We start from the raw sequence: 144179 nt of genomic DNA, 5'->3' as shown, positions 1-144179 counted from the left end.
AAAAATCTATTTTTTCCCCTGGAGAATTACTCAGTTTTGCAGAAGAAGTTACTCTTTATTGTAGGCTTTGCCTTTTGGAGTATTGTATTCCAAAATCTTGTCTCATTTATAGTAAAAAACTGCTTTTTCATATGATTCTTTCCATAGGTCCTTGATACCTGCATACTTCTTTCTAGAATATTTGTAGTATTTTTTTTCCTGTGACATGGGAGCTCTGAATTTTTGGCTATGATATTCTTGGTACTTTCCATTTTGGAAGTTCCTTTCAGGAGATGATTAATAGATTCTTTCCATCGTTACTTTGCCTTCTTGTTCTAATATACCTGGACAGCTTTCACTTATTATTTCTTGAAAAAAGGTATCAGGTTTTAAACAACATAATGGTTTTCAAAGAGCCCAATGATTTCAAAATGATCTCTCCTTGACCATTTCAGGTGTTTTTAATATTCCATTTCAGTTATCTTTAATATCAGATGTTTTGTATTTCCTCTATGAAAAAACTTTTTATTTTGTTCTAATTTTTTTAATGTCTCAGAAGCAGACTAGGGACACATATAGAACTCATGGAGTCACTGACTTCTGTTTGGATCATTTTAATTTTCAAGGGGTCAATTTCTTATCTAATACTTACCATTTTCTCTTCTAAGATATTTATTCTCTTTTCCCTTCTTTCTTCCAGAGCTGTTATTCCACCTTTTATTGCTTGCCTCATTTCTTCTAGATATTCATATATTCCTTGTGGAAAATCCATTTTTTCCCCTTAAAATACTATTTGCAAATGTTACAGAGTTATTTTCTCCATCCTTTTGGGGATCTCTTAGATCTACAATTTTTTAAATGTAGGTTGGTATCTTTTTTGGTTTATTTATCTTCTCAGTTTATTAGTTTCTGAAATGGGACTTTGAGCCAGTGCTAGACTCTTTGTCTTTGAGTGAAGTGGTCTGCCCTGCTTGGTCTTGTCCTGGATGCTTCAGGTTTCTGTGACCACCTCCTCCTATATTTGAGCCTTTCTGGATCTTTGAGGTTCAGAGTACTGTATCTTCAATGCTCTTTCTGGTGTCTAAGGACAGATTGTTAGGGACCTCAGAGCGGTACCAGAGTATCCTGGCTTGAGCATTGAAGCACCATCCTGGTTGGTCCTTATTACTGTTCTCTGCCCACTGTGGTTATCTGGGGTTCCCAAACCCCCACCCCCATCCAGGAGCTTTCTTAGAGGTGCTCTCCTCTCTTTCTTTGCATGGACACAGAGATTTTCAGGCTATGTGTATCACTGGTCTGTCTCTGACTGACCTGGGAGGCCATTCTGCACTGACACTGGCTTTGCTGGTGGCCACCTTTCCTAGTTGTCCCCAGGCTTCTGACTGATGTCTCATGCAGTTCTGAGGTGAAAGAAATCATTGTGATTTTTCAAAGGACTTTTTGATCATTATTTGGTCTGGTCCAGACTTAAGGGGTTTGCTGGAGTAGCTCCAGTAGTAGCTGAACGTTTTGCCTCCCATTCAGGCAGGTGTCTTTGTTGGAAGTCTCCACAGCAATCTAGCTTCTGTCTCTATGATGTTTCACTGGTCAGTCCCCATGCTTGAAATGGATTCTTCCCTCACCTCCACCTCACAGAAGCTCTCATTTCCTTCAAGACTCAACTCAAGCAACACCTTCTACATGAAGTCTTTCCTGATTCTTTCAACCATTAGTGACCTTTCTCCTTAATTACTTTAAAAAAAATTATTTTGTATATGCTTACATATACATGTTACAATTTCCTCATTTATAAAATGGGGATAATAACAACACCTAGTTCACAAGGCTGTTGTGATAATCATATGAGATAACATTTGTGAAGTGCTTTGCAAACCTTAAAATAGTTCCAGCTATTATTTTGCTATTAATATTGTGTCAGCCCAATAGAACATGCACTCCTTGAGAGCAGAGACTCTTTAATTTTTTGTCTTTGTATCTCTAGCACAATCTCTAGCACTTAATAAATCCTTATTGAATGATTAATTGAAACTCAAGTCCTCTCGCTCCAAATCTAGCACTTTTCTCATTGTCTGTACTGGTTTTTCTCCTGATCATATTTAATTATACACTTTTATGAGACGTGAAAGTCATCATAGTATAGTAGATAGAGAGCTGACCTAACAAAGACCTGGATATGAGTCCTGATTTTTACAAACACTGACTGTTTGAGGCTGGGGAAATCATGTAATCTCCCAGAGCCCCACATGCCCATTTAAGATTATATGTAACAGAATTAGTGCCAATCTACCTAATTGGAGGAAGTTTCCACATTGAGAGGTCCTCACAGAGATGAAATGACAGAGTTTAGTGGGTACCATACCCCCCCAAATTCTTCCATTTTGCGGACTCTCTTTCTCTCCCTCTCTCTCTCTCATTTAAAAACATCTAAAATAATTCAAGACACCTCAAGCATTAATCAATACCTACTTACAGACTAGTTCTTCTCCTTGACTTGGTTATCTTACTGGTTTGATTTTATGTATGTTCCATTCATTCAACAGATCTCTGATCTCATTAATGGCAAGCTCTCTTTCCACGACTGCAGATTGTACCTTATCTATATCTTCCCCTTCCATGAAACTTCAATTTTTCTTTCTTTAACCATTCATAAGCAATCCACCCCAAATGCCAGATGCCTTCCTCTGTTTCTTTTAATATTTTGCAGGTAAAAATGCAGTGTTTGGTGTGTTTGTCTGTTTTCCTTCACCGTCTGTTACTACTGGTCTGCCTCCTTTTCCAGACCTACAAGCCCCCAATAATGCCTTTGATTCTATTTTTTTGTACCAAAGGCATTACTTGTACGTTTCTGCTTGACATCACTTTGCTTATAGTTTGGATAAACTATCTGCTTCTTGATAGCAGAGATTGGTATCCCTACCCTTTGGTCCAATGCCTCATACGTAGGGATAGGGTCTGAATATAGCAGACCCTTAATAAATATTTTTAATTGAATTGATTGGAATAGCATTGAACTAGTTGAATTCAATGAAGTCATTCTGAATTATGGGAACTGGTAGGAGGGGAATTCTATAGCAACCTCTCCATTCTACCCCCTTGATAAAACATTTTATAATTACTTCCTTTCTGAAATGTATTGTGTTTAAAATAGGAAGCTATTTGTGAAAATAATCAAACTACAACTGTAAAATAGTATTTTATTTTATTTATTATCACTTTTTTCCACATAAGAGAAAAGCCAAAAGCATAAAATCTAGCCAGTATTATTTTGCATTTTTTTTTTGTCTTAAAGTATGCTGGCCTATCTGTGCATTTTTCAGATGACTGCTGTAGCCTCTAATTAGATTCGGTGTTTTCTATATGTGGGGATCTAGATTAATGCAATGAGAAAACTAATCATGTTTAATTAGGTTGTTCTATTAGGGAACAGCCAAGCAAATTGAAGAATTGAGTTTCATACTTGGGAAATTTACAAAAGCAATATTCCAAAATATACAACTATTACTAGAAAGATGTGCAGAAGTCGTTTGCAGTGGGTTGGACTGGCTTAATTTGATTCCAGTGGCCCTGGAATGATTACTTCTCCAAAGTAAGAGTGTTGTAATTGTTTCCCCAGGCCCAATGGCCTCTAGACTATCTGCCTAGGCACTAAGGGGTTTTGTCAGGTAGCTCACTGGAGGAATTTCACTTGGGTTAGTGGTCTGTCAGCCCCACAGTTTTGTAGAAAATGCAAATGATGAGAGACAAGGAAACTTCTGGGCCTGAGTTTTTTTCAGTAGGTGAGAAGCAGAGACACCCCCAGCTGCTGAAGCTGGAGGTTCACCAACGTGACTGTGATGAATTTAATAGATGTGTGTGTGTCATAGTCTCCTTTATTTAATATCCTTGCAGATGTGTCTTGGTCGCTTTCTGAGAGATCATTAATCTAAGTGCAAATTTAATTCACTTCCTGACAGAACTCGTGTTTGTTCAGCTATTTGGTTGGGAGGATGGGGGGGGGGGGGAACCACAATCTTCTGCAATCTTGGTTTACATAAACTTGATTTAGTTGATATTGTGGCTGAGTTTACACATCCTCAAACATCAAAAGTGGAAATAGAAATATTCTTTTGATTATCCCAATGGTGAGGGGGCCAGGTTCAACATTCATTCTAATTCTTGACTGTACCACAAATGGGTCATGTAACCTGGAAAGGGTCCCCAGAGTTCTCTGTGCCTCAATTTCTCCATCGATAAAATCAAACCAAGAGATTTCCTCCTCCCTGATGCCTTTGCTCAAAGGGATGATTCTAAGAAGAGTAAGTATTTCAAGAACATGCATCAAAGACCTTAAAGAAAGCCAGAGTTTGTCCTTGTGACTAAAACCTATAGGGTAAATCCGTCTTTACAACCTAAAATGAAGGTGATTACCACTTACTACCTATTGTACATGGGTACTGAAGGAAGCCAGAATGGGAAATTGGAACATAAAAAAAATCCACTTTGAAGCCTGATTTACCCTGATTTTGTTGTCTATACAGTCAATAAATCCTTAGCATTGGAGAGGTCAAAAGAGCATGTGGTCCAGTCCTCTGCCTTCAAGGAGGCAACATATCATCCTTATTCTATAAATGGGGCAACTAAGTCCTAGAGAGGGCAAAAATGATGTGCCCAAGGTTGGTTGTTGAATGACTGTGGTTCATTCATAGCTCACTTTCCTGATCCCTTTCACTGAGTACCCTGTTACTTTCTTTCCTGAGGGTACAGTTTCCCACAAGCTCAGGATGATAAACGGTTAGGAAGTCTTACATTGAATTACACATAAGTACACCAGTTATGTAACGTGTAGTCTGAACTTAATAGATCCTTATTGGTTAATTGACAGAAACTGGAGAGCTCCTCATAGTGGGGTCAAACCAGGGGGCTTCCTGGAGGAGGTGGAACATAAGCCGTGCTTTGCAGGATGTGTAAATTGGTGGGGGGAGTGAAAGCTCAGAAATGGGTGAGACATCTCAGGTGGATGGGCTTGTAGCCAGTGTGAGTATGTGTGTGCATATGTGGGCAAGCAGTGAGGAGAATGAACGTTGGCATCAGGAAGACTTGGGTTCAAATTCTACCATTGACACTGGGCAAATCACTTAATTCTTCGTGCCAGTTTCCCAGTCTGTACAATGTATAAGTTGGTTTTATTGGTCTCTAAGGAATCTCCCAGCTTCTAAATCTTATGACATGACTGGATAGGAAGATTCCCAATGGGGAATAATGAGAGATAAGGCTCTGGGAAATATGGAGGCAAAACTAGCATGCAGGTCTCATCTTTGGCAAGGGCAGGGAATGAGCCCTTATGCTCTTAACAAATTCTTTTTCACTGATTCATTGATTTATTGCTTCATTCATTCTTGTTTTTCACTGCTTCTCATATGTGCCTATGCTTCTGGGAGAAAAGCTTGGACAGGATGAACTTTTCAGGTGTCATGGGGTACAAGGCACTAACCCCAAAGGTTCTCTCTTTTTGTTCTTGTCTTTTTGTGTCTCTTTGTCACTATTCCTCTCTCTCCCCATCTTTCTCCTCATATCTCGCTCCCCGTATTTTTCCTCTTCATACTCCGTTTCCCTTCCTTCCTCTTTCCAGCCGTTGAGTCCAGGGCAGGTTTATGAGAGGGCCAGCTTCCCCCCAGTGCCAACAGATGCCAGAGGGACAAAGTCCTCTCCATGTGCTAGACTTATTAACAAGTCAGCTTCACACATCCCAGTCTTGAGGAGATCAGCAGTTTGCTGGGTGTGAGCAGGCTCCTGCTTCAGAGCCAGCCCAGAGAAACAGCAGCAGCAGCAGCGTGGGCGAGAAACCATCGAACCCAGTGGGTCTCCAGAGGAAGAGGAGGAGGATGTTAAAGGAGCCCATTTTACCATCTGCATCGGAGATCTCCATGGACTGCTAGGCTTTGTTCTGGTCGCCAACTCTGGTAGAAGCAGGTCCCTTTCTCAGCTCAGATACTTGGGCACAACCTCTAGGTTGGCTTTAGACAGCCTTTCTTTCTTCTGCAAGGGCCCATTGCAGGGCTGCCCACTAGTTAAACATGGATACATTTAGTTCCTTGTCTTTGACCCAAAGGATTAAAGGAAGGGATAGGAGGAGGGGAGGGGGAAGGGAGAGGTTACTTCTGTTGTTATCCATTTTAAAGGACTATTTTTCATAGCACAAATTCCCCAAGAAGTGGTCTGGAAATACTTCCTCAGGTCAGCGAGTCCATCCTCTCTGTGTGAGAGCCTGTTCTAACATCTTGAACTAGTATTTCTGAAAGTACTTTCAAAATCTCAAGCCCTACTTCCCCCAGACCACCCCAGCCCACAATGAATTCTTCTTCCTTCATTTATAGCAGTTGTCTGCTTGCCTCATTTTGATCATTTATCTGCTTCTTCTATATTAATCTTATCTCCTTAGCTAGACAATAAGCAAGGATAGTGTCATGCTCCTCTTGTATCCCCCACAATGCCAAGCATAAGATTAGCTATACAATAGGATCAGAAGGAAATGCCAAAGCACTCTAGTATCATTGCCAAGAAAACCCCAAAAGGGGTCACAAAGATTTGGTCACAACTGAAAATGTCTGAACAACAACAAAGGAGTGTTAAGATTTAGGGTTGGAAGAGCTTGCGGGGATTATGTTGTACTATTCTTCCATTTAACACATGAAGAAACAGAGACTCAGAAAAACTAAGTGACCTGCCCAAGATCATACAACGAGTAAGTGGGAGAACCGAGATTCAGACCCAAGTCCTTTGGCTCCACGTTCAGTGCTCATTTTTCAGTGCCATGCTAAAAGCTTTGCTTAAGGAATGATCCTTAAAATAGGATACCCTTTCTCCTACCCCACAGTCAGTCTTTCTAATCTTCCATATGGAATATTCTAAAATTCTTCTCTGAGGACGTTTGACCTTTGAGGGAGGGGAGACAACAAGCAATTATTAAATGCCCACCATGTGTGAGGGACATGTAAATATTATCTCATTTGTTCCTCACAACAATCCAGTGACATGAGTGTTATCCCCATTTTACAGGTGAAGAAAATGAGGCAGACCGAGGTTAAATGACATGCCCAGGGCCACACAGCTAATAAGTAAAGCCTAATTTGAACTCAGCTTCTGCTGAGTCCCAGTACAATGCTCTATTCACTGTGCCACCTAGCTGCCTTTGACATTCTTGAGTTGGATTCTGGACCTCTGACCTCCAAAGGTACACAGACTTGTGCAGTCACTGTCTTGTTCCTCTTTCTACTGTTGCTCAGTCATTTCTGACTCTTGGTGACCCCTTTTAGGGCTTTCTTGGCAAAGGTACTAGAGTGGTTTGCCATTTCCTTCTCCAGCTCACTTGGTAGACTAGGAAATTGAGGCAAACAGGGTTAAGTGATTTGCCCAGAGTCACACAGCTATTAAGTGTCTGAGGCCAGATTTGAACTCAGGTCTTCCTGACTCCAGGTCAGCTACTCTATCCTCTGTGCCACTCAGCTTCCCTACAGTCACCATATAGTCAAATCATCACCATTTCAAGATAACAAAAGAGTGGGAAGCTTGCTCAGCACAGACAGACTGAATTTCCTTTAAGCTCTACCACATGTTGCTTCTTAATATCCAATAACTGATTGCTGCTGTCAGATTAGGTTTTAATGGTTCTGAGTTATTGCAGTATTTCTCATCAGCCATGTTTAAAGGTTCCCCAAGATTAGATATAAATCATTATTCTGATTTAGCTCACTGTGTGATTTGTCTTCCCTAGTACTAAACTGGTTACGTAATCTCTGGTGGGTCCTCTATGTTTCTATCTATTCTCTCTCAGTTCACAGCTCTCACCAAAGAGAGCTTCTATCCAATTTCTACAGATTATAAAGAAAATGGATTTCAAGTCAGAAGATATCTAACCTAATCACCCCATTTTACATATGGAGGAAACTGAGACCCAGAAAGGTTAAGTGATTTGCCCAAGATAACATAAATGATAAGTATTTTGGAGTGTCTTGGACCAGGACAGAGTTCTGTGAGCCATCTCCAAGTCATAGAATGAGGGCATGAACTAGAACTAGGGGACCAGAAGAGATTTTACACTTATCAATCAGGGGTCTTTCCAAGGGCAAAAACTTGAAACCCATAGAGACATAGTCCTAGTGCAAGATGGGAGTATTGACCTTTTTTTTAAAAAAAAAATGTATTTTTTATCAATTAACGAAATCAATTTTCTCTCCCTTGCATTCCCCATCTTCATGGGTAAAAGGGAAACAAAACCCTTGCAACAAATAGGCATAGTCAAACAAAATAAATTCTTTCATTTGCCATGTCCAAAAAGTATATTTCTCTTTATTTACCTTGAGTACATCTTCTTTCTTTCTCAGGAGGTAAATAGGAGGCTTCATCATTGGACATCCAGAATTGCATTTGATCATTGTGCCAATCAAAGTGCTTAACTTTTTCAAACTTTTAAAAATATTATTACTGTGTAAATGTTTCTCTTCTTTCTTCTCACTTGACTCTGAATTACTTCATACTCATCTCTCCAGGTTTCTTTTAAACTACTCCCTGCATCATTTCTTATAACACAGTAATATTCTATTACATTCATATACTTAATTTGTTCAACCATTCCTCAATATTTGGGCAACCCTTCCCCCCTTAGTTTCCAGTTCTTTTATTGTTGGTTCAGTCGTTTTTAGTAACGTACAACTCTTCATGACCCCATTTGGGGTTTTCTTGGCAAAGATACTGGAGAGGTTTTCCATTTCCTTCTCCAGTTCATTTTACACATGAGGAACCTGAGGCAAACAGGGGTATGTGACTTGCCCAAGGTCACACAGCTAATAAGTATCCAAGGCCACATTTGAACTCAGGAAGATGAGTCTTCCTGATTCCAGGCCCAGCACTCTATCAACTGGTTCTATCTAGGTTCCTTTGCAGTTCTTTGCCTCCCCCAAAAAGAGCTGCTCTCAATACTTATGTACAGAAAGTGTTGAATTTTTTCCATTTATGGTTTAGTATGGCAATATACTGAAGAGTACTGAGATTAGAATTTAAGAGTTTGAATCCTACTACTTGTAGAACCTCAGGCAAGTTAGTTCACCTCTCATGACCCAACTTCCTTATCTATAAAATGAGGAAGTAGGGGTTGGATTGAATGACCTCTAAATTCTCTTCCAATTATATAGCTTCTGATTCTTCAAGGAACCCTGGGAGTAGAAGTGGCCTCAAAGGAATCAGCTCTGTAAGATTGGGACTTTCTATCCTGCTTCCTCTCTCTCCCCCCAGTGCTTCTGATCCTGCCCAGTGTCACACCCAGGCAGTATGGTACAAGGGAAAGAATACTACCACCAATTGTTGGGGTTCTCCCTCCCTAGCAACCTTCTGTTGGTTTTGTATTGTGTTTATGTTTTTTCTGTATCTATTTATACATACAGACCCGTTGTTTCACTTGGTAGAACGTCTTCTCCTTGAGAGGAAGAGTTGTTTCACCTTTTGTATGTCTAGCAAAGTGCCTGACATGCTTAATAAATGCTTTCTGCTAGATTGGAATCTGATGATCTGGGTTCAAATCCTGCCTCTAATGCCTACTGCCTGTGTGACCTGGGGCAAGACATTGAACCTCTCTGGGTCTCAGTTCCCTCATCTGCAAAGTGAGGGACTAGGACCAGCTTTAGCTCTAAGGTCCTATGGTTCAACTTGGTGCCTCCTCTTATTCAAGTGCAGAAGAAGACTCTTCAGGTAACTTACCAGTCTCCTTTTTGGAACTCTCAGGTCAGCTGACCAAAGAACTATATATCTCCATGACTGAATCCAGTGCCAAAGAACCCCTTCCTCTTCTCTTACCCCAAATGTGATTTCCTATCAGCTTGGGTCTAGTTCCTGGCTCTTCAGATGCTTGGAGGAAGACCTGCTCAAACTATCTTCACCAGTCAGTAAAGAAATAGCACCAGGTCACATAACTCTCTTTCTTCTGGCAAACAGACTTCACAATGTCTAAGCTAAACGGAAGTCTGAAGGTTTACCACATGGGGCCGAAAATAGTGTGAGAAAGGAACTGACTTCAGCCTGGATAATAGTTATTAAATCAAACACTGGGAAATTCATTTCTCCTAAGAGTGGAGGCACTGGAGGCTTGCCCAGTTTTGAACTGAGAATAGCCAGGCACCTACAGGGGGAAATAGGAGGAAAATCTTGTACAAATGGTGAGAGGATGCCCTCCTTGACATCAGTACCTGGGTTAAAGACCTCTCTCCATTTATTTGTGCTGGCTCTGGGGTTAATGCTTCTACAGTTTCCTTTTAAAGGCTGCTCAGAGCTTAAAGATAGAACCATGTTCTACCTGCTCTCAGTAAAGCAAGGCTGAAGAAGAGGGTCTCTAGAAATTAGAGGCAGAGGCAGACAGACAGATGGAAAGCTAGAGCCAGAGATAGAGGGAAAGAGATACAGAGATATATAGAGAGAAAGAGTTTGAATCCAACTTGTAGACCATAAAAAATGGCAAAAAAATGTTGTGGAATGATTCCAAGAAATGTGCTTTCAACAGTACAGCTGAGTTCATTTGGACTTTGTACAGATGGGCAATTGACATTATTAATACCAAATGAAAATTGGAGGCCCCTTCTGGCAACTAATATAGAATTGGGTTTGTTTTCTATGAACTTTGAAAGGAGAGCCCAGGAAAGGCACAACCTGAACAAAGACTATGAGCTGAATATTTAATATGCACATGTATATTTAATATTCGCCTAACAATGCCTCTTTCATGGCTTATACAACTTCAGTAGTCGGCATCGTAAGAATATCTCCTTTGTTCCCTGCTGTTAAGCATTATGGGACAGTGCTATTTCTTGCTTCTTAATTAAATCTAGGCATAATGTTCACTGGGCACTATTGACAGACTTCCAGCAGGCCTAGGAATGCCTAGGGATTGGAAAACACAATCATGGAATCAGTTTCAGGGCAGGATGGGCCCTTCAATACCATTTCTTCCAAGCCTCCTCCTCCATTTGATAGACATGGAAGCTGAAACTCAGGAAGGAGGCAGAGGGGACTTGCCTGAGGTCATCTAATGACCAGTGAGTGGGTGGTAGCAGAGCCAGGGCTGGCCATGCTCTTTTATTTTGACTGAGCAACATTGACCTGGCATCTCATCTGCTTTATTTTGACACTGACTTTTCTCTTTCAGAGGGTTAATAAGCCCTTCAAAAAGCAGAGACCCTACACATAGATACACAGAACTACAGGATCCCAGGACTCAGAGATGGAACACAACTAGCAATCATTTTATTCATTTAATACAACCTTTTTGGTTTATGAAGGAGGAAACTGAGCACTAGAAAAATGACTTGCCAAGGGCCACAGAAGAAATTACTGACAGAGCTGGAATCTGAAACTAGCTCTCCTAATTTCAAACTATGGCTCTTTGCACCACTCCAGGCTGACTCTGCATGGCTCCAATTTCCACCTTTAAACTTTTGTTGTCACCAGTCTCCCCCACTGGTCCAATTCTACTCATCCATCAAAGTCCAAATCAAGCCTCCTTTCTCATGTGAAGAAGAACCATATTTGCTCTTTTCTTAACTTCAACCATAGCTATGACCCTGTAGTATGGTCAGGGATTGTTGACTGGATGGAGAAATAAGCAACTTTTAAAGCATCATATTTTTCCTCCTCAAAAAAAGATAATTTGTACCCTTCCTCCCTCCCCCACTTCCTCTACAATGATGCAATTTATTTCAGTATGTTTTCTGTACAAACAGTCATATAGGTCTGTGCAAATAGAGGACTGTGCTCTCTCTTAGCTCCTTGCAAATGTTGTTACTCCAGTTATCCATTTTCCATATGAATGGGGTATCCTGTAAGTAGTGTATTTTCTATACAAACAGGCTTTTATGGTTAGTCTAATTCTGGACCCTTACAAGCAGTGATTATGCTTGCTCTCTAATGCTCGGCATATGCCTGGGGTTTCGGAAACCCTTTGCCTGAGTGAGTGCCATCGTGGTAGCTGGCCACAGACCCAGGGCTTTCTCACAGATGAGACTTTCCAGGTCACCAAAGCCTGGCTTGTGGTTAGGAATTATTAAAGGAGGTGGGGAATGTAAATGAGTCTATTCCGTCAGCAGAGAGGTCAGTTGTCCTGTAGCAAACTGAACACACAGCCCAGGGCCAATGTTCCAGAGACAGGAAGGTTTGTGGTATTGGAGTGAGAAGGGGAACGCCTAAGAGAAACAGCAGACCCTACTCTGGGGGTGGCAGTGTGGGACTCATAAATGCAGGGAATCTGAGGGTCACTGGCAGGTTTGGAAGGTTATGAAAACAAAACAGTATGCAGCTGGGATAATCCATTTAGCAATGGGCTCTTGAGCTCAGTCACATAAAGAGTACCCATGAAAGGTACTTTTTAGTCCTGGGTACAGTAGAGAAATAGAAACTTGTTCCACCAGTGGGTGGGTTTTCCACCTTGAAAAGGGCAGGGACTTCTAGGAAGGGAGGGAGAAGGTCTTGAGAGGTCATTTAGGGTTCCCTCTGCCACCAGCCAGGATCCCAATGAACCTATTCTATATAATCAAGTAGATGTTTACAGGTCTGTGAGTCAGATGGGGAGTCAATCTACAGACAAATGTTAATTGGGAACTTCAATTTGAACAGTACAAAGGTGAAAAATAGGATGCAGTTTCAGTGCCTATGGAGTTTGTAGTCTCATAGACCAGGAGGATTGGAGGTGGTAGGGCTAGGTTATAGGAGTGGGGAACCTGCAGCCTCGAGGCCACATGTGGCTCTGTAGGTCCTCAAGTGTGGCCCTTTAACTAAATCCAAGCTTCATAGAACAAACTCTCTTAACAAAAGAATTTGTTCTGTAAAACTTAGACTCAGTCAAAAGGCCGTGCCCAATGAAGCAACAGGTTCCCCACCCATAAGTGTCACAAAGTACCCTGGATGGAGGGAGAAATTAATTCCAGATGGAGGTACCAAGGAGAGCGTTATGATGGAAGTGGTATTTGACCTGAACATTCAAAGGAAATAGGAAAAGAGGCTCTTTGAGTAGTGGGGGACAGTATGAGTTGGGTAGGAGTAAAATGACAGGATGTATTCTGGGAACAGTGAACAACAGTCCAATTTAACTGGAGAATGAATGGAGGATATAAGACAGGAAAGGGAGGTTGGAATCAGATTGAGGAGAGCCTTGAAGGCCAGGCTAAAGAATTTGAATGTTATCCTATAAGGCAGATGAGGGAAGCAACTGAAAACAAATTATTTTAGTGTTTTATTTCTGCTTGGGGTCAGAGAATTCTTCCTCCTGAACATGGCTGCTTTCAGCCATTAGAACCAGGGATAATCCTGCCTTAGTATGCAACACATACTAAACCTAAAGCCTAACAGAAAATATGACTGTGCTTGCTTGGATTGATGGATGAAAGCACAGGTCTGGGTAACCAATCTGCTGTATTGTTTGCTGGAGACGCACCTTTGGGAATGAAATACCTGAAACTTTTCCCTGTGATTTGATTTGACTGGATTTGTCCAGGAACACTGGGGATTCCTGCAGAATTGCCTCAATAAATATACTTGTCAAAGGCAAGAGGCAAGGGAACAAGGGGCCGACTGAGGCTTGAGACTCAATGCAAAGGGCTGCTGACTAGAGCTTTGTCATAGACCTTGAGGCTTTCTCTGTTGGGTTCAGGGAAGAGACCTCTTCTCACAGACCACTGAGCTTGGCTCTGGGGGTAGGAAACCACAACAGCCTCTGTGCCCAGGCAGCTTACAAACAAGCAGAAACAGAAGACACGTATCTGAGAAGATGTGTGTGATTTAACATGAATGCAAATCTATCCTGACCTTTTATGTGAGTTTCAATTTGGTCAGATTTGGTTTTAGATTAATGATCTAAAACATTTTTCTCTTTGTTTTTTGGATGTTAAATTGTGGATTCTCATTTGGCATCATCCTTTCTGAGCTGACTGGACCTACTGAAATTAAGAATCTGCCTGTGACTAAATAATTTCCAATTAATAAAATTCTCTCCAAAGGAGAATGGTTACTCTCAAAGTGACCAAAATAGTTGGATTAGGGAAGATATGCAGGAAGACCCACACCTTTTGTTAATTTTTCTAATGAGGCACTGGTTCTCAAGGATTGTGATGCCTTCTGGCTTTGAAAGACAGAGTATAAATACTCTGAGGTGAGGTTTTACTTTGGGGCTTACTGATTGGAAGTGTTTGTCTGGCCAGATGAGACTCTGGGCCGCCGCTAAAGAGCCTCCAGCTTTGAAAACCCGGATGTTGACGTTTCTCTCTCTGGTAACTATGTACATATGGTCAGACAGTTATCTGTCTGTTGAATTGTGACGCATATATTGTTTACTGCCAGGCAGCTGGAAGCACTCTCTGTTGATTTTGATTTCTCTGTATTTTCTCTGAAGTTCAGGGTGCCGACTTTTTCCCCTGAACTGAGAGAATGATACAGGTGCTTGGTTAAAGTGATGGTTGACCCGCTGAAAGCTGCCTTTCCTTTCAGAAAAGCAGATAAAAGAGCCTGTGATAGCAGGCCCTCCTGTACATGTCAGGGTCCTTGCTATTACATCAGTTGAACTAAATGTTTGTTGGGTGGAAAAGATAAATAATAGTAAAATATAACCTAGGCTATGAGCAAAATGAGTGACCTTGGCATCATATGACATAATAAATTCAGAGGATTCAAAAGGGCTGGCACAGTTGGGGAAGGCTTCAAGGAGGAGCTTGAATTTAAAGGATGGAGAAGAGGAAGGAGTTTTTATCTAAAACTGGGGGAAGGGGGGCAGGGAATAGTAGGTCACATCATGTTATCTTACTGACCCCACAGAACCATTTATCTGAAAAATAATACAAAAAAACCTCCAAGAGATTGACTTATAATTTGCAATCACAGCAAATCCTAATAGACAAAAGCAATTTGTAACCATAAGGAGCCTTATAAATATAGGCTATTTTTGTTATTGTTATTTTTAATTGAACTCTCAGTTATACATGATGATGGAAAGTCCAAGGGACTAGAGGTCACAAAGACGAAACAGCATGGGTGAAATAGGAGTATAGGAAGCAGAGAGGTGGAGGATAAAGGACATAGACTGTGGCCAGAAATGGAGAATTTTAGAGATTGAAAGCATAGATGGAGCAATACCGATTAGTAGTAAACTCAAACTGAGTTAGGGTTTCATGTTTCTGATTGGTTAAAGTGAAGTGGAGATGAAGACCATTGGGACTTAGGAGCCTGAAGTATTATGAGGTCAGGGCACTGAGAGGATTATTAACTTGGATGGTGCTATAGTCACTGAGGATGATGGGAAGGGATGATTAGGTGGAGAGATTTGGTGCTGAGGTCATTGAAGAAGGTGGGGGAATGTATTAGAGGTTGGAAAGGATGATATAAACATATGATATTGGCTTTGAAAAAATAAATTAAGTGATGGTATTGGAATGATGGTCTGGCAGCTACAATGGGAAACAACAACGAAGAGAGCGAGGAGCCTGTTGACTCCCTTTTGGCCCCATGAATCCAAGGGCATGAAAGACGTGACCTCCTATGGAAAGGACTGCAAGGGGAAAGTCTGGTCTCCTTGCTAATACAAAAATACTTTTATTTATTCTATTATATTCCTCACAGAGGTTGTTCTGAACCATCTCTTCTTAAGCTCCCAATTCTGTTGCATCCAAGTCTCTCAGAAGTGATCTTGACTATTGTTTTACGGAGATTAAGGCCATCTGTCATGAGGTCCCTCGTTTCTCATCTTTTGCACCTCAGAATGTCTTTATGACTCATCCATCCATCTCCTCCTTTGTTATAGCCTTGGAGAAAAGTGACCATCCTTCCTTGCCAACGTTAAGCCCTACTTGTGCCTTGACTCTTTCCCCTCTCATTTCTTTCAGGAACTTGCCCTATTGATCATTTTCTTTCATCTTCTATCTCTCCTGAGCAACTGGTTCCTTCCTTATGCCTTTCTTTTTCTCAAAAAACAAAATATTTTTTAAGAAAAGCCTTCTGTTGACTCTCCCAGCCTCAAAACACACCATTCATCTTACATCTCTCCTCCCCTTCACTCCTGGAAAGAAAATTCTCTCTCTGCTCACTGCCTCCAGTTACCATGTTTCACTCATCAGCCTTTTGTACTTTGGCTCCCGACACTCTACTGAAAATACTGTCATGTTGGTAAACAATGAACTCTTAATTGCTCAGTCTTACTGCCTTTTTTTGACCCTCAACCTTTTTGATCTTCCGCATTTGACACCATTGATCACCCTCTCTTGAATATTCTCTCCTGTCTTTTGCTTCTGTAGACATGACTTTCACTTTTTACTTATACAATTACATCTTGGCTTTCTTCAGTGCTTCTCCATCTTCCTGCCATCTGCTAAGTGAGATTGTCTCTCAAAAATTTGTCCTCAGAATCATAGAATTTTAAGGTTGGAAGGGATCTCAGTAGCCATCTTATCATGGACCATCTCTTTTCTCTTTCTTAGTGACCATAACAATGATCACTTCCATGCAGATGTCTTCTAAATCTATCCAACTTCATTTCTGCCTCTGAGATCTTAACTAGCATTTCCAAACACCTAATATAGATATCTCCATCTAAATGCCTCACCAGTACCTCAAATATGACATGAACAACACTGGAATTATCATCTTTCCATAACCTGTCCTCTTCCCAACTTCCTGCTTTTCATTGCTTGGACAATCATCAACAGTCACCCAAGCTCAAAACCTCAGAATTTTTTACTCTTCCTGCTTCTTCACCCTCCAAATCCAATCCATTATCAAGGCCTACAAATTCTGCCTCCATAATACTCAAATCTATTCTCTTTTTCCATTTACATGGTCATGACCCTAGGTCAAATCCTCATCATGCCTCACCTGGTCTCCAGTCCCTTATATCCAGTCAATCCTTCACCCAGTTGCCAAAGTAATCTTCCTAATGTGCGGGACTGACCATGTTAGTCTCCTGCTCAAAACCCCCAGTAGCTCTTTCTTGCCTATAGAACAAAATAAAAAGTCCTTAGCTTGTTTAAATATCTCCATAAACTAGGTTCAGCCTACATTTTAACAGCATTTATTTATTTTTAGTTTTCAACATTTACATGCATAAGATTTTGAGTTTTAAATTTACTCCTCCTCCCTCCCCTCCCCGCTCCTCAAGACAGCATGCAATCAGACATACACTCTACATATATATTCTCATTAAACATATTTTCACATTAGTCATGTTGTAAAGAAGAATGAGAACAAATGGAAGAAACCATGAGAAAGAGAAAACAAAACAAAACAACAAGAGAGAGCTGCTATCTGCATTCAGACTCCAGAGTTCTTTCTCTGGATGTGGATGGCATTTCCCATCATGAGTACTTTGAAGTTGTCTTAGACCCTTGCCTTGCTGAGAAGAGCTAAGTCTATCAAAGTTCATCATCGCACAATGTGGCCGTTACTGTGTGCAACGTTTTCTTGGTGCTGTTCACTTCACTCAGCATCAGCTCATTCAAGTCTTTGCAGGTTTTTCTGAAGTCTTCCTGCGCAACATTTCTTAAAGCACAATAGTATTTCATTACATTCATATACCATAGCTTATTCCGTCATTCCCCAATTGAGAGCATCCCCTCAATTTCCAATTCTTTGCCATCACAAAGTGAGCTGCTATAAATATTTTTGTACATGTGGGTCCTTTTCCCATTTGTGTGATCTCTTTGGGATACAGCCCTAGAAGTGGTATTGTTGGATCAAAGGGTATGCACATTTTTACAGCCCTTTGGGTATAGTTCCAACTTGCTCTCCAGAATGGTGATCCAACCTACATTTGCAATACTATTGCGCAACTCTTCCCTTAGGGTACTTTTCCTTGCAGTCAGCTAAACTTCTAGGTTTTTCTCTGATCTCACCTTGCTTTATCTATCCCACCTCTTCACTCATTTATGCCTTGCCCCAAGCCCAGAATTGACTCCTTCCTGACATCACTGCTTTTTAAAATCCTTTTCTGACTCTAAAGCTCAGGCTCAGGTTTGATCTGCTCAGTGAATCCCCTCCTGCTTCCATCAGCTGGCGGTGTTCTCTCCCTACATAAATTTTATTAGAATGCTTCTTCTCTCTGTCTTCTTGGCTCCTACCATGCCACCTTGTATTATAATTAAATAGCCAAAATTTGTAGAGTGCTTTAAAAATATCATTTGCAAGGTTCAAAGTGTGCAAAACATTTTACAAATATTTTCTCATTTTTATCCCCATGATAACCCTAGGGAATAGGTGCTATTATTGTTCCCATTTTACAGATGAGGAAACTGAGACAGATAGAGATATATAAAGGTTCAATGACTTGCCCAGGGTCACACTGCTGGTAGATGTTTAAGGGTGGATTTGAACTCAGTTCTTCCTGACTCTAAGTCCAGCATTCTCTCTACTTCACCACCTAATTACCTATGATATTTTACTTATTTTTATATATGTAAAAATCCCTTGTAGACTATAAGCTCCTTAAAGGTGGGATTTATTCTTGTTGTTTTTCCACATTCTTTACCAAAGCAGATTAACCCCTTTTCTGTAACTTTGACAAGTTTTTCTGGCACTGAGGTGTTAAGTAGCTGTCCAGAATGCCACAACCAGTGTGAGAAGCAAGACCTGAAATAAAGACTCCCTTAATCCAAGGTCAGGCTATCCACTAGCCTCTCCTCAGTGGGGTTGTGCAAAATGATGAGCTTTAGAATGTTATATGAATATCAGTAGTTACTATAATTTTTTACCTTTATATCCCCAGCAGACCTCTCACTTAGCAAGGGCTCAACATGATTATGGTGCTGAAAAGAATTGAATCAAGGTGAAAAGGGGAAAGAATGATTATATAAAAAGTGGTCAAAGAGTAAGGGAAAGATGGAGCCCATTATTGGAACTTCTGGATCCATACCATGGAAGGACTGCCTCAGTAGGCTTGAGGAGAAGGAACTGGATTGGGCAGGACTATGGATATGGAAGGGGACAAGGAAAGGATTTGGGCCTACAGCTATGAGATCATTCCCTAGAAGTATCATCAAGTCCCCCAGAAGTCAGTGAAAGTGTTGATTCAGTGACTCAGTTTTTTGATTACAGTGATTTAGGAAGGCAGTTTTCAGTTAAATATTAGAATTCCTGGCAGTATTGGAGAATGACTTAATCTGAGCAGGATGGGAGGAGATAGCTGAGCTAACTGTTCTCTGGAGGAAGGACCCATTCATCTTATTATACTCCCTTTTTTCCATTTTTAATTCTGATGATGATCCCACCCTTTGACAGTCTGACTGGGCCGAAGGGGCTTGCTGAAGGTTTGTAACCAGCTGCTTCCTGCTTTGGGAATCACAATAGTTTCTTTTTGAATTGAGTATTTACCATGGTACCAATAACCTTCAAGGCCTGAAGGAGTTGTGTCTCCTGTGGCATGGTGAATCCAGCATGCAAGCTGGACAAAAAAGGACAAGATTCTCAAGTCACTTTCTTCATCATTGTTCCTCATGGAAGAGACCAAAATCAATATAAGATTATAAGGTAGGCAAACTGTCAAGTTGTCCACCTGTTTCAGTTATGTCCAACTCTTTGTGACTCCATTTGGTATTTTCTTGGTAAAGATACTGGAGTGGTTTTCCATTTTCCAGATGAGGAAACTGAGGCAAACAGGGTTAAGTGATTTACCCAGGGTCACACAGCTGGTAAGTTTCTGAGCTCAAATTTGAACTCCTGTCTTCCTGACTCCAGGCCCAACACCCCATCCAGTGCGCCACCTAGCTGTCAAGATATTGTATGACTATGTGTCAACCTCTGGAGGTTTAAAAACTGTTACCTCTGTTTAAGTATTTATATAATTCTGACAAGAGTAGGATTTCAGACTGAATTAAGTGGCTCCAAGAATCACAGAATGTCCAATACGGAAAGACCTTATAACACAGAATATTAGAACTGACAGAGATCTCAGACTTTAGAACACAGAACTTCAGAACTAGAAGGAATCTTAGGATGTAGAATATTAAAAGCAGGGAAGATCCTAAGAATATGGAGCTATAAGTGACCTTAGAATGTAGACTATTGAATACGGAAGCTTAAATATCTTAATTTTTTCTTTTAAGTAGTATTTTATTTTTTCCAGTTACATGTAAAGATAATTTTTAACAATAATTTTTAAATAAAATTTTGAGTTCCACATTTTCTCCCTCTCTCAGGTGGTAAGCAATTTGATATAGGTTATATAAGTACAATCATGTAAACTGCATTTTCATATTAGTCATGCTGTTAAAGAGGAAATACAATGAAAGGGAAAAAAACTACAGAAAAAAGTAAAGTGAAAATAATATATTTTGATTTGCATTAAGACTCCATCAGTTCTTTCTCTGGATATGGATAGCATTTTCCATCATGAGTCTTTTGGAAATGTCTTAGATCATTGTATTCCTGAGAAGAGCTAAGTTGTTCATAACTGATCATTGTACAATGTTGCTTTTACTGTGCACAATGTTCTCCTGGTTCTGCTCACTTCAGTCATCATCAGTTCATGTAAATCTTTCCAAGCTTTTCTGAAATCTGCCTTCTCATCATTTCTTACAGGACAATAGTCCTCCATTACATTCATATACCATGATTTGTTCAGTCAATCTCTAGTTGATGGGCATCCCTTCAATTTCCCATTTTTTGCCACCACAAAAAGAACTGCTAAAAATATTTTTGTACATGTAAGTCTTTTCCGCTTTTTTGTGATCTCTTTGGGATACAGACCTAGTGGCAGTATTGCTGGATCAAAGGGTATGCACAGTTTGAGTGACCTTTGGGCATAGTGGAAGGATCTTTAGAATATGGAACATGAACTTTCGAAGATGGAAGGACCCTTAAAATTCAGAACATAGAATGACAAAGCTGGAAGGGCCCTCACAATATACAAAGAATGTCACAAAAGACTTAAGTAATCATTCAGCTGTGCTAAGCCATTTCCCAAAAATGCCTTTGTGAGGTTCAAAGTTTACAGATTCTCATAGTCCAGGCTCTGGTTAGATGAGATTGAGAGTAACGGTGACAAAGCTTTGTGTTTGTAAGAGTTTCCACAGCGCTTTCTTATTTCAACTCTTTTTATCTTAAAAACAAAAACTACATAAGTAGCGATGATATTCCCTATTTCAGGGAAACTGAGTAAACTCAATAAACTGAGATCCAGAGAAGTATGGAACAAAACTTGTTTGGAACTGTGGTCTCATGATTCTTAACCAGACCTGGTTGCCTCATAAGAACATCTTGAGTTTGTAGAGTGAGTTTTACTTTTCAAAGTGTTTTGACAAGTTATCTCTCTTTTTTTTTGAAGCCCTTTAAAAACTCAGATCAAAGAGGAGGTTTTGTCTTGCCTAAATTATCCCAATAATTGCCTCAATTATCCAAATCACCTTGCATGCATAGACATGACCTTAAGGGACTTTTTGGAACTAAGACTAACAAATTTTCTAAACTCAGCATAATGAATTGTAGTCTAATGACAATACCTCACACTTTCATAGTCCTATACACAGTTTACAAAGGGCTTTACATAAACATTTCATTTGATCCTTCTAATAACTCTCTGAGGGAGACTGGACACATTATAATCTGAGGTGATTTTTTCTTCTCCTCTCCCTTGCCCTCTTGTCCCCCCAGTATTCTCTTTTCTCCTCTCCCATCCCTTCCCCTATCATTTCTCCTCCTCCTTCCCCTTTCTTTTCCTGTCTTCCTCTCTTCCCCTTCCCTCCTCTTTTCAGAGATTTGATAGTGACATTTAACAATCAACTCTCCAGGGGGGAAAAAGATGCATGACACATGTTTAAGTATAATTGGCATCATTAACAATTTCTCTATCACTTTCTTAAGTTTAGATAATAAACAAAACAACAAATCAAGCTCTGATTTGTAGTCTTCTGATTTTCAAGGTGTAAGTCCTCATGATGAAAAATGTTTTTAATAATATTTTGTTTTTCCCCCAATTATATGTCAAGACAATTTTTAGTATTCATTTTTACAAGATTTTGAGTTCCTATTTTTCTCCCTTTCTCCCTCCCCTTCCTCTTTCAAAAATGGTAGGCAATTTGATATAGGTTGATATGTGTTATCATGTAAAACATATTTCTATATTAGTCACAGTTGTGAAAGAAGAAACAGATCAAAGGAAAAAAACATGAAAAAGAATATAGTAAGTAAAAAAAATATGCTTCAATTGCCATTAAGAGTCCATTAGTTCTTTATCTGGATGTGGATCACATTTTCCTTCATGTAGTCATTTGAACTTGTCTGGGATCATTGTGTTGCTGAGAAGAGTTGAATTGTTCATGGTTGATCATCACACAACGTTGCTGATATTGTGTACAATGTTTTCCTGGTTCTCCTGATTTCACTTTGCATCACTCCATACAAGTCTTTCCAGTTTTTGTTTCTTCTGAAATCTGCTTGTTCATCATTTCTTGTTGCACAATAATGTGCCATTACATTCACATATTACAGCTTGTTCAGCCATTTCCAACTGATGGGCTTCAGCTTCCAATATCTGGCCACCATTAAAAGGGTTATTACAAATATTTTTTGCACAGGTAGCTCCTTTTCCCTTTTTTATGATCTCTTTAGAATACAGACCTAGTATTGGTATTTGCTGGATCCAAGGGCATGCACAGTTTGGTTGCCCTTTGGGCATAGTTCCAAATTGCTCTCCAGAATAGTTGGATCAGTTCACAACCCCACCAACAATGCATTAGTGTCCCAATTTCCCCACATTCTCTCCAACAGTTATCATTTTCTATTTTTGTCCTATTAGTCATTCTGATAGGTGTGAGGTGGTATCTCAGAGTTCTTTTAATTTGCATTTCTCTAATCAAAGGTGATTTAGAGCGCTTCTTCATATGCTTAGAAATAGCTCTGATTTCTTCCTCTGAAAACTGATTGTTCGTATCCTTTGACCATTTATCTATTGGGGAATGGCTTGTATTCTTATAAATTTGACTTAGTTCTCTACATATTTGAGAAATGAGGCCTTTATCAGAGATACTTACTGTAAAGATTGCTTCCCAGCTTTCTGCTTTCCTTCTACTCTTGGTTGTATTGGTTTTGTTTGTACAAAAGCTTTTTATTTCAATATAATATGATCTATTTTATATTTGTTATGCTCTCTATCTCTTGTTTGGTCATGAATTCTTCCCTTCCCCATAGATATGATAAATTACTCCTTGCTCTTCTAATTTACTTATGGTATCATCCTTTCTGTGTAAATCATGCACCCATTTTGACCTTATGTTATATAGTGTGAAATGTTGGTCTATACCTAGTTTGTGTCCTATTGTTTTCCAGTTTTCCCAGAAGTTTTTGTCAAATAGTGAGTTCTTATCCCAAAGACTAGGATCTTTGTGTTTATCAAACTCTTAAGTTACTATGGTCATTGACTGTTGTGGCTTGTATACCTAATCTATTCCACAGCTTAACTACTCTGTTTCTTATCCAGTAGCAGATAGTTTAGATGATTACTGTTTTATAATATAGTTTGAGATGTGGTACTGCTAGGCCACCTTCTTTTATATTTTTTTTCACTAATTCCCTTGATATTCTTGACTTTTTGTTCTTCCAGATGAAGTTTGCTATTTTTTCTAGCTTCGTCAAATAACTTTTTGGTGGTTTGATGGGTATGGTGCTGAAAAAGTAAATTAGTTTAGAAAGAATTGTTATTTTTATTATATTGGCTTGGCTTACCCATGGACAACTGATATTTTTCTAATTATTTAGATCTGACTTTATTTGTGTGAAAAATATTTTGTAATCGCATTCATATAGTTCCTGGGTTTACCTTGGCAGGTAAGACTCTCAAGTATTTTATATTTTTCAAAGTTATTTTAAATAGAATTTCTCTTTCTATAGTTTGCTGCTGGGCTTTATTGGTCACCTAAAGAAATGTTGATAATTTATATGGGCTTATCTTACATATTGCAACTTTGCTAAAGTCGCTAATTATTTCAAGTAGTTTCTTAGTTGACTCTCTAGGGTACTCTAAGTACACCATCCTATCATCTGAAAGGAGTGATAATTTTGTTTCCTCATTGTCTATTCTAACTCCTTTGATTTCTTTTTCTTCCCTTATTGTGGTAGTTAACATTTCTAGTAAACTATTTAATAATAGTCGTGATAAATGTGAATCCTTGCTTCACCCCTGATCTTATGAGCAAGGCTTCTAGCTTATCCCCATTACAGAGAATGTCTGCTGATGATTTCAGATGGATACTTCCTATCATTTTCAGGAACTCTCCCTTTCTTCCTATGCTCTCTAGTGTTTTTTAATAGGAATGGGTGTTGTATTTTGTCAAAAGTTTTTTCAGCATCTATTGAGATAATCATATGATTTGTGTTGGTTTTGTTAGTGATATGGTCAATTATGTTGATAACTTTTCTAATACTGAACTAACCCTATATTTTCTGGCATAAATCTCTGACCATTGTATATAATCTTTGTGGTATGTTGCTATAATCTCCTTGCTAGCATTTTTTCAAAATTTTTGTATCTACATTCATTAGGGAATATTGAAATATGATGAAAACTTAGCAAATGGTTCTAAGCTGTCTATAGGACCTGGCTCCTGCACACCACTGTATTCAATCTCTAAATAATCCTACGGAAAGCAAACTGCTCTTTCCTCTATGGCAATGTTTTGGGTGTGCGCCAATTAAAAAGTTAGGGCATGATAATCTGTGCCCGTGTAGACTCAGGCATTGTGTCTGAAAGAAAGCCTGGTTTCATTTGTCCTAAGTAAACCATAAGATAAACTCATCCAGTCACGAGGTGCTGGTCTTACAGAAAGAGACAGAGAGCCTTTGGAAGACAGAAGCATGTAATAACTTATCCTAGGGGATAATCGCAGCTGAGAGTTACAGAATCACAATCATCAATCATCATTAAACAAGCTCAAAAACAAATTGCCCCCTATCCCCAAATACCTTCTTATTTACAGATGGATTTCAGAATCTTCTGCAAAGTACCCAGTCTCCATTTATGAGAAAGAAATGAGATTACTCATCTCAAAAGCCCTCTGGACAGAGATTAAGTGCAATCTAAGACCTCAGAACCTCCCACCACAAAACACACCTGAATGACACTTTCTAATTTTTCATCTCATCAACATCATTGACATTCCTGTCTTGCTGAAATTTCACCAAAGCCCTTATTTTTGCCCCAAGAAAATAAACTATTTAATGATGTGACACTCAGATGTATCTAGGAAATGTCACCCAGAGAATCCAAAGTGGATTAGGCAAATTCAACATACCTCTCATGTCACATGCATGTAATTTTGGCAGCTCCCTGACAAAAGAGAAAAGAAAATATCCTTCCAGTTAGCAATGAAGATGTCTGTCTAGTGCTAAAGCTCAAAGGAGAGTTTTTTTTTCTTTCTTTCAAAATCCCAACATAAATATACTCTGACACTTCTCTCATTTCTCTCTCCTACTCTAACAATATCTTCATCTCCCTCCCTTTCTTTCTGTCCCTCTATTCTTTCTCTTCTATTTCTTCCTTGTTTCCTCCCAATCTCCTTTCTCCTCTTTCCTTTTTCCTGTTTTTTCCCTTCTCTCTGCTCTTTCCCCCCTCTTCCCATCCCATCCTATGCTTCTATTTTCCTTGTTAGTCTCCTTCCCTTTTATTTTCTTCCCTCCTCACTTTTCTTTGTTTTCTGTCTTTCTCCTGTCTTCCTTCCTTCCCCCTTCCTCTCTTCTTCTCTTATTCCTTATCTCTTATTTTCACTTCTCATCTCTCCTCTTCTGCTTTCTCTCTCTCATTATTACCATTCCCTGGGAACAATTAACTTGTAGCAATATAAGTTACCATAGTCTTTATTTGTAGTTCAAAATACATAGTAGCCAGAATGAACAGGGATCAACTGAAACATCTACTTACATGACTAAGGTCTACTAGGGGTGTCTGCTGACCACCTCACCTCCTTTGCCCTGCCCTTTCCAGCTCTGTACGGTGACATTCTAGGACACAAGGGTGACAAACTGATCTACTCTGGTAGTTGGGTATAATTTGGCCTCCTTGTCCTTTTGTAAGCCTTGCCTGGAGATGACTGACCTCAGAGAGTTGATCAGATCCCATAGGACAATGTAGTTTGTGGACAATGATTTCTCCTGATTTATCAGGAGCCATGTAGTTTCCTTGAAACTGAAAGGTGAGCTACATACCCAGTAGAAGGTTGAGGGGAAAAACGAAAATAGAAGTCTGGATGACTGGGCTCCAAGTTCAATATTTAAAATGCTTGTAAAAGTAAAGATGGAATTGGTGAAGGCAGACTTCAGGACCCTCAGAACATCAAGATACAACTACTGTATTGATTTTTCCAGACCCATTGCCTCTCTTCCATCTCTCTCCTCCTCCTCCTTCATTCCCCATAAGGCTATTTCAGGGGATACTACCAAATCCACAGTGGAAAACCTGCATCAAGGGGCCTTTATTCAGAGAGACTCAGACTTCCCTCTGGCCCCAACTTAAGAGCTTTGCAGGGAGCTGCCCATGCCTGGTCCCTTCCCTGGCATAATACACAGGACATAGGCTATGGAAACATCTCTATGTGTCTGTCCCTGTGCATATGTCTATGTATCCCCAACATACACAGTGCAGGCAATGCTGCTATCATAGGCTCTTAGATCTGCATTTATAAAAGGAAAGGCAACTTTTGAGGGGTCAACAATCACTTTAATTACTTTCAACATACAGGGACCAACAGAGAGGCTTCCAATTGCCTAACCGTTACATACATACATAGCTACCAGAGAGGGAAGCACCAACATCTGGGCTTTCAAACCTGGGGAACTGCTTAGTGGCTTCTCAGAGTCTCATCTGGCATGCAAACCTTCTTCCAAAACTAAGCCCCAAAGCAAAACCTTCCTTCAGAGTATATATACTCTTTTCAAAGTCAGAGGGCACAGCCCCTAGGGACCCAGTGCCTCATTAGCAATCAGCAAAAGGTGTGGGCTTTCATAAAAAGCAAACTTCCCCTAATCAAGCCTCCCTCAATAACCCCACCTGAAGCCTATCAATGGGTGGGGAAGATTTTTAAGTCCCATCACACTCTATGAATGTACATATGGGTGTTATATATGCACAGGTATGGGAGAGGACCAGGAACCAAAGGAGCTGGGGTAGGGGGAGGTGAAGAATGAACAAGTGGTCACTGAGATCAGTCTAGTTCATAGGGTTTGAGCGAAATTTCAGTTCGTCTGAGGGTGGCCAAAGGAAGAGAAACCAAGGCTTCCTTTGAAGATCAGGTGTTTCAGAATAACATCTACCTTCCTTTCTTAGCAGAATGTTTAGAGGCAGCAGAATAGAAAGAATATTTCCCTGGGAGTCAGGAGATCTGGATTTAAGTTCCAACTTTGCTTTTTGCTAGCTATGTGACCCTAGGTCAAAGGTTCTTAACCTGGGGTCCATGAACTTGGATGAACATTTTTTATAACTGTATAGCAGTGTCATTGGTTTCCTTTTGTAACCCTACATATTTTATTTTACACATTTAAAAATATTGTTCTAAGAAAAGGGCCATAGGTTTCACCAGACTGCCAGAGGAGTCTATGACACAAAAAAAGTTTAAGAACCTTTAACATTATACAGATTGTTGTTGTTTGTCCTTTGGTCTTGAAGAGGACCATGGCATCAGGAAGGAGATGTCATGAATTGCCAGTGAATTGGATTTAAGTGAAGGAGGGCTGTGCAAAGTCACCAGCTTCATTCTCTCCTCCAGAGCCATCTGGGTCCAGTGGCAAGACAGAGATCAGGATGACTGGAGATGGCCCCAGATACAGTGGGAGACCTTGGCCTTTTTAAGCTAGGGTCTTTCCCAGGTCTCAGTTCGTCTGAGGCAACACCCATTCAATGATTAAGGCAATGGGGCAAAAATGTAGTTTGTATAAAGTTTATTTCAACCCACAAATAGTAAGTGTGTGTGTGTGTAGGAATATATATGTATGTGGATATATGTATATGTGTGCATGTATGTTTCTTCTCTTCCTTTTAGGGTGACATTATCATTATTTATCATTATCATATCATTTATCATTAAATCTGGAAAGGCACTTGGAGATATAATAATATAATCCTTCATTTTACTTTTTGAGGAACCAAGGCTCAGAGAGGGTAGCCCAGAGACTAGCCTAAGGTCATGTAGCCATCCAGTGTTTTTTGGATAGCTTCTTCCCTGTTGGGTGAAGGAAAATTTCTTTATGTTTTCATTCAGACTGTATTTTCCAAACTTTAAAGAGAATCTCTCATTCTAATTCACATGGTATAAAGCATAAGGCTATATACCATGGCATGTCTCGCTCACAATTGTCTCACTAACAGTTTCCCTATCCATCAGACAGATGTCTAGGATGCAAACTGAGTACTTTCCTGAATTAATTAATCAACAAGCATTTGTTAAGCACTTCCTAATTGCCGGGCACTGCAGAGTAATGGAGCCTTGGGTTGATCATAATATTTATAGTGTGCAGGGGCCTTAGAGTTCAAACTAGTCTAATTCCCTCATTTGACAGATGAAAACTGACCAACACCATTTTTAGAGATGATAAGGAGCAGAGCTGGGATTTGAACCCAGATCTTCAGAGTTTAAATCTAGGATTTTCTCTGCTATGTCATACAGAGATAGGACCACCTCCCAGATAAGTTGCTTGCATAAAGCAGGTGCTGAATCAATCCCTCTTGCAATGATATGGATTATTTTTCTCTAAGTACATATTGACACTTATCTGTCACTTTTTTGCCTCTTTCTTCCTGCCCCCTCCCTGCCCAAGTCCTTACCAGCCTAGGCTTTTGAGATCTTCCTACCACTTGTCCCTATTAACTACTCATGTTAATACCCAGGAGAGCTAACTTGGACTTCACTGTGTGCTCCATCTTTTAGATGCTTTATGAAAATATTAAATGAGATCAGTCTAAACCACAGTCATAACTAGGACAAGGCAATTGCAGCTTTAACCCAAGGCACCCAGTCTAGAGTTCTTGCAGTTCTTGCAGTCTTTTAGCAGGAGAGAGTTCAGCATTTGGTTAATAAGAATATTGAAGATGCAGAGCTACCTGATAGCAAGCAAGCTAGGGAGAGCACTTGCCTTCCCCTGGCCTTTGAACCCCCACTCCCTGTATAATGGTATCTGGAGAAAGGGCCTTGTGGTGCTGGCTGGTGTCTGCCCTCCCTTCAACAGAGGGGGTGGCACCATGGGGTAGTTCATAGAACATGTGTGTGTGTGTGTGCAAGTATATGTGTGTTGGTGGGTATATATGTATGCATGTAGGTATACATGTATATGTGTATATGTGCATGCATGTATGTATACATGTATATAGGTAGGTATATACATATGTATGTATGTATACATGTGTATATATGTGTGTGTATATTCTATCATATTGAAACATAACCCCAAATCCCAGAGTTATTCAAATGCTCTTAAAAAAGACTTCAGTCCAAAAAAATTTTTTTAATCTAATTAAATCATATCATTGGTGTCCCTCTATCAATTGGCTATTTATCCTCTCAAGGTACACTAATAGTTTAATCAAATGTCTTATCTTTATAGAAACTATGTTCCTTTTCTTCCCAGTGAGTTATTCTTGTTTGTGTATTTAATGATACTGTTCTTTATTATATGTTTTATTATACATTTTAACCCTGCTAGTGGCATTCAGAACAAAAGGAGGATCTGGTGAAATCTAGATGGGGGTCTATAAAGATTTCTTGTGGTCTTAACCAGGTTTATATGAGCCTGAGGCATACTACTGCATCCTGGGAAATATATCTGCTAATAGCAGCCTCCATCCTCCTTCCTTCTTCCCTCCTCCCCACCCCCCAATTTTGTTTCCAGTTCAGCCCACATAGCTGTCATTGAAGAGAGCAGCCCCTTTGGACAAGGTATTATACCCACCATCAACAACACAAACTACTGACAATCACTAATGGAAAGGTAAGCTCAAGGGACCAGAAAATAGCAATGGTTTACAAACCACTGGCCCTGTTTCCAGCCCAGGTCTAGTGGCCACCATCCTGGGGCCATCTCCAGTTTGTCCTGATCTATACCTTGCCACAGGATCCAGATGGCTCTGGAGGATTGAGTGAGGCTGGTGACCTTGCATCAGCCCTCTCTCACTTAAATCCAATTCATTTGCAAGTCATGACATCACTTTCTTGATATCATGATCTTCCTCTGGAAGGAAGGACAAACAACATTCTGTGAGTAGTAGAAGCTGTCCTGTTGGGCACTCAACTGGCCAGTTCCATTTGGACAATGTAGCTCCTTCCTTCCTTCCTGACTTTCTGTCTTCCTGCCTTCCTTTCCTCCTCCCCTCTTTCTCTCCTTCCCTTCTCTCTCTCTCTCCACATAGGGAATTATACCCTTACCTGAAGGTGTTCAGCCCAAGGGAATATAAAGTTTGATCGCTGAAACCTCAAAAGATATCTTGGGGTTTATGGGCTAGATTTCTTTTTTTAAGGCCTATGCCTTAAATCAAAATCACTCTGGCTCTCATTGATTGGCCAATAATAGGTTACAGCCCAAGCCTCACTTGGTCATTGTTTGGGCTCTGATGGCTCAGAGTGAGTGTAAATAGCAATTGTTTTGTTTTGGCCAGAAACCTGAGGATCTTTCCTTCCCACACTGATTTTTTTTGACTAGGTAAAAGAGATCATTCTTTGTCTCCTTTCTTACCTAGCCTTAATCACTGAATGGGTGTTGGCTTACACAAAGTACGACCTAGGAAAGACCTTACTTTAAAAAGGCTGAGGTCTCCTACTGCATCTGGGGCCATCTCCAGTTGTCCTGATACATATCTTCCCACTGGACCCAGATAAGTCTGGAAGAGAGACTGAGGCTGGTGACTTTGTAGAGCCCTGCCTCACTTATATCCAACTTACAAGCCATGATGTTACCTTCCTGATGTCATGGTCCTCTTTGAGAACAAAGGACTACCAACAAGCAGCCACTATCCAAGGAGGCAACCCTTATGGAAATACAACCTGCCAACAGGTGCTCTAGCCCTTGCCTCTTTAGCTACCTAGGTCATTGGAACAGCCAAATGGTTCAACATCAGATTCAGGTATGGTTTTATTAGTGGAAATGACATTAAATAAGATATAGTACCATTCACTTTGTCTGTGAACCTCAAGGATCGCTCACTATACCTTTCCATCTGACTTGCAGCTGAAACCTCCTATCTATGTTGGCAGCTAGGTGGCATAGTGGATAGAGCACAAGTGTTAGAGTCAGGAAAATTTGAGTTCAAATCCAGCCTCAGATATTTACTACCTATGTGACCTGGGCAAGTCACCTAACCCTGTTGGCCTCAGTTCCTCATCTGGAAAATGAGCTGGAGAAGGAAATGGCAAACCATTCTAGCATCTTTGCCCAAAACAAAACAGTAACAGCAACAAAGACAAAAGATACCATGAAGAATTAGATAGGACCTAACAATAACAATAAAATATGTGATGTCTCTCCCACTGGAATGTGAGCTAGTTGAAAGCAGAGGCTGTCTTGCCTTTCTATTGTCTCCCCAACACTTAGCATGGTGCTTTGAACATAGTGAATATTGAATAAGGCAGTTTTTCCTCATTGATTCATTCCTAACCTCCTTCATTCCCTGCCCTCCTCTCCCTTGCCTCTCTCCACCCTTTTGCCTCCCCCATGCTCTTGCTCCCTTAGTCATGACCATTGTACTATTAGTTCAGCAATAACATTTAAACTAGAAACTTGCCAGAGGCTAGACTGTTTAATCTATGTGGACATACATAATTACATGCACATGAAATGTGCTTGGGATCCTCTGCCTTACACTGGTGCATGAGGTTTCTTCAGCCAATACAGATGATTTCAGGACCTCCCTACTGTTGGAGGTCTTTAAGTGGAGACTGTTCAGCCCCCCATAGGGAATGTAGCAGGGGAAATACCTGTTCAGGTGGAGATTGGACCAGAGGGTATTTGAAGGTCCCCTCCCACTCTGAGATCAGGGATTTCGAATTTTTTTCAAGGGCCTTAATTAAACCTTCATAATAATTACACCTTATGTTTGTACAGTGCTTCACCGTTTACAAGGCATTTTCATATACATCATCCCATATTCATGTTATCCTCACAGCCTTGCTGTGAGGTAGGCAGAGCAGTCATTATGAGTCCTCTTTTATAGATGAGGAAACTGTCTTCAATCAGACGCAGTGTGGAATCATCATAATTGCTCAACTTTATATAGGCTTTAAAGTCTGTCAAGAGCTTTACATACATGATCTTAGTTGATCCTTCCCACAGCCTGGTGAGGTGGATGCAATTATGATTCCCATTTTACAGAAGAGAGACCTGAGATTTTGGGAGGTTAAGTGACTTCTCCTCGCTCCCACAGCTAATAAGTGTCTGAAGTGGGACTGTGGAAACCCTGTCTTCCTAACTCTAGTCTATCCCTGACCATGGATGGAGTGCTAAATTAAGTCAGAAGACCCGTATTCCAAATACCAAGTTTGCCACTCTCTATTCTTATAACCTTCTACAAATCAGTTTCCCTCTATAAGCCTCAGTTTTATAATCTATTACATAGGGATACTCATACTTGCACTGTTTGTAAACTTCACAATGTAGTTGTCAGGATCAGTTGAGATAATGCCTGTAGATATTCTGGAAATCTCAGGCAAATAGAGAGTGTAGTGGATTGAGTGCTCGGAACTGAATCAGGAAGTTTTGTTGTTGTCCAGTCATTTCAGTCATGAGCCCACTGGAGGTTTTCTTGACAAAGATACTGGAGTGACTTGCCATTTCTCTAGCTTATTTTCCAATTGAGGAAACTGAAGCAAACAGGATTAAGTGACTTGCCTAGGGTCACATATCTAGTAAGTGTCTGAAGCTGGATTTGAACTCAGGTCTTCCTGATTACAGGTTTTGTGCTCTATCCACTATCTAGCTTCCTGATCCTTATAGAATATTCTGGAAATCTCAGGCTGATAGAAGGTGTAGTAGATTGGACCTTTCTACTTCTAACACCCACTCAACCTAGTTGTACCTCAGTTTCCTCAATTATAAAATGGGAATAACAATCGTTCCTTCCTCACAGAGTTGTTTTAAGAATCCAATGAGCTAGGAATTATACTAAGCCTTGGAGACTGAAAGGGGAAAAAAAAGTCTGTATTCAAAAAACTTAAATTTTAACTGAGGTAGACAATACTCAAAAGAAAGTAAAAAGCCAGAGGAGGGTGGGGAGCACAGTAGTAGTCTGAAAAGTCTGAAACCCAACTGGAGGGGAATGAAAGTTGATAAATTAGGATCCTCCCCAAAATGGAGGCCCCAGAAGGAACTCACTAGTGAGAGAAAGGGACAGGTATGGTAGAGGAATATTCTGGGATGAGAAGGCCCTAGGCACCATGGGAAGATTCAGGATGAGATGGCATCTGAGGCATGGTGGCACATTTAGAAAAAACAGAAGCTGAGTCAAGAAGGAAATCCAGGTTGTTTGGCCTTGCTTGAGATTCATTGCTTAAAGCACTATGCTAGGTGCTGGGGGACAAATAGAAAGGTAAAACAGTCACTGCTTTCAAATAGCTCTACAAAATGGCCTCAGGAAGGATCTCATCAAAGTGGTAAGGGAGAAAATATGTGTAAAGTGAATGCCCATCTTAAAGTGCTATTTAAATACTAGCTATTGTTGTTCGATCACAAAGAGTCTGATAGGACTGAAAGGACTGAACACAAACAAAATTGTGATTAAGGTGCTTTGAACCCCAAAGGAGAAAAATACAACACCTCAGGTAGCTTGATTTTGGGGCTAGCCAACTAGTTTCCACCCCAATAGGCACCCTGTCCACCATGCTGATTCGCTCTCCATTCACATCTGGGAAAGTCAATGAAAATCAAAGAAAAGCTTTTGAAAAGGACCAGATGGACAGGGTTGGATCTGAGCATCCCCAGTCCTTTGATTCAGTCAGACCGAATTCCTTCCTTTGCCCTTTGCCTTTGAATTCTCTAGGTGCATGCCTTCCTTTCTTTGATATAGCCATGACCCTGACTTTATTAATCAATCAATAAACATTTATTAAGTGCCTACTACGTGCCAGACACTGTGCCAAGTGTTGTGGATTCAAAAAGAAGCAAAAGAGAATCTCTGCCCCCCGGGGAACTTAGGTGAATGATGACCACCAAAATCAGTGACAGCCAGCTGGAAGGCTTCCATGGCATGATCTCTAGCATCCCCTCCTCCCCTGAGGTTCTATGACATCTCCCCTGGGCTGGTCTTTCCCTCTGTCACTCAGGAGATAGTCATAGAAAACCTGCTGAATTTGGAGTCAAAGAACTTGAATTCTAAGACCAATTCTAATATTAATACTAGTTCTGACTCTTTACTACCTTTAGTTCCCTGGGGAAGTCACTTTCTACCTCTCTGGACCTCAGTTTCCTCATTTGTAACTCAACAATAAACATTTATGAAGCACTTACTATGTGTCAGACTGTGCTAAGCACAGGATATATAAATACAAGCAAATAGAAAGCCTGCCCTCCAGAGTTACATTCTAGTGGGGGAATATACATAAAAGGGAACTGAAAAGCCCTATGTGGTCAGGGGATGTTGGACAAGTCTGGAGGGTCAGAAGTGGAGCCAGAAAGGGTATGAAAGATGGCTGACCCGGGCTTCTTATTCATTCTTCACTGTGGTCCATAAACTTGTTTTACTGATGGTTGTGGTGTTAATACAGACTATTGTCCCCCACAAGTCACCCACTGACTGAGTGTACTTGCATTCAGGTTATCATTAGTGATAAAATGGATAGATCAGACTATGTCTTCTGCCATTGGTAAAGAGACACAACATGATATAGTGGGAAAAGTGATGAATTTGGAGTCAGAGGACCTGGGTCTACCATTACTAGCTGTGTGACCTTTGACAAATCATGGCACTTCTCTGATTTTCAATTTCCTCATTTCTAAACTGTAGGGGTTGGATTAGATGACTTCTAAGGTTTCATCCAACTCTAAGTATATGAATCATAGATCTATCATCTATGATCCTGGTTCTGGCAAGTTCTCTTCAAGGGAAACCAGAACCACTGGTTGGATAGTCATCTGGAACAAGGTCTGGGAGGAACAAACATGAGATCATTGGATTATGGATTTAGAGGTTAAAGAGACCTCAAAGGCTATCTAGGCTACCTTCCCTATTTTATAGATGAGGAGGATCAGAGAGGTTCAGTGACTTGCCCAGGCTCACACAGGCAGGATAGGCAGAGAGTCAGGATTTGAACCTAAATCCTCTGATTCTAATCCTGATTCTTTTTTTCTTTTATAGCGCATAAAAGTTGGCAGAATGTTTCCTTGCAATAATCCTGTGAAGTAGGTAGCAGGGGTAATAATGTTCCTATTTTTAAAATGAAGAAACTAAGATTCAGAAGTGACAAGTCTACAGCCTCAGTGAAAGTATGTGTCTATCTGAGATTCAAACCCATGAATCTTGTTTCTAAATTCAGAAGCTCTTCTTGCTACAGAAGGACTCAAACTGTTTGATGGGAAGAGCAACCTAATGGAGTGTCCTTCCTTCTAATGACATGATTTAAGCACGTATACAATGCCCCTTTCCTCTCCATCCTCCCCCCTTGTAATCCAAAGGCTCAGGGGCTAAAGGCAGAATGGTGCAGTGACAGGGCACTGGATTTGGAAATCACCTGGCTTTCTTGTTCATCTGGTGAGTGTGACCTTCACCTGAGATTATTTCCTCCTATAAAATGAGGGAGTTTCCACTCCTTTCCACACGTGGTAGGCTCGCTGGGGTGGAACATTGCATAGTATAGGAAGGAGGAGGGGAAAGAATGGGGGTGAGGTGAAGGTTATTTAAGCAATGTAAAAACAGAACTTACTAATAAATATGTTTTAAAACAAAATGAGGGAACTTCATTAGATTTAAAGTTAGAAGAAATCTGAAAGATTACCTAGTCCAATCGCATTTTACAGATGGGAAAATCAAGGCCTAGAGTAATGCAAGAAACTGAGACTACTTGTTTTTTTTCCTAAGATCTCTTCTAACTAAAATTCTCTTATCCTAAAAGTAATCCCCTGCGTCAGTGCCCTCCCTTCCCCTCTCCCTGCTTCTGGGTAAAGGGAAAGGGTGGGAAGGAGTCTTTTCCCCCGCCAGGTACCTTCCCGGCGGGGATCAACACAACTTTTGCCTCCGGAGAAAATAACCTTCAAAAAGCGCCTCTATCCAGCAGCCTTCCCAAGTGCGGGTGCTTTCTGCGGGCGGCCTCGCTGACTGCGGCGTTTTCCCTTCCCGGCTCAGCTCGGCAGTGTGACCTCATCCCAGGGCTACTCCCGCAGAATCCGATTACTGCTGCCTCAGCTCCCCAGTCTCAAGACAAAGGAAGGTTACAGACACGCCACTCTGTTCTGCGCCTTGCTGATCAATAGTTTTTATCTAATTTCTTTGCTTCAAGGTACAGCCATACAAGGTGCTGTGTCTGAGTGGGGGAGGTTGGGAATAACCGAGCTTGGGGTGGGGGGAAGGGGGAGATCGATACATTCCAAACAGAACAGCTGACAATGTCATCTTGTCTGAAACTTCAAAATCAGATTCCAAATTCTTCTAATTGTTGAGATGTTGGTGTTTTTAAATGCCATGACCTAGTGTATGCAAACCATTGGCTTCGCCTAGTAACCCCGGAGGTATCAGATCTTTGGGAGATGCTGCAAAGTTTCATGTGTTGACTTGGTATTGAATCCCCACTCCCATACCGCTCCTTGCCCGCCCCCACCCCCACCCCCACTCTTCTCCTGTGCCAAGATCATAAGATTTCAAGCTGAAGGGACCTTAAAGATCAGTTAATAACTAGCTAGTCTAACTCCTCTCTACATGGAGGAGGAAATTGAAAGGAATAAAGGTACACTGGAAAGAGTACTGGTTCTGGGGTCTCAAAAGACCTGGGTTCCAATCCTGCCTCAGACAACTCTCTGGCCTTGTGCAAGTCCTTTAGGCACAATTTCCTCATCTGTAAAATAAGATTAGTTGGCCTCTAAGGTCTCCATCACCTCTAGATCTATCATCCTATGCAACTGAAAAGGTCAAGGTTATACAAATAATTAAGTGACAGAAGTAGGATTGGAACACAGGTTTTTTGATCCCCAGTTTAGTGCTGCTTCCACTGCACCACAGGCTACTCTCTGGAAGTGTCAACCTTGGTGATAATTTAATGAAAATCTCCCTGCGTGCAACTTTGAAACTTCCTTGGTCATTTGCCTTAAAAAGTACTTGCACTGGATTAGGCCCCACTGATTTTTTAAAAGTCATTCCCAACCCTCAATTTCCCTCAAACTCCTTTGGCTATTTTCCCAACCCTGGTACCCCTATTACTGGAGGATATGTGGTTATCACCTAGAATTGGAAAGAGAGACTCAAACTGGTGAGCTTTTTGGATAACCTCTTGGGACAACGAAGATACATAAGGGCCTCAGTATCTAATTCTATAAAAGGAGGACATGCATTCTCTTCCTTGTTCCCCTTGGGGATATTTGATGACTTGGATTCATATCATTAAAACATCATTAATTCATTCATAAAACAAATATTTATTGAGCTAAAATTGTTGAGTATATGAGTGTTCAGGGAGGACTAGTACCTCTGGTGTTAGGGCTTGCCAGTCCCTTTTCAGGGCTGCTCATCCACCTTTAATATCTACCTGTCACCCAACTCTCACCTGTGGCTCCAAGAAACTGTAGCATGTGCAACGGCCACACCCTGGTAAAAACTTTCTTGGCAAATGACCTAAACAAAGTTGGGAATAACCTACAGGCCTCAAAACTGTCAGTGAGTTATGGGGATGTCTACCTCAAGCATGTGAAGACTTCTCCTGGCCAAATAAACAGATGACAAAAATTTATTCCATCAGCTATGAAGGCAATTGAAGCAGGTAGTGTGGAGTGGTTAGAGCTTGGTTAGATATCAAAGAAGCCAAGGTCATCCACTGCATCCCAGGCCATTGCCTATTGTTCTGACTTTTGTGTTTTTGACTCAGGAAGAAAGAATAAGGCTGATGACTTTGTGCAACTCTGCCTCACTTAAATCCAATTTAAGAGCAAGTCATCACCCTTGTGAGGTCATTGGTCCCTTCAAAAATGAAGGTTGAGGTCCCACATGAACAAAAATATTTATAGCAGCTCTCTTTATGGTGGCCAAAAACTGGAAATCAAGGGGATGCCCATCAACTGGGGAATGACTGAACAAGTTGTGGTATATGAATATTATGGAATACTGTTATGCTCTAAGAAATGATGAACAAGAAGACTTCAGAGAGGCCTGGAAAGACTTATATGATCTGATGCTGAGGGAAAGGAGCAGAACCAGGAGAACTTTGTGCGCAGCAATGACCACAGTGTGTGAGAGTTTTTTCTGGTAGACTTGGAACTTTGTAGCAATGCAAGGACTTAAAAAAAAATTCCCAGTGGTCTTCTAAGGCAAAATACCTTCCACATCCAGAGAAAGAACTATGGAATTCAATTGCAGAATGTAGCAGATCATTTGTGTGTGTGTGTGTATTACGTTTTGGTTTGTTATAGGATTTCTCCCATTCAATTTAATTCTTCTATGCAGCATGACTATAGTGAAAATGTATTTAATAAGAATGTTTGAGTAGAACCTATATAAAATTGTATGCCGTCTTGGGGAAGGAGTGGGGGAGGAGGGGAAAATAATAATCCAAGTTATATGGTAATGATTATAGAGCACTGAAAGTAAATAAAATTAATTAGTTTTAAAAAAAGAAAAAGAAATATGAAACAAAGTGCAACACTGACTTCAAAAAAAAAAAAAAATGAAGGTTGAACAACAGCATAGCAACATTGTGTCAGGAAGGACCCTGGCATACACAGGAGGGCCTGCTGTACAGGTTCTTAGGTCTGCTTTTTTAAAAGAAAGCGACTTCTGAGATAGCAACAACCTACTTTAATCAAGCATTTACATCATTCACTTAGTTCAGAGGAAAAAGTCAGCACCCTGAACTTCAAAGAAAATACAAACAGAGAAATAAAGATCAACAAACAAGGCTTCCAGCTGTCTCACCACAAGCAACACGTACATCACAGATCAACAGACAGCTCCAACTGTCTGATCATTATAGACATGCTTAGATACCAGAGAGAGAAGCACCGACTTTGGGGTTTTCAAGGGGGGGGCTCCTTATGGCTACCCAGAGTCTCATCTAGCACAGAAACTTTCTTCCAAAAACTAATCTCCAAAACAAAACCTCACCTCAGAGTATTTATATGCTTTTCAGAACCTGAGGGTACGACCCTGTGCCTCAACAGAAATTAATAAAAGGTCTTGAGGCCTATTAATAGGTGTGGAAGATCTTTAACTCTTCCCCCTACCCACCATTAACTTTAAATTACTATTACAAACATCTATTAAGCACCAATTATTTGCAGATAAAAAGTTTAGACCCACTACACTGATAAACCAACAGAGTATTTTGAAGTCTAGACTACCTATGTGGAGCTTAGGTGACAAATACACAGAACTTTTTATGCAATAGCACATGAAAAATGGATTAGGCAAGTATAGAACAAAGTGCTATCTAAGGTTCAAAGAGAAAAGAGCTCCATTACAAAGAGGCAATCAAGGAAGGCTTCATGGAGGAGGAGGCATTTGTGTTGGGCTTTATTGATGGGTAGGATTTCCATAGGCAAAGAAGGAGAGAGGATGCTGCATGCATAGGGACCAGACTAAGCAAAGGACAGAGGCTGGGCATGTGTGTGGGGAGGGGGCATATAGTAACCCAGGTTGGCTAAAGTGCAGAAAGAATTACAGAGTGTAGCGTGAATAAGACTGGAGAGATAGGTCATTACCATTGGACCATCCAAGTTATCATTCTTTAAGTCAGTGGGCACATGGGACACATGGATCTCTCTCTTTTTTTAAAATCTCACTTATCACAGCATAATCTAATGAAAGTGATCCTGGATTTGGAATCAGAAGACCTAAGTTCAAATCCCAGTTTTTCCATTGCCTAGCTGTGTGACTTTGGGCAAATACCATCCCCTCTCTGGGCCTTGGTTTCCTCATTGTAAAATAAGTGGGTTGAACTAGGTGACCTTTAGGCTTCCCTTCTTAAGACCTATAAGAAAAAGTTTGGTAGGATGGCAATTAAAGACTAAAGTAGGCTATAGGAAGGGGAGGGGAATTTCTATCTCTGGTGATCTTTAAAAATAAACTTGACCAAAAAAAAAAAAAAAAAAAAAGAGAAAGTTACATGATAACTTTCTTATATATTTAAAAGGAATAGTAAGCTGTGCATAATAGATTTGCAGTTTCATATGCAATAATTTTTATGATACCGCTACAGAAATTCTTATTTTATCCCATAAATTAAAAATAAAATAAATTTTAAAATTAGAAAATTAAAAAAGAAATAAGATTGCCTAATGTTAAAAAAATAAGATTGACAAATACAAATGCAATTAATGTCTATTACACACCCATTTGGGGTAAAGTATTGTGCTAGGTATGAAAGTCATATTTAGCTCAGGAATTTTTCCTACCTTCCTGGAACTTACAGTCTAAGAGGGAGATGGATAAGAAATTGACACCATTATTATACACAATAATACATAAGTACCTCAAACTAAGGTTACAAAGCAACATGTGATGCAGGGTCAGAGATGGGAAAGGAGTAGTTACTCTCTTGGGGACAGAGGAATCTAAGGGGTTTATGCAAAAGATAGCATTTGAATTGAGTTTTAAAGGATGGGTTGAAATTTAAAAGGAAAGTGGGAAGAAGGGTATTCTAGGCATAAAAAACAATGAAAACAGACATAGCAGTTGGAGAGTGCAAAGCATGTTTGTAGCACAGAAAACAGTTACAAAGTAGTGTCTCTGCCATTTAATCATGACCTGAAATTCTCTTTATTAATGACTAGGAAAATAAATAACTCTCTTAAGCTTAATTTACTGTCTTCTTTTCCCATTGATCTCATGTTTGTCTGCTGGAGCCCACTTGGAAGCCAAGACACAGTCTGCTGCCACCTACTTGGATTTCCCAAAGTGGGGTTGTTTGTCCCTTGTCTGTTCTTTCCAGGCTTTTAGGAGCTCAGCTTCCTTGGGATCAACATCCTGACGAGTGATTTCATTTAGCTTTTCAACTTGGTCAGACCCATCATTTTGTTAAAAATAAATTTATTATCATTTTTTAACTTTAAAAAAAATTTTGAGCTCCAAATTCTTACCCTCCGTCCTGCCCTTTCCTCGTTTATTGAGAAGGCAAGAAATAGGATATAAATTATATATATGAAATCTTGCAAAACATTTCCATATTATCCATGTTACCAGAAAAAGAAAGTGAAAAAATATCCTTCAATCCACACTCAGATTCTATCAGTTCTTTCTCTTGAGGCATCATAATAAAGTCCTTCAGAATTATCTTGGATTGTTGTTGATCAGAGTAGCTAAGTATTTCACAGGTGATTGTCCATATAACATTTCTGTTACTGTATACAATGTTCTTTTGGTTCTGCTGATTTCACTTTGCATCACTCCATATAAGTCTTCTCAGGTTTTTCTGAAACTGTCTTGCTCATCATTTCTTATGCACAATAGTATTCCATTATGATCATATACCACAACTTGTTCAGATATACATTCCCTCAATTTCCAATTCATAGATAATACAAGAAGAGTTGCTGTAAATATTTTTGTACATATAGATCCTTTTCCTTATCCTTTGATCTCTTTGAAATGCATACTTCGTAGTGGTATTGCTAGGTCAAAGGTTATACACAGTTTTATAGTCTTTTGGGCATAATTACAAATTGTTCTGCAGAAGTTTTGGACCATTTCACATCTTTACTAACAGTGAATCAGTGTCCCAACTTTTCTGCATGCCTTCCAATATTTATTATTTTCCTTTTCTTTTTCTCATATTATCCAACTGAGAGGTGTGAGGCAGTACCTCAAAGTTGTTTTAATGCACATTTCTCTAATCAATAGTGTTTTAGAGCATTTTCCTTATGATTTTGTTCATATGCTCTGACCATTTATCAATTAGGGGGTGACTCATGACTTCCACCACTAAAAGCACATTTCCCTTTATTCTGGAATCTACCACATATTTTCAGGCACATAGGATACACCCCCAATGTGGGGGCAAGGACAATACATGTAGTGAGAAGATATGGGTAGATGAGCTTCTGTCTGCACCATTGAAAAGAGCACCTACATCTAAATTCATTAAAGTTTCAAGACATAAGGAGGCCAAAATTTATCTTAAAAAAAGTTTCATTGATAATTTTTGTTTTTCACATCATAGCCATTTTGGGGTATGTCCTCATCTTCCTCTCCAACCCCAACTGACCTTTTCCTGTAACAAAAACAGACATAGTGACCAATCACTTCTAACAACACATGAAACATTCTGCCTCTTTCTTTCTGACAAGAGGAGGGGAAATATGTATGTTTCATTATCTGTTCTCCTAGGTCACCATTGGTTTTTACAGTGACATAGAGTCCTAGATTCACTTCATACAGTGATCAGAGAATTTCTAAGTGGAACTATATTCAGTTGTCTTCTACCTGGGATGTTCCAGCTTAAGGAAAGGAGAGTGGATTCCATAACTGCTTTAATGCCCTCAAATTTCCCCTGAGCCAACCCAATACTGTAAAGGCCAAAGGCAATGACATTTCTGTTCCAAATCTTCATGGAAATGGTCTGAATCAGGCCCCTTCATCCTGGCTTCATTCCCCTTGAACATCTGGCTGGTCCATACTCTTTCAGAGCAGGACAGCACGTCATTTCCTCTGGCTTCTAGTAATCATGGTAATGTCTCCCTGCACCAGCCTGTTGGGTAAGAAAGGGTGACGGGGCAGACATAATGAGGAAGCTGAGTTCAGAGAAGGAAAGAATTGGTTCTCTGACTGAAATCATGGTCACATGCATGGAGGGCCCATGTTCTGAAGACTGCTTTTCAAGTTGAAAAATACTCTATCCATTTCACAAGCCATTAATTAGTATTTCCCCCTATGGATGCCAAATAACACACAGCCTAGACCAGTCATAATCTGTCAGCAAAATTATATTTAAAATAAAAATCTATCTAAACATATGTAAGTAGGTTCTTAGGATCATAGTTTTAGAAGCAGAAGGGAACTCAAAGCTCAACTACTCTAATCCTCTACTTCTCATTTTACCAATGAAGAAACTAAGACTAAAAGAAATGAAGTGACTTCCCTAAGGTCTTGCAAGTGGTAACAGAATTTAATAGGTAAATTAAAAAAAAATTTTTTTTTTTGTATTTGTTTTTGGAAAGGGGGGAAGGCAAGGCAATTGGGGTTAATATTAGCAAGGTTACACAACTAGTAAGTATTAAGTGTCTGAAGCTAGATTTGAACTCAGGTCCTTCTAATTCCAGGGCCAGTACTCAATTCACTATGCCACCTAGCTGCCCCTAGATGGAATTTAAAAAAAAAATTTAAAATTTCTCAGTGTAATAATAGCCTTGATTTGTAAGGCAGGTAGTTCAAATAAAATAATTCCTGTCTTATGGATGAAGAAATTGAGTCTGAGGTTATTAGTAACCCAAGTTACCCAAGTGGTACAGTTGGTGTTTGAATTTACATCTTTGGACCCAAATGGAACGTCCTTTCCACTGTAGCATATTGTTTCTCAAGGCCTAGAGGAGTAGCTGAATATAGTACAATGGGATATATTACCAAAAACTTTGGATTTTCAGTAAAAATAAAAAGTTTGTATCCCAGCATTTGCCCTTACTATCTGGCCCTCTCGGCATTCCTTTATCTTGTCATTGTTTGGACCTAGATGAGAGGCTTTTTTTTCTCCTGGCAATTTCCCCTTCACACTGTTCTGGTGGTAAGACTTGGGACTTCTCTTCCTCTTGGCTATGAAGAAAACTTTCTAAAGCCAAACTTAGGGTTGGTCCCAGGGAAATAAATCCAGAAGGCATCTTCTTCCTGAGCCATACAACCCCACTGACATTCAGTGCTTTCAATGGAAGATGAAGGATTTGGGATTGTTTCTCCTGGTCACATATAAGCAGGCAGACCTCCAATCTTCCAAGGTTTTGTGGGAGTCAATGTAGTATAAAAAATAGTACAAGCTTCACTCACCAATTTTCCTTTTTATTGGTGCCCATAATCAAGTCTCCTTCTGTTTTGGTGTGAATGGTGGGAGGTCTGGTTTATGGTGGTAGTTTAACAGACTCAGACAATTGGTATCTTGTGAGACAGTTATAATCACTCCTTCCCCCACCTCCTTCCAGCTTCTAACACACATACATATACACACATGCACATACATACACATACACACATACGCACACACGCATGTTGGAGGGAAGTGTACTGGTTAGTTATAGGTCAGGTCCGGTCAGTCAGATTAACTTCTTCTACTTTCCTAGAAGTCCCTTTACCCTTCCGTCCCTAACCTTCTACTCCCCCCTCTCAGACCCCATGTCACAAAGTCATTGGGACATAAACTCACAATCCCTTGTTGTTTCAGTATCATATGTCTTTAATGTTGATTGGGGGATGGAATTTTTAGGGTTTAGTACTTTGGGGCTCCAGCTGAGAGCAGAGGGAATAAGGGTATCAAGGAAGCAAAGTTATATGGATTTATTCCAGCAGCAATGGGGATTCATAGACAGTTGAGGTAATCCATCAGTCAATTGCAATGCATTTATTTAGCACTTACAGTGTGCTGGGGGCTGTAGCACCAGGGAATACAAAGAAAGATAGCAAAGACAATGACAGAAACAATAATAAAAATTTCTCTTCTCAAGGAGTGTACATTCTAGTGGGGAGCATTCATTCTGATGTAGTCTAAAGAGTCCTGGACTTGGAGCCAGAGGAGCTGGATTCAGATCAATATCAGCTCAGCTGTTTACCATCTGTGTGCCTTTAGACAAGTCATTTCCCCTTTCTGAGCCTCTATCATCTCATCTATAAAGTGAGGGCAATAGTTATTTATACAATTTATCTCACTGGGCAATTCTGAGGATCCTATGAAGTTATTTATGGGAAGCACTTAAGCATGGAATGATTGTGTAGCTCTTCTGCTCAAAGTCTATCCAGGTCTTCCCGATGCCCATCGACTAAAGTTGGTGCTACTTAACCTGGTGTCCAAAACCCACCTCAATCTAGAGTCAACTCACCTTTCTAGATTCCTATTTCATTACTATACTCTATGTATTCTGTATTCTAGTCTAGGGGTGGCCTTGAGGCTACATATGACCTCTGGACTAGTCACGCCAGACTCTTTGTTATCTCCCTCAGATATCCCATCCCCTCTGAACTCTCTGGTTTTTACTCATGCTGCTCTTTCCTTTGCTTGGAGTCTCTCTCCCTCCTTAATCTACTTGTTGAATTCTTTTTAATGTCCATATCAAATACTTTCTTCTCCAGGAAGCTTTTCCAACCCTCAAATTATCAAAATTTTACCCAGAACTTTGCTTACCCTTCTCATACATTTTGTTTTCTAGTCATTGGTGTATGTGTAATATCCCTCTATTGAACCATAAGCCCTGTAAGGGCAGGAACCATGGTATCTGAACTAGATCTCTCCCAGTACCTAGGACCCAGTTGGTCCCAATTGGTGCTTTATACATGTTTGTTGAATTGACTCAGAAATGTTTTGAGAACTATAAAGACTAGAAATGTAAGGTGACATTATTATATTATTGCTGTTATTTTCCCCAGTTTAACACAAGTTCCATGTTTTGCTTGCATCTTTGTTTCCCTGGTGCCTAGCACAGTGCCTGCACATGGTAACTGTTTAATAACTGCTTATTGAATGAATAAAGAGAATCAATTCTTGCACAGTGCTTTGTATGCAAACAACATGTTTGAGCTTCAGATTGAATGAGGATGAAAGTGAGTGAAAGAATGAATGAATGATTAATAAGGAACTCAATGTGTTCTGGTGACAATAGAGTTATCTTCATTTGTTTGAGCTGATGATGATCAACAAGTGATTACTGAGTACCTACTGTCTTCTTAGGTCTGTATTAGGTATGTATCTTTCAGAAGATTCTGTAACCATCCAAGATATCTTATCCTAGAGGTACAGCTAGCCTCTCTAATGGCCCTTCCATTTCTAAATCCTATGATGTTTCCCCTGATCTCTCTAGTTTTCAGATGTGATGATTTTTTAATTGGAACTGCTATTTGTAGTACAAGGAAGATGAAACTGTTCTCTGGGTCCAGAAGAGAGAGCACATATCAGAAACTAAGAGCCTGGGTTGTAAACTGGTCTCTGCTGCAGATGCATTCTATCTTCTGACTCTGTCTCTCCACCTACCTATCTTCTGGTATTAGGATCAAGCTTCAGCAAATCAATTAATAACTCGATTATTTACTGAGTTCCAGGCACAGGATAAGAATACACCTGCAGAAGGTCTATGTGCACTGAGGTATTGAGGTGGACAGTAGTATTGGCAGAGTTAATGTTCCCTCCCTCCCCAATACCATGGGAGAGCTCTTCATGATTCCCTGCTCCACAGTATCCCCTTTGATAAGAGGCCATTAGGGCAGGCTGGTTAAATCTCTCTTGGCCCTGGAAAGAAGGCATTCTTCCAGAAAAGGCTTCCGGAAGCCACATTGACAGGGTGGGGTGAGGACCTCTATCTTTCTACAGGATTATGGCTATAACAAAAGAGTTAGTTATTCAACGAAAAATGGAGGGAATGAGAAGAGAGCTGTGGGAAAGTGAGGGGTGGGGAGTGTTCTTAAAGCCTTGACATAGAAAAGTCCATTGAATTTCAATGGAAAAGAGCCAGGTCCTTCTCCACCCATGGCCTGGCAACAATTTTATAGCTCAGGCCAGTAGAAATGAAACCCTTATGAGAATGCTTTGAGAATGTCACATCCAATTCTGTATACCACATTTTCAGAAGGATGTTAGCAAAATGGAACATGTCTGGAGAAAGGCATCCTAGATGGTAATATAACTGGAGACCATGTCATTTTACTGAGTTCCATTGAAGAAACTTGGGATTTGGGATTTGAAGAAGAGAAAACTCAAGGGGTATGTCATACCTGACTTCAAGTATTTAAATGAAGGCAGAAGTAGCATCAGTGGGCTTAGGTTTCAAGGAAGTAGATTTCAGCTTGTTGTAAAGCAGGGGTCCTTAACCTGGGGTCTTTGAACTTGGCTTTTAAAAAATATTTTAATAACTACTATAATTTAACAACAACTATAATTGATGTCCTTTGTAATCCTACATATTTTGTCTTATTTATTTAAAAACATTATTCTGAGAAAAGGCCTTATAAGTTTCGTCAAACTTCCAAAATAAAAGGTTAAGAATTCTTACCTAAAGAAAAGCTTTCTAATCAGGAGGCAAGGGGCTCTCCTTCATTATAGGTGTTAATCAAGGTCCAAATGAGTATTTGTTGAGGACATGGTAGTGAGGGGCAGGGTACAGGCTCCGGAAACCCCCTTAAACTCTCCTTGAATCTTACCACTTGATTTGGTATTTGTCTGAGGCATTACCCATCCCAGTCAACTGGCCTTTTATTGTCTGCACCTGGTCCCACTCTAGACCTCCATTCCTTGATCCTGTCTAGATTCCCTTGGCCACTTGATCCAGGTTGCTGGCACTGGCCGTCCTTCTCTGTTAACTCACAGTCACCCCAGTCTCTTGGCCATTCTTATCAAGATCCTCCCTAGACCCCTCCTCCAGTCACCCTAGACTACTTGGTCACTCCTAGATCCCCTCCCTCCCCAGTCTTTCTGTATATAAGATCCGTGGTTTCCATGAAACTGCTCAAATTCATTCTAGCTCTCACTTACATTAGCAAGATAAATGTTCAGATTCCTTAAGAATCTTGTCAATAAGGTGGATCTTTAAAAACCTTGTTTTTCTTTGGCTGAAAGAAGATTTCAGTTGAATCCATTTGGGCAGTACCCATGTGTCACTGTTTCAGGGTTCCAGTACCCCTAAATCTCAACAGTAGAGAGGATTTTGTTCACCGGGGGTCTGGATTAGATGATATCAGAGGTCTCTGCTAGCTTCAAGACTCTGAGATCCTAAGAGTGTTTCCGCATACATGGTGGGAAAGGAATGGACTATTTTTCCTTTAGTTAAATTGATCTTTTCCTAGGGGATATGTGGGAGGGGAAAGGAATCCAGGGAAAGGAATGAAGGATGGGAGTGTGGCTCCCGATGAATTCCCCAACTCAAAATTCTACTCATGCCCCAACTAGATCTTTACTGTGCCTTCCACATACTGGTGTCATTTTACCTTGGTCTACTACTTTGCCTAACTCCTTTCTGTCTCCCATTTATCTTTTACCCATCTGTCCTTCATAGATCACAGGATACAGACCTTAAAGATTATCTAGTCCTATCTGCCAACTTTATAGAGGAAGAAACTGAGACCCAGAGATTTGCAAAGTAGGATCAGGATTCTAGTCCAAGACCTCTGACTCCAAACTCAGTGCTCTTTCTATAGCATGGAGATCTAGCTCAAGTCATCCCTTTCCCATGTTGTTTCTGGTCATCCTAGGTCACAATGACCTTGCCTTCTTTATCTACCCATATTACTGTTTAAACATAGGAAGTTTATAATAAAGGTAGGTGATTAACTCTATATCTCCTATAGTATGTAGCATTGCACTGGCCACACATCAGACATTCTGTAAATACTTGGTGAATGAGTGAATAAATGATTTCTGTGCCTAGAATTGGTGGCTTTCACTAGATGATGCAAGAAGCCTACTCTTCTGTAAAGAAGAATTTTGGGAGTACCCCAAAGTAGGACTTAAAATCATAGGAGTTTAGAGCTGAAAAGGACCTTCAAGAACATTCAGCTCAACTCTTTAAAGTTGCAAATAGGGATAATGAAGATCAAACAATGTAGGTGATTTGAACTAAGATATATAGTGGTAAGGTCAGGAGCAGACCTCAGGTCATCTCTCTCCTATTAGAGTTCTTCTCCCTGATGCCAGAATCCCTATTACAAGGTCTCCATCTCCATCTCAGAATACACATTGTGAAGACAAGGGGTGCAGTGGATGGATGCTTCTACCTCTACCTGGAACTGAGGCTCCCTACGGGGCCACACAACAGTAGTTCATAGTCAGTAGGACATGAAAGCAAGGGGCCTCCCTTGTGTGGTTTTGCTTCAGGGACTGAGGTGTAAATTTACACCCCTGCTGAGAGGTACAGCTAGGGCAAACATCTCAGAGTGAGTGCTCTAAAGTCAGACACTGAGTCAGCTTCTAATGTAGAAATGGAGCCCATGACTTCTGTTTTCTGTTACTCCTCTCAACATGGGCTTCTCAAGTCCAATAGGAATACTTTTCTTGGTTTTTCTCCTTAAAACACTCCCTTGCTTGGCTCCTTCAACAACCTCCTGCCTTAAGCCCCATGGTTAATGGCTTCAACCCTGAGTCAGTGTTAATACAGCCAGCAAGAGCTTTGCCTCACATGTATCCTCTTCCCAATGGGCTTCAGATTTATATGTCTAATGATTAAGTGGAACCCCAGTCATGGTCGGTCAGTCAGTAAACATTTATTAAGTATCTACTATGTGGCAACACTGTACTAAGAGCTAAGTATACAAAGAAAAGCAAAAGACACTCCTTGGTCTCTAGGAGCTGGTAGTCTAATAGGAGACAACATACAAACTACAAGACGCATATAGGATAAATTAGAGACACTAAACAGAGAGAAGGCACTAGAATTAAGAGGGTCTGGGGAAAGTTTTCTTTAGGAGGTGGGATTTTAGCTGAAGAAAACCAAGAGGTAGAGATGAGGAAGAAGATTTACAGGGAGGGGCAGTGTTGTTTAGCGGATAGCACTCTGCACTTGGAGTCAGGAAGACCAGAGTTCAAATTTGACTTTAGATATTTATTAGTTGTGTCACCCTGGTGATTTATTTAACCTCTCTGGGTCTCAGTTTCTTCATCTGTAAAATGAGGAGTTTGGAACTGATGGTCTCCAAAGTCCATTTCAACTCTAAATCCTGGGATACCAATCTTCTTCCTTCTTGAAGTCCTCTTCTGCACAATTCCTTTGCTTGCTTGAGAAACATGTATTCAACACCACTAGAGTCAGACTGGTATAATGGTTAGAGGACTGGCTCTAGAAACAGAGGAACTGTGTCGAAATCCTGCTCTTTGTACCTACCACCTGCATGGCCTCTTAACTTCACATAGGTCTCAGTTTCTTCAAGTATGAAATGGAGAGGTTGGATCAGACAGGCTCTGAGGTCCTTTTCAGTTCTAGCCCCAGGATTCTATGGTGCTTACTGTGAGCAGTTACTGGCCATCTCTTCCTCACCAGCTATGTTGCTGCTCTTAGAGTAATTGTTGCCCTGAGGTGTGCTGGATGGATGACTTCTCCCTGACCAGTAGTCCAGGAAAGCCCGAGCCACTATGTCTCATTTCACTATCCTCCTCTTCAACCACTTTGCTACAAATATCTTTTCTCCCTCCCACTTCCTTCAACCTCTAGTTCTGGAACCATGGAACCTAGTTCTGGAACAAGCCCGATCACATCAACTCTATCACAGTTCCAGGTTGGGTGGTGCCTCACTCTCTCTTCCAGTAACTTTCCAGACTAAATGCCCCTCCCTAGCCATTCATCTCCTATGTGTATTGTTGCTTCCATTAGGATGGAAACTACTTTACACAGGGACGGACTTTGCTTTCCTTGATATTATGGAGTTCATAGTCCCATTGGGAAGTTGATGTGCTCTCCTCATAGTTGTAATAAAAATGAGAATATAAGTTCATGGAAGAGTTACAGTGTTATGAAGGGCACAAGGAAAAAGAGCTCACTTCAGAAATGAGGTTTCATGGAGGAGGTGGTACCCTAGAGCCTTTGAAGATGAAAATAATTTCAATTGGCATAGCTTGGGGTGGAGATGTTTTAAGAATTGGAAATAAGGAAGTAAGACAGGACAGAAAGAGGAAGGAGGAAAGTGATCAGTCAAGTGAGGATAGAGTTTTGGAGAGAAATATAAGGTAAGACTGGAAAAGGAAGTGGGACAAAAGACAGAAATTAGAAGTATAAGATTTAGCATAGGAGCATAAGATCAGAGGTCAGAGGTTATCCAGGCTAACCACTTCACTTTACAGATAAGCAAATAGGCCAAGAATAAGGAAGCAACTTATTTGTCAAACAGTAAGTAACAGAGGATTTTGGATTATGGCCTCTTGATTCCAAATCCAGTATTCTTTTCTCCACATTGTACTGGAGAACCATGACAAAGATTAGAGATATAGGGCCGAGAAGGAACCTTAGAAATCATCTAGTCCAAGTCTGGATAATTCATTTTATAGATGGGGAAACTGAGGCCAGGAGAGAAGAAATGATGAGTAAGTGAAAGAGACTGAATTCAAATCCAGGCACTCTGTTTATTAACATAAAAGACTATGTTTTACATTTCTCTCTGTCTCCCTTGCACTCCCCAGGAAACAGAGCATAGCAATAGAAAGAGCAATGAATTTGATGTCAGAAGACTGGGAAACAAATGTCACTTCTTTCACTTATTTCTGTGTAATTCTGGACAAATCCTCTCAGCCTCAGCTTTCTCACCTGAAGTGAGGCTGTTGGGCTCGCTGGATGATCTCAGTTCTCCCTTTGAGCTCTCAGTGCTTTGAACAATTTGGTGCCTCATTTTGCCTACCGACTATTTATTGCCTAGAGGCCACATCGGCCTCTCCATCATAAAACTGAAATATCCTGTACAAATATACTTGTCTCAGTGGTCATTTTTCTTCTGATACCCATTATCCCTTTCCCTGCCCACCCTCCTATTTTCCCCTCTTTCCACACTAAGGGGTTTGCCTCCTCACACTTTATCATTCAGGATTGATTTCTTCCCTGCTTCTGTAGTTCATTCCTGCCCCTAATGCCACAAAGCAGAAGAGCTTAACATAAACAAAAATATTGTTAACCCCAAAGCTGCCTCTGATACTGAGCATTAAAATATGATTTTGAAAAAAAAAAGGCTTTTTTTTTTTTGATAAAAGGAGAGAAAATGAATGTTCTCTCCTTCCATGGAGGGGTAATTATAATTCTGTAGCTTTTCTGAACATTTTCTAACTGGATCTTTTTGTGTCTTCTTCTCAGAATAGATATGCTTGTGGGCTTTACTGGGCCTAAAATAGTTGGAAGAGAATGTTTTAAATCCGCATTTGAGTTTTGAATTTTAGAAGTTTGGTACAACTTTTGATTGGGTTAGTTCTAATTCCAAAAAAGGGAGGGATACTCTCTGAAGGGGTAGCATCTGTCTAGAACAAAAGTCTACTCTCTAGGTTGGGATTGGAAAATTGCCTGTAACTCCCATGAGTCATTGTCCACAAGGAAAGATGCCCTTTGAAGCCAGGGGCTGAGGTGTCTGGGAATGCTGTCCTTCTAATCGATGCTTACCAGTTTTACCTGTTGAAAAAGGCCTTGGCAGTGCTTTTATTCTGCCTCTGGGGCCCCCAGTGGAAATGGTGGGCTAGAATGCTCCCAGGTCATCTCCTAGCCTTCAAAAACAAGGGTATTTTTTTTGTTGTTTGTTAGTTTCAATGAACTGAGTGCTTTGAAGGATATAGGTAACAGTTATCTATGATTTAGAAAGAGTTGCTTGCCTGTAATGTTCATGCTGGGGGCAGCTCTACCAGCAAACACACTGGGGCTTTTGAAAAGCTGAATTTTCCACCTTAGCCCCCATGGTATCCCTTCATAGTGACAAAAATATTACATTTTAAATGCTCTGTTTTGTTTTTTTTTTAAGATTTCTTTTCCCTTTACTCCAAAATGCTACTTTTCAATGGATTACTATTCCTTGGTGAGGAAAACCCCACTGCAGGTTAACTACAAATGAGATTTACCTTAGGGGAACCTTTGTCTCCCTCCTGTGACTAAGGGCAAACCTTGATGCATTAATGGAGACATAATGCACTTAACTCTATTTTTTAAACAATATTTTATTGATTTAACTAAAGACGTCTGGTCAGTGGATTTGCTCTTTCTTATGTCAGCCAATAAGCACAGGGAGACCAAAATGGACTGTCTGAATCAGTTTAACCCTTTCCTTTTTTTTTTTTAAACAGTAACAACAAAACCACACACATAAAAATAACCCTACAACAGGAAACTTCATCTCCGAGGATAGGAAGAAGGAAGAGAGGAAAAGAGGCCAGTCATCTTGCCTTGGCAAAGTGACTGAAGCCACGTGCAGAGAGGTAGGAGGGAATCAGGGACTCCCCCATCTGTCACAGCAAGCTCCATTGAAGCATTGTCTGAACTGAGAATGGTCTCTCTGTTCGTGCCAGGGCCCCTTTGATGATGGCTTTATCTGGAGAAGATAAGATATTATGAATTTGATTATGGCATCTCCATGTAGTTTGACAGGGCCTCAAGCACTGGGGCAAATTGCCGTCTGAGCGATTCCATTATTATCCCATCGTGAGGCTTGGGAAGTTAAGGGCTAAGCAGAAATAAATATAGAATTAGGGGGGAAAAGTGATAACAGTCCCTCTCTGCCTTTAAAGAAATTACTCTTTTAAAGTTACAGTGTTTTCTCATTACTTGCAATGACATTCCCTTGCACATTAATAATTGCTGGGCTGAAGATTACCTGCAAAGCTCAAAGGATTTCCCAGCTCCCAGCTCCAGGGGCCGCAGCGTGTCTGTGGCCACCTTTGTAGAATTTAATCAGTACTTAAATTGTAAATGGCTGACAGGGAGAGCTATTGATGATAGCTGCTTTGAGACGGATCATATAATTTTTCAAGCTGAATTTTATGACTATGCAGTATTTTAACTAGGAGGACACTTCACTGACCATAATTTTAAACAGAGGGGCCATTTTCATCTTTTTTTTTTAATTACTCATAAATTGAAGGCTCTTAATATTTTCTTCTCTTCAAAATCTTTAGAATCCCCAGGGCTCTCTACCTAGGGGACAGGCATCCCTAAAGCTGGGCTTTACTGCTTTAAGGATTATCAGATTTTTTATTACCTTGTCAAAAGGGGGCCAAGGACAGTGGGATGGTGCTTCAGTTCAGGAGAGAAAAAGCCAGGACATTTGTTGGCAAGTATCTGGTTCACTGATTCAACTGGGTGATCTCTGACTAAGCTGAGTGTCTGAAGATATTATGAGGAAGCCAGGCTGGCTGTTAGCTCAGGTGATCTGACCCCAGAAGACCAGCGGCCCCGAGCCCAGATGTTGCCCAAGAAAACATGTCTGTAATCATAGTGCTGCTAACTTTTCCTTGCCTCTCCACCACCCAGTTGTTGTCTCTAACATCATTTGAGTCCTCTGTTCAATCTGGTTTTGAGAACAGGGTTTAGCATCAGGCTAATGGTACACAGATTGGTTCACTTTCCTTCTGAAAGGGAGGAGCTAGAGGAGAGAACAACTGAACTTCAAAACGTGGAACTGAGGTCAGCCAGCTAGGGGGAAACTATGGAATGAGAACCCCTTTTATACCCCCTCTCCTCCTACTTCAGTTTTCCCACAAAATCTACTCCCTCTCCCTGTACAACTCTTCTCATGTTGACCAGGCCTCAGTGGTAAAGCCAGAACCATAGAATGCCAGCCACTAGAATAATGAAGGGAACAATTTTTGTTCAGTCAATTAACAAGTAGTGTCTATAAATGATAAATGTTGGAGATGTGGGAAAATTGAAACACTAATGCAATGTTGGTGGAGATGTGAACTGATCCAACCATTCTGGAGAGCAATTTGGAATTATACCTAAACAGCTATAAAATTGTGCATACCCTTTGATCTAGCAATAGCACTACTAGGTCTGTATCTCAAAGAGATCATAAAAAAGGGAAAAGGACCCCTGTGTACAAATATTTTTATAGCAGCAATTTTTGTGGTGACAAAATTAGAAATTGAAGGGGTGCCCATCAGTTGAGGAATGGCTGAATAAGCTATGGTATATGAATGTAATGACACACTATTGTTCCATAAGACATGATGAGCAGGTGGATTTGAGAGAAACCTGGGGAAACTTACATGACCTAATGCTGAGTGAAGTGAGCAGGAGCAGGAAAACACTGTAAACAGTGACAGCAACATTATGCAAGGATCAGCTTTGAAAAACCTGGTTCTTCTCAGCAATACAGTGATTTAAGACAATTCCAAAAAATTCATGATGGAAAACGCTACCCATACCCAGAGAATGAACTATGTGGAGTCTCAATGCAGATCAAAGCATACTATTTTCTCTCTCTCTTTTTTTCTCTTCCTCATGATTTTTTCCTTTTGTTCTGATTCTTCTTTTACAACATGACTAATATGTTTAATATGATTATAGGTGTATAGCCTATATCAGATTGAATACCATCTTGGGAAGGGGGAGGGGAAAATTTTTGGAACCCAAAATCTTATAAAAGTGAATGTTGAGAACTAAAAATAAAATTTTAAAAGTGATGTCTAGGTTTTATATGACACCGCTGGAAGAAGATACAGAAAAATAACAAGGAACATAGAAATTTAAAAATGCAAAGCCACAGATTATCAGAGCTAGGAGGGACCTAGAGATAGTCTTATTGATAGACCAAACTTTATAGATGAGAAAACTACAATTTAGAGTAGGGAAAGGGACTTCCCTAAGGTCACAGCTAGTTGGTAAAAGAATCAGAACCAGAATCCAGGCTTCCTGGCCTGTCAGTGCAGTGTTTGGTCCTGCCCTTATGGACTTTAAAGTGTACTTAGTGAGACATAAAACAAAATATGAAAATAAAATGAACAATATAGAGCAGAATATAATCAAGCTATTAATGAATGAAATATTTAATGAGTCTACTATGTGCTAGGTACTGTACTAGGTGATGGAGTTTTAAAGACTAAAGTAAAATATCCCTTAGTGTTCTTAAGGTGCTTATATTCTATACACACACACACACACACACACACACACACACACACATATCACAGGGTCTGGGACTATTTTCCAACCTGTACTCTCTACAGTCAGGCAGGTCCCCATAGGATGGCTATTATTTCTCCCCTCCAGATTCTGGGAGTAACCCTGGAAGTTTGGTGGTATTTTAATACTAGTACTCATTAGCTCCCTGTAGGTGTGCTCCCCATTGATCATTCAGATGCTATCAGTCAGTCAGAATTCATTATTTTTTGTTTAGGAATATTTCCTCACTTGTTATAGTTAGAACAGTTGGTATAAAAGATTCCTCCTCTCCCCATAACTCCCCCCTCCCAAACCTGGGATCCCTTCTCCAACAGATAAATACAAAACCCAGGGATATCTACTATATATAGTTCTTACCTCTGCAAAGTCTGTCCTTACATAAATATGTATGCAATATATACCAGATAGATATAAGGTGATTTGGGTGGGGAGGAAGGGGGAAGACACTAGCAGGTAATAATATCAACTCTTTATAAATATCACTTTATAAATATTATGTCATTTGATCCTTATAACAAGCTTATAATGTAAATACTGTTATTGTCTCCATTTTACAGATGAGGATATCAAGACTTAAACTGAGTCACTTGTGGAGAATCTCACAACTTGTAACTGTCAGAGGCAGGATTTAAACTCAGGTCTTCCTGACTCCAGGTCTAGTGCTCTCCTTTCACAACACTACCTTGCTGCCTAGACGAAAGGGAAGAAAGGTTTCACAGAGAATGTAACACTTGAATTGCACTTTGAAGGAAACCAGGGATTCTGCCAAGTGGAGGTAAGGCAGGAATGCATTCCAGACATGGGGGACAGCCAGTGCAAACACACAGATTTGGATATGGCAGTGCACTAGAATTTTAAAATTCTGATTCGGTCTCTGCCATTATCTTTTGATGTGGCCGTAGGCTCTCCAATTAGCCTCCTCCTCTAGTTCCTTATTTTGGTAAGGAGGTCACCTTGTGTTCCCAAAGGATATTCTAACTGACCTCAAACTTTGGCAGGTCCTAGCAGCCTGGGAAGTCTATGTGTCTGTCTTCTGAGGACCAGCTTAAAAAGTTTAGAGACACTCATTATTAGAAAGTTGGACACCCAGTGATGAGTTGTCTGGGCCAGGGCAACTCATGAGGTGATCCGTTAACACACAGAGGAGTGGTGATCAGCCTTAGTAAAGGGAGCGCTGACATGGATGAAATCACAGAAGTTTTGAAGGGCTGATGAAGTAAAATAGCCTTGGAAAAGTTCTTCCTCTCTTCAGTCCTCAGTTTCCTTTTTTTTTGTACAACTAGACTCAATATCCTCCAGTCATAGCACTGTCAACTTAAAGGCACTCTAGTCCAACCCCCATTTTACAAATGAGGAAATTGAGGCACAGAGAAGTTAAGTCATACCAAATACATGCGTATGCACTATGTCCAGGGAGTAATTAGCCGAGGAGGATTTGGAGTCTGTGACTCCCAAATCTATTGCTCTTTCCATTGTCTCCAAGGTCCCTTCCAACTCTCAGAGTCCTATTCTGCACCTGGGGTACAATTACTAGGTGCTTCAGGAAGTTTTAAAGGGAAGAAATTTACTATGGGTTGGTGTGCTTTGGGAGTTCTTTTTCTCTGTGGTGACCCTATATTCCAGGTGGAACTAGTCTTTTCTAGAGAGAGGACTAGAGGGGTAGTGCAGCTGGACAGCTGTCCAGAGAGAGGTCAGTGAGGTTAAAGGGGGGTGGGGGTGGGATAAAGAGGCAAGAAGGAAATGTGTCCCAAATACTTGAACCAGGGGCAAGCATCATAAGGCTTGTCTCCTTTTCCTTCCTCTCAAGATTGGGAAGCGACTGCCAGAATGAGATTCCAGCTGTGGCTGGAGACCCTATTCTCCGCTTAGTATCAGCAGAAAAACATCTGGAGGGAGAAACTTGCCTTCAAAGGAAAAAGAATGGCTCTCTCTCCCCCTGCCGCCACCTCCACCCCCCACCTCTCCTCATCTTTCCTGACTGTGGAGACCCTGCCTATCCCCAGAGCACAAACAGGAAACCGGGTTCTGTGTATGTGTCTGCACTTGCTACCTCTCCCGGCAATTGTTCCAACAGGGAGAACAACCTCTCTTCAAAGGAGAGCCTCGGGAGCCCTACCCTTCCTGATCACTGCCTTGGGGACCAAGAAGACACTGAGTAGGGGGAGAGCAGATATAAGTGTGGCTTTCCTGCCCAATCTGAGGTCCAGGGTGACAGTATGTGAATTTAGGCTACCTGTTTGCCTCCTGGCCCAGGACTGTGGTATCCCAGAATCATAGATTCAAACAGATGAGACTCAGAGGTCATTTTGTCAAATACTTTCATTTATAGGGGAGGTAGTTGAGGCATAAATAGACTTGCCCTCGGTCACAGAGGTGGTGAGTGGCGGAGTGGGGATTTGCACGCAGACCCTCTGACTCCAAATCCTACTTTCTCCCTTACCCCTCTCCTCTGTTCCACTCACAGTGCCCAGTGGTTCAGAATGGGCCCCTTCACTAGAGCACTTCCAAGGGCTTTTCAGAAAGACTGTATCCTCTGAGGGCTCTTTGAAGATTTCCAAGGAAGCAGAAACTAACTAGCTGTCATAAGATGAGCTGAGCAAGATAGAAATCATTTCCCACTGTCCCTAGCAGGTCAGAATTTTTTTCTTTTCTGAGGCATAGAGTTTGAAAGCACAGTGGTTAATAGAAATCACATTCTGTCCTTTTTCTTTTCTCCCCACCTTCCTACAGTGGGTGTCTGCTTGGAGTCCATAGTTTTATTTTAGAAAATTCAGCTCATCTCTTTGGGATCCCGTGGGCAAGATGGCCCCAGTGGGAGCAGGAGGCTAGCTGGCAGGTGAGCTGGCTTTTGATCTCCATACAGCCCTTCTTTCTATATTTGAGGCTTTCTCTTTGAAAGTGACACTGTAACATATCAGTATTTTCCTCCCAGTAACAAGGCTTGAAAACAACAGCTTTCAACCCAGCAGGTTCTGCTTTCCTCTTTAGCTGGCCCAGTGGAATGAAACTGAAGCAGACAAGGCCCTTTCTTTAATTATTTTCACTGTGAGCCAAGGAAAGAGGAGATAGAGTATTTTAATAATCAAGACTTATAGATTTCAAATCAAAGTGATTACCCTTGCCAAGATCAGCCAAGGTCTCTCAAAAGTCCTTGGTCAAAACGAGTTTCCAAGAAGAACTTATGTTATAAATTATTTTTATGGACTGTTCAAATGTTAAGTGAATATTTAGGTTGCAGTTCACAAAACCTCCCTCTTTGGGAGGAAAAAAAAGTTTTCCTTTAACAGCTTTCCCTTTGTCAGCATTTCTAATAGTAAAAATGACAAACTTTGGTGGGGAAATGCCAGCAGAGACAGCTGTGTTGTATTATTGAATACTTCTGGTGGTGAGCTTGGCACGGACTCTGTTTATATTGCTAGTAAGATTTCATGCAAGGCTCTGCAAGGTCTTGGGTTTAAACTGAAATGTCTGATCTGCTGGGTAATTGATTCCATCCCCAATCGTCCCTTGTCCCCTACTACTTTTTGAGGTTGGGGGTAAGAGAGTGTTTGTTTGCAAAAGCAAATTCATCACTCCCAGAAAATGGAATATGATCCATGGGCACCACAAACTCCAATGACAAATGTTTGATTACACAGCTCCCCTTTGTCTCCCACATCCTTGATTCAATTATTCTTACCTCAAAGGGACAACCTAAGAATGCCTACTTTTCCATATGTCTTCCTTAAGTTTTCCTTCCCTGCAATCCCTTTAACACCAACTTTAGAGCAACCAGCTCTTCCTGAATTGCTCTTTTCATGAGATTACACAATTAGTTCTTGAGATGATATGTACCAGACACTGCTACTGCTGATTTGGTCAATATGATACTCTTTTATCATTCTTCTTAAGATAATAGAATCATAGATTTAGAGCCAGAAGGGACTTTGGAGGCTCTCTAGTACAACAGTCTCATATTACAGATGAGGAATCCAAGACTCAGTTACGTTAAGTGACTTTAAGAGGGAGAGAAACAATATGGCAGATGTCAAGGAGTTGCTGGCTGAGGAAATGACTTTTGGTGGTGAGTGTAGGGACACTGGAGATGGGGAAGGTCACTGGAATCATGTGCAAAAGTTCATTGAGTGATCTGGGCCATTCACATAACCTGATTTCTAACTGAGCACCGAATCTCTTTGGTTTTTATTAGAATCATGACTTGACATGCTCATATAGATAGCAAGGGACAATAGCAAGATTTGAGTCCAGATCCTCTAATTTCAAAGCCAATGATCTTTCCATTCTACCATGCTTCCTGATGAGATATTGTGTGCTCACTCAGTTTTAGGCCCAATCTTCAGTGAAACATTAGGCCCAAGTTTAAATAAAATTTAGAGGTAACTATATAATCTCAGAGTTGGAAGGCATCTCAGAGGTTATTCAGTCTAATCTGTCTGAATAGGAATCTCCTCAGCCATGTCATTCACAATTAGTCATGTACCCTTGTCTTGAGGATCTCCAGTGACGGGGAACTCACTACCTCTTTATACATAGCACTCTGGGAGAAGATCTAATTGCTATTAGGTGTTCCCGTGAATCAGTCTTGCAATCTTGCCTCTCCACAACTTTTTTACAGGGTCAGGCTGAAGACATCTAATACCTCTTTGCTATGATATTATCCTTCAGATATTTGAATACTTGCTGGCAATGCTTGCTTTCTCCCAAGTTCCCATTTCTCTAGACACAGTATCCCTAGTTCTTTCAACTGATCTTTTTATTGCAGGAGTATCTTTTAGTTTTGGATTTCCCTATGAGTCTCTTAAGGGCTGTTGAGTCTCTCATAAGAAAATATATAATTCTATATTTCTGGAATTCCTTGTTATTTTGAACTTGTGATCTGACCCATACAGGAGAATTAAGGGTTGTATTATAAAGGGGCAGAACTGTACTCCCCAGTCATAGACTCATAGATTAGGGACTCACTTCCCCAAATAGCCTAGTTTTCCTTAATAAACCATTATGCACCTGTCATGCTTGAATTTATCAAGATGTTTTTTTTGCAGGTTTTTCTTGACAGGTAATAAGGTGCATAAGTTAATTAACCCATTCGTTATATGATGCAAGATTACCTCTTGTTATTCTTTCAAATTTCAGGGATGACCCCCTTCTTCTACTCTCAGGACCACTCTGGATTCACTCTGCAACAAAAGCAGTTTCTAACATTTATATGGTGCTTTGATCTCCACAATCAGTCACTCAGAAAGCATTTTTAAAGTACCTACTGTGTGTCAGGCACGGTATTAAGAACTGGAGATACACTGAAACACAAAAGACAATCTGTGCCCTCAAGGAGCACACGATCTAACGGGGAAAGGCAACAAGCAAACCGATACGTACAAACACACTATATAGAGAATGAAAAGGAAATAATTAACAGAGGGAAGATACTAGAATTAAGAGGAATTAGGTAAAATACAGTGACTTTGTGAGTCCTTGGCACCATCAAATGGTTCAACATCAGAAACTGATGTGGTTTCATAAATGACAGTGATACTAAAGAAAATCATTATCATCTACTTTGTTACTGTACCCTGAGGACCACTGATTTGCAACTGAAATATGTGTTGTCTCTCACTATTAAAATGTGAGCTGTTTCATTTTTCTGTTTGTATCCCCAGTATTTAACATAGTTCTTTGCAGATAGTGAGTACTTAAGAAGCTTACTTATTCATTTGTTCACTGGTCAATAATAAAATAGCTCATATTCCTATATGGTTAACATTTCTATAAGGCTTAAACAACTAACAAGAGTTTGCTATATGCCAGGCACTAAAGAAACTTCCCTCCTCAACTCTGCCTGGCTGGCAGTTCCCACGTTCCCATCCACCTTAACATTCCCTTATTCCATCAAGAATATTGCACTCCAGATCTGCCCTTCCCTTCTCCTGTGTACTCTGTAACTCCTTGGTAGTAGGAAAAGATTCATACTACTCATTATTTCCCATGGGTACTTTCAGACTCTCTCTACCACCCTTACTTAGCAAACTCCTGCTTCGGCATTCACTCCATCCCAACTATTATCTCTATCAAGATCATGGTGACCATTATCTACTAAGCCCCAAGATATTCTCCTTCCTTTTTAGTGAGTTTAGTGCCTGGATCATAATTTCTCTCTCCACACCAACTCCTGACCTCATACTAGGGGATTTTGGCATACTTATTTACATTTACAAATACCCTAACCTCCCAGTTTCACAGACTGCTGAATTTCTGTGAACTAGTCCTCTCCTCCATCTTAGTCACATACAGGTATAGTCACATGCCTGATCTTGTCATCACCAGTAAACATTCCACTTGCGTGTTCAAGAACTCTGAATTTCCTTTATCTGATGGTAACTTTTTATCATGCCATCTCTTCCTATGCCTTCACACTCCTAATGCTATGACAATCCTTCCTCAGCATGGTCTCCAGTCTTTCCACACTTCAGTTCTTTTTCAGGTCATCACCCTTGCTTTAAGTCCACTCTCTTCTCCTCCCAATCTTGACCCTTTGGTGAACCCCTAGGTTCAGCTCTACACCATTCTTCATTCTTGAACACCTTGTTCTCTTGTCCTAAGGAAATCACATGACTCATACCTTGCTAAAACCCAACCCTAGATTACTCCCACCATCCTCCTTCATTCTTCCTCACATATTGCAGAATGGAATTGGAGAAAGTCACAAAACCATACTGACTTGCTCCACTACAAATTTGTGATCTGTGCTCCCACCATACTAAGGCAGTTCTTCTACTCCTCCCCTTCCCATGGAATTCTTTATCCCATTCAATGCTGAATCCAAACCTTTTCTTCTTTTTTAAGACTCCCACAACCACCCATCCTCACCCTATCAGCTGAAGACTTCACCTCTTCATAAAAAAAAAATTAAGGGCATTTGCCATGGTCCTAATATCCTCTTTTCATCTCAAGCTCTCTTGACATCATTCTCCACTATCTTCTCTTTTATTTTAGTCTCTCATGAAGGAGTAGCCCTTCTCCTTGCCAGAGCCAAACCTCTTCACATATAACCTTGATCCCTGTTCCTTCTATCTTCCTGAGCAGATTGCTTTCATTTCTCCTTCTTTCTAAATCTTCAATATCTCCTTGTTTCCTGTTGTTTTTTCCCTGCTGCCTATGGAGACACTCAGGTTTCCCCCATTCTTAAGAACCTCTCACTTGATGGTCTCTGTGGTTATTGTCCTATATCACCTTTCCTCTTCTCAACTAAACTTCTTGAAAAGACTTGATGATTCTTCTCCTCTCCTTCTCTTCCAAACATGCTGCAACCTAGCTTTCAGCCTCATGATTCCAACGACATTACACTCGTTAAAGTTTCTAAAGACTTCTACATTGTCAAGCCAAATGACCTTTTCTCAGTCCTCATCCTTTTTGATCTTCTCTGCTGCATGTGACACTGACCTTCTTTTCTCGGATGCTTTTTGGGTCCTTACATTTCTTTCTCTAGGTTCTCCTCCTGCCTGTCTGATCTTTGTCAGTCTTTCTTATTGCTGGAGCTTTATCCATGTCATGCCCACTAACCATAGGAATACATCAAGGCTCCTTTTCTTTTCTCTCTATAGCCTTTCACATGGTGATCTTTTCAGCTACCATTGATTCAATGATCATCTTTAAGTAGATGAGTTCCAGATCTGTATATCCATCCCTAATCTCTCTGCTGAACTTCAGCTCCATACCACTAAAACTAACTGTCTATTGGAAATTTCCAACTGAATGTCCCATATAAGAGGGACAGGAATTGGATCTGTGATTTCATGTGTATATGGAACTCCCAGATAAGTAAATCTCTTCTAACTTTTCGTGATCAACTTCTTCTCTGCAACTTATAGTCTTAGAAAATTTCCTAAAGTACTAAGACGTTAAGTGACTTAGGTCATAGCTAATATGTGTCAGGGATGGGACTTTAACCAGGTCCTACTGAATCGGAGATCTGAGGCCAGTTCTCTATGTACTATCGCACATCATCTCTAGTATTTCATCTTAAACTTGCCCAAAACATAACTCATCATCTTTCCTTATCAAATTCATCCTCTCTTCCAAACCTTTTTTTATTATAGTCAGTGGCACCATAACATTTTCAGTTCCTCAGGTTTACAACCTTATTGTTCCTCTCAATTCATACCCGCTTATATATCTAGTCAGTTGCTAAATTTTGTTTTTTTCTATCCCTGTAACATCTCTCCACTCACAAAGCAACTGTGTTTTTTCAGGTCTTCACCATCTCTCACTTGGACCACTACAATTGCATCACTGTCCTTCCACATAGACATTCAAGTGATTTTCCTCAAACATAGGTCTGACCATGTCACTCCACTACTCAATAAACTTCTCTGGTTCCCTATTGTATTCAAGTATCAAATATAAGCTCCTGTTTGGTATTTAAAGATCTTCACAACTTAGCTCCTTTCTATCTTCCTAATAATTTAAATCTTATATATAATCTTACCTCTATGTGCTCTGATCCAGTCAAACTATTCCTTATACATAATGTCCCATCTGCCATCTCTCTGCCTTTACACTGGGGTGCATTTTATACTTAGAATGTTTTCTCCTTATCATCTCTTAGAATTCATGATTTTCCTCAAGATTCAGCTGGTGACCACCTTCTCCCACTCCTCCTTTATATAGTGCCTTCCCTTCTAAGTTTATTTCTCATATACTTTGTGTTACATCATATTTACCTATTTACATACAAGTATCCCCTTTAAGACACAAGAGAGATAAAAGGACCAACCCGATGACACATAGCTAGTTTTACAACTGAGGAAACAGACTCAGGAGAGATAAAATGACCTGTCCAATGACACATTGCTATAATAAGCATCGAAGGCACAGATTCAAACCTAGGTTTTAGCATGATTTCCACTATAACACAGTGATTTAGGTAAGTGACCTTTTCATGTTTGAGCCTCACAACTCAAGGTAGGTTGAGGTAGGTACTACTATACCTATTATTATCATCCCTATTTTTATCAGTAAAGAAACTGAGACTTGCCCATGGCCACATTGCTAATGTGTCAGAGGCAGGACTGGAGCACAGGTCCCTCACACCATCCATTAAACTAGGCTGGGATACAGAATATATCTCTTCTCAGTCAAATCCACCCTTCTGGAATAGAGAGGATAAAGGTGTTATCATCCACTACGTCTTCTTCATGGCTGTTTTTTGACACAACTTGCTTTGCCTTTCACAAAAGAGGGTCATTATCCGGATTCTGCTAATGAAAGTTCTGAGCAAATTGTCCAATATTTATTGAGTATTGACTATGTGCAAGGCACAGGACTGAGTCTTTTTTAAGGTGCTAGAGCACACACACACACACACACACACACACACACACACACACACAATGTTCTTATCCCTTGGGCACTGAATCTGTCTGGACAGACATGATAATAGCAAGAATTGACACGCGTATAGTACTTTAAGGTTCATAAAAATGATTGCTTCATGCCGGTGTTATAAAAGATAGGAAGAATTACCACCATTTTAAGATGATGAAGCCTCAAAGAAGGTGTAGGATTGTAGGTTTAGAATTGGAAGGGACCTGAAAGGCCACGTAGTCCAACCTCCTTGTTTTACAGATGAGAAAACTGAGGTCCAGAGAATCTAAATACTTGCCCAAGGTCACCCACAAGAGGAGGGGTTTAAACACAGGTCCTCTGACTTCAGAGCTCGCATTTTTCTAGATTGCTGTTGGTACTCCAACCAAGTCTGTTGGCTGGAAGACAGGTGCTCTTTCCATTATAGAACCACATAACATAGAGCTGGTAGGCACCTTAGAGACGAGGTCATCCTACGCTTTGATTTTACTAAGTGGGAAACTAAGGCTCTAAGAAAAGTGAATTGCTTGAGTTTACACAATTAGTTAGTGGCAGTGGTTGGTCTAGGACTCAAGTCCTCTGACTAGAGGAATAATACTGTTTTCAAAACATTACATCCTTCTCATCAACTATTCTTTGGTAACAATAGTCAAGCAAAAGTTGAACTGAGACAGTGCAATTGTGACTGATATGCTGTATCCTAGAAGAAAGAAATGCTTTATTTTTTTGTATTGTACTGAAAATCCTCTCCCCTCTTCCCAAGCCTATAAAACATTAATTTTTTATTTTAATTTCTTATTTGTTTTAAAGTCTAGGAATAGCCTTGTTTGCTAGACCTGGACATACTGACTCCTCCCATCACTTAGTTGATGACATTTGAAGAGTAAAGGTTCTAATACATAGATTCTTATGATATTAGTCATAATCATCAATATTGTCATTAAATGGCATTTAATGAGGAAGGAATGACACAGAGGACAGAATACTGGACTGGGAAACATGGGACTTGGGTTCTAGGCCTGATGGCTACTAACTACTTTGTGACCTCAAGAAAGTCACTTCACCTCCCTGAGTCCCAGGATCCCCTTCTAAAATTAGGGAGTTGAGCTAGATAATCTTTAAGGTCTCTTCTATCTATAAATTCTATACTCATGGTTCAGTTAGTCCAATTACAATAGTAACCATCATCTGTCGTCGTCGTATCTCCCAACTTGGTCAAATGCAAATGTATTTATTCAAATCTCATCCTTGTTTTGACATTGGAATCTGACTCACTGAGACTAAATCCCTCTGAACTCTGATTCGATATGAATTTCCCTTATTTTTTCTTATTCTACAACGTTATTTTATATAAGGTTTGTGATAACTTAATTTATTCCCCCTTTCTCCTTCAGGATCTGAGTTTTAATGCTCAAAGTCATTCAACAAAATTTAATCAAGCTGCTACTACATGTAGAACCTTTTGCTAGGCATTTGTGGGCAATACAAAATTTAGATAAGAAGTTTTTTCCCCCATGGAGATTATAGGTAAGTAGCATGTTAAAAAACTCTAGTATCAGTAACTATAATACACAACATATAAGTATATTAGAAAATTCTAGAACAAAGTCCTATTTGAAACTCAAGGACAAAAGTCTTTACTTTTCAGGAAGATTATGGAAGGCTTTAAGACAGAGGTGTGGCATTAATCACAGGGCAGCTATTGATGTTTTCCCAATCTGCTACCTAAGAAATACCTCAACATCCCATTCACACCCCCTAGAAAGGAAGTCATTACCAGGTTAGAGGGTATCATTGGTACCAACTGGGAGCCTGCTTCAATGTTAACCTTAGTTCCTATCTTAGACTTCAGAGCTGGATAGGACACTAGAGATAACCTTGTTCAGCTCCCAGAGTGGCTGAGATTCTAACATAAGTGTTCTGAATCCAAATTCACTACCCTCTCCATGGCATGATTCTGTCTCTCTACTTGCAAAGAAGATGATAAACAGGTGAGTCTCCATGGATCAATTTGAGTACAAAGGTAACCAATCCAGAGGAAAGAAATTATCTAAGAGGAGATGGTGAATCTATAAAGCAATGAAAGACCCAGATAATTCAAGCCAAGGAAAAAAATGCTTGAATTTTTGGGAGTTATTTGTGAAAGGGAAACTTAGGCTAGGATGGGGATGGGGCAAAGAGGATGAAGGCCAAAAAAGCAAGATGACTGACTCAGTTATCCCCTTCTATAGTGTACTAGTATGTATAGACAATCCAAGATTTATCCAATGATTTGTCATCTGATGACAACCTATACATATACCCGACGACAGGGTGATTTTTCCATGCACTTGAGAGAGAGACTGGAGGTTGGGGAGGAGCCCTCTGGGGGAGAGAGAAGGATGACTTCCAGCTGCTGGGAGGTAAGGCAGAACTACTCCACCCAAATTTGGACTCATCTTCAGGACAGAATGTACAGTATTAAGTCAGGACATTGAGCAGAGTTGGAGTGTATACTCAACCGTGATGGGCTCTAAGCGCTGATGACTCTAACCCTCAGTTTTGATGCAAGATCCCTCAGGGGAGGCTTGGCAGCCTGGTTGTTTAGTTCTTGCACCTCCCTCCTGAGTATTAGGCATACAGTGGGCATATAATAAATACTAAGAGCTAACATTTATATAGTACTTTTAAGATTTGCAAAACAATTTACATATATTATCCATTGTATTATATTCTATTTCTCTTCTGTTTTAAATGCAAAGGGAAGAAATAAAATACTAGAACTTTCTACTAATAAGAGAACTTCAAAGGAGGAAAAAAATTACTCAGGGCTCTCTCAAATGCTTTGGACAGGGCAGAATAAAAGTTATTTAAAAAAAAAAAGGAATTCGTGGTTCTGGGTCAAGTCTTAGCCTTGAATGTACTCTAAATCTCATTTAACTGTTTCAAGAAAGCGCCACCATATAAATAGGTCAAGGTAGAAGATAAACTGAGGCTGATATTCTTAAATGAGACATAACCTCCCTCCACACTTGTAGAATTCACTTATCTTTAAGCCTATTCATTACCCTCAATTCCTTGGAATCTCAAAGAACCACAGGAGCCAAAGAGTTAAATAGAATCTTGAGAAATGAATCCAGGCCCCTGTTTGACTTCAGTATTAGTGAAACTGAGACCCAGGAGACACATAATAAATTGCAATACTTTGCTATATTCTGCCTAAGAAGTGAATGTCCTTCTAGTGCTTTTTTGGATAAATGGAGGCATTAAAGAGAAGCTTGAGAGTTGCAAAGATATAAAGAGGCCCTTTAGTTTACTCCGCATATCTGCATTTTTGTGGTTCTTATAATGATATGAGAGTCAGCCAGGTAAAGAGTTGGAAAGACTGGAGCTCAGATCCTGCCTCTGACACATATTGACTGTGTGACCCTGAGCTAAACACTTAATCTTCCAGTGCTCTACCAGGGATGTGGAACCTACGACCTCTAGGCCATATTTGGCTTTCTATGTCCACTGCTGAGGTATTTGACTGAGTCCAAGTTTTACAAACAAATCCTTTCATTAAGGGGGTTTGTTCTGTGAAGTTTAGATTTAGTCAAAATGCCACGCTTGAGGCCCTAGAGGGTCACCTGTGCCCTTGAGGACTCAGGTTCTCCACACCTGTGTCTAGGCAGTCCTCTAAGATTATAAATTGAGAAGAAGGTTACCCACTCTGCCTGGGTAGAGAAAATCCATCACCCTATACCAATAAAATCATAAGCCTAGTTTAAAAAAAATGGAGGTCAACTAGTCCATCCCTTGTGTCTGAATGCATCTTGGCACTTGATTCTCTTATGCTGCCTTCTATTATCATATGTGTGAGTTGAATTTCAACAAATTCAATTCAATTCAGCAAATATTTATTAAATTCCTACTTTGGAAAAGGAGCTGTGGGAGGTGCCTGAAAGTCTACGATATCCTTCATGGTTGTCCAGCACCAGGGATAGAGTAGGCATTCAATTAAGAGTTATTGACAAGACTTGGCTATGCCTTGCATACAGTAGATGCCAAGTAAATTTGCTGAATTGTTGGATTCTTGGAGGGTGGAGAAAGGCTGGAAAGAAATTATCAAAGCTCATGTTCAGCATGACCAATAACTGTCCTGCGTATGAACTTCAGTATCCAAATCACATCAGAAGGTACTTATTGAGAAGTTCCTATATATGTCTACCACACATGACTTTATATAGTTCTTCTTGATTCTCTTTAGGGAAGAATTTTGTTCTCTCTCCCTTATTAATAGTTCACATGTCTGTAACATTAAAAAGTGTATAAGGTACTTTGTTTTTAGGAAGGAAGGAGAGGAAAGAAACAAGTGTTTATGAAATGCCTACCATGTGCCAGGCCCTGTGCTAAGTGCTTTATGTATATTATCTCATATGATCTGCACAAGAGCCTGGTAGGCAGTTGCTATTATCATCCCCATTTTACAATTGAGGACACTGAGGTAGACAGAGATTAAGTGATTTTCTCAGGGTCACACAGATAGTAAGTGTCTGAGGCTGGATTTGAACTCGTTTCCTGACTCAAGGAAGTGTTCTATCCAGGCCCGTGTGGTAAGGTTACCACCCTCATTCAGGCTGTCAACATATCTCATCTTTATAAGAGTTTCTTAATTGGTCTCCCTACCTCAAGTTTCTCCCTTCTCTAGTCCATCCTCCACACAGATGCCAAAGTAAATGTCTTACAGCTTATGTCTGACCATGCCACTCTCCTTGTTAATAAATTTCAGTGGCTTCCCATTTTCTCTCGGATTAGCACTGAGACTAAATCTATGATTTTATTGGAATAGGGAACTCCCAGATGAGGAAATTCCCTTTACTAATTCAAGTTAGTGCCTCCTCTGCAACACACAGTCCTAGAGAACTGTCTAAAACACTGAGAGGTTAAGACTTGTCTAAGATCATATAATTCATATATATCAGGAATAGGACTTGAACTCAGATCTTCCTGGCTTTGAGGCCAGCTCTATCCACAGTATCATTCTGCCTCTGAGGAACAAATTTTCTCTAGGACAAAATATAAATTTCTCTGTTTGGCATTAAAAGTGCTTGACCACCTGACTTCAACTTCTCTTTCTACTCATCTTACACATTTTCCCCCCTTCATGGAATCTATGGTCTGGCCAAACTGGTCTTCTTCCTGTACACCTGGGAGTTGATAAGATCACTGAGAGATAAGATAGAGAAAGAAAAGAAGAGAGCTAAGGTCAGAGCATAGGGAGAGTAAGTGATGGATGGTGAATAAGTAAAGGAGACTACACGCTTAGCACAGTACCTGGGCACATAGTAGGTGTTCAATAAATACTGAGCACCTGACTGAGGGGCAGCCAGACCAGTAGAAGGAAAATCAATAGAAAGTAGTGCTATGAAAACATAAGAAGTAGGGGAGTGATCACACCTGACTAAGCTGCTGCAGAGGAATTAAGAAGGACATAGACTAAGAAACAACTATCAGATTTGGCAATTAAGAAATCCTGGGTATCTGTAGAAGGCTCATTTCTTTTTCCTAAGAAGACATTATCCTGTCTTAGGGAACTGTTCTGATGTGTAGAACTAACTCCTCTTTGCTAAGAAGTTTTTCTTATCTTTTCACTTAATTCCTATTTGACCTTTTCAAAACCTGTCCATTCTCTGGAGAGCCAGAGAATACTATTTATGTGACTCAAAGTTCTTATGAGAAATGCTAGAGACCCAGGAAAGGGCTCACAAGAGCAATCCTATCCCTGAATGGCTTTAGTTCTAGGCCCATGTGATATCTGTACCCGAAAAACTAAAGACCATAGGGAGGGGTCTCCCATAGAATTGAGTGGAAAAACCCGTAGGGCCAGAGGGGTTCACAAGTGAATTCTATCAAACATTTAAGGAACAATTAATTCCAATTCTATATAAGCTATTTGGAAAAATAGGCAGAGTCCTACCAAACTCCTTTTATAATACAAATATAGTGCTGATACCTAAATCAGAAAGAGCTAAAATAGAGAAAGAAAATTACAGAACAATCTTGCTAACAAATATCAATGAAAAAATTTTGAACAAAATACAACAAGATGATTACATCAGTCTATCGCAAAGATTGTACACTATTTCCAGGTTGAATTTATACCAGGAATGCAGGATTGGTTTAATATTAGGAAAACTATCAATTGATTACATCAGTGATAAAATCAACAGAAATCATATGATTATCTCAATAGATGCTGAAAAATCTTTTGATGAAATATAGCACCCATTCCTATAAAAAAAAAAGAGAGAGCATAGGAATAAAGGGAGCACTCCTTAAAGTGATAAGCAGTATCTATCTAAAATCATCAGCAAGAATTATCTGTAAAGGGGATAAGCTAGAAGCTAGATCAGGAGGGAAGCAAGAATGCCCATTATCACCACTATTATTCAATATAGTACTAGAAATGATAGCTATCGCAATAAGAGAAAAAAAAGAAATCAAAGGAATTAGAATAGGGAATGAGGAAACAAACTATCACTCTTTGAAGATGACAGAATAGGTAAAGAATCAACTAAAAAACTACTTGAAATAATTAACAACTTTTTCAAAAAGTTGCAGGATATAAGATAAACCTATATAAATCATCAGAACTTCTTTATATGACCAACAAACCCCAACAGCAAAAGATAGAAAGAGAAATTCCATTTAAAATAACTGTAAATGATATAAAATACTTGGAAGTCTGACTGCCAACACAAACCTAGGAATTATATGAAACAATTACAAAATACATTTCACACAAAGATCTAAATATTAAAATCTAAACATAAAAATGTCAAATGCTCATTGGATCAAGTCAATATAATAAAAATAACAATTCTGCCTAAACCAACTTATTCAATGCCAAACCAATCAAAATATCAAAAAATTATTTCATAGAGCTAGGAAAAATAACAACAAACTTCATTTGAAAGAACAAAAGGTCTAGAATATCAAGGGAATTAATAAAAAAAATACAAAGGAAAGTAGCCCAGCAGTACCAAATCTCAAGCTATATTATAGAGCAGTAATCATTAAAACTACCTGCTACTGGCTAAGAAACAGAGTGGTGGACCCATGGAATAGATTAGGTATGTAAGATACAGTAGTCAATGACCATAGATAGTAACCTAGCATTTAATAAATCTAAATACCCTAGTCTTTCAGATAAGAACTCACTATTTCACCAAAAGGGCTAGGAAAACTGGAAAATAATAGGACACAAACTTTATACTAGACCAACATACAACATCTCACACTGTATACCAAGATAAGGTCAAATGGGTGCATGTTTTAGACATAAAGGGGGATACCATAAGCAAATTAGGAGAGCAAGACTAGCAATAGTCTACCCATCAGATCTAGGGGAAAGGGAAGAATTCGTGATCAGACAAGAAACAGAGAGTTTTACAAAATATAAAATAGATAATTTTGATTACATTAAAATAAAGAGGTTTTGTACAAGCAAAACCCATGCAACCAAGATTAGAAGGAAAGCAGAAAACCAGGAAACAATCTTCATAGCAAATGTCTCTGATAGAGGCCTCATTTCTCAAATATGTAGAGAACTAGGTCAAATTTTTAAGAATACAAGCCATTCCCCAATGGATAAATGGTCAAAAATATGAACAGATAGTTTTCAGATGAAGAAATCAAAACTACTTATAGTCTCTAAATCACTTTTTATTACAAAAATGCAAATTAAAAGAACTCTGAAGTACCACTTCACACCTTGCGGAATGGTTAATATGACAGAAAAGGAAAACCATAACTGTTGGAGAGGATGTGGGAAAAATGGGACACCAATGCACCGTTGGTGGAGTTGTGAACTGATCCAATCATTTTGGAGACAATCTGGAACTATGGTCAAAGAGCTATAAAACTGTGCATATCCTTTGATCCAGCAATACCACTATAAGAGATCATAAAAAAGAAAAGAACCCATATGTGTGAAAATATTTATAGCAGCCCTTTTTATGGTGGCAAAATATTGGAAACTGAGGGGACATCCATCAGTTGGGGAGTGGCTGAACAAGTTGTGGTATATGAATATAATGGAGTGCTACTGTGCAATAAGAAATGATGAACAGGCAGATTTTAGAAAAACCTGGAAAGATTTCTATGAACCGAGGCTAAGTAAAATGAGCAGAATCATGAAAACATTGTACACAGTATCAGCAACATTGTTTGATGATCAACTCAGAATGACTTAGGTATTCTTGCAACACATTGATCCAAGACAAATACCAAGGACTCCATGAAGGAAAATATTATCTGCATCCAGATAAAGAACTGATGGACTGAGAATGTAGAGTCGAAGCATATTTTTTACTTATTTTATTCTTTTTTGGTTTTTTTCCTTCTATTCATTTTCTTCTTTCACAATTGTGACTAATATGAAAATATATTTTACACAATAGCACATGTATAACCTATATCAAGTTGCATACCATTTTTGGAAAGGAGAGGGAGGAAGGGAGAAAAATTTGGAATTCAAAATCTTATACAAATGAATGCTAAAAATTGTCTTGACATGTAATTGGGGGAAAATAAAATATGATTAAAAAGTGAAATGGATGGAGAAGCATTTCTTTGGTCTTCTATGCTGGGGTGGTTATATTTTTTTAAAACGTATTCCTTTTGATTTTGTTTTGTTCAGAAATGAAATATTTGGTCTGACTTCTTAGACTTCCTTTGGAGGCTTTTGCTTGGTTGGAGACAGTGAAGTTTATCACTGGTCGGACTGACTGGGTCTAGGTGACCTCTCCAGCTGGTCTGTGTTTGTCGGACACATTGACTGCCCCAGCAGATGCCTATTTCAAGTTCTTTCCCCTTCTCTCCTCCCCTACTCTTCTCTCCTAGGGGCTGCTTCTGGGTCCTAGGCAAACAGAATAGAAGTTGACTTTATCCTTTCCTCTGATGAAATTATTTTCCCTCCCCTCAAGTATCCTTCAAAGGTTTTCATTGGCTGGAGGCCCAATAGGAATTGCCCAGATAGCAGGCAATCAGCTCTGGCAATCTTGATCAGAGTTTTGGCCTATAATCCCCAGTGGATGATGAAAGAGAAAACAAGCCCATGTCTTGGCCCACCCAAGGAGAGGGGTTCTAAAAAGGAAGTAGGCAGGAAAAAAAATGATTATCAAGACTTGATACTTTGGAAAGAACACAAGACTAGGAATGAAGAGAGACTTGCATTCTACTTGGAGCTATCTAGTTGGGTAACGTTGGGTGAGTCATTTAACGAAGTGAAAGAGGAGAGTCAAGGTATTATTATTCCTACTGTACAGATGAAGAAAATAAGGTTCAGAGGGATTGTATTAAGTGAAAATTGGATGTAAAAGCAAAACATATCCTATAATGGTAAGGGATTATTACAATGAAATAAGTAGCACATCCCTTTTATTAACAGGTCCTCTTTAATTTCCTTTTGACAACCAATCAATAAAGGTTTATTAAGCTCCTACTAAGTTCCAGGCGCAAAAACATCAACCTTCTCTCCCTGGCAGATTTCTTACAATTGTTGACTGCACAGCAGAGGCTATAAAGTTTACTTCCCCTCTGGAAAGAGACCCCCACCATTCCCATCCTGATCAAACCAGTATCTCTAACTAAACACATGGGAAGGGAAAGGAAAGCCTAGAAAACTGGCTAGAGAAGGGTGATTTTGAGGGATAGAGAACAACGAATGGCAGTCTTCCTTCCTGTCCTGTTTTCAAATGAACCAAGAATCTGGAGAAACCATGACTTCAAACCACTAGAAATGAGGCAATAAATAAGACCCAAGTTCAAATTTCATCTTAGACACTTGTGCCTTGGCAAGTGACTTAACCTCTGTTTGCCTCCATTTCCTCATCTGTAAAATAGAAACTTACCTCTTAGGTGATGGCTATGAGGATAAAAATAAGATAATAATTGTAAAGCACTTAGTATAGTGCCTAACATCATAGTAAGTGTTATGTAAATGTTAGCTATTATTATTAATTAAACAAGTGGACTCTTGGTCAAATTCAGACCCTTTACCTTTCCTCTTACCTATTTTTTATATCTCTTGAATGAAGGCTTCCCTGATTTCAGGTCCACCAACAGAACTCACCTTTTCCTGCCCTCTCCTAGTTATTACAGTTGGACCAGGAACCTGGCAGCTGGTTATATTCAGCTGGGTGCTTTATCCTACATTGTCCTATTGTCTAATAGTTTCACATGGGTGGTTCTGATCTCTCCAAGGTGCTGTGAGCTCCTTGAGGGCAAGAGCTAAGTAACAAACATCATTTTATCCCCCAGAAAGCCTAGGCACATTAATCCACTAAATAAATATCACAATGATTGGAAATAAATAATACTGGCATTTAAAGAATATTCTTAGTTTTAAATATTGAGATAATTATGTTGTTTGTCCATTTTCCATTGGCTAGTTGGTGTAGACAATGTCTTCTAGAACAAGCTTCACTTTAGACCTGAGAGTGCCTAGTAATGTCAGCCATAAGCTCCAAAAAGCAAACATGAACCTTCCTTTGTGAGCCTGACATACAATGGAAAGAACATTGAATCTACAGGTAAAGAGGTGGTTTTAAATCTAACCTCTGACAATTACTACCCATATCCTCCTTGGGACCTCAGTTTCTTCATCCATACAGGGAAGGGGTTAGCTCTAAAGCTGATGATTTGTAATGTGAAAGAAATGTCAAACTCCAGGCCCTGAGATTAAAATGCAATTGGGAAATACTTAATGTAAAAAAAATTACATTAAAATGTGATTGGGAAATTAAGTTTAATCTACAATATAAATACAATAGAACACAAATAAGATGTGGCTTTCTAAGTCAACATACAGTCCACTGGGAGTCTTATGTATATTTTAGCTGGCCCCTATTTCTCTTTGAGTTTGATATCACTGATATAAAACTTTCTCCTACAAGGGGACAGAGAAAGAAATAAGGTTCAGAGAAAAGTTGATGCAAATGGTTTGTATTAAAGTTTCTGCTCCTTTGCCTTGTCATCAGATTTCCAGAGTCAGTAAAAACTGATCCAAGAAGATCACTGAGCCCAGCTCAGAGATCAGTAGTCTACCCTGAAGCCATGGTGATGCAACAGAAAAGTTGGACACCGTAGCTGATAATCATGAAATACCAGAGAAGAGAAGGATCTCAACACAGAGTATACAGAATATTAAAACTGATGGGTACCTTACACTACAGAACACACAGGATGACAGAACCAGGGGATATTCCAGGAAATGTTTAGCAACGGAATTGGGGGCTTGGGGCTGAAATGTACCTGTGCCATTTTTAAGTTAAATTTACATGGTTAACATTTTCTCAATCATTTTCCTTAGACTAGAAAATCAACAAAACAGTAAAACAAGCCCTCATTTGTAGCATTTGCCTATTTCTATAGTATAAATGTGCACACTGAAATTTTAACTATCAGATCTTAAAAGCCAGTATGAGTGGGTTCCAGCACTCCTCTAATCAGAACTGAATGGTGTTAGAAGGTTGGATCTAGAAGGGACCTTAGAGAACATGGAGGCCAAGAGAAGAGGAGGACACATAATGATCTTGCCCTTTCTTCAGTAGCTGCTCTGACATTGTGGTTGTGCATCTGTGACACGACCCAGAGGTGCAGATAAGTAGTACATCAACAAGAAAAATGATCAAGAAAGGTAGGACTTGAACTCAGATCTCCCTGACTCTAAATCAACCATTCAACACATTCTCACTAAAAGTCTTTTATGTACTGGGTGGTATCTAGAGATGAGTGGACAAAATCAGTATATCCTGGGATATACAAACAAAAATGACCCAGCTCCTGCCTTCAAGGAGTTTGCATTAAACTAACCCACAATTCATCCTCTTCTTCTTCTTCTTCCTCTTCTTCGTCTTCCTCTTCTTCTTCTTCCTCCTCTTTTCTTCTTTTGTCTTCTTCCTCTTTCTCTTCTTCTCTCTCTTCTCCTCCTTCTTCTCTTTCTCCTCCTCCTTCCTCTTCCTCCTTTTCCTCCTCTTCCTTTTTCTCCTTCTCCTTGTTCTCTTTCTTTTTAACCTTCTTCTCATGCTTTTTCTCCTCTCTTCTTTCCCCTCCTCCATCTCTTTCTTCTTTGACTTAAGGGCAATACATAATTTACTGAATGCTTACCTTGTTCACAGACCTATACTAGGCAATAGTGAGGATTCTGAGAGGGGGAAGACATGGTTCCTGCCCTCGGAAGTTTCTGGTCTAGTTGATAAGACATTTTTTAGCAATAGACAGATGCATGCACTCTTTGCCAGATGAGGGATGCAGACAGAAGTTCAAAGGAGAGAGAGATCAATGCAGGCTGGAGAGGCAGGGAATGTTTTAGAGAGGGAGACTTTGGGACATGAGGTAGAATATTCAGAGGTAGGATGGTTCAGACATGGACAAGCAAGAGAGGAAGGAGAAAACCAAAGCTCAGGGAAAACTGAGCAAAGGCAGGATGGGAATGAAAATTCACAGAATGTAAGGACATCCTTCATAGACTTTAGAGCTGGAAGGTACATTGGAAAACATGTAGTTCTAACTGCTCCCCCTTTTTTTGTATACATGAAGGACCTAAGTCCCAAAGGGAAAATGACTTTCTCAAGGTCACAAAAATGAGTAGCAGTACCCGGATTTGAACACAGATTTTCTGATCTCAAATCCATTGGTTGGACTAGATTAGAAAAAGTTAAAAAAAAGTTGGATAGGTAGGGTGACATCAGAATGTGAATCAATAAATATTAAGCACTCATCATGTGCCAAACACTGTGCTACTCACTAGGGTAAAAAGCAAAACCAAAAGCAGTGCCTGTCCTTAAGTGCCTGTCCCTTACTGCCATTCTAGCAGAGGAGGTAACATGTATACCAATACAAGATATATACAGAGTAGATGGAAGCACTAGCAACTGTGGGAACAAGTAAAGGTCTCCCGAAAAGCTTGATCTTGAGCTGAAGGAAGCCAGAGATTCTAAGAGGCAGAGAGGAGGAAAAAGGACATGACAGGAAGGAGGGACAGTTACTTCAACGACATAGAAGTTGAAGGAGCAACCAGCAGGCCAGTATGGCTAGATCATGGAGTGCATGAAAAGAAGTCAAGTATATGGAAGACTGAAAATGTAGGAAGGCAGGGATTGTGAAGAGGTTTAAATGCCAGACAAAAGATTTTCTATTGCTAAGGGCCCAGAATGTCAGGCTGAAAAAACTATAACACATTTAGGTGACTTGACATCTTCTGCCAAGGAAGTAGTTGAAGACTTCTGTTCCCTTTGCCCATTTACTCTGTAGTAAATTCTTCCTCTTTCTGCTGTCTGTGTACTATGCCACAAGGATTACAAGCCAAAGAAAGCATTAGAGAAGCAGAGGGAGTAGTAACTGAGGCATGAGAACATGTAAAAAGAGACTGAGCTTGCAGCACATTCAAAGTAGAAGCTTTACATGGCCCAAGGGAGCCAGGAGAGAAGGAGGAGAGAGAAGGAATTTTAAAATGAGCAACTGGCCTCTGAGGGGTACCTTCTTTGTCTTTGAAAAGTCTGGAGAAATTGAAAATGAATCTGGATGAGGGGATGCTTTTTTATCCCAAAAGGTTGCTTAAAAAAATTCTTAGAAATATACCCATCCATATAAAGTCAACCTCTCATACAACCTTATCCCATGGGCTCTTCAAATTTTGCTCAGCCCCAAACACTGCCCACCTCTCCCTGGAATTTTCCTGTCCCCTCTGTGGCAAACCTGATAAAGTCATTTTTTTTTTGAGTGGAGAAAAAAAAAAGAGAGATCTGCTCCCTAGTGGGGACCCAATATGTGCCAAGTTCCTGCCTAGAGCCAAATTTTATGGCCAAGTTATAAACCTCTGAAAATGGGGTTTTTAATGAAAAAGCTGACAGACCCTTCATAATGATTCCTTATGGAGAAGGAGCCTGTTATCCTTGCAAGGAGACTGGGGTTGGGGTATATTTCAGAAAGTGGGCACCTGTTTGCTACCATAAAATACTGCATCTTCCCCTCCCCCCAACCCATCTCCATCTTCTTAATAAATAATTTTTAAAGGTGAATTACCTCTATGAGGCCTTCTCTCCCCTACAAGAGAAGGAAGAGAAATGCCCTTTAACTACAGAGGGCAATGGGAATGTATATCCCCAAATGCACCAGGTATGAGAACCAGCTCATTGTCAAATGAATGAGACTGAATTCCTAGAAGGCCAAAGCTCATTCCATTGACACACCACTTAAAAATCCTGGGCTGCTGCTATATCTTCTCAGCTCAGGGGAGAAGGTGAGTTAGAAAAGTTCTGACAACTTCCTCTTCCTTTTTCTTTCTTAGGCTTGCAAGAGAGCTATGTCCTATGTGTCTGATCCCAGCAGGAATGGTTCCCTGTCTCTTATAATAGGAATAAATGAGAAGGCTCTTCCTGATGGCTCTTTGCTTGCTATCTCTTCCAGGCGAGTGATTTAGTGGACTCTGGCAGAACTTTTCAGATTCCACAGCACAGCAGTGAAAACTGAGAAACCCTTACATTCTGTAAATCTTATTAAAGATTGTGTGTGTGTGTATGTGTATGTGTGTGTGTGTGTTTCAGGAGCTTAACCACCTTCCTCTCGGGAAGTGTTTAGCAGAGATGGCTAGCTTCAAGGACACCAGACTAGGATATGAAGAATTTTATGTCCAGAGACCCTGAAATAAGTTTGTACCCTATGATCCTAGGATTGAGATATGAAAAGGATCTTAAGGATCTTCTAGCCCATCCCCTTAATTTTTCAGGTGAGGAAACTGAGGCCCAGTTATGAAGGGAGTTGTCAAAGGTCACACTACCAAATGGAGCCAGCATTCACACCCAGGATCTGAAACCCCAAATTCTGTGCTGTTTCCTCTCTACCACACTTCAGCCCCCATTTGGGTATATGTTTCCCTATACTGAGTGGGAACATGATCAAGGTCTATGCGCTGATGAAACCTAAGTTTTTGTGGGGATAAATGCATGCATTATTAGGGGAATTAAATAGCATCATCCTGAAGTCCCAGAAGGGAAAGACTGCTATGGTCTCAGAGGAACATTTTGGAAAAAAAAAAAAACCCCAAACAACCAATAGCACTGAAACTATGTTATGACATTTCAGGGGCAAAACAGGCCCCAGATAAAATTCACCCTATTGTTTGCACTGATATTTGCCCCCCCACCCCCAAATTTCTGGGTCCTACCTCTAGCTATTGTGTACAGGTGTGCTGGTAAATATTTAAAAACATCTCAGGAAAAAATATGTTCAAAAAGAGTATGAATACATACTTTAAAATTTAATCTGTATTTTTTAATGTTTTCTCCATCATGGTTTTAAGGCTAAATAATCAATAAAATAACAGATCAAGATGTAGTTATAACATTTATTGATTTCTGAAGTTATCCTGAAAATTTAATACTTCAGCACTTCAGAGGGTTGGAGCTGACTCCAGCACAAGCCCCACCTTTGCTTCTGAAGATCATGGCCATGGGTCACCACAAAGACCTGGCCTTTCTTTTCTTGACTAACCCTACCTGGAATTCCATTCTTCTAAAAAAAAAAGCAGAGTTCCCTTTGTTCTGGAAGCTTTCTTCATTATAAAGGGATCCCTTGATGCTAGGTACAAGGCTATGCAGGAGCAGACAGTTTGCTACAAGTGATTATTGGTGCTTTTTCTGAGCTCCAGAATGCTAAGGGTGGTGATCTGAACCAGGCAGCCATGATGGAATGAGGAGTTAGCCAGACTCTTATTGTGAGAGTTAGACTACCTTTGGAGGCTAACAGAATCACATAGCCCCAGAGACACATGAGAGAATAATTATAGATTCATAGAACATTAGGGCTAGAAGAGACCCATCCTTGAAATCATCAGTGTGCCAGAGAGGAGTGAGGGCTGGACATGAAATCAGAAGGTCATAGCTTTCCTACTGAATACCTAGGGGAAAGTATTTCACCTTTCTGTATAAGTCTCCCCACCCCTAACACCTACCAGATTCTTTATCTATATAATAGGTAGGTAGGGGATAGATTTAAGAATCAAATTACTAAGATCATTTCCAGTTTTAAATCCATGATGCTAGTCCCAGTTTGTTCTGAAATGTCTTCTACCTGAACACTGCCAGTGTCAAGAAACTGAATGAAACAATGTTAGACCTGGAGTCAGAAAACATGGGTTGGAATCCTGTTTCCCCCATTTGTAACTTACTGAGTATTCTTGTCCTATAAAGTGAAAGTGTTAAAGTGCAAGAGGACCTTGGGGTTTCCTTCCAGCTCTGTCTATGATCCAATAATTGTTCCAGATATAAACTTAAGACCTCACAAGACAAAGATTCTATTTTTTTTAATTTTCATTTTTTTTATGTATGGAATAAAACAATCCTTTGCGTAACATAATATAATAAAAAAAGATTGTATATGAAACTGCATGTCTATTATGTACAACTAGCTATTCCTTTTAAATGTATAATCAAGTTATTATGTAACTATTTTTTTTCCTACCCCACCCCCAGAGATGGCATGTGTGTATGTGTATGTGTGTATGTGTATTTCTTTCTCTGGATATAGTGTCTTCCTTTATATATTCATTTTTTTACAGTTCTTTTAATAAGCTCTGCTTTCTTTTGAGTTGAAATCTGCCTCTTTCCAGAGTTCCATGTAGCAAATCTATTTCCCCTTCCATAGTATAGCTATTCAATTAGTTGAAAACAACCATTATGTTCTTTTAAAGTGTTCTTTTTTTCCAGGCTATTTCCTATTCCAACAATAATTTCCTATGTGACAAGACTTTCCAGACTTCCCACGATTTTGATAGCCTCCTCTGAATGTATTTCAGTTTGTCAATGCAGCTCTAAAAATGTGGCATCCAAAACAGTGTCCCAAATAGTCAATCTAATACAGTGGTAGCACTGTGACCTGGATATTACACTTGTAATGATTCAAGCTAAGTTTGAGATCATTGTGATGTCAAGAGAAAACAAGGAAGTTCCCAACATGTTGGATGGACCCTCTGGGGTACCTCTGTGGGAGGACAGGTACAGGAGTTATACAGAATAACCAAGTGTGAATGAATGGCAATCAGCAGCACTGGAGGGTACTTGAGTACTGCAACTGTAGTACTTCCTTTTAGTTACTCTGACACATGAATAGATCATATGATCTTAAAATAAATTAAAGATGGTTGGAGCAAGACAGTGACTCCAGACTTTATCAGTATCATGTATCACATTTCGACCATACCAGTTTGTTTTGGATTTTAGGTCCTGTCATAGAGATGAAGATGAGACCCGTATATACAAAAGGGTAGGAGGAACCCATGGATTAACATCATGAGATGATCAAACATTTGCTTCAAAGAAAGCTCTTTAAATAAAAAAAAAATAGATCAAAGGCAAAATTTTCAATACAAGCAATCTCTACTGAAGATCACTTTTCAAAAGGCTTTGCTCAGGTCAGGCTGTGTAGATAACACCACCATGTGTCTTCAATCCTAACATAGTACAAATAGAATATTTTTAGGAGGAAAAGAAGAGGATTATTTGAATTCCTTTGTAAATTACATCTCTGTTTCTTCATTCAACAGATATTTACTAATTGCCTAACATATGGAAGGCACTAAACTTGCCGGTGGGCATACAATAGATACATACAGGTCTTGCCCTCAAGAGCCTTTCCCCCCAAGATTTGCTCCTGACTGTGTGGACTATAGCCTGATTCCTCATCCTGAAGCTCCCTTTAGACCTGAACACAACGAATGTACTTTTTGTTCCAGTGGTTTTTCCCTCTGATTAGATGGTTCCTTCCAGAACTTCCATTGAAGGAGGGGCTTAAGATAAGCCATGTTTTTCTTCTGCAAACTGCATTCAATGTGTTGCCTTCCCTCATTAGAGTGTAAACTCCTTGAAGGCAAGAACTATCTTTTTTTCTTCTTGTATTTGTATTTGCAGTGCCCAGAACATAGTAAGTATAATAAATACTCCATCGACAACTTACAGTTGAATAGAGGAGATGTACAGATACATAAATGAGGATACCAAAGAGGTATAAAAAATGAGAGGAAAGGTAGCTTTTAAAAATCTTGGTTTCATTGATATCCCTGTCATTTCTAAATAGATCCCTTCCCTTCCCCTTCCCCTTGACATTAGACTGAAAACCAAAGAGAAATAAAGCAGTTAAAGAAAAACAACCAAGTCAAAAGTGTCTGATGTATAAGCAGTGCAGTATGCCATCCCCATTGTCTCTCACCTCTCCAAAGAAAAGAGGGTGGTATATTTTCCAACTTTTCTTTGTTGCAGCCTCAATGATTATGATTACACAGTGTTCAGTGTTCTGGTTATTTTATTTTATCAGTCTGTCATTCTTTCCATTTACATTGTTATGGTCGTTACGTATATCATTTTTCTGGTTCTCCTCATGACACTCAGTAGCACTTTCATAGGTGGCCATGAAATGGGGACTAGTGGCCCAGACATACTAGGGGAGCATTCTCATTGGCCCTTCTCCTATAGGATGAGTCTTTATTTGCTAAGGAGGGGCCAATGGGAATGCTCCTCATTCACATTAAACTTACTAATTATCATCGGTTCATATAAATCAGGAAAGATCACTTTTTCTTGGAAAGTGGAGTGGAGTGGGAGGTGGGAGGACGGTCAGGGAGGGCTTTAATGGAGGAGGTGGCACCTAAGTTAGTCCTAGAAGAAAGGGAGAGGTTTCATCAGACATAGATTGGGAACGCATAATGTGGAGGGCATTCAAGGCATGGAGGACAACATGAGCAAATAATTTCCACATGAATATATAGTCTCTACTCAAAGAGCAAATATTCTCTATCTCCACCAAACCACCGTGAGACTTTCTTAGCAGGAAAGTTCAGTACACAAATTTGTGAGATATATGGGACTTCGCTATAAACATTTTATTAAGGTATTTGTATACCATCTTTCTATAGCTATCCCATTGCATCTCCACTATAATATAGACATATGTGTCTATGGATATCACATAAAATGCTTTCTACTACAGAGATACTTTAACCAGCTCTGACTGTACAGTTTGAAGATTATGCATGCATAGAGAGTAGTGTTGGTGTTGGGAAAAGGAGATAGCAACAACTGATTGTTCAGTTGGCTTTTCTGCCAGAGCTTGTCAAATACATTATTAAAAAATCTATTCCGTTGAGGTGGTGGAAGCAAACATAGTCTGTTGTGTAGCTTAGCAAGAAAATCTGGAATTTCCAAGGGTTTGAGGCAAAATTCATAAAATTATTCAAAAAAAGGCTGCCTAGAGTGATGATTAAAATATTTTCTTCTATGCTTGTTTAGAAGATTCAGTTTCTACAATTATTAATAGCAATCATTCATGTTTTCAGAGCTCTTTAAGATTTATGGCATACTTTCCTCATAACTCTTGTGAGGAAAATAGGAGTGGTTTTACAATGAGGAAACTGAGACTCAGAGAGGTAGTGACTTTCAAACTTGGTAGAGTTCATGCTAAGAATAGAATTCCATTGAAATTTTTTTTAACTTCTTGGTTTCTTTTTTTTTTACTGTCCCCTAGGATCCTTATGTGACCTCTCATGGGCGTTCTCTTTTCCGTCATAGATCTAAGAACTGGAAGTGACTTTAAGAGATCACTTCATCATTCCCCACCCAACTTCTTTCCTGGACTTGGTGATATTCAGAAATTCATTATTCTGCAAGATGAAATCCACTCTGAATCTGACGCCTCCTTCTCAGCTCCTGGGGCCCTTCCTTCCCTCTTGTTGGAGAGGTTTGGAGGCAGACATCTGGGAGGATAATAGAGAAAAGAATAATACAGGCTACATAGGCCAGACTGACACAGCTGCTGAGTCTTTTTTGTTTTGATTCTCATACTTCCACATTGGTAAAGTCCAACCAGGAGCTTCAACTCTGCCAAGACTGCAGTCTGACAGTCAATGGCTCCAGAATACTGGGGCTTACAGTTTTATGCTTTAAAGAAAGAAACTGAGTGAAATGAACGAACAAAAAATTTATTAAATATTTACTATATGATAATTGCCATCCTAACCCTTGAGGAAACAAAAAACACAATCAAGCACAATTCTTGATTTCAAGGAAATTGTAGTAATATAAAACAACACATATAATATGGGAGTAGTGGCCAGGATGGGGTATTTTGAATTGGAAAGGTATAAGAATGGTAAATGGAGTCATAGAATGCCATGCTTTCCAGTAGCAGGGGCAGTACTAATTCAATTATATTTCCAGACCTGGAAAGGGGGTAGCGACAGGGATTAAGAAGAGCTTGGAGATGTAGGGACAGGAGTAAAAGAAAGAATGGGTGCCTGATATAGTGGGCCACTACAGTGCTGGAGTGTTGTGCCTTAAAGGAAATATTCCCTACAGTGACCTTCTCAAATTTACCAATCTCAGGAAGGCAAATCCCAGGCTCCTTTGAATACAGAAATCAGATATAACTCCAAGAGGAATGCACACTCAAGTACATTTTTTTCTGTGTCTAGGCTATTTCTGCCTGTCCCTCCTTCTTCTTCTGGCCGAAACACCTCAACAAATATTTCCTGAAAGAGAAGGGAATCTGGAACTCAAACTGGGCCTGTTATGCTTTTGTATGCTATATATTCTTTAAAAGATGAAGGAACTTATTAAGTCCCTGGGGCCCATCCTCTTAGCCATGAGGTTGATGAAACATCAAAAGGCCAGATGACATAGAAAACAGTCAGCACTCAACTAGAATGAATAAATAACTTATTTAATTAGATGCCCATGGCCCTGATAGGTTCCTTGGTAATCACCATAATGAAAACACAATGTGGGACTTGGGCTCAATAGTGACTTTATGATCACATTAGACAGTTTTAAGAAAGTATAGAGAATCATAGAACTAATTATCCACTCTTTGATAGATGAGCTGATGAAAACACTGTATAACTTATTGAATTTGATGCTAATGGAACTGCAAATGCAATGCTTCTGTCCCAGAGCAAGTGCTTTGAAAGGAAAATGGGCAACCCATGCTAAGAATTTGGTTCTTAAGCAGGTTGCTAGGACTGTGAGTCAAGGCATGGAAACTTCATGTCTTGATGTAGTCTACCTAGAGCAGCTGTATGGGATTAGTCCTTGGCTATATTCTCCTTCTTTAATTTGATGGGGAAAGAGCACTGCCCTCTATAGAACATCTGAATTTAAGGCTTCATTCTATCACTTACATGCCTTGGGTAAATCCTTTCTCCTCCCTGGGTCTAAGTTTCCTCCTTTGTAAAATTAGGAGATGAATGGTACCTAAGATCCTTTTTAGCTGTGATTACCCATAATCCTATGACCCCAAAGATCATTTGGCATGTAAAGTCTCTTACAGCTTGACTCCAACCTACCTGTCCAGATTCCCCTTCATGTGCTCCATAGTCCAGCCCAATTGGCCTTCTAGATAGAATCTCACATCTTTGTGTTTTTGCACAGGCTCTTCTTACTCATGCCTGGAAACCTCACTTCTCTTCTTTAGAATCTTTAGTTTCTTCCGAAATTCAATTCAATTAACATCTTCTTTTTAAGACTTTTTCAATGTCCTGACTTGCTAATGCTTCCAGCCCTCTCAATTACCTTATGCATGTATTTGCATATACTTTTGTACCTCTCTGTTGTCTTCTCTGATCCACTATAAGTTCCTTGAAGGCAGGGACTGTTTCTTTTTTAGGCTTTAAATCCCTTTTTCTGACATATAATAGTCACTTAAGTTAGTTTGTGGGACCTCTTTATTGATGGTATTCGGTTTTATTTATATGTATGGGTTTTTTGCATTTTTTCTATACTCTTTTAAAGACAGATATCCCAGACTCCTGAACCCCAATTAATATAACTAACAAGATGTTCTAAGACCTGATACCTCTATGAATTACAGAATCCATCAATCAATTAATCAAGTAAAGATGTAAACTAGGTGTAAATGGAATGAAATCAGATGATGCTACACAGGAAATGTCCTTGGTTGATTAAAAAGCTTCAGTTGATTTTGGGGGGGTTTGAGTAGAAAAGTGTGAGAATTCAGAATCTGGCATTCCAATAGCAGGCCAGCTTAGTTGTGGAACAGCTCCAGGCAAGCCCCAGAGAAGAAATCTCTTGGGAGAAATCACTCTTGGGGAAAAGAGTCTCTATTTCTCCCCCACCCCTCTACTTTAACTAGAGGATGACACCATCGACATCAGTAGCAGTGTCCCTGAAACTATGGTGACTGACAGCAGCATCTGCATCAGGAGATGAGGACAGACTAGACACGAAGATAAAAGGCTGCTGCAGAACCTGACCCCTTCCTCTAAAAACTGGGAGCTGCCTTGATTCTGATTTTCTCCAAAGCACAGAATGAAAATGTCCCCATGAGCTCCATTGAAAACACCAAATCCTGAGATCAGCCTCTTCTAAGACCTTGGTGGACTCTCACCTCCTGCTATGACCCCAACTCATTGGTGCTTTGGTTTCTGACTCTTAAGTGTGACCAAAGGCTTATCTTTAAAGAGCAGATAGGCTGAGCTATCATTTTTTATTAAAGTCAGCCTGTCTAAATATAAAAGCAAGGAATCTCTTCATTGAAGCCAGAATCCACTATTTTAAATACAGTTTTGTAGTCCCCTTGCTGTCCAAAGGCAAAGGTTTAGGTATTTTTATAGCTTCGACAACTAAGAATTAAAAAGACACAAAAATGTTGGAGCTGGACAAGGATCAGTCCATTTGTTGTCACCAAATCACTTTGGACAAATGAGTTCACTTCTCTGTGACTCAGCTTTCTCATCAATTAAGCAATCAAGAAACATATTAAGGGTCTATTATAACACACAAACTATAGTAGATTCCAGGGATTTAAAGGCAAAAGTAAACAGTCCCTACCCTTAAGAAATTTCTATTTACCTATAAGCAGTGCTCCTTGTTCACTTAGACACATCAGAAGGACCAATGAGATACAAAAGGCAAATGTGTGCTGAGCCAGGAAGAAGGCCAAGGCTACATATATAAAAGGCAGGTTTATGAGAGTGTAACTAGGGCTGCAAGGAAATACAGAGGAGAAAAAAAAATTGCATCAGGTCTGAGGCTGAAATAGCCAGTTCACTTTCTGAAAATAGCCTGCTCTTAAAAACCCAGCCAGGAGACTAGGGCTGTGCCCACTCTTGGTTTCAAGGTCAGATTGATCTGAACATCCATCCATCTTTTCTTCAAAGCCTTGGCACTCTGTTGTATGGGAACTCAATGCCTTTTCATCAGGCAGAGATAAAAACAAGGAGAAGATTCAGTGGTTACCTGGACAGGTAAACCTTCCTGGAAGAGAACTCATTTTAGACTCACAATGAGATCTAAAAAGGACCCTGTCAGGCTACTCTGGCTAATTTATTCTACAGTCTTCCTTTCACTTGCTGGGTTGCTCTTTGAAAGACTTTCTTGAAAGCCTAAGATGACATTATATCTCCCTGTCAGACCTCACATTTTGCTAACCCATCACCTTAGTATGGTAAGCTTCCCCTGGGGTGGATTTCCTATTTGGGGAACTCAGGGCAAAACTGAAACTGTGATGCATTCTATAACAAAAGGAGCTCAAAGAATTTGCAATTATTTTATTCTGAGAGGTCTGATTTGGGGTTATAGAAGGAGAGAAAAATAATTAAAATGATTGTATTCTGTTTAGCCTTCTTTTTCCAAGTCAAATGATTTGTATATTTAATTATGGACTTCTACCTTGATTGGGGTCATTATCACAGAGAAGAATTTATGTTGACCTGATCTTTCTTATGAAACACAAACATTCGTTCCTAAATATACTTCTCCTTATGAAGCTTAATGGAAGGAATATATTGAATGCAGTAAGCACTTTGTAAATGATCATTAAACTTGAAATAATCCATGAATTTCCTAATTGTTCTTTTCTCACAGATGTTCATGGGACCATAGGATTATAGAATCTAAAGCTGAATGAGAGATTTCAGCAATCATTATATCCAACTCCCTTATGTAATAGACTAGGAAACTGTATGAGGTAATTGGCTACTTGTGACTTCCCTTATCTGGGTCTCAGTTTCTCTTCCACAAAAAGAGGAGTTGGTCAAGATGTCCTAACTACTCTGAAAATCTGTCATCCCAAATCCCAGACAGAACATGCCAGCTTTTTACTACTCAGGTCTAAGAACATTCATTTCCCCTTGCTTAAAGCCAGTTCTGATGGTAGTCAAGAGATAGCCTCATGCCAGGGAGTTGGAATCAGAGCAAGTGTTTTCCGGGCAATATCAGAACAGATTTAGAGGCTGCTCCATCAAGACAATACTTCTGCACATTGATATTATGATGGAGAAAGGCAAAATTAGTCCACTATCCTTCCTGAGGACCAATAGCACTTAGAACTCACTGAAGATACCTGGCTGAGCTTATCATGAAAGTGTCGCAGAACCTCATGATGGTGCTGGAACCAGGAAATAATAATAAATTATATTGTAAAATAAAAATAAATAAATAATAGAAAATAATAAAGCAAAAGACTTGCTTATTCTAATATTACTATACTTATTATCATTATGAGTTTATACCTATAGCACTTTAACAATCATCAGGTATTTTCTTTACATTATTCTTGTGAGATAGATAGTACAAGTGCTATTACTAGCATTTTACACATAAGGAAATTGATCTTTTGAGGTTATCTTAGTTTAATAAATCATGAGTCCTGTCCACAATATCATTAGTGATTATCTAACCTCCACTTAAATATTTCCAGTGATAGGAAACTCATCATACTCCCTCATTTAATCATTTTCAGTTTTCTTGGCAAAGATCCTAGAGTAGTTTGCCATTTTCTTCTCCAACTCATTTTACAGATGAGGAAATTGAGGCAAATTGGATTTAGTGATTTGCCCAGGGTCACTTACACAGCTAGTAAATATCCGAGGCGAGATTTGAACTTAGGAAGATGAGTCTTCCCGACTCTATGCACAATGGAGCCACCTAACTCCCCCTATTAGCCATCTAGAGTAGTCCATTCTATTTTTGGATTGTTGTTTATCTCTCATTCTTGAAGAGGACCAATGACATCAGAAGGAGATGTCATGTCTTGTTAGTGTATTGGATTTAAGTGAGGCAGAGCTGGGCGAAGTCACCAGCCTCACTCTCTCCTCCAGAGCCATTTGGATCCATTGACAAGATCTAGGTCAGGACATCAGGAGACGGCCCCAGATGTAGTTGGAAACCTTGGCCTTTTTAAGCTTAAGTCTTTCCCAGGTCTCAGTTAGTCTAAGGCAGGGGTGGGAAAATTTGCAGCCTTCAGGCCACCTGTGGCCTTCTAGGTCCTCAAATGTCGCCCTTTGACTGAATCCAAACTTCACAGAACAAATCCCCTTAATAAAGGGCTTTGTTCTGTAAAACTTGGACTCAATCAAAAGGCCACACCCAAGGACCTAGATGGCCACAGGTGGCTTCAAGGCTGCAAGTTCCCCACCCCTGGTCTAAGAAAGGTAATGCCCATTTAGTAATTAAGGATAGGTAATAAAAGAGGCAAAGAATGGCCTCTTTTACTTAGTGAAAAAAAATCTGTCTGGGAGGGGAAGATGCTCTGGCCAAAATAGAAACAATTGCTTTTTATACTCACTCTGAATCATCAGAACTCAAACAATGACCAAGTGAGTCTTGGGCTGGGATCTATTGTTGGACAATCAATGAGAGCCAGAGAGGAAAATTTTCTTTGTGTTGATATGATATACATAGATAGAATTGAGGTGAAGTCACTTGCTCATAGTCACATAGCTAACAGGTGTCAAAGTTAGGACCTGAACTCTTCTTCTGGTACTAGACCTTCTGTATGCAGTCCTCTCCATTAGAATGTGAGCTCTTTGAGCTCAGAAGCCATCTTGCTTTTCTATTTGTACCCCCAGTGCTTAACATAATGTTTTGCACATAATAAATGCTTTTTTCTTTCATTCATTCATGTTTATTCATTCACTCATTCATCCATTCCTTCTCTCATTCCTTGCTTCCTTCCTTCTTTCCTTACTGCCTTCATTCTTTAAATACATCTATTCATACTTACTGAATATTACTGTATATCCTAGGAAGTATAATTTGACTCTCAGATTCATTGGTTATAGACTCTAGTTAGAGGCTTTGTAATAGGGTTAGACTGCAACAAAATGTTAAATCTTTAAAAGTACCTTTCTCCTGACTCTTTCATAGGATTTTGAACTGGAAGGGACCATGAGTATCATGTGGTCTAATTTTGTAGATGAGGAAACTGAGTCTTAGACAGGTGAATTGGTTTACCTGTCTTATTCTACTATTAAGTAATAGTCTTCTGGTAGTCTCCTGCACTGGTGATCTATACACTGCACTACCTAGCTGCCTCACTCAATTTACCATAATGCCACTCTAAGAGTACTTTCAAACTTTTTCTTTCAAGTCCCAAACACTTTACTTAAAAGACTGTTATCTGACGTGAATTCTCTCAATTTCCCTCCTATATTCCTCTAAACCTCTCAGTGCTCTTGCCCATTCTTTTGCCCCTCAGGTCACAGAAGAAGAGACAATATTCTACTTTGTCAAAGCTAAACCCTCTCCCTGCATCCTTATCACTATCCCCTTCAGTCTTTTACCAACATCTGGCTTCTTTGGTTAAGCTTTCTCTTTATCATGCATCTTCTGTCTCTCTCTACTGGCTCTTCTTTTCATCCTAAAAGCTTGCTTTTGTCTGCCCTATCAAGAAGTAACTACTATGAATCCCATTTCAAGAGATCTTCAGAGAATCACTGTTATCAGAGCTCACTAAGACTATCCTAGAAACCTAAACAGAAGGAAAGTCACATAGAAAGGAGATGGTGAGGTTAATAATAATTATGATAATGATAATAACTGGCATTTATATAGTGTTTTAAGGTTTTAAAAGCACCTTACAAATATCTCACAACAACGCTGAAAGATTGGTGGTATTATTATTCCTGTTTTATAAATGAGGAAACTGAGGTACACAAAGACTAAATGGTCTGCCCAGGGTCACATAACAAGAAAATGTCTGAAACCATGTTTGAATTCAGATCTTCCTGATACCAAAACCAGCTTTATCCATTTTGACACCTAGTTGATCTTAGATGGTTTATTAGAAAGAGAAATCCCCTCACCTAAAATTCCTGGTTCTCCATACTCCATTGCAGTTCCCTCCCCCCAAATGTGCACTGACCAAGTTCAGTCTTGCAACCACTTAACCCCTTGCTGGTGTGGGCACATCTTCAAGGTACTGAAAATGTCATAGGTCAAGAAAGTAATAAAAAGTTAAGACCTACTAAAGGTCTGCTCAACTCTGCATCCTTTGGAACCTACTAACAGCATATTCATATTCATCTTTCTGCTGCCAATCAAGTCATCAGAGAGTCTTCAAATATTTCATTTAGATAAATTATAGATCTGATTGAGCAATTAAAGCTAGAGGCCTAGAATCCTTAATGGAAGAGAGACTTGAGTGGGAACAAAAGTAGGACCTGTTCTTTATGTTGGTTCTGGGATAGTATAGACCTGGATAGGAGGCTTTTAGAATTCAGGATGAGGAAAGGACAGAAATGTTCTATTTGGACACAGGACACAAAGACTAAGGATAAACTATTATCTTGTCTTTAGTCAGTCAAAGACAATTTCTTTGCGCTCAACCTGAATTAAAACACAGTGATGGGGGTAGGGTAGAAGCTGAGGGAAAACATAGATGCAGTAAAAAAGAGTCCTGGATTTGGAGTCAGAAGCAGTGGGTTTTAGCCCTGACTTTGCTACTTACTAGCTAGCTATATGATCCCATGCAAGTCATCTGACCTGTCTGAGTCTACAAAAGAGGGATAATACTTTTCCAGTGTCATAATGATGAAAATATTTTGCAGTGGCAGAATAGGGATAGGTACTGAGTCTATGAGTTCAACTTCCATTGGGAAACCTATTAATGCTGATTGACACCAATAGAATATTGGCAGTAGGGAAAAGCAAACCAAAAAGAAATGGGAAGATGCCCCCCTCCACACTCCCTTGGTGTTGACCTTGCTACCTAGTTTGTTTTTTTTTTTTTTTTTTTTTTTTATGGCAGCTTGAATTATTCCAAAGGAGTTTCCTTAGTCAATCTATCAAGCTGATTCATTTTCCTCATAGGTACCCTCTTGCCACTGGCTAACAGAAATACTTGTTTTCTCTCTCCAACTGTCTTCATCCCTTGAATTCCAAGCAACTGTTCCTAGTCACAGCTTGTTTTTAGCTACCAATCTACTAATCCTCCCTTAAGGCTAACTTAGGTGAGATTTAGAAGCTATGCATCTATGATGGCTTAAAATATGGCTACTGGTATGTTAATATCCTAACCTTCTCAGTCCCAACTCCATACAAGTTAGGCTGGTTTTTCCTTTAAAAGTATTCAAAGTGTCTTCAAGATTCGATTGACTTGGGCTGTTGGCATTGATTTCTGATCTCTCAAGTACAAATAGCCATAAGAAACTCCAGGTTGGCTCTGATGCCAGGCTGGTGGACCACCATGGGCAATTCAGAGGCAGGGAACCTTTGCTAAACTGAGTCAATTTGAGATGTTCTTTTTACCTAGTCTTTCTGAATATCCTTCCCTCCTTTAGTTAACTGTTGAATGACCTACTTGAGTGTCTCATTCCATTCTAGTATCAGGATCTAAACTACAGAGGAATGCCCTGGTTCAGCCCTAGCCCATAACAGCCAAGAGTATTTGTAGTTTGCAATCAAAGAACCAAACTTTTTTTAATGAACAAAACCTGATTTTTTTGTCCCTATTGCCCTCTACAATTGAAAGACAAAACTAAAAACAAAATCCTTATAATAAATATGTATAGTTAAGCCTTTTAAACCTTTCTTTATGAACCTCTCCCCCTCTGAGATCAGGGTTTGTTTTGCTGATTACTAAAGTCTCCCTAAATGTACCCTTCTTTTAACTCTTGCCTTTCACCTCAACCTATTTCACTGTTAAACTAAAAATATTTCTGTCCAGAACTTTTATCTGTGTGTATGTGCATGTATCCTCTGTGACCATTTCAAATGAAAGCAATGTTACAGCTCCTCATTTGCATAGACTTCAATTTGTGTCCCACAATTATGTAAGACAAATTTCCTCCACATTTCTTCTCCAATTCTTCCTTCTTCTTCCTTTTTTTTTCTTTAAACACCATCAAAACAAAACATAATCACTCCCAGTCTAGTCTTATTTGACTCCATGTGTGATCACAGCTGATGACATTAAGGTTCTAAGGGGTATTTGCGTCATCCTCTTTCATTAAAATGTAAACAATTAATTCCTATTAAGTCCCTTTTGATTGCTTTTGTATATTTATCTTTTCATGTTTTTCTTTACGCCTACCTTTGTAATTCAGAACTTATACTCAGCTCTGACATTTTTCATCAGGAATGCTTGAGAGTCCTCTAGTTCACTAAAAACCCATTTTTTTCTCCCTTATAGAATTATACACAGTTTTCCTGGGCAAATCATTCTTGATTTTAAACCTATCTGTTTGGCCTTCTGGAATAGGATATTCCATGTTTTCCATTCCTTTCTTTATGTTAGCTACTAAATCTTTTGTAATGCTATCTGTGGTTACTCAGTATTTGAATTTTCTTTCTGATACTTCACAATATTTTTTTGTCGACTAAGAGATTCTATATTTTGGTGATTATTTTCTGGAATTTCTTTCAGGAGGTGATCACTGGATTCTTTCTATTTTTATTTTGCCATTTTTTCTAATATATTTGGACAGTTTTCTTGAAATATGATACTCATCCTTTTTTATTTGGTTACAGCTTTCAGGTAATTCAATGATTCTTAAACGGTCTCTCTTTGATGTGTTTTCTAGGTCAGTTGTTTTATTTATTTATTTTAAATAATTAATTTATTTTTAGTTTTCAACATTCATTTCCACAAGATTTTGAGTTCCAAATTTTCTCCCTATCTCTCTCCTCCCTCACCCTAAAACACTGAGCGTTCTGATTGCCCCTTCCCCCAATTTGCCCTCCCTTCTATCACACCCCTCCCTTCCCTTATCCCCATCTTCTCTATTTTCTTGTAGGGCAAGACAGATTTCTATACCCCATTACCTGTATTTCTTATTTCCCAGTTCCATGTAAAAACAATTCTCTACATTCGTTCCTAAATCTTTGAGTTCCAACTTCTCTCCCTTCCTCCCTCCCCACCCATCCCCACTGAGAAGGCAAGCAATTCAATATAGGTTATATATGTGTAGTTTTGCAAAAGACTTCCACAAAAGTCATGCTGTGAAAGACTAACTATATTTCCCTCCATACTATCCTGCCCCCCATTTATGCTGTTCTCTCTTTTGACCTTGTCCCTCCCCAAAAGAGTTTACTTTTAATTACTCCCTTCTCCCATTTTCCCTCTCTTCTATCATCCCCCCACATCCCGCTTATCCCCCTTTCCCCTGCTTTCTTGTAGTGTAAGATAGGTTTTCATACCAAATTAAGTATACATGTTATTCCCTCCTTAAGCCAAATGTGATGAGAGTAAGCTTCACTTTTTCCCTCTCACCTCTCCCCTTTTCCCCTCCACTGGAAAAGTTTTTTCTTGCCTCTTTTTATGAGAGATAATTTGCTCCATTCCATCTCTCCCTTTCTTCTCCATATTCCTCTCTCACCCCTTAATTTTATTTTTTTTAGATATCATCCCTTCCTATTCAACTCATCCTGTGCCCTCTGTTTATATATATATAGACAGATACACACATATATATACACACATATATGTGTACATATGTGTGTGTATGTGTGTGTGTGTATATATATATATATACATATATATATATATATGTTTTTATGTATGTATAATCCCTCCAACTACCCAAATGCTGAGAAAAATTTCAAGAGTTACAAATATTATCTTTCCATGTAGGAATGTAAACAGTTTAACTTTAATAAGTTCCTTATGATTTCTCTTTCCTGTTTACCTTTTCATGTTTCTCTTGATTCTTGTGTTTGAAAGTTAAATTTTCTTTTCAGTTCTGTTCTTTTCATCAAGAATGTTTGAAAGTCCTCTATTTCATTGAATGACCATTTTTTCCCCTGAAGTATTATACTCAGTTTTGCTGGGTAGGTGATTCCTGGTTTTAATCCTAGTTCCTTTGATTTCTGGAATACCGTATTCCATGCCCTTCGATCCCTTAATGTAGAAGCTGCTAGATCTTGTGTTATCTTGATTGTATTTCCACAATATTTGAATTGTTTCTTTCTGGGTGTTTGCAATATTTTCTCCTTGACCTTGGGAACCCTGGAATTTGGTTACAGTATTCCTAGGAGCTATTCTTTTTGGATCTCTTTCAGGAGGTGATTGGTGGATTCTTTCAATATTTATTTTACCCTCTGATTCTAGAATATCAGGGCAGTTTTCCCTGATAATTTCATGAAAGATGATGTCTAGGCTCTTTTTTGGATCATGGCTTTCAGGTAGTCCCATAATTTTTAAATTGTCTCTCCTGGATCTATTTTCCAGGTCAGTTGTTTTTTCAGTGAGATATTTCACATTATCTTCTATTTTTTCATTCCTTTGGTTTTGTTTTGTAATTTCTTGGTTTTTCATAAAGCCATTAACCTCCATTTGTTCAATTATAATTTTTAAAGAACTATTTTCTTCAGTGAACTTTTGAACCTCTTTTTCCATTTGGCTAATTCTGCTCTTTAAAGCATTCTTCTCCTCATTGACTTTTCGTGACTTTTTTGCCATTTGAGTTAGTCTACTTCTTAAGGTATTAATTTCTTCAGCAATTTTTTGGGTCTCCTTCAACAAGTTGTTGACTTGCTTTTCATGGTTTTCTTGCATCACTCTCTTTTCTCTTCCTAATTATTCCTTTACTCCTCTTACTTGATTTTCAAAATTCTTTTTTGAGCTCTTCCATGGCCTGAGACCATTGCATATTTATTTTGGAGATTTTGCATGCAGAAGGCTTGAGGTTTAGGTCTTCCTCTGAATACCTAAACTGTTCCTCCTCACCCAGAAATATGGTAGAAAATACCTGCTCACCAAGAAAATAACCATTTATTGTCTTATTCTTTTCCTCTTTTTTTCTGCATTTTTCCAGACAGGTATTTGACTTTTGAGTTCTTTGTCAGGGCTGAGCTAAGGGCAGAGATTCAAACAACCAGCTCAACTCCCCAAGAGACTTTAGGAGGAGATCTCCCAGGACTGCCACTCAGGGCTGAGATCCAGATCAGTGGCTCAATTCCCCCAGGGACTTTAACCTGAGGGATACAAAAATGGATGCTGATGCAGCAGTGGCTACTGCCACCCTGGGGCTGGGTCCAAACCACATTTCCTTCTCACCCAGGTGTAAGTGTTTTCTCACTGACCTTTGAAGCTGTTTTTGGTGTTTGTGGGTTGAGAAATCTGGGAATGACAGCTACTGCCCATGATTCCACACCCTGAAACCTTCTCTGGTCCTGTCTGAGCCTCGCTGTGTGGCCAAGGATGTGCTCTGCTCCTAGACTGGTGTGACAGACCTTTCCTGTCAGCCTTCCAGGCTGCCTTTGGCTGGTAATCTCTTTCACTTTGTCCTTTTGTAGCTTCTGCTGCTCCAGAGTTTTTAGAGTCATTTTTTCCAGGTACTTTATGGACTGTGCGGGGAGACCTTCTGCAGGTCCATCTTTCTACTCTGCCAACTTGTCTCTGCCCCTAGGTCAGTTGTTTTAGATGTGATAGCTTATATTTTCAATCTTTTGATTTCTGAAAAATATTTCTTGTCTCATGAATCATGAATTTCTGTTTGTTCCCTTCTATTTTTTAAGGAGTTGTTACTTGGGTAAAGTTTTGTACCTCTTGTAAGCTATTTATCCTTATTTTAAGTCTAATGTTCTCAGTTCTTTTCTAATTCTTTCCTCTATTGTTGTCTTTTCATTTATATCATTTTAAACTCTTAAAAAACCTTGCGCAGTGATTGTTAAACATTAAAAAATGATAAAAAAAAATCTACGTGTACTCAGAGAATATCTAATAAAATAAATAAAAAATAATTTAAAAAAAAAACAAAAAACAAAAAAAAACCTTGCCTCATTTCTTCAGTGAATTCGAACTGATCTTATGCACAAGCTGTGTTTTTCTCTGAAGTTTTTTTTGTAATGGTTTTGTAGTAATTATCTCTGCATTTGTGTCTTGGGAATCTGAGGCATTTTAATAGGTCTTGATTTTTGTTTGTTTTTTTTTTATTCATTCCTCCAGCCTTATTTCCTGAATTGAGACTTTATGTTAGAGCCAGGTTCATTGCACTTCTGGTAAGATGCAGTGGCTTTATATAGTCCTGGCTTGTCTTATCTGGGGTCTTCACTATTACATTCTTTAGGTATTAAGTAGTATGTTCTTCTAGGATCTTCTAAGCATCTTAAGCTGGAGGATTGGAAACTTTCAGATGACTCTGTGATTAAATCAAGGGCATAGTCTGATCATTTCTCTTCTGGTCTTTCCAGACTCTAGATTCTAGTTTGAATCTAGGCAACACAACTACAGACTTGCCCCTGGATGATGCTCCAACAGATAATAGGGGGTTTCAGCCCATGTTAGCTAATCCAGAAGGTCCAATTGGTTTAGAGTGATTACATTGTTAGCCCAACTCTATTTTAGTTCAAGGACTGAGTTCATTCACATTCTGGGTGACCCCAAACTACTGGTCCAATTCTAGAGGCCTAGGGGCAAAGCCTGTGATCCTGGCCCACTGCTGTTCTGTACTACCTGTCCTGATAATCTGCCTGTGGGCCAAATTTGTGATCATAGGCTGTAAAGATGAGCTACTGTGGTTTTTCTTTTTATTTTCCATCATCATTCAGTCTTACATTGTTCTTAGATCTTTGCTGGAGTAGTTGTGAGAGGAGTTAGGCTGTAATGCTTCATCCTACTCCAATATCATATTTGGTTTCTATGCATTTAAAAAAGAACTCTTCAAGACAATAATAAGAAAAAAAACCTTAAAACTTCAAAAGACCAAAACTATATGTGGAATAAGGAGATCACAGGGAGAAATAGTCTGAATTCTATGTGGAGGCCATTGAAATGACATATAGACATCTACTTACTTACATACTACTTACCTAAAGGCACCCCAACACTACTTTAGGCAGAGGTAGAAAATGCTTTCTAGTCCATCATTCTGAGCTTCAGAGTTAATTGTATAGTGAAAAGTATGCTAGACAGATTAAGAAAAACTGAGTTCCAATCCAGTCTCTGATATGTAAGTGCTTTTAATTTGGGGTAAATTACTTAGCATTCTTAAGCATCAGTTTCATTATCTCTAAAAGGGGGCCAAAAATAATTGTACTACTTACCTCACAGGACTGTCATAACTACCCACCTCATATTGTTGTGTAACTGTGAAGCATTAAATAAATGTGAGTTGCTACTATTCATTTCTTTTGCAAGCAAGGTAATGTAAACGGCTGCTACCACACAAAAATAGTTTGCACAGTAGAAAGGCCACTAGCTGTAGAATCAGAAAACCTGGGTTCATACAATTTGAAGGCCAGTCACAACTTCCTGGGGCCTTAATTTTTCCCTTCTATAAAATGATCATGTTGAACTAGGTGCCCTAGTCAGCCAGTGTATGCTACCGTGGAAAGCCTTTGGATAAGCCACTTTAAAATCTCTGGACCTCAGTTTACTCATTTGAAAAATGAGGTGGTTTGACTATATGACCCTAAAGGTTGCTTCCATTTCTAAATCTTTGAGGCACCTTTTAAGTCCTTACCATATGCTAGGCACTAGACTAGATCCTAGGAATAGAGAATTCTTATCCTCAAGGAGTTACATTATGAGGAATATCACATATGTGCATTTTAGTATACACAAAATAAGCACAGTCCAGCCTAATTATTCATGGATTTGATATTTGTGAATTTGCTTATTAGATAAGACTCAATTTTCACAGTGATTTCAAGGTCATTTGTGGACATGCATAGAGCAGTGAAAAATTTAAATCACCCAATACATATGCTCCTGGCCAAAGGCAAACAAGGTAATGCTACCTTCTTGTCTCATACCTTCTTGTTTGTCATACTGTAAAAGTGTGCCTTTTGCAATCTATTTGGTGCCATGATTTTTGCATTTCTTGTTTTGGTTGATATTTCCACTGTTCAAAATGGCCCCCAATCAGAGTGCTAAAGCACTGTCTAGTGTTCCTAAACACAAGAAGGCTGGGATGTGTCATGGAAAAAATGCATGTGTTAGATAAACTTTGTTCAGGCATGAGTTATACTGCTGTTGGCCTTCAGGTCAATGTTAACGAATCAATAACATAGTATATCCAGAAAAAGGAAGAAAAAATTCACATAATTCACATATAAGTAGTTATTTGTAATAAATACACACACACATATACATGTATATGTAATAAGATGTCTTTAAACAGAAACACACACAAAACAAAGTTGTATTGATCAGTTGATGAAAATATTGTGACCAGAGACTCTCAAGAACCTAACCCTATATTTCCTCTGGGGGAAATGGTACAGTATTTGTTAACTGAGTGTTTGTGGAGACTTCATAGAACATAACTACTGGGAATGATGAAAATTGGCTGTATAAGGTAATTTCAGTGAAGAGGCAATGATAGTTGGAGAAGGAATGGAAATCAGAAAAGGCCTCATGTAGGGAGCTTTAGCTGAACTTTGAAGAAAGCTCTGGAGTCTAAGGGGCGGAGGTGAGGATCTAGGCATGGGGGCCATTTTGTACAAATGAACAGAGATGAGTGATGGAATGTTGTATTGTAAGGCCAATTTGGCTGGCCTGAACAGTATACAAGAGGGAGTAATACATAATATGCCTAGAAAGGTAAACTCATGCCAGGTTGTGAGGGGCCTCAAATGCCAAACAGAGGAGTTTGTCTTTGCTCCTATCTCCTAGCAATAATAAGGAACCATTGGAATTTGTCAGGCAAAGGGAGCATGATCAGATCTGTCCTTTAGGAATGTCACTTTGGTGGCCATGTGGAAGATGGATCAAAGAAAGAAGAGACTTGAGGCAGGGATACCAATTGAAGGTTATTACAATAGTCCAAGCAAGAGGTGAAAGATGCCTCAGACTAGGGTGGTGGCTGGAATTGTATGCCTATTACCTGAACCACATTACAATGAACTCTACCAGGTCAGGGAGTGTAGAATCACATCTAGGATCTGATTGGCTCATAGACCCAAGTGTTATCCATAACCTAGCCTCAACTCTAGAGTTTTCCAGGTGGTAAACAACTGAGCTAGTTTGTGTATAGTTGGTTTTAGTTCAGCCCTGGAAGGAGTCTATTGCTATAGTTGCCAAAGTGTACTACAGTACTCTTTCCCTCTCTGCTACTTTCCCCCTCCCATCCAAAGCCCAGATGCATTTATTTCCAAGACACCTGGGAATTCCCTCCTGAAATCTCGGAATTTTTATAATCAATTCTTGTCCATGCTTTTTGGAGCGATAATAATGCAATGCTGAGCATAGTCTTCAGATAGCTGCAGGCTCTCTTTTAATGAATAGGAACAGATAAACTACCTATCTATGCCAGAAATACAGCCCCCATCAAAGGTAGCATTGAGCAATAAACCCCTCAAGTCCAGCACTGCCAAAGAAGATGTCTTTATTGTACTTCCAAAATGAACTCAGTAGGTATCATGTGCCCTTGGAATTCATCTAGAGAAAGAAGGTTAGCATTTTTAAATGATTTATATTAAGGAGATTTTTTTCCTCTGCTATTTATCCTTGATGAACTCTTGGTTTGCTCATATGGGAGTTTTTCACTGGTCACCTTCTTTAAGACTTTGGGACTAGTGTGTTCATAAAATTCCAAGCATCACTTGGAAACTTATCTTTCCTTCAATCATCCAAATACTAGAGACTGCAAATACTAGAGACTGCAAAACATTCTATTGAACTAGAATTTGGCTGTATTAAATATTATGCTATTCATTCATTCAACAAACATTTATTAAATGCCTATGGTGTGTCAGGCATTGTGCTAGGTGCTGAGGATAAAGAGATTCAAGTAAAACATAGCTTAGCCTCAGGACGCTTAAATTCTACTGGTGGAACAACACCTACATATAGAAATAAATACGAAATAAATAGAAAGCAAGTGCAAAGTAATTTGGACAGGAGCTAGAAAGGACCTTAGTGTACTGAATATAAAAAATCCGGTTTGGAAAGAATTGGAGTCCATTATATAATAAATTCGAGAGAGAGAGAGAGAGACAGAGAGAGAGAGAGAGACAGAGAGACACAGAGAGAGACACAGAGAGAGAAAGACACACACACACACACACAGAGAGAGAGAGAGAGAGAGAGAGAGAGAGAGAGAGAGAACCTTAGAATCTAGACCCTAGAATGTGAAAATTAGAAGGAAACATAGATAAAACATAGGCTGTTAGAGCTTGAAAAGACCTAGAAAAAAGAATATTTGAGCTGGAAGGGACTTTAGAACATAGAATATAGACTAATACAACTGGATGATATATTAGAGATGATCCATGGATATGTCTCATTCATATGCCTGTATTGTTCAAAGGGTCTTTAGAGGTTATCCAGCCAAACCTTCTCATAATTCAATGTCCTCATTTCTACAGTTACTAAAACTTGGATCCAGAGAGGTTGACTTGTCACACAGGTCACACAATCAGTAGGTGGCAGAGCCAGATACAGAGCCTTGTATTAGGGCTTTAAGCTCTGCTTTATTCACATTAGGTCAAGTTTCAGCCAATTAAATCACTAGCTTAAGAAATGGGAAGCTGCATAGGTCTTTCGTGGCAATAGTGTTTGCTATGAGAAGGGCTGACTTGTGCCTCTCAGAAAACTGAGATAGGGAAACTGTAGTTAAAGGTAGAAACTTTGGGGCATTAGTCCCAATATGAAATAAAGGAGAGGCACAGGGAGATTTGGATGACTTAATAAGGGCTTTCTTTTGAAGGTCTCACCTTGGGGTTCAGGGATTTGGAACTCTGTTTTTTTGGGGGGGTTGAGACCACTGTATGTTTCCTTCCTTCCCCCTTCTTTCTCATAAAAGACCCTCTCTAAAAAATCCCGAAATTCTTATTGTAATATATTAGACATGTTTTGTGAGGCATTGCATTAAAATGGAAAGAGCAATGAATGACTCTAGGGCCAGAAGACCTAGGTTCAAATTGTGCCCCTGTCATTTGCTATGTGATTGATTTTATACAAGTCATTCCCCCTCTTTGCATCTCAGTTTCTTCATCTCTAAAATGAGGGGGTTGGACTAGTTCTCTTTCAGTTTCCACAACTATGATTTTGTCATCTAAGTCTTCCAGCTACAATATAGGTTGAAATTGGCATGAAGTTTATTTCTTTATCAACCCCACAGTGTTATGAACTTAGAATTTGCTTAATAAGTGACTGAATGAAGAAAAAAATGGATGTTGATATGGTTTAAAAAAGCATAAATTCAGGGTTGGAAGACTTAGGCATGTTTTCGCTCCTCTTGATCTCAGTTTTCTTATGGGTAAAATAAAGAGGTTGGGACTGCCTTTTTGTGTCAGAGATATCCTTTTATGTCTGGTGATTTTTATGGACCTCTTCTTAGAAGAATGCTTTTAAATTCATAAAATGAAGTACATAGGTTTACAAAGGAAGCAAATTATATTGAAATATTTATCAAAATGTGTTAAAAATTCATGAACCTCGGGTTAAGAACCCCTGAACTAGACACTCCCTAAGGTTCCTTCCAACTCTAAATTCTGTGACCCCATTACAATATAAATGCCTAATGTGAGGAAATGGAGACATGGAGACCATAACTATTCCTAAAGCATAGGTCAGTTGTGCTCTGTATACTCTATACATACACCTATGATAAAAAAATAACTTGATGTTATCTTGCAAGGGTCCTGCTTTGGGTGGAATTTTGATCCTTGCATTTCCTAAACATTGTCTCTAAGTGTGGACCACCATGGGTAGTATTTCTTTTAGACTGACTTTATTTGTGCATCTTCAGAAAGATGTTGCATTAGGCCTTTGGAATAATATCAGTTCTAAGAAAAATGCCACCCTCATTCCTTCATCCTTCTTAACAGGGGGAAATTGCAACATCAGTCCCATCTTGACGCAAGAGATTTGAAATGCATTCTGAATGAGCACTTCATTTCTGTCTCCTGATGAATTGTGAATTATGAATACTTAATAGTATCTTTCAAGGCCTCTAGGATAGACTTCTTTGCCACAGTATAAGTGCAAAATTATAAATGTATGGCCAAGACTGCAGGGAAGGAATTGTCTGCCAGCCTCCTTGGGGACTCTAAGCTTTCCTTCACAGGGACAAGAGACAACTCCCACTATTTACTTTGGGATGGGCTTGTTCATTCTGTCTCTCTCTGTCTCTGTCTGTCTCTGTCTATCTGTCTGTCTGTCTGTCTCTCTTTGTTTCTGTCTCTGTCTCTCTGTCTCTGTCTGTCTCTGTCTCTGCCTCTGTCTCTCTTTAATCTGTGTCTCTCTGTCTCTGTCTCTCTCTCTCTCTCCTATTTCTTTCCTTTCTTTTTTTTCCCTAGTGTGCTTAAATGTGGTGGTGCCACCTAGTGATAACCTTGGTATCCGAAAAAGAGGAGTAGTTTCCAAAGGAAGAGGAGGAGCCTAGAACTTGGTAGACTAGAGCTGAAAAGGACTAAAGAATATAGAATTCCAGACCTGGAAGGAATCTTACAAATAAGAAATGGAATATTAAAACTAGAAGGAGTCTTAGAAGATATGCATTAAAGATAGAAAGTTCCTTAGAAGGCAGAACACAGAACGTCAGAGATAGAAGGGTCTTTAGAACATAAAACATGGAATGTTGGAACAAGAATTGATCTTAGAACACAGAATGTTAGACCTTGAAGGGTTTTTATAGAATAGAACAGAATATGAGAAGGTTGGAAAGCACCTCACTTTAACATAGAACATTGAATATTAGAACTGGAAAGATCCTTAAAACATACAGCATAGTTCAATAAAGCTGAAAAGTACCTGAAGCAGAGCACAAAGAATATTAGAAATAGAACAGAAAAGAAAAGAAATAGAAGAAATCTTTGTTGTTGTTCAGTTATTTCAGTCATTTCTGATTTTCAATGACTTCATATGGGATTTTTTTTTTGGCAAAGATACTGGAGTGGTTTGTCATTTCCTTCTCCAGCTCATTTTACAGATGAGGAAAATGAGGCAAACAGGGTTAAGTGTCTTGTCTAGGGTCACATAGCTAGTGTCTGAGGCCAGATTTGAACTCAGAAAGATTAGTCCTCCTGACTCTAGGCCTGGCTCTCTGTGCACCAAGGGGCCACCTAGCTGAACAGAAGAAACCTTAAAGATCAAGTAAACCATTCCCATCCATCTATGAAAAGGAAGTCCCAAAAAGGAGTGTGTTATTTGGCTTAAGTCCCTCAATTAGATTGGATACAAAATCAGAACTAGATCTCCTTGATTTTGAATGTTGTTGATTTCTGTTGGTAAAAGGGAATGACTTTAATAGTAATAGACTATGTGAATGAGACCAACACTTCTTTTAAAAGGGAACCATAGAGTAAACAACAAGATGTTGCACTAGGCATTTTTTTATTCCCATAACTTCTTAAATCTCTCCAAAACAGAAATTATGCACCAAAGATAAATCAGTTTCATCTGTTTTCATGGTATTTTACACCCAAAATCCAAAAGAAGTAAAAACGAAAACTTAGGAACTGATGCTCATTGATCTTGACCTTCCTCAGAACCTCTCTTCTTCCTCCCATGCCACCACAAACAGTGAAGCTGCACAAGGATGCAACATAGGCTTACCTGAAAACCCACTCCTATACCCCATTTTCCCCTCCCTCTTTCCAGTGCTGTAGAGATCCAAGTTCTAGGCTGCAGATATTGCTCAGGCTTCAGCTGTCAGGCTGGCCACAGTCCTTTAAGAACAAAAGCATGCTTGGGTCTCTAACCTAGAAGAACTAGTGCTGCAAAGCTCTAGACTGCTAGTGCCAGAGAAAACAGACTCTGAACAACTGGTGCCAGGCCAGAGAGCTAAAGGAACAGAATGAATAGGACAAGTCACCAGAACAGCACACTGTGTTTGTGGAAAGCTAGATGGCACTCCATCGAGCCTGACAGAAAGAGCATAGTATCTAACTGGGGCCAGCTTTGACCACCTAAAAGACAGTTGAGGCACAGACTTAGGATGGTAAATCATAATCTGCCTAGTGTAGGAGGACTCTGAGACACTTTGAGATTCAATTCCCAAGAAAATTACAATCAGATGGGGAAGCAGTCAGGAAGTGAATGATAAAGAAAATAAGGGGTGGAGGTAGGGACTGAAAGTATGAAAGATTTCAGGAAGAGGAAATCGCAAAGATCTTGAACATAAACATATATCAACAGGAAAATCAGTAACAGAAGGAAATATGGCCTCCAGATCTAGTAAATAAGTTCAGGCATTTATGATACTTCAAAATTAAGGAAAATGATCTAATACTCAATGAGACAGAGTACTATGTGAAATATGAGGAAAGCATGGAACTACAACATGCTGCTCCTGAGTAGTTTAAAAGAGAAACGACAATTATGAGAGCAGAATATATGACTTAGATGGCAAAAATAATGAATAGTATATAAAACCTTGAATCTGCAATGGCAAGCATCACCAAAGAGACAAAAGAGAGAGCAACAGATTGAAGACAATCCAGAAGAGAAGCAAAAAATAAAAATATTAAAAGAAAATACATTTACTATGCAAGCAAAACATACGGATCTCAAAGATTCGATGCATAAAGACAATCTAAGGATCATGTCTCCCAAAAGTACACAACAGGACAAAAAAATTAACATCATAATGAAAGAAATAATAGAAGAGAACTTTCCAGAGCTTCTGAATACAGAAATGGAATCCCAATGCAAAAATTCACAGATCACCCCTAGGAAACAAAGAAAAAAAAAGGTTGCAAATTTCAAGACACATAATGGTTAAATTTAAAAATTCGTCTCAGAAATGATAAGTTCTATAGACCATCAGATACAATGGAAAAGATTTTTGAATAATTCAAGACTATTGCACACCTTCTAGAAAAAGGTGGAAGGAATGAAATAATGTGCTCCAAAGAGCATGAGAGTTCAAGATGCAGCCCAGAGTGATCTATCTTGCATACCTGAGTTAACCATGTAGGACAAAAGATGGATATTCAATAATAAAGAAGAGTTTGAAACATTTTAGAAAGAAAACCAGAACTGAAGAGATTATTTGCTTCTTGAACCCAACAGAATAAGAATGAATAAATGTAGACAGGAACAGCAATAGAGGGACAATAGAAAGATAAAAAATAGATTTCTTTCTAAAGGAACATAACGAATGAAACAGTGGCAATGATGGAAATCTGGTAGAGGTAAAAGCTAAGAGATGAACAAAGGATGGCACCCTGTTTCTTTTGTGGGGCTACATTACAACATGGAAAGATACATAAAAGGTGAGAAGGGAAGCAGAGGGATAGAGAAGAACATGTGATGCTTTGTAGTCAAAATAAGGGTTAGCAATGAAGGAAGGTGAACTCTGTGGTCTCAGAAAAAGAAGCCTACATGGGAGTAGGTAGATGGGGGAGATTGAAAAAGGAGGAAAGGAAGGTGGCCTTACTTTGGAGGTAGGAGGGGGTAACTACTCCTATGGATAAAGGGATATGAAAACTTTATACTGGTTAAGGTCTGAGGGATTTGTTGCCTGTAATATCTACTTGTTCTGAGAGGGAGGAAGATGGAACCTCTAGGGGGCAAGTGCCACCTGGAGGAGTGGGAGAGCATGGATAAAAGGAAGATTTCCAGGTAAATGTAGAAAATAAAAGATCAACAAGACAGGGTATGAATCAGTGGAGGAGAAAGAAAGGGCTCTACCATGGGGCAGTGATTTCTCTGACAGCTGCAATAAATTGACATTGTTTTTAGAGTGAGACACAATGGAAAAGGGGACTCCACTGGATAGGTAAGATAGTGGCAGAAAGCACTTAAAGAGCGAAGCCTAGAACAGATACCTTGGAAGCTTTGATTGTATAAAGAATGCAGAGAAAAAGAGAGATTATAAAGGTCATGAATTAGAGTGTGAGGACCTAGAATAAACAGAAAGAGAAGATAGGTAATGAAGAGAGTGAAAGAAATCACTTTTGGAAAGGGTGTAAAATAATACAACTAATGAACAGGACCATTTAAAGGGAGGAAAAGAAAGGGGGTGGGATATGGAATCCACATGGCTAACTGAGAGGAAAAAAGGAGAAGAAAGACATATATAACTAGATAAAAGCAGGAGATAAGAACAAATAAAATCCTAAAGAGAAAAGAGTAACAAATGAGAAGAGAGAGTCAGGGGGAGAAAAAGAAAGCCAGTGGGAAAATAGTCACCTTAAAAAAACACAGGAAAAGAATTGAAGCAACATAACACTGTGTTTATAGTAGAAGAGAGGATAAATCGTAACTTGTATAAGCTCCAACTTTAGAGACAGATGGAGGAAAATATAGATTTAATTCTTACAATTCTAAATGTGAAGAGATTAAGCAATTTGATAAAATGAAAAAAGAGTAACAACTAAGCTAAGAAAACAAAACTCTACAAATTGTTGCTTAGAAGAAATATATTTCAAAAACAAAGACATATGTAAAACAAAATAGAGGGGATGAGGAAAAATTTACTACATATTAAGTAAATCTGAAAAACAACAGAAATTGCCATTATGCTATCACACAAAGCAAAAAAGAAACATCCAAAATTTAAAATGAGACAAACAAGGAAACTATGTTATGGTGAAAGGAACCATAGACAACCAAGCAAAATTAGTAATAAACTTGTACGCTTTACATAACTTGGCATCCAAATTCATAAAGGAAACTGAGATTCTGAGCTTCAAGACACAGACAATAATACAATAGTGATAAGAGACTTCAATATCCTTCTAACAGTCTGGGGTAGGTTTAACAGAAAGATTAAAAAGAAAATGTGGAACTGAACACATTTCTGGAGTAACTAGAGTTAAAAGATTTCTGGTATTTTCTAAATGGGACAGCAAAAAAAATATACATAGTTATCTGTATCATGTGGAACTTTTGCAAAAATTTACCATGTACTATAGGGCACAGAGATATTGCAAACAAATATGAAAAGGTAGAAATATTTAATCCATCTTTACAGATCAGAATGTGATAAAAATAGAAATTGACTCAGGGACATACAAAAGACAGAGACTTAAATGAAGATTTAACAATGAAATTTTAAAGAATTAATTGGTCAAAGAATGTCATAGAGAAAATTAATAACAATGTAAAAGAAAATGATAGTGATGAAATATCATATCAAAATTTTGAGGGTGCAGTTAAAGTAATCTTCAGGGGAAATCATATCTTTATGATCATACTATAATAAAATAGAAAGAGTTGATTAATTAACTGAATGTGCATTTTGAAAAATTAGAGAATAAACTTTTAAAAAGCATGAAAGTAGAGATATTAAAAATTAGAAGGAAAATAGATAAATTGGGAGAAACCGCATGGAAATGATAAGTACAACTAAAGGCTGATTCTTTGAAAAGACTGATAAAAATAAATAAACCCTTAGTTAATCTGATTTAAAAGATGAGATTAGAAAATCAAATCCATAAAATATCAAATGAGCAAGGTGAAATCACAGCAAAAATGTAAGAAATAAGAAAAAATAAAAATATATTACACACAGCTGTATGCTAACAAAGGACAACTAGATGGTGCAGTGGTTAGAGCACTGGACTTGGAATAAGAAAGATCTATGCTGATGAGTTCAAATCCAGCTTCAGGAATTTACTAACTGTGTGACCCTGGGCAAGAGACTTAATCCTGTTTGCCTCAGTTCCTCATCTGTAAAATGAGCTGGAGAAGGAAAAGGCAAACCATGTCATATCTTTGCCAGGAAAACCCCAAATGAGGTCACTAAAATGACTGAAATTAGTAAAGAACAAAAACAAAATACTAACAAAACTGAAAACACAAAAGAAATAGAATACCTTCAGCAATGTAAAGTATCCAAATTGCCAGAAGACCCAATCGCATCTCAAAAAAGGGTATGGATCTAGCTGTAAAGGAACAACTAAAGCAGGGCAGTAGAGAAACCTCCTAGACCTAAGGAATTCATAGGACAATTGTACCAAACTTTTAAAGAACAATTATTATCTATACTTCACTAATTATTTTCCAAAATTGAGAAAGAAAACACCCAACTAGAATCCTTTTCTTAGTCAAATATCTTAATACCTAACCTTAGGGAAAGATTAAACAAGGAAAAAAACTATGTCAATATCATTAGTGAACATTGATTAAAAAATGTTAAACAAAATCCTAACAGACTACAGTGGCTTATCTAAGAAATCATTCATTATGATTAAGTGGGATTTATACCAGGGATTCAAGGATGATTCAGTATTAGAAAAACAACCAACATAATCATATTAAAAACCAAAACATCTCAAACCACATGATCATCTCAATAGATGCAGAAAAAGCCTTTGATAAAGCACAGTACTCTTTTATGCTAAAAACCCTACAAAGTATAAGTAGAAGAGACCTTCTTTTAATATCATTAAATGCATTTATCTAAAAATAAAAGCAAGCACCATATGCAATAGTCATATACTAGAACCTTTTCTAATAAATACAGGAATGAAGCAAGGATGCCCACTTTCCCCATTATCATTTTATAAAGTTCTGGAAATGCTAGCAATAGGAATAAGATAAGAAAAAGGAAATAAAAGAATAATGGTAAGTAAAGAGGAAATAAAATTATCCCTATCTGCTAACAATATGCTAGTTTATTTGGAAAACCCCAAGGAAATGGCAAAAATACTAAATGAGACAATTAATAGCTTCAGTAAAGTAGCAGGCTGCAAAATAGATCCTCAAAAATTGATATTCATATAATAATAATAACAAAACATAAGAAGCAACAGTAGAATGACAAATCTCATTTCAAATAACTATAAAATGCACAAAATATCTGGAGATCAATCTCCCCAAGCACATAAAAAACTTGTATAGATTCAAAGATTTCATACTTTACATACAGATTTCATAGATTATAAAGCTCTCTTTAAAAAAAGTAAAGAACAGCCTAAATAGCCAGAAGAATATTCAGTACTTGTGGCTAAACTGTGCCAATGTAATAAAAATGCCAATATTGCCAAAACTAATTGGAACTTATGTTGTATAAATCAAGTACCCAAGGGGATAATTTATAGAATTTGATAAAAATAACAAAATTTATTTTAAAAAAGCCAGAAGATATAGAATATTGAGGGAAATGATGAAAAGAAAGAAGGTAGGATAGCACTTCTAGGCTTCAAGCTATATTACAAAGTAGCAGTCATTAAAATCCCCTGGTATTGGTTAATAGCGAGATAGATCAAAGGAACAGACTGTAGGAGGGAGAATCAGAAACAATGAAACTCAATAATCCAGTCTGGTGAAATGGAAAGTATAAATTGCTTAGGGAAAAAAAAGCTGCAGCTGATAAAAATGAAAATGGGAAAGCAGTCTGGCAGAAATGAGGTTTAGGTCAACACCTTACACCACATACCACAATACATCCTAGATAGTTACATAAACTTAATATTAAAGACTAGAGTATTAAAAAATTAGAAAAAGAGATCATATACTTCTCATAGCTATGGGTAGGAGATGTATTCTTAACCAAGCAAGACATAGAGACAATTACAAAAGGCAAAATATATTATAGATAACTTTGATTACTTGAAATGGAAAAACTTCTGCACAGACAACATCAATGGATCCAGGATAAGAAGGAAAGTGGTTAAATGGGATAAACTCTTTGTATAAATTTCTTTGATAAAGGTTTGGTATCCAAGGTAAAAAAATATACACACAAATTTATGTACATATGTACATATACACACATTATATATACATATACACACATATGCCCCAATAGACAAAGGATATAAAAAAAAGTTCTTGAAAGAATTATGAAGTATTCACAACCACATTTTAAAAATGCTTTTAACTGAAAATAAAAGAAATATGAATCAAAGCAATCCTGAGGTTTCACCTCATTCCCTGCAAATTAGCAAAAATGACCTCAACATGACAATAGTGTAGAGGGTTTATAAGAATGTAGACACACTAATACATGATTGGTGGAGCTATGAAGTGGTACAGCCATTTGGATAGCTATTTGGAAAAATGACTAAAATGTCTTTAACCCTTGAACCAGAGACTTTATTACTGTGCTTATACCCTAAAAAAGCCATTGATAAGAAAAAAAAGGCCCCATATACGCCAAAATATTTGTAACAGCATGGTTTCTTATAGCTAAGAATTAGAAACAAAGTAGATGCCTATCAGTTGGGGAATGGCTAAACAAAATGTGGTGCATGAATGTACTCATACTCTACTGTGCTGTAAGAAATAATGTTTGTGATAAATACAAAGAATGGAAAGATCTATGTGAACTGAGCCGGAGTAAAATAAGCAGAACCAATATACACAGTAACTGCAAAAATACAAATGAAAAAAACAATACATCAAAAAATAAAAAATAAATGTAACAAAATTATACAGACTAAGTGGGATTTGAATGAAGAAATATGAGAAAATACCTATCCCTTTATGGAGACAGGAGATTCACAGTTATTGCACATTACACATGTTTTTAGACTTTTTCAATGTATAAATCAATTGTACTGATGTTTTCTTCCTGGCTTAAAAATGCTATCTGCCATATGGGAGAGGGATATAGAGGACAATATAATGATGTAAAAAAACAGAAAAATATCAATAAAAATATATTTTAAAAGAAAAAAGGAAAACCACAGGTTTAGTGTTTTCTTAATGATGACATATTTTGTTGAGTCATGCTAAATGAATAACTTGTCAGTATAATGGGTAGAAAGTGAAGAGCAGCAGATTTAGGCTGATAAGAAAAGTTTCCTCTAAATTAGAGTTGTCACAGCATGACTATAGTGAAAATGTGTTTAATAGGAATGAATGTGTAGAATCTATACCAAATTTTATTCTATCTTGGGGAGGGAGGGGAGAGGGAGGGCAAAATAATAATCTAAGTTATATGGTAATTATTGTAGAACACTGAAAATGAAAAAAATTAATTAATTAATAAAAAGAAAACTGAAAACAAATAAATTAATTAAATTAAAAAAAATAACCAAAGGAATATTCATAAACAAAAGAAATCATTTTCATGGTCACTTGAAAATCCATTAAAAAAATTCAGGTTCATGGCAATAAACTTTCCTCATCCTATTCAAAAAAAAATTAGAGTTGTTGAAGAGAAAGTGGAGTAGGGTGCTTCTAGAGGTAATGAGTTCCTCATTAAGTGTAGGCTGAATGGCCATTTGTTAAAGATTTTGCAGAAGTTTTTGCTTTAGGCACTCAGTGGACAAGACATCTTCTGAGATTATGTACACAACAGCAAAACTCTCCAATGAGAAATATCCAGGGTCTATTCAGCCCATGTGTGCTCATCCTTCGTTGCTGAAGATCATGCCATCAGAGAAATGATGACATGACTTGCATTTGACTTAGTTTTGAGTGAGGGAGGGCTGTGCAGGTCACCAGCCTCACTTTTCCTCCAGAGCCATCTGAATCCAGTGACCAAATATTCATCCAGATAACTGGAGATGACCCAGGATGAGGCAATTGGAATTAAGTGACTTGCCCAAGGTCACATAGCTAGTGAGTGTCAAGTGTCTGAGTTGAGTGAACTCAAGTCCTCCTGACTCCTGCACTGGTGCTCTATCCAATGTACTACCTAACTTCCCCTCAGCCTATAATTATGTATTGGATGTAGAGGAATCATGGGACAAATTCTAAGAGTATCCAGTTGTCTGTCTTTGTGACAGAATAAACACAGAGAAGTCAAGGATGTGCCCTAATGCTTTTTTTTTTTTTTAAAGCAGAATTAGCACTGAATTGAAGAAGAAAGAAAATCTCATTTTGATTCCCAATTCCCCCATCTATGGCTATTTATGCAACCCTATGTAGGTCCTTGACCACTTATCTTCAGTTTCCTCATCTGTAGAATGAGGGTGATGCTTATTCCATAGTATCTTTTGTGAAAATCAAATGAAACTACAGATGTCAAAGTATTTTTAAAGGGTTTTCTAAATTGTAAAGCACCTTCTGCATACTGTGGGGAAAGGAGTGAGGAAAGCTCCTCTATGGAAACTCATTTTAGTGATACAGATCAAAGCAGTCTATAATCTATAGTCTCATGGGCTTGACTGCAAGACAGGGATCTTAAGTGACTTACCTAAGGTCACACAGCTACCATATATACCTATATATATATATATTCTTATATTCTATAAGAATCAAGACTTGATTCTTTCTTTCTTTCTTTCTTTCTTTCTTTCTTTCTTTCTTTCTTTTTACAGTGTATGTGTTCCTTTATTTTTAAAAAATGTTTATTTATTTTTAGTTTTCAACATTCAGAATTTTGAGTTCCAAATTTTCTCACCATCTCTCTCCTACCCTCACCCCATAACACCTTGCATTCTGATTGCCCCTCCCCTCAATATGCCCTCTCTTTCCTTATCCCCATCTTCTCTCTTTTCTTGGAGGGCAAGATTGATTTCTATACCCCATTACCTGTATTTCTTATTTCCCAGTTGTATGCAAGAACAATTCTCAACATTTGTTTCTAAAACTTTGAGTTCCAGCTTCTCTTCCTTCCTCCCTCCCCACTCATCCTCACTGAGAAGGCAAGAAATTCAATATAAGCTATATATATATATATATATATATATATATATATATATATATATATATATATATATATATATATATATATATATATATATATATATATATATATATATATATATAGTTTTGCAAGACTTCCATAATAGTCATGTTGTATAAGACTAACTATATTTCTCTCCATTCTATCCTGCCCTCTATTTATTCTATTCTCTCTTTTGGCCTTGTCCACCCCCAAAAGTGTTTGCTTCTAATTACTCCCTCCTCCCATTTGCCCTCCCTTCTATAATCCCCCCACTCCACTTCTCCCCTTCTCCTCTACTTTCCTGTGGTGTAAGATAGAGTTTCATACCAAATTGAGTGAGCATGCTATTCTCTCCTTAAACCAAATGTGAAGAGAGTAGCTTCACTTTTTCCTTCTTACCTCTTCCCTTTTCTCCTCCATTGAAAAAGTTTTTTCTTGCCTCTTTTATGAGAGATAAGTTGCCCCAATCCATTTCTCCCTTTCTCCTCCCAACATATTTGTCTCTCACTCCTTAATTTTATTTTTTTACATATCATCTCTTCTTATTCAACTTACCCTGTGCTGTGTGTGAGTGTGTGTATGCATGTGTGTGTGTGTGTGTGTGTGTGTGTGTGTGTGTGTGTGTGTGTGTAATCCTTCCAACTACCCAAATATTGAGAAAAGTCTCAAGAGTTACAAATATTATCTTTCCATGTGGGAATGTAAACAACTTTAGAAAGTTCCTTATGATTTCTCTTTCCTGTTTACCTTTTCATGCTTCTCTTGATTCTTGTGTTTGAAAGTCAAATTTTCTATTTAGCTCTGGTCTTTTCACCAAGAATGCTTGAAAGTTCTCTATTTCATTGAATGACTATTTTTTGCCCTGAAGTATTATGCTCAGTTTTGCTGGGGAGGTGATTCTTAGTTTTAATCCTGGTTCCTTTGACTTCTGGAATATCATATTCCAAGTCCTTCTATGTCTTAAGGTAGAAGCTGCTAGATTTTGTGGATCTTGTGTTATCCTGATTGTGTTTCCACAGTGCTCAAATTGTTTCTTTCTGACTGCTTGTAATATTTTCTCCTTGACTTGGGAACCCTGGAATTTGGCTACAATATTCCTAGGAGCTTTTCTTTTTGGATCTCTTACAGGAGATGATTGGTGGATTCTTTCAATATTTATTTTGCCCTCTGATTCTATGATATCAGGGCAATTTTCCCTGATAATTTCATGAAAGATGATGTCTAGGCTCTTTTTTGGATCATGGCTTTCAGGTAGTCCCATAATTTTTAAATTGTCTCTCCTGGATGTATTTTCCAGGTTAGTTGTTTTTCCAATGAGATATTTTGCATTATCTTCTATTTTTTTCATTCTTTTCATTTTGTTTTGTAATTTCTTGGTTTCTCAAATAGTCATTAGCTTCCATCTGTTCCATTCTAATTTTTAAAGAACTATTTTCTTCAGTGAGCTCTTGAAACTCCTTTTCCATTTGGCTAATTCTGCTTTTTAAAGCATTCTTCTCCTCATTGGCTTTTTGTGACTCTTTTGCTAATTAGTTAGCCTATTTTTAAAGGTGTTATTTTCTTCAGTATTTTTTCGGTCTCCCTTAGCAAGCTGTTGACTTGCTTTTCATAATTTTCTTGCATCACTCTCCTTTCTCTTCTCCATTTTTCTTCCACCTCTCTTACTTGATTTTCAAAGTCCTTTTTGAGCTTTTCCATGGCCTGAGACCACTGCATATTTATTTTGGAGGTTTTGGAAGCCTTGACTTCCTCTGATGGTATGCATTGTTCTTCCTCATCTGAAAGGATGAGAGAAAATACCTGTTCACCAAGAAAGTAACCTTCTATAGTCTTATTTTTTTCCCGTTTTTTGGACATTTTCCCAGACAGTTACTTGACTTTTGCTTCCTTTGTCAAGAGTAGGGTATACTCTGGGGACTTGTAAGTTCTCAGTTCCTCCAAGGTGGCACAATCAAGGGAGAGGAGTTTATTCCTCTCCTGGCCTGCACACTGGTCTGGGAGCAACAAAAAACTTTTCTCCCCAGAATCTGTGAGTAGTAGAATTCTCTGTCCATAGCTGCCTCCAGTTCTACCACCAGTGCTCCTTCTCCCCACCCCAGAGCCTGTCTCAGGGCTGAGATTTAGATCAGCTGCTCAATTTCCCCAGGGGCTTTAGGTGGAGGGTTCCAAAAATGGATGCTGCTGATGCAGTGGCTGCTGCTGGAAGGGCCAGACCATGTTCCCTTCTCACCCAGATGAAAAAAGCTTTGTTACTGACCTTTGAAGCTTTCTTTGGCATTTGTGGATTGCAGAATCTGAGAACCACTGCTGCTGCTGGGTATTCTGCCCCCAAGGCCTGTTCTGGTCCTATTCCTGTCCATGCTGAGTGGCCAGGGCTGGGCTGGGCTCCTTCGGCTGTGCTCCCCTCTGTGTCCCATGCGACAGACCTTTTCTGTCAGCCTTCCAGGCTATCCTGGACTGGAAATCTCTTTCACTCTGTTGTCTTGTGGCTTCTGCTCCTCTAGAATTTGTTTAGTCATTTTTTACAGGTATTTTATGGGTTGTGGGGGAAGAGATCGCAAAACTTGATTCTTAGCAGGTCTTCCTTACTCCAAGGTCAGTGCTCTTTTCACTCTAACACACTAACTCTCTTGACTTGAAAGGATAACAATTACTTTCTCATTTTCCTTTACTAACTACTATAAATTTATCAGTAACATCTGGGAATTTATTCCAGGATTGTTTGACCCTGTTGATATTTTCAGCTTTTGTTACCTCAGTAGGGGCTATATAAAGTAGACCTTTCTTTTAGTTCTCCTAAATTTTACCTTTTTTCAAGCTTAAGGGGGAATGCCCTAATTCTAGGGCTGTGGGTATTTGATTACTATATCCTTGATTTCCCATATTCTCACTTTCTCTACCTACAGTCTTGACCTTCCCAGACAAATGAGTTCAAACTATCAGCTCATTGTGTGTTAATGAGGCAAAGACCATAGATTCAAACTTGTGTGTGGGAAGGGAGAACTGATGGATCTATTGAACACATTGCCTTTACTGACCAGGAAAGCAGCTCTAAACCCAGTGGAAAAAAATTACCATTTTATCAAGTCAATGTATGAATATCACTTTTGGAAATAGCTTTTTCAACTCTGTTGGGGAAGTTTCCAACCTAAATGGACCACTACAAATAATAAACAGAGCAGAATTGCTGTATTGGAACTGGTCACCCATTCTCTAGACCTCTTCATTGGCCAACAAGGCTGAACACTGGGATTGATAACTGCATTCTCCCTCAATGCCCCAGGGAATGCCTAGAGCCAAGAGGGATTTGACAAGGACATTCTTGAGCTCCCCTGAGCTTTTGGTCAGCTAGAATTAAAATCATAGGATTTAAAACTGAAAGAGACTGATCATCTCTTCTAACCCCTCCATTTTGCAGATAAAATAACTGAAGCCCAGAAAGGTTAAGAGATTTTCACAAGGTTACATAGATAGTAAGGAGTAGAGCTAGGTTATTAACCTCTGATTCTACATCCAAGGTTATTTCCACTGCAGCACTCAGGCAGCAAACTCAGCAACAGAATATCTCCAGATGCTGGGCTGAGCTCAGATCATTTACCAAGAACAGAAGATTAGAAACTCATCAAATATTAGAACATAAGAAATACATGACTATGCTGGAACTTGGTACTAGTTCTTAAGTCAATCATTAAATTTTTAGTGTGAGCTTTTATACCTCTGAAATAAGCAAATATCACAAATCAGGACTTAATTTATTGATTTGTTAATTGTCTAGATCTGAGAAAATGATGGAGAAAATGTTAATAATGAAGATTAAACTTAAAAATGTGTTGTGCCTTTTCAGAGAGCTGATTGTTAAACATTTCCCAGCTTATCTTTGTGTAAGTATGCATACACACATACATACATATAGGGACCTTTTTCTCTTTTCAGTGTTTATCTATATGTGTATACATACGTGTGTGTGTAATGTACACATGTACACACACAAACACAGGGACCTTTCTTTAGAGCTCATGCAGCATTTTGTTTGCATTTTTCTAATGCACTCATCATAAAACATTATGTATTACAGTTATCTTAATTAACTGGTTGAGAACTGGAATTGCTTTTATTTTTTTTGTCTCCACATGCCCAGTGACCAGCACAGTGTCTGTCTCATTGTAGACAATGCTGATTGATTAGTTGATCAACTGGTGCAATTAGCCATAGGCAGAATGAACAGTGAACTGTGTGGCATTGAGCTCTGGGATGGAACTCTACTCATCAGATTCCATTTCCCTTCACTGTGCCTTTGCTTTCCATGAGTCAAAGACAGGTCATCCTCACTTCTGCCTCTTCCTGTATCTTGTTTCGTTCCAAGCTCACCTTAAGTACCAAGAGAGGCTGGTCTTGATTCTGCCTGCCCCCTCCCCCCCCCCAAGTGAATTGTGACCTTTCCTTGCAATTACTTTGTATTTACTGTGTGTGTATTTTCTACTTACTCACGTGCATTCACTCATTTATTTCCCTCCAGTAGAATGTAAGCCTCTTGAGGACAAAGACTATTTAATTATTAGTTTTGTATTCCTGTGCCTAGCATAGTACTTGGTACAATGGGTTGTAGAATCATAAATTTAAAGTTAAAAGGAAACTTAGAAGTCACCATATCCAATATCCTCCTTATTTAACAAATAGGGAAAATGGTACCCAGAGTAGTTATGTGACTTTGCATAGCAGTACTTAACTGATTGTAGAATGAACATTATCAAATTAATGGTGACTGAAAGTCTTTCATTTGATTAGAGAATCATTCTTTTACCATTAACTTTAATATATGTTGTATTATAAAGTCTTTTTGAGGCACCTTTCTGAAAGGATCTTTTGAAAGAAAGAATGGACAAGGAAAGGGAGAACTCTAGGCATTCAGGCAATTATTCCTTTATTTATTTATTGTTTAAATTAAATTTTGTTTTTTTCAAAGTTCTATTTTCTACTCTCTCTCCCCTCCCCACTCTGCCATAAGAAAGAGAGAAAAACAAAATCTTTTCTTAGCAACACATACAGTAAAACAAAACAAATTCCACAATTGGCCTATCTAAAAAAAAAAGTTTCACTCTGCCCTCTGGAATTCAGAGGTCACCTTTCTATCAGGAGATCTATATCATGTTTCATCATGATTTCTCTAGAATTGTGATGGGTCATTCCAAACTTTCAAAGTTGATTAACTTTGAAATATTATTGTTATTGTGTGAATTGTTCTCCTGGTTCTGCTCATTTTACTCTGTCAGTGTTATAAGACCTCAGGTTTCTCTGAAACCATCTCCTTCATCCTTCCTTAAAGAATCGATAGTATTCCATCATATTCCTATACCATACCTTATACAACCATTCACCAATTGATGGACATCCTCTTCTTCATTTCCAGTTTTTTGCTTTATTTTGCAATTAGAAAAAAATAACAGCTATAAATACATATGAGTCCTTTTCCTCTTTCTTTGTTCTCTTTGGGGTATAGACCTAATATTGGTATCACTGGATCAAAGGGTATGCATGGTTCAGTTAACTCCTTTAGTTTTGGTTAGTGGTAGTCCTAGTGCTGAGAAATTCACCCTAATATAGAGATCTATAAACATTTGAGGGAAGGAAAGGACCTCAATTCTTGTTCTATTCCCACCATTCAAAGTCTTAAAGTTACCCAACTCATCTCTCTAGACCTCAGTTTCCTCTTTTGAAAAATGAGTTGGTTGGATTAGATTATGTCTGAGGTCCTTTCCAATTCTAGTATTTTCATGGTTTAAATATTTCTTCCATCTCTATAATTTGCATTTCATTTTCAAAGAGCTCTCTCAGTTCTGGAGTTCTATAATCTCTCAACTTCAATAATCCGAATACTCAAATATTCTTCAGTATTTGAGAGTAAAGCTTCTAATTTTTCTAGATTAGGATCCCAGATAGATATTCAACCTTCCTCGGTGTCCAGAGCCTCAAGGCATTTGTACTGAAGAGGTCAAGAGGAAAGGATGGAAAGGGTGAGTTGGGGGTGGGTGGGTATCCTTATATTATGGCTAATGAAAGGACTTTCCTTTGCTATATTTTTATTTGGCTTGAAAAACATACAAAGTCAGAGGGGGAAATAATTTCTGTTTGAAGAGGAGTTCCCTGTGGGAGGAACCTAGAGGTCTGGGCCTCCCCTGCTGCTTCCTCTGGCTCACGGTTAAGGTCATTCTTGGTCTTCAAAGTCTTTGCTTCTAGGATTCCTTTCTTTGGTGAGAAAGGTGGGGTCAGATTCATCTTTTAATGCCTATTTTTGGAAAGCTCTCACAGGAGACTAAAAAAGATCCATCGGGTAGTGGCCACTGCTGTTCTCAATCTTCATAAAAGCAGAAATAATAAGTTTAATAAGCGTTTCCACGGGGTATTTGCTATCTCTGCCCAATGCTTGCTTTGTTATCTGCTGGCTTAGTCAGTCATTTATGATAGAAGTCAGTTAGTCACTAGCTGGATCAGCACTTCTCCCCATCACACCTGGTGAAACATTGGTGCTGGGCATTGCAAGTCCCACACCTCACTCAGAGGTCATGAGCCTACAGGCTGGAGAGCTGGTCTTTGCTCCCCTTGCTGCCTTCAGCTCTAAAATGAGCCCCATTTGGTTGATTACTGTGGGGCCTGGAGGGAGTCCCATCACTTCACCCATGCTCAGGCTTGCCGAGGTGATTATCTTTTGCCCTAACCTTGCTTCTTACTCTGACTTTACAATTTCTGTCAATGGTATCATCCTTGATTTTTGGTTCAAGCTCCTATTTGATTAAATTTAAAAAGCATTTATTAAGTATCTCCCATGGGCAAGGCATTGGGGAGGCAGAGATTTATTATTATTTTAAAATATTTAGTTCCTGTCTGCAAGGAGCTTATATTCTATATATGGGGGCGACAGCATATAGATCAAAAAATATAATACAAGGTGGGACAAGATGGAGGTAAAGGGGAGATCCAGGCAAAATGCTCTAGAAAAATTGAAGGAGAAAACTCTTTCAGGTGTGGCAGAAGTAGCCCTAGAGTTGTGTCTTGAAGGAAGGGAAGGATTCAGAAAGGTAAAGATGGAGCAGAGAATGCATTCTGGGTGTAGGAGAAGACAGAGTATGAAAATAAAGAGGTTCCCCCAGAAACTTCTATGTTTTCTACATGAAGACATTATAAAATCAAACCAAAATATGCCAGGGCTCTGAAGGAACACAAGTTTGGGGTTAGAGTTTGTCCAACACTCCCACACATCTAGCAATGTCCACAACTACGGTGAGGCAGTATCATGGATAGGTTGTTGGGCTTGAAATTGGAAAGATCTGGGGGTCAAATCCCACCTCAGATACTCATTGTTAGACCTTAGAGCTAATTTCTCTGCCTCAGTTTCCTTATCTGTAAAATGGGAAAGTATTGGATCTGATGTCCTCTAAGGTCTCTCCCAGCCCTAAATCTATGATTCTCTGATACTCTGTTATCAGGCAAGATTTTGCCTAAGAAAAATGTGACTTTCATAGGGACAAAAGGTGCCCTTGGAATTGGGCTATAACTCTCTGGGATGGAGGAGAGAGGAAGTACTATTGGCTGGAGAAGGATTCTGTAAAGAAAGAAAGGAATCCTTGCAATGAGATCCAACCAGACTGTGTGTAATCATAATAACATTATTATTTTTAATTACAAGTCTTTCAACACAACTTTTAGATTTGCAAAACAACCTTTTGAACTAGGTAGTAAAGGTATTATTAACTCATTTTCCAGATGAGGAAAGCAAGGTGCAAAGAAGTTAAGCAACTTGCCAGAGGTCACACTGTTAGGGTCAGGATTGGAATTCAAATCTGTCTTCTAACTCCAAACCCATTAAATCATGAATAAGTTAAGGAAGAGGGGCATAATGGGGATATCTAACACCATCTTTTGCCTGAACAATTGAAAAAGCCTAATTGGTTTCTTAGTTTCCAGTCATTTCCTTCTCTAATCCATCCTCTACAGAGTGGCCAAAAATAATCTTCCTAAAGCATAGTGCCTTTGCCACTACCTGGCTCAGTGATCTCCTGTGGCTCCCTATTGCATTACATTTCAAGTTCTAGCCTACATTCTCAGATTTATCTCACATTATGTCCCTACAAAAAAATTGGCCTTCTTGACAAATGATGGCCAAATACTTCCAGAAAGGGCATCTATTGTCTATTGGTCTTTGCATAGCCCGTTCTTGATGATTGGAACGCATTCCTTCTTCACCTTTGTGTCTTAGAATCGTTACCTTTTTTCAAGATTTAGCTCAGGTCCCAACCAGCTCCAACAGGAAGTTTTTCCCAACTCCCCCTAATTGTTAACTCTCATTCATCCCTCAAATCACGTTTACTTATCAGTTAGTATGTTATATCCTTCAACAAAAGTAAGCTTCTTGAGGGCAGAGACTAAAATTCTTTTTGTCTTTGTCCCTTTCTCTCCTACTGCCAAATCCAGTCTTTTATGTAGTAGCATCAATGCTTATTGGATTAATGAATAACATAGAGATTGAAACAAGCAAGATGCATAGAGCTTTTAAGTAGTGATAGCAGAGAATGGGGAGAAAGGAGGAGGTCCACTCTGAGATAGAGAAGGGTAGAGAGACAGACAGACACAGAGAGAGTCAGAAATCAAAACATGGAGACAGAGTCAGAGATATGGAGACATACAAAAAGCAACAGAAACACAGAGAAGGACAGAGACAAAGACAAAGATAGAGACAGAGACTGAGAGACAAGGGATTAAAAGTTAAAGGATGACTAGGGAAGGTCACTGAATGTTGAATTCCAACTTAAAAATACAGGGGGAAAAAGGCAATTCAGTTGTCCAGACCTGTCCCTAAACAAAACTGTTGGGTTCAGGGATCCTGTTCTCCTAGCTTGATAGGATGCTCTTGGGAGTCCATTTCAAGGCTTATTCCTCTAGCATCTGAGTTGTAGAAGAATCCTCTGAATGCACTGGCTTATCCTACTGTATACCTCAAAGACTGCTGGACTCTGGAATCAAAAGATAGATAGATGAAGACAGACAGAGTTATAAGTTAAAGCGGTGGTTAGGGAAGGTCACCAAATAGAAATGAATTCCACTTAAAAGCACAGACAAAGAAGCAACAATGCAGTTATATGTAGATTTCTATATCTGTAGATATAGAAATATAGCTATTTATGTACCCATATCTACTAGGCATGTGCATATCTATACATACACATGTATGTGTAGCTATATACAGCTGTGTGTACTCTGTTGCTACCTCTTCCAAATGCCTGTGTTGTGTCTCTGAAACATAAGGTAATAGATGACAGAGACTGCCCTTTCTAAGTCTGGATGGAGCTGTCCTCAAGCCCAGCGGCACATGGCTTTGTGTACAATCAGGCTGAGTCCTGCTTGAGGGTCAGGTCGGCATTTTATTACTTCAGGCCAAGGGTCATTAGAAGGCTACAACTGCCAGAGGAGCTATAAGATGTTCTTTACAAATAGATTATCAAGAACAGGACAGAACAATGTTAGCATGAGTTTATGCGGGCAGGAATAGCCAACATTTTAGAGCTGATTTCATAAGAGGAGTCATCAAACAAAAATGCACATGGTACTCTTTCCCCTGCCTCCCTCTCCTGACTGTTTGGTGAAGTCCAACTCAAATGCCACCTCTACCACAATGTCTTCCCTTATCCCCCTAACCAAGTCTAATAATTACCTTTCCTCCTTGGACCTTGAAAACCAGTTTGTCTCTCTCTCCATATGTGGATTTATAAAATATATTTAAAACACATTTGTGTAGGTATGTATATATTATATATATTTGTACATATATATAGGCATATATACGTATCTGTATCATAATTCTTTTAGTATGTGTCCCCCTAACAGACATTAAACTTCACAAGGTAGAGGCAGCACATTGTAGTAAAAGATGGACTTGAAATAAGGAAGATCTTATATACTTGACTTGAACCCTCCACACCCCATGTATCTCTCTATGTGGGGTGGGGGTGGTGAGGGAAATGCTGAATTTGGCGCCTAGGTCCTGCCTTGGACAGTCATATCCTATTTGGACTTCAGTTTTTCTCGTCAGTAAAATGAGCCAGTTGGATGAGACAAACTCAAATCTCTCTCAGCTGTAAATCTAAAAGCCCATGAAGTTCTTGTCTTCTCCCTCACCACCCCTCCCATTAAAAGTACTGTCACTGGCTTCTTCATCATGTCCTCATTTCTCAGTCTTTTGTAATCTGATTGCTGACTGACCCTATTACTTTTTAGGCTCTATTGAAATGGTAACCAAGGATCTCTCAGAGGAAAAAACAATGCCCTCTACTCAATTTCATTCTCCTGAGTATTTAAGTAGCTTTTGATTTTGTGGGCCAGCCCCCATCCTAGATACTGTCTGTTATTTGGCTTTTGTGAAATTGCTTTTTCTTGGCTTTTGTCCTTCTAGTCTGACCACTCCTCCTCAGAATTTTTCTTTGGTTCCCCATCCTCCTACCACCTAAAAATTGATATCCACAGGGCTCTGTCTTAGACTGTCTTCTCATCTCTCTTACAACCTATCTCTTAATGATTACGTCTATTCTTCTTTTTTTATGAGGGAGAAAGGCAATTGGGGTTAAGTGACTTGTCCAGGGTCACACAGATGGTAAGTGTCTGAGATCATAGTCAAACTCAAGTGTTCCTGACTCCAGGCCCAGTGTTCTATCTAGTACACCAACCTAGCTGCCTCAATTTTATCCATTCTTACAGGTTCCATTATTGCCACCATACAGATGTTCCCCTCCCCCCCCCCAATCTATATATCTAGTTCTCATCTCTCTCCTGAGGGGCAGCATGAACTAGCAGACACAGAAACTATCTTAAATTTAGAAAGATGTGGGTTTAAGTCATGCTTCCAGTTCATAGCAGCCATGTGACCACGGGAAAGAAGTTTGTATTTGTAAACTGAGGAAACCCAGTGTAGTACAAAGATCAGTATATATGAAATAAAAAGCCAAAGAAGACCTGTGTTCAAATCCTGGCAGTCCTAGTTGCTGCCTGACTTTGGCAGCACCCCATATCTCTCTCTAAGCAGTATAGTGCAGCAGAGGGGAGGGGAGGGATGTTGAATTTGGCACCTAAGCATGTATATACGTGCATATAATACATATATACACATATCTATATGTGTGCATATATATGTGCATATGTATGTGTGTGTGTGTGTGTGTGTGTGTGTGTGTGTGTTATGGCCTCAAACTTGTTGGTGAATTAGAGGGTTGTCCACCCCAAGCATGTGAAGACTTGCCCCAGTGGAATGAACAGATGAGAACAATTTGTCCCAACAGTCATGGAGGCAGCTAATGCAGGCACTCTTAGAGCTTGGTCAGGCATCAAAGACTCCAAGGTCATCCCACCACATCCCAGGCCATTGTCAGTCATCCTGACTTGTCTTGCATTCATCTTCCATGACTTTGGAAGAATGAGTGAGGCCAGCTTTGTATAGCTCTGCCTCACTTAAATCCAATTCATGCACAAGTCAAGACACCTTGTGATGTTGCTGGTCCTTTTGGAAAATGAAGAACAACCACAACAACAAACAACATGTTTGTAGATGTCTGTACATATGAATGCAGCTAAGAATCCAGCTCTGTTCCTTCCTAAGTCATTAGCAAATCACTTACCCTCTTTTTGTTTCATTTGTATGTTGAGGAGGGTCAGAACAGAAGACCTCTCTGGTGCTGCCCCTCTCTAGATATATGATCCTAAAACTGCATCCTACCTTCACCTTGTCTTCCACCCTGACCCAACTACTTCTGAGCTCTCTCTCCCTCTTCTTCTTGCCAGAGCCAAACACAACAATCTGAACTCAGGAAGCACTTAATTAATGCCTGTCGAATTGGATAGTGTCTGTGGTAGCTTTATCTGATTGCATAAATTGATAGTACAAATAGATAAGGCTAATAGTCAGTTATATGTCAGATAGTAAATCTCCTTTTCTGGCATTATTATTCTGGTAAGATGAGGTCAAGAAATTTCTGGCCTCACTGAAGGTGCATGGAACTGATTCAAAGATAACACAGAAAGTCCTTTCACTTACTCCACCTGTTGGAGTTTGTTGTTGAGTCATTTCAATCTTGTCTGGCTCTTTGTGACCCCACTTAGGGTTTTCTTGGCAAAGATACTGAAGTGGTTTGCCATTTTCTTTTCCAACTCATTTTATAGATGAGGAAACTGAGGCAAACAAGGTTAAGCGACTTGTCCAGGGTCACACAGTAAGTGGCTGGATTTGAACTCAGGTGTTGTAGACTCCAGGCCCAGCACTCTATCCACTGTACCATCTAGCAGCCCATAAACGACAGCTAACCAAAGCAGAGCCAGAATAATAAGAATGGATGTCCTCTCTGTTTCATGACTTGGCATGAAGACCAGGAACAAGGGAATGAGACTGGTTGCCATTGGTTGGCAGTGTTTGTGTAATCTGAGCTGATGGAATGGCATGGAAAGCACCCTGAACTTGGAGTCAGAAGACTCCAGGGGTATTCTGGCAAATGTTTAACAATATCCTCTCCAAAGAAGTGTGAGCCATGACACATTTTTTAAATTTAGTCTGCTTCAGTCACGCTTTCTAAAGTCTAGAAACCAATAAAACAATAAATCAGTGCTTGATTTGAAGCATCTGCTGATTTCTGAGGCATAAATGCCCACACTAAAAATTTAACAATCAACTCTCAGAAGCCTCTAGCAAATTTCTGGAAGACTCCCAACTCTGTCACAAGTTGTAATCTTTTGTATTTGTAAACTGGAGGAAAGCCAGTGTAGTACAAAGATCAGTGTATATGAAATAAAAAGCCAAAGAAGACCTGTGTTCAAATCCTGGCAGCCCTAGTTGCTGCCTGACTTTGGCAGTTATGCCTTCTCTGGACCTATGTGGGACCCATCCATTTCAGTAATGGGACGCTGGAATAATGATGCTTGCATTGATTGTTGTAAGGAAAGCACTTTCTAAAATGGGGAAACTTGTCATTCTGTTCTCTTCAGATACTGTTTGTTGAATGGACTGCTGAATTGGAGCATCATTAAACACTGGAATCCAGTCCTACAACTTCCGCTTACTAGATATGTGATCCTGTGGCAGTCACAATCTCTTAGAGCCTCAGTTTCCCCAATTCATCTTTCTAATTCAATAAATGTCCACACTGTGAGAGGCTAATCTGCAAAATCAAGATAATTATGGGTGTACTAGCTTCCCCACAGGAAGGGGGGTTGCTGGGAGGAAGTATAAACATTTAGATACCATAGAAGCCCAAGTAGATGTTGTTAGATAGGTAGATGTAATTAGATATCTGTCACACAAATGCTGAGGAGAACAAAGAGGTTAACTTTCTTAGTATATCTCAAAGGAAGGCTCATTGGACCATGACTGAAGGGGAAGGAAAGAAACAAGACTTTATTAAGAATCTACTACGTGGGAAAAAGGAGAGGAAGATGTCAGAGTGAGGAGCTACAGCTCCTGCTGCAGCCGGGGTTGCTGGGAACCCATAGTGACTGGGGCTGGCCAGCTCTGCTCAGCGGCTGACTAGTGTTGACAGCTCAAGTTCCTTATCCTAGAAAGAACAACTTTCCTACAATGTTTATGTTGTCCTCATTTGGAAAGGAAAACAGAATCTGGGGTTCAGAGTTTAGTAGGTTCCTTAGGAAAAAAAAGACATTCATTTGAAACATTCTATCCTTCAGTTTTCTCAGGTGATCCTGGTTATTTTGTGTAACTGCAGTCCTTGGTCTTGACATGCGGACCTATCTCTCCTCTTTACTTTAACTCCATGGACAAGAGTGGAAAAGATTTCTTCACGTCATGTTCCAGTTCTCAAATCCAGCACATTTAGCTGGTAAGGGGTCTTCCCCCAATGTCATGAGAACTTTATGCTTCAATTCAAGATGGCTGTGATAGTGATTTCCGTGGGTGAAACAAGCATCTCACCAGAGGGTGGACCTCAAAATAATACCCATCAACCTTGACTTGAGGCAGGGTGAATTTAGGTCTAGAAGAAATCTAGAGACTAATTCCATCCTCCATTCTCCCTCCTGCAAAAATCCACAAAGTAGTTTCATATCTAAATCAGGCAACAAATATGGAATAGTTTGTTTTCCTCTGAATAAAGGGAAAAAACCCCACACTACCCTTGGCTGCTGAAATCCTTCCTTGCTCCTAAACCTGAGAGATGCATAGCAGAGTTTGGAATGACCTGTTACTAGTGCGGAAGAACACTTGCTCTCTTTTATTTGTTATCTTATATGACTAGAGAAATCAGTGTAAAACTTGTCAGATATTAAGACCATACATTGCGTCTTTGTATTTCTGGGAATATGCACATCCAGCACTCTGGTATGATGCTGGAATAAAGAGCCTGGATTGAGAAAAAAAAAAATCTACTATGTGCCAGGGCAACTAAGTGTCCTAATGGATTGAGTTCTGGGTCTGGAGTCTAGAGGACTCATCTTCCTGAATTCAAATCCAGCCTTAGACACTTATTAGCTGTGTGACTCTGGGCAAGTCACTTAACCCTGTTCGTCTCAGCCTTCATCTATAAAATGAACTGGAGAAGGAAATGCAAACCACTCTAGCATCTTTGTCACAAAAACCTCAAATTTGGTCATGAAGAGTCAGACACAACTTGAACTGACTGAACAGCAGCTTGTGCCAGTCACTGCACTAAGAACTTCACAAATAATATCTCATTTGATGTTCACAACAGCCCTGTGAAGTAAGTATAATAGCACTTACATTTTATAGTTAAAGAAACCGAGGCAAACAAGAGGTTAAATGACTTGCCGAGGGTCATACAGTTAGAAAGAGTCTGAGACTGGATCTGAACTCAATTTTTCCTGACTCCAGGCTTGGCACTTTATCCACTATGCCACCTAATTTGATTTTAGAGTCTAAAAGACTTGAGTTCAAATCCTGCCTCAAATACTTGCTGGTTAAACGAAAGCCTGGACAAATCATTTAACCTCTCTTAGGCAGGGATGATAATAGTGCTTACCTCACAGAGTTGTGAGGATGAAATGAGATCATGTATGTAAAGTGCTTTGTATTAAACCTCTTATGTAAATTTGAATGACTGATTATTATTAGTGAAAATCTAGTAATTACCCCCTCCCAAAAGGGATGGCACAGAACATGTCTGTCTCTCTCTCTGCAGCCTTTTTTTTTTTTTTTTTTGAGGAAGTCCTGTGCATTTTTCCTTAAAGGGAACTTGGTTGTAGATTATGAAGGGACCAGACAGAGAAGCCACTTAAGGAAATTTCATTTCCAAAGTCTCCAAGCTTTCACTCACAAACTGAGTGATATAAAGTGATAGCTAGGTTGGCAGGTGAGCCAGGGCCTAATCACAGGCTCTTTCTAGGTTCAGCAAGCCCGCCTTAATTGCAACTCCTGCTTTGAAGAATTCCTACTTTCATTTTCAGAATTGCTTCCTGGCTTTCATTCTTTAAATGAATTTACTTGATGCAAAAGCTGCCAAATCCTTGGGGGAGGAGGAGGCGCAAGGACCCTGACACTTCAAAATTTCTGTCCTTGGACCAGGAAACCAAGGGGTCATAAATTTAGAGCTAACAGTTACTTTGAAGGTCATGGAATCCAACTTCCTTTTACAGATGGGGAAACTGAGGCATGGAGTGGTTAAGTGATTTACTCAGTCTTCCTGACTCTAAGCCTGTTATATACCAAGTTGCCTCTGATGGAGGATTCCTCAGAGAGAAGGGCAATTAGAAAAGTAAAAATCCTGGAGACCATATTGTAGTAGGGCTTCTGAGCTTGGCATTTATGAATTTGTTTTAAAAAATTTTGATAACTGTATTTTTGTATACTTGGCTTCTTTGGAATCCTATTTATATTTTAATATATTTTGTTTGCAATACATTATTCTGAGAATGGGTCCATAGGTTTCACACCAAAGGGGTCCATGACATACTCACATAAAAAACGGTTAAGGACTCCTGCCATTGAGAACCCCTGGAATGGTTAAGGACCCCTGGAACTGAGAACATTTAGCTCATATCCATGTATCTGTCCAAATCTTCAAGCCCCATCTCCAGAACACACTTCCTCCTTATCTCTACCTTTGAAAATTCTTCTCTCCCTTTAAGACTCAGTTCCATTTCCATTTCATCCATAAAACCTACCTTGATCCCCCCTAGCTGAGAGTATTCTCCTCCCTCCAGTTTTCCTAGAGCACTTTGTTGTAATCTCTTCTTTGGCTCCATCACATTCTGTCTTATACTGTGCTTATCTGTGGACACGGCATATTCTTCTACCTCCAATAGCATTACGGTCCTCAAAGACAAGAACCATATCATTTTCAAGTGTTTTTGATTCTCATCTCCTTGCAGGATTCTTTGCATTGTCAAGCATTTGGTAATGCTAACTAACATTTATGTGGCACTTAGGGGTTTGCAAAACGTATGTCTGTGTGCATGCATATACACACACACACGTAAGTGTGGGTGTATACATGTATGTATATATGTGTATATGTGTGTGCATATATATGTTTCTACATTGTATATATGTATACATAAAATATACACATAATCTCATTTCATCTTCACAATGACCATGTGAGGTCATGTTCACTGGCTGACCCCATGCACAAAATGCTCTCCCTCCTCATCTCGGCCTCTTGACCAATCTAACCTCCTTCGTGTCCCAGCTAAAATCCTCCCTTCTATAGGAAACCTTTTTTGATCCCCCCTTAATTCTAGTAAATTTCTCTGTTAATTATTTCCAACTTATCCTGTGTAACTTGTGTGTGCATAGTTGTTGGCAAGCTGTCTCCCTCATTGGATTGTGGGTTCCTTGAGGGTAAGAACTGTCTTTTATTCTTCTTTGTATCTGCAACACTTAGCAGACTGCTTGGCACATAGTAGGCATTTAATAAATATTTACTGACTGACTGATTGGCTTTGGGAGGCAGTGAGGAGAAGGTACCCATGCAGGGGCATGGTGGAGATTCAAAAGTATAGCTTACAGAGAATGAGGGATGGTTGGCCTGAGTCCATCCTTAAAAGGAAAGGAAGACTCCTAAAATAAGTCACCAATAGGAGAGGGGGTTGAGCATTGAGGAGGGTGAGAAAGCCCAGGCACAGAGAAGAAGTTCCAGCATAAGAAGGCAACTGAGTCACGGTGGAGATTCAGAAATAGATTCAGAAGTAGAATGCAGCTCTTGGTATGAAGCGTACCTGTCTCATGGCATGACTGATTTCTTAGTAAACAGAATTTCTATATTCCAATTAGCAGGATCCCTTTCAGAGTAGTTCCACCAGGGGTTCCATCAAGGTTTCCCTTGCTAGAAAATGGCACTATGGGATTTAAAGCTGGAGCAACCCCATGAAGATAATCTAGTCTAACTTCTCTTTTTGACAGAGGAGAAAATGGAGGTCAGAGACCATTCTCAGGTCACACAGGTAGTAAAGTCTGGATGTTTGGATTCCTGTCTACAGATGTTCACAGACTCAAAGGACATAAGACATGGGAGAGGCCTCATGGGATAGGAGTGTCAACAACCAGTTTTCAAAAAAAATACACACTTTTAAATTTACTCTGCAATATTAACATTTTCTCTATCACCTTTGTAAGTCTAAAAATCAATAAAATTATGAATCAATCCCTGCTTTGTAGAATTTGCCTATTTCCAAGATATAAAAGCTCACACTGAAAATTTAACAACTGGTTCTCTTGAGGTAGTTAGGGCTGCCTCCAGCACACTCCTGCCACAGGGCAACTAGATTGGCATTTACCCGAATAGTAATCCTTTCTGTAGCACGCATGAGAAGTGGTCAGCCTCTGTTTGAAGACCTCCAGCAAGAGAGAGCTCACTGACTTCAGAGGTAACCTAGTCCCCTCTTTTGAGGATAGTTTTAATCATTAGGAAGTTTTTTTCCTTAATTGAAATCAAAATCAAAATCTTCCTCTCTGTAATTTTCACCCCTCTTTCCCGGCTGTCCTCTCTGGGGTCAAGCAGAAGGAGGCTGAGCCCTGGTCCACGTGGCGTCATCATCAAAGTCTATACTGCATTCTTTGGCTGCTTCTCAAGGGCAATGTCTGTTTGCACTTTGAAGGTAGGTTTGGTCATTGGTAACGGTTACATGACATTAGAGCTAAATCTGGGGGATGACATAGGTGACCAAGCTGAGGAATACTATTTGAGGTCAAAAATAAAGCATCCAAGAAATTATCTTTCCTTCCTCTAACCTTTGTAGCTTAAACAGTAAATACAATACAGACAATAGTAAGGTAAGAGTCAGAGTGCTGTAGTGGAGAGAGGGGTCATCTTTGAATTCAGGAAAACTTGGATTGAAATCCTGTCTCTGACACATACTAGTTGTATGACCCTGGTCAACTCATTTAACTCTCATAGTGCCTCAGACAACTCTAAGACTAAATAATAATAGCTAGTATCTATATAGCTCACTAAGGTTTTCAATCCTTACAAACCCTGTAAAGTAGGCACTATTTTCATCCCCATTTTACAGCTGAGGAAACTGAGAGTGAAATGAGTTTATTGACTTGCCCCAGGATACATAGCTAGGAAATGTATGATGCAGAATTTGAACTTAGCGAAAATGAAAGGTTAAATGACTTGCCGAGGGTCTCACAGCTGGTCAGTATTTGAGGCATGATTTGAACTCAGGTCTTCCTAACTGCAAGTCCAGCACTCTACCCCTGTGTCACTAGTTACAAACAAGTTGCTGATCTGCATCCATAAAGGTAGTTTCCACACTGGGAGTTTTCCATATTGATAAAATTATAGAGTACAAAAGAAAGCAAAGGACACAAAAGAAGTTCGGGTACTAGTTTTGAATATTTGTGTGCACATTCTCCTTCTTGCTCCTTCCCTTCCTCTAACCTCAAACATGAAATGAATTGTACATTCCAATCTAGATTTTGTCCCTCTAACTGTGCAATTTAGGGCAAGTCACAACCCTTTGGCCTCACTTTCCACATTTGAAAAATGTAGCCATTGGACTTGATAACCTCTTAGAACACTTCCACTCCCAAAACTACCTCTCTAGCGAAGGGACAGGGTCTTAAATGTCTTGAGATCTCTCCTGGCATTCCACATTAGTTACTTCGTTCACAGGAAAAGAAGAGGAACTGATCCTGGGATTTCTTTAGGTAGAGGGAACTCATGAGGAATTGTCCTCTGACATGGCAGGTGGGCACCTTCTCTGTAGTTCACGGTTTTAGAAGGTTCAGTGACTCACCCAAAAAGTCCAGAAGGTTTGCAAAGCACTTTACCTTGTTTAATCCAGGTCTTCCTGACTTTGAAGACAATTCTCTCTCCAATGCATCATGCTATGTCACCTGTATGACCTGAGTTCTAATTCAGGCTTTGCTATTATTTTATATTATTAACTCGTTAACTAGACCCCACAGAACTATGAACAAAGAAATTCCTACTCCAAGGTTACCTCTTGGTATTGAGTGGTAGATCACAATTTCTAGCCAATCCTACCAAGTTAGAAGAACTTTAATTATGGACCAAGGGACGGATGAAAAATTCTGTCTTCTGAGGACCGGTCTAGCTAAGTGTACAGAAGTACATCCCCAATTCTGGTCACCAAGCAATGGATTTGGGAGACTGGGCTACAGCACTTCAGAAGACTATCTAGTAAGATGTTTTCTATCAGTGAAATAAGTGTTTACATTGAGAAAATCATGGGTGCTTGAAGTGAAGAAGAATGAATACATGAATTTTCTTGGATGACTCTTAAACAAGCTTTAAATGTAATTCCCAAAGAGCAATTGACAACTATGTGGAGCCAAGACAATATCATTTGGAATGAATGTGTAGTTACTTTGGCGAGGAAAGAACTCTTTTAGATGAATGTTTTAAAATGTTTGCTAAAACATAAGTCTTGAAGTCAAGACAGAGGATTTAGAAGTATGTAGTGAGGTATAGTGGGAAGACTTCCTTTAGACTAAGCTCCTGGAGAGCAGGGATTGCTTTGTGTTTGTTTGACTTGTTTTGTCTTTCTTTGTATCTTTGCTAAATCAAAGCTTATCAAAAAGACTGGCACATAGTAGTTTCTTAATAAATGCTTGTTGAGTTGGTGACTTATTAGAGGACCTGGGTTCGGAATCCTGTCTCTGAGACAGCTCGGGCAAATCTGTAAGCCTTGCTGAATGTCAGTTTACTTTTTGGAAACTGGACTAGATGGTCTCTGACATCTCTTTCAGATCTAGACCCAGGACCATAGGAATTAGGAAGTTATTGAAGATTTTTGGGTAGGGGTAGCAGAAAAAAAGAGCCTGATTTGTATGTAATTATATTACGAGATCCATGATCTTCTTGGTAGAGATATTCCCTTCATGTGTGCTCATTACAGCCCCTCCATACCTTCTTACTATTTATATTTCTTGTGCATGTCCTTCCATGGAAACTTCAAAGATCTTCCCAGTGCCTTAGAGAAATTTTTCGGGGCCTTTTAAGATTTTGTGGACACCAGTGCAGTACTGAGGCTGTCTACCTCTTATCCCTGGGAAGTAAGTGATAGTACAATTGAGTAATTTTAGAACAGCTTGAAGGGCTGAACCGAAAAAGCAGACATTAATGTCTACTTTCAGTTGGATTCAATATCAACCTGGAAGGAATTCTCCAATGGAGAAGTCCAGGGATATGTCTGGGGCCTTGTACTATTTAACATTTTTAACCAATTACTTTGCTAATGGTATAAATGTAATGCTTATAAGAGTTGTAGGTGACCCAAGACTGTGAGGGATTTTTAGTAGGTGGGAATGCTAAAATCAAGAGCCAGAAATATCTCAAAGAAAAAAAAATACAACATTCTACTAAATCTAACTGGGAAATAAAATCAGAAAATATAAAATCTTACTCAGTTTCAAAATACTAATTCTACAAAATTAGAGAGATACTGTTAAATTTTTGTTTTTGTTTTTATGAAAAAGTTGTGGGAGTTTCAGGGGACTGCAACCTGAATACAAATCAACAATATGACATAGTAACCAGAAGAAGTAATTCAAACTTATGCCCCTCTGAGAGGAATGAAGCACACAAAAAGAATCTAGGTGTCCTTCGTAATTCCATACTTTTTCTCATCTCACTATATCCAATCTCTTGTCAAATCTTTTTGATTTTACCTTAGGAATATCTCTTATTTGTTCCCTTCTCTCTAAGACAGTCATTACCCTTGGTATAGGCCCTTATTATTTCATGTCTGACCTTCTTGTTGGTCTGTCTTCCTCAAGTTACCACCCACTCCAATCCATCCTCCATTCAGCTGCCAAATTGATCTTCATAAAATGCAATTCTGACCATTTCATCCTTCCCCCCTCCCCCCATTCAATGAATTGCAGAGGTTTCTTATTACTTCCAGATTCAAGTGCAAATTTTCCTGATTTTTCAAGCCCTACATAAGCTGGCCCTTTTCTAACTTTCCACTCTTCTTACTGTCCTCCATATAACTCTTTAATGATGTGACAATGGTCACCTGGTTATTCTTTATACCTGACTTCTGATGATGCCAGACATTTTCTTTTTTTTTACATTTTTAAAATTTATTTGTTTATTTTTCATTTTTAACATTCATTTCCACAAGATTTTGAGTTCCAAATTTTCTCCCTATCTCTCTCCTCCCTCACCCTAAAACACTGAGCATTCTGATTGCCCCTTCCCCCAATTTGTCCTCCCTTCTATCACACCCCTCCCTTCCCTTATCCCCATCTTCTCTATTTTCTTGTAGGGCAAGACAGATTTCTATACCCCATTACCTGTATTTCTTATTTCCCAGTTGCATGTAAAAACAATTCTCTACATTCATTCCTAAATCTTTGAGTTCCAACTTCTCTCCCTTCCTCCCTCCTCACCCATCTCACTGAGAAGGAAAGAAATTCAATACAGGCTATACACATGTAGTTATACAAAACACTTCCATAATAATCATGTGAAAGACCAACTATATTTCCCTCCATCCTCTCCTGCCCCGCTTTTATTCTATTCTCTCTTTTGACCTTGTCCTTCCCCAAAAGTGCTTACTTCCAATTACTCCCTCCTCCCATTTTCTCTCCCTTCTATCATCCACTCATACCCCACTTATCCCCTTCCCCACTACTTTCCTGTAGTGCAAGATAGATTTTCATATCAGATTGAATGTGCATGTTATTCTCTCCTTAAGCCAAATGTGATGAGAGTAAGCTTCACTTTTTCCCTCTCATGTCCCCCCTTTTGAAAACCTTTTCTTTGCCTCTTTTATGAGAGATAATTTGTCCCATTACATTTCTCTTTCTCCTCCCAATATGTTCCTCTCTCATCCCTTAATTTTATTTTTTTAGATATCCAACTACCCAAATACTGAGAAAAGTCTCAAGAGTAACAAATATTATCTTTCCATGTAGGAATGTAAACAGTTCAACTTTAGAAAGTACCTTGTGATTTCTCTTTCCTGTTTACCTTCTCATGCTTCTCTTGATTTTTGTGTGTGAAAGTCAAATTTTCTATTCAGCTCTGGTCTTTTCATCAAAAATGCTAGAAAGTCCTCTATTTCATTGAATGACCATTTTTTATACTCAGTTTTTCTGGGTAGATGATTCTTGGTTTTGATCCTAGTTCCTTTGACTTCTGGAATATCATATTCCAAGTCCTTCTATCCCTTAATGTAGAAGCTGCTAGATCTTGTGTTATCCTGATTGTATTTCCCACAATACTAAAATTGTTTCTTTCTGGCTGCTTGCAATGTTTTCTCCTTGACCTGGGAACTTTGGAATTTGGCTACAAAATTTCTAGGAGTTTTCTTTTCAGATCTCTTTCAAGAGACAATTAGTGGATTCTTTCAATACCTATTTTGCCCTTTGGTTCTAGAATATCAGGGCAGTTTTCCTTGATAATTTCATGAAAGATGATGTCTAGGCTCTTTTTTTTTATCATGGCTTTCAGGAAGTCCCATAATTTTTAAATTGTCTCTCCTGGATCTATTTTCCAGGTCAGTTGTTTTTCCAATGAGATATTTCACATTGTCTTCTATTTCTTCATTCTTTTGGTTTTGTTTTGCAATTTCTTGGTTTCTCATAAAGTCATTAGCTTCCATCTGCTTCATTCTAAGTTTTAAAGAACTATTTTCTTCAGTGAGCTTTTGAACCTCCTTTTCCATTTGACTAAAACTGCTTTTTAAAGCATTCTTCTCCTCATTGGCTTTTTGGACCTCTTTTGCCATTTGGGTTAGCCTATTTTTAAAGGTGCTATTTTCTTCAGCATTCTTTTGGTCTCCTTTAGCAAGGTGTTGACCCACTTTTCATGCTTTTCTTGTATCACTCTCATTTCTCTTCCCAATTTTTCCTCCACCTCTCTTACTTGATTTTCAAAATCTTTTTTGAGCTCTTCCATGGCCTGAGACCACTGCATATTTTAGTTTTAGATGTACAAGCCTTGACTTTTATGTCTTTCTCTGATTGTATGCTTTGTTTGTCCTCATCTGAAAGGATGGAGAAAAATACTTGTTCACCAAGAAAGTAACCTTCTATAGTCTTATTTTTTCCCCTTTATGGGCATTTTCCCAGCCAGTTACTTGACTTTTAAGTCCTTTGTCAAATGGAGGATACTCTAGGGACCTGTAAGTTCTCAGTTCCTCCAAGGTGGCACAATCAAGGGAGAGGAGTTTATTTCTCATCTGTCCTGTGCTCTGGTCTGGGAGCAACTATAAGCCTTTCTGCCCAAGATCTACGAGTAGAGTTCCCTGTCCACAACCACCTCCAGCTCCACCATGCCAGAGCTCCTCCTCATCCCAGGACTGCCACTCAGGGATGAGAACCCAATCAGTTGCTTGATTCCCTAAGGTCTTTAGGCTGAGGGCTCCAGAAGGGGATGCTACCACAGTGACTTCCACCACCTTGGTCTGGGGCTAGGGGCAGACCCTGCTCCCTTCTCACTGAGGTGAAAGAGCTTTCTCACTGACCTTTGAAGCTGTCTTTGGCATTTGTGGGTTGAGGAATCTGGGAATTGCAGCTGCTACCCATGATTCTGCCTATCCTTCCCACACCATGTGGCCAAGGCTTTGTTGTGCTCCCCTCCAAGCTGCGTGAGATAGATGTTACCTGTTGGCCTTCCAGGCTGCCTTGGGCTGGAAATCTCTTTTGTTCTGTTGTTTTGTGGCTTCTGCTGCTCTAGAATTTGTTTAGAGTCATTTTTACAGGTATCTTATGGGCTTTGGGAGTAGAGCTAGAGCAGGTCCATCCTTCTGCTCTTCCACCTTGGCTCTGCCCCCCACAAATCCCAACTCCAGGCATTTTCACTTACTTTCCTCAGTGCCTATAATGCTCTTCTTCCTCATCTCTGCCTCCTGTCCATATCCTCTATGAACAGAGGGTCATACTAGGAGATGTATTAGCTCTTTGCGCTCCTCACATATGACATCATCTCTCATTTCTGTACCTTGGCACTGGGTGTCCCCCACAGCTAGAACACTGTACCAACTCACCTCCACTTTTCAAAATTCCTGTTTTTCTTCAAGGCTTAGATTAATTGATACCTTCTGCATGAGGCCTTTCTTGGTCCCTCCCTCCCTCCACCCACCAGCTTCTAGTGCTCCCCACCCCACCCCCAAAGTTATCTTGTATATATATATATATATATATATATATATATATATATATATATATATATATATATATGTACGTATATACCTCCATCTCTATATCTATTTGTTATTCCATACTCTTATTCCATCACCTCTCTCTGGAATTTTGATTGATTAATTCTTAAGTCTTTCAGAGTTGTCCTTACAAAATTGCTGTTATTGAATGAATGGTTCTCCTGATTCTGCTTACTTCACTTGCATCGATTTTTAACTCTTTCCATGTTTCTCTAAACCTATCCCTTCATCATTTCTTAAAGCACAAAAGTATTCCGTCACATATATAAACCATAACTTGTTTGATCCTTCTCCAAATTATAGGCATTCTCTGTTTCCAAATCTTTGCAGCCACTAAAAGAGCTGTTATGCATATTTTGGATCATATGGATCCTTTTCATCTTTCTTTGATGTCTTTGAGATATAGACCTAGTAACAGTATTGCCAGGTGAAAAGATATGTTCAGTTTATTTACTTTTGCAATACAGTTCCAAATTACTTTTCTGAAGGGCAAGACCAGTTCATGGCTCCACTGACAGTTTATTAAACATGCACTCTCTAGCATTTATCATATTCTTCTTTTGCTAACTTTGCTAATTTGATGGGTATGAGGTAGAACCTCAGATTTATTTTAATATGTATTTCTCTTATTTTCAGTGATTTAAAGTTTTTTCCCAAATAGTTATTGATAGTGTGGATGTATTCCTCTAAAATTATTTATATCCAAATCATCAGTTGGGAAGTGGGTCTTACTCCTATAAGTTTGAATCAGTTCCTTATATTTCTTAGAGACGAGACCATTCTCAGAGAAACTTGCTATGAAAATTGTTTTTTTTCCAATTTACCTGCTTCTTTTCTAAATTTGCCTGCAATGCAGTCATTGACTGACTGATATTTTATGCGGCGCTCCATGGTTGGCCCACCTTCCCTTGAAGTCTTTTACACTACTCGTTACATGGAAGCCATTCTTTTGGGTTACATGCAATTCTTCTGAGATCTGACATTCCAGTATTTGCAGCCATGCAGGAGAATTGGTATGAAAAAATCAACATAAATGACAATAACCAACATGAGGTCATTGGAAGGGCTGTGGAATTTCCCAAATGCTTTCCAGACAGCTATTTTCCTTCTATTCAGTTCTGGATCCAGAACTCCATCCATCTGAAGTTCCTTGCTGAAGACGTGGTACTGACAGATTAACTGAATGGGCTGTTCATCCAACTTTCTGTCATAATCTAGACAATATGTATCCTTTGACCATATGGCTTTTATTCTGTGGATCAGTGGGCCAATGTCTTTTGAACAGCCATGAATCTCATGGAAAAGGTTCTATAGTGTCCTGATGCCTAGTGCAATCAATGCAATGTCATCCACCAGCTGGAGTATTTAGAGAATCTTCCTAGCTACAGAGAATCCCTCTACCACTTGACCTTTGAGAAGAGCTTCCTCCAAGACACCAATGAACACTTTTAGCAAATATGCTTCCTTGCTTTATGTCTCTCTTGGTAATTGACAACCAGAAGATTATTTAACACTGTGATTATATCTAGCCAGTAAATAAACATTTGTTAAGTACCCAACAGGTGTAGGCATTGTGCTAAGGGGAGAAGATAACAAAGAATCATGTAAGATTGAAGTCATCTTTTTGAAGGCTGAATTTGTTCCATTGAGTAAGAAATTAACAAAGCAATAAAAGCAGTGGGAATTTATATTTGTTGCATTATTCAGTCAACGGTATGACTGAAGATATGGTCTGCTACAGAATGTCATCTATGAGGAAACTACAGATTTTTTTCTCATATTTCATCAAGAATATCCTTGACATGCATAGGTCATCCTTAGGAAGATTTTATAAAGAGGAGGAAGTAGGCATGTGGTCTACTTTCCTCTGATGGTAACGGTAGTATATGGGTTTTGACTTGGATTTTTTCTGTTCATTCATTGACTTTTCTGACTACAAGACACCTTCAAAATCACTGTCAATTGTGTTGCCTTTATTATAGATTTTCTCTGTAGCTGTTTGGTCAGATGAAGCTACTCTTCCTGACTATTTTTCCAAGTGCTACTTAGCATAATGGAGACTGAGGTGTTGGAGTCCAAATGTGGTGGTTCTACGGTTATTGCTAATGAGGATAAGCTGCCACAGAAATGCTGACAGATCTGTTCTATTTCACAACTATGTGTTGCCTCCCTTTCTGCTTTAATCTATAAATCAGCTCAGGATGACATGGTTTTATTGGGTCTCAAGCCAAGTTTTTGGCAGGCTTATTTTTCCCTTCACTGTTTTTTGAGGTGATACTGTTCATATTCTTTCATCAATTGAATACATTATGTTTTGCAAAAGTGTCTTTGTCTTCTAAATTCATGATGGCTCTGAGTGTGATGCCTCTCTGCCTGGCAAGGAGATAAGGAGCTTTCTCAATGAGATAGTTTGGGGCTTTATTGATTTCCTCATGGCAACTGTTACATCTGTTGAACTTTTGTAAGAAATGGTGATAATCAGTGTCAATATCTTTATTTTTAAGAGTTCATAGCTTATTCATGGTAGGGTTGGAGATGGTAGGACATAGTGTCATCTTTCTATCTTTATCCTTTGTGCTAATTTAATATTAATTTGATCATTAACTAGTCAACAATCAGCTTGCACATAAACAGTCAGTTCTGAATTTCCAAGATAGCAACCTATTGTTTCCTATTGGTTAAGACAGCCTGTCTCTCTCTTCTCTCTTCTCTCTTCTCTCTTCTCTCTTCTCTCTCCCTCCCTCTCTCCCTCCCTCTCTCTCTCTTTCTCTCTCTCTCTCTCTGTGTCTCCTTCTCTCTCCTCTTCTCTCTCTTCTTTCCTTTTCTATTTCTTTTCCTTCCTCTCTTTTCTTGGTTTTATTTTTTTTGGTGAGGCTGTTTCCTACTCATCATATCCAGTGTCTTCTAATTCTCTCCTCAAAGAAAATTTGCTTGATACACAGGCCTGAGGCTGCTGAGTTACCCACAAGTCTTTGATCTTTTTTATTTCTTAATCCTATACCACATTTGCCAAGATATTTTTCACATTTTCTCTGGTTCCTTCCTTCACATTGAAGTCACCAAGTAATAAGGTAGATATTGACCTTGGAGAATTTTGTGTGTGTGGTGTGTATGTGTGCATGTGTGTGTTTAAAATTTCTTAGCTCCTCTGCAAATGATGTTTCTGCACTTAGGCTGAAACTGGCTTCGTGCTGATCCCCTATGCCCAACCTGAATACTTCAAGGCAAGGTGACTCTTTGATAAAAGGTTAAATAAGATTGATCCAAACACTGACCCCTGGGATATCCCCCATTGGTGACACTCTTTCATCTAGAAAAATATTTCTCTTTATCATCACATTTTGTTTAGTCTTATGGGATCATAGCTCTACATCTGGAAGGGACTTCATCCTTTATCTATAGTATTTAACATTACTTCCAAACCCACACAAATTCACCTACTTTAAAAAGCAAACCAACGTTTGCTGTGAAAACTTCTGGTGAAGTTTCTCCTAAAAGGAGAAAATAAACCTCATACATTCAGCTTCAATTTACCTCCCTCTTATTTCTGTTTGGTTGTTTTTCAGACATGTCTGACTCTTTGTGACTCCATTTGGGGTTTTCCATTTCCTTCTGCAGCTCATTTTACAGATGAGGAAACTGAGGCAAATAGGGTTAAATGACTTGCCTAGGGTCACATAGCTAGTAAGTGTCTGAGAACAGATTTGAACTCAGGAAAATGAGTCTCCCTGGCTTTAGACCCAGTATACTGTTCACCATTCCAGCTAAGTTGCCCTTCTTGTAAGTCATTCTAATTTCTTTCAGAGTCCATTGTCTGAAATACAAGGTTCTCTGTAACTTGTCACCTCTATGGGGTTTAGCCTTTTCTCATACTATTTCCCCCATGTGTCCTGTGCTCTAGTTAAACCAGATTTATTTCCCCATTCCCTTTCTATCACCCACCTCTGAGCTTTTGCTCATCCCATTCCTTCAGTCTGGAATGTCCTTTCTATTCCCTGTTGAATTCCTACATATCATTATAAAGTCTTTCTCAAATCTGATCTCCTCTGTTAGTCAGTCAGTCAAGAAATACTAATTAAGCATCTACTATGTGCCAGGGACTATGCTAAAACACTGGGAATACATACAAAGGCAAAAAAAAAAATCTCAGGGAGGGAGTTCATTGTCTAATGCTAATAGAGGAGGCAACATGAAAACAGCCACTTGTGATGCAGGATCAATGGGGAATCATTTTAGAGCAAAGGCCCTAAGATTAAGATAAACTGGGAAAGGCTGTTTCAGGTGATGGGACCAGGAGATGGAGATGAGGAGTGAGAGCATTCCAGGCATGAAGGACATCCAGTTAAATATCTCAGTCAAGAAACAGAGTGCTGTGAGTGAGGCACTATAAAGAGGTATGTATCACTGACTTACAGAATAAGTAGAAGTGAGTAAAGTATAAAAAGACAGGAAAGGTAGGAAGAGACAAGGTTATGAGGACCTTAACAGTCAAACAGGGGAATTTACATTGATTCCAGAGGTAATAGGGAACCATTAGAATTTATTGACTAGCGGGGAGGTGATGTGATCAGACTTGAGATTTAGGAAGATCAATTTA

The sequence above is a fragment of the Notamacropus eugenii genome, chromosome 1 (assembly GCF_028372415.1).
Source record: "Notamacropus eugenii isolate mMacEug1 chromosome 1, mMacEug1.pri_v2, whole genome shotgun sequence".
Classification (NCBI taxonomy): domain Eukaryota; kingdom Metazoa; phylum Chordata; class Mammalia; order Diprotodontia; family Macropodidae; genus Notamacropus; species Notamacropus eugenii.
This window is presented reverse-complemented; position numbering follows the sequence as displayed.